The 136,352-nt window shown below is 41.2% G+C and overlaps 1 protein-coding gene across 1 annotated transcript; it reads right to left on the bottom strand.

Moving 5' to 3' along the window:
- Nucleotides 1–38,506: 38,506 nt before the first annotated feature.
- On the bottom strand, nucleotides 38,507–120,730 carry LOC145415415 (glutamate receptor ionotropic, delta-2-like). The gene is made up of 9 exons (XM_080284698.1): nucleotides 120,711–120,730; nucleotides 120,159–120,278; nucleotides 119,682–119,843; nucleotides 105,376–105,466; nucleotides 104,431–104,728; nucleotides 93,802–94,019; nucleotides 83,287–83,467; nucleotides 82,094–82,193; nucleotides 38,507–38,735 (listed from the first exon to the last, which is right to left on the bottom strand). The coding sequence occupies exons 1-9, from the start codon at nucleotides 120,728–120,730 to the stop codon at nucleotides 38,507–38,509; spliced, it is 1,419 nt and encodes a 472-aa protein (XP_080140824.1).
- Between the last annotated feature and the right edge of the window lie 15,622 nt (nucleotides 120,731–136,352).

Below are 136,352 nucleotides of genomic sequence, written 5' to 3'. Positions count from 1 at the left end.
TCTTCACCTCCCTTCTCCTGCTCACATATACCTCTCTCTTCTCTCTCTCATCTTCTCCCCTAGCTCTACTCGCTAGCCATTCACTATATGCCTTCTTCTTTTGTTCCACAGCTCGTTTCACCTCATCATTCCACCATGCTGTCCCCTGCACACCATTGCATCTCCTCCTCACTCCACAAACCACCCCACATGCTGCGCTTACCTCTTCCGCAAATGTCTTACATACGTCTTCCACCCCTTCCATCTGCTCTAACTCATACCTTCCTAATATTTCTTCCACTATGCTCTTATACTCTGCCATTTTCTCACTATCTTGCAGCTTCTCCACTCTTCTCACAGGAGCTGTTTCCTCCTGTCTTCCCCTTCGTCTCTTCAACCATTTTCTTTGCAGCTTTACCTTGGCCATCACTAAGTGATGGTCCGAGACTCTATTCCCCCACTCTCTCCACACTCTTGCATCCAACACTTGTCTTCTCATTCGCTCATCCAAACACACGTAGTCTATCATTGCCTTTCATTCAACAAGTTCACCATCCATCCTCCTCATTACTCTCCATGTATACCTGTGGATCATCTGTTGCCGGAAGTAGGTGTTAGCTATTGCCAACCCCTTACCAGCACAGATGTCCTCCAAAGCACTACCATTCCCATTTACTTCAGCTGGCACACTCCACTGACCAACCACTCCATCCACTCGTACATTCCCAACTTTGCCATTCATGTCTCCAATCAAAAGCACTCTCTTGCTCCTCTCAAATTTGTCTATACATGCTTCTACAAAAAAAGCTCATCTTTCACTCTTGCCACTCGGTCCTCTGTCGGCGCATACGCACATACAGTCGTCCAAGCTTGTATACCTATTTTCATCCTCACCCACTGTTCCATACTCTTTTATTCTCCTTCCACTTCTTGCATATCATCAGACATACTTCATTTCTTGCCCTCTCATTCTCATTAATTCTTGCACATATACCTAAACCTTATTCCCACTCTCTTACCCTTTCACCCCCCCATTTAGTTTCAGTCATCCACATATATCCACTCTTGCATCATCAAGCACCTGAACAATCTCTCTTTCACTTCATCATTCACTCCTCTCACATTCCATGTCCCCACCCTCAGAAGAAGAAGAAGAAAAAAAAAAAAGGTAAGAAAGGAAGTGAAAAAAATATAAAAAAAACTAGTCAGGGATGCTGTAGAGATTAACATATCTATAGTATTCAATGGCATAGAAGAAGTTTAAAAAAATCTGAAGGGATTAAAAGGAGATTGAAAATATACTGAATATATTGAAGGAAGTCTCAGGATATCGGTGATAAAGATTCAGAAGAACATAAAGGCTAGGGAAATATGAAAGAAATAAGTGAAGACCACTGAAAGTACCCTCCCTGAATGCAAACACTTCGGATAAAATATTAAATAATTCCAACAAACCCATGGAAAAAGAGGAATTTTAAAAAGTATGGATGAAAAGATGCCTAACTCAAGAGGAATGGGGATTACTAAGGGAGAAGAGGGAGGAAGCAAAAACAAAGAACGAGGAAAGATCAGAGAAAGAGAAGTGTATTTTTTTATTTTTTGGGGGAAGTACAGTAATTGAACTGTAGGTTTTCGTGGTACATAACCAAAAGGGGATAAAAAGAAGGAAGGTAGCAGACTCATGCTAGGCAAATATGTAGACAAGATGATTAAGCTGATGTACTCAAATGTAGATGGAATGGTATCTAAAATATTGGAGATGAAAGACTATTCTAGAGAAAAAGAAACACATATTATTTGCCTCCCTGAAACAAAATTAACCCCAATCATACGATACACGAAACTTAGACGAATACAATATATGGAGGAAAGAGAAATTCAAAGGAGGAGGAATTATGATACTAACAAAGAAAAAGCTACATGTCAAAGAAACAGAACTAGATATACCCTCACAAGTAGAACTGATTGTAGTAGAGATTAGGACAACTGAGAAGAAAGTAATCATGGCAAATTTATACATCCCACCCAAAACAAACACATGGCTAAGGGGTGAATATGAAGAACTGGCAAAAAGTACAGTTCAGAATTTAAGAGTACTACTACATAGAATGGAAAAGAAATGTGAAAGAATAATTAACTGGAGATTTCAAAACAAACATGAAGTGGATTACCCTAGATATAAGAAGCCATGAAACCTGTTGGGATCAAAAGCTCCTGGATTTAGTGCAGGAGTTTTTCCCAGTACAACATGTTCAGGAAAACGCCAGAAAAAGAGGACTTGATGATCCATCAGTAAAGATCTTTTATTTACTTGGCAAGAAAATGATATTGACAGTATAATGTATCACCCACCATTCGGCAAAAGCAACCATGCAGTATTAGATTGCAACTTTAGGATTGCATATGGTATAGTTAACAGTACTGAGATTTACAAAAAGGGCCTCAGCCACAAAAAGGGCAACTACCATGACCTAAAGAAGTACTAAGAAAGAGATTGGAAAAAAGAGAGCTTTGTGGACAAGCTTTGTTATATATAGATAATTCTGTGAATTTTATGAAATAGGAGTCCAAAACTACATCCCTTAGCACAAAGAAACAGAAATAATATAGAACTGGTTAAATCCATAACATGCAAGTGACATAGATCTCTATCCCATTCAAAAATGCCGGTGACGTAGATCTATGTCCTGTAGCACTGAGAAGTCACTGCAAGAAACTGAAGTAAAATGGAAGGTAATATTGTATCTCGCTAATCTCAGACATTTCTCCTCTACGCTAACAACACTGATTTATGAGCGCAGGAGGTGAGTGAGTCTTCATAGGATCACAGCTGCTCTGCTCTGTCAGTAACCTTCAAGATTTCAAAGGTCGAGTGACACCAACCTGATTCGATTTGACATACTTTCTGGCTTTGGTGATTACTTTTATTTATGCCAGAGATCTTTTATTGATGTATTAAGCCCATTTACCCCCCAAAAAAAATCCAAAATTGTTTCACAAGCTCACAGATGCTCTGCTCTCTCAGTAGCCTCGAAGATCTCAGAGGTAGAGTGGTATTAACCTTTCTCGATTCAACCAACTTTCTGACTTTGGTGATTACTTTTTTCAGTGCCAGGGATCTTATATTGAGGTAGTCAGACCATTAAGCCAGAAAAAAAAAATCTAAAATCGGTTCACAAGCTCACGGGCACTCTGCTCTCTCAGAAACCTCAAAGATTTCAGAGGCAGAATGGCACCAACCTGACTAGATTCAACCAACTTTTTGGCTTCAGTGATTACTTTTATTAATGCCAGGGATCTTATATTGATGTATGAAGCCCATTTAGCCAGAAAAAAAAAATAAAAAATCGGCCGGCATAGAGAGGTATCATTTTTTTTTTTTATTTCCCCATTATGGTAGAGGTTAATACAGAACGCAAAAAGTCTAAAAAAAGTGACTTCCTGTGGAAGAGATACAGAAGGCACAAGCGTGAGAGGGCATATAACAACTACAAACAGGCAAGAAATTATTATATGAAGGATAACAAGAGAAGCTCATAGACAGTTTGAGGAAGACATTATAAATAAAAGTAGTGATCAGCTGAAGCTATTTTACAGCTACATCCGAAGCAAAAACCAAAGTTAAAGATATAATACAGTCCATTACTGACGAAAAGATCATCTATGCACAAGAAAAAGATATTTGTGATGTACTAAATAAAAATTTCCAGTAAGTTTTTACAGAACAAAATAATTTTAGGAGAGATGATATGGAACATCCATGCCCACACATATTACCAGATACACAAATATCAGAAAAAATATACAGCAAGAATTAAGTAAATTAGACAATGAAAACGCAAATGACCCTCAAAAAATTTCAGGTTGGGTGCTACGTGAATGTACAGAAGAGTTAAGCAGACCATTACATTTAATATTCAGAATCCTTAAGTGAAGGTAAACTACCTGAATTTTGTAAGAAAGCAAACATTGTTCCCAAGTCAAGAAAAGGAACAAAATCCACTTAACTACCGGCCAGTATCCCTGACTAGTGTTGTAGGAAATATACTAAAGCTGATACGACAGGTTTGGGTAAACCATCCAGAAAAACACAATATGATACACAGAAAGGCAGTTCGGTTTTAGAAAGGGCAAATCATGTGTTACAAATCTGTTAAGCTACTATGATAGAGTTTCAGAAACATTACAGAAAAGAGAAGGTTGGGTGGACAGTGTCTATTCAGATATCAAGAAAGCATTTGACAAAGTACCGCACCAAAGACTTTTTTGGAAGCTGAACCATCAAGGAGGAATCCAAGGTAACCAGTACTGTTGGATGAAGGATTTTCTTAGAGAAAGCATAATGAGAACAATACTAAAGGGATATTACTCAACGTGGAGAGAAGTGACTGGTAGAATTCCACAGGGCTTAGTGCTGGCACTAATTATGTTTTTTGTATATATGTATGACATAGACAGTAACATTGGAAATGGAAGCTATCTAAATATGTTTGCTGCTGATGGAAAAATACAAAGGAGAATTACTAACCGATTCTTGCAAAGAGCTACTGGAAGAATTAAATATTTATGAATGGAGTAATAAATGGCAAATTGAATTTAGTGTAGACAAGTGTCATGTAATTAAGTTTGCTAAAAGCGAAAAAAGATCAGACTGGGATTATATGTTTGGAAGTTCAACCCTATACATATCAGAAAAGGAGAAGGACCTAGGAGTGATTACATACAGAAGACTATCTTTGGCTGACCACATCAATGAGAAGGAACAAAACAAGTATACACTGCATGCTAATATGAGAATAGCATTCACATATATAAATGAGGGCATGTTGAAAGAGATAACATCATTCATGGGACCAGCCCTGGAGTATGCACCAGTAGTCTGGAATCCTCTTCTCAAAATAACAAAGATAAGATTTACAAAGTACAAAGGGCTGCTACAAGATGAGTACAAAGCTTAAGGGATCTAAGCTATGAGGAAAGACTATAAAAACTGAACTTACTAACATTACAGGATAGAAAGAAAAGTGGAGACATGATCATGCAGTATAAATGCACCACAGGGAAAGAGAATATAGACATAAATGAGTATATATCGTATGGGGAAGCATCAACAAGAGGACTCTACAAAAAAAACTACATAAAAATAAAGGTGATAAAGACGTAAGGAAATTCAACTTTCCGAATAGGGCAATTGATCTGTGGAATGTGTGCCAAAACAATAAATAAATTTAAGGATATTTATGATAAGAAAAAATATTAATACATGGAACAGTACGAGCTTCACACTCTAGTGATGCCAGTTCTACCCAGTCTCACATTTGCGACTTAATATTAGTTGGTATGGATTTATTCATACCAAGTCAACAGTTCACTAAGAGATCGAATTCTCCCAAAAGGTTTGATAGCAACTGCACCAGAGACATTGGCATATAACTCTTACTTAAAAAAAAAAAAAATCTGAATCACTGTCTCAAGTTAAAATTGCTAGAAACCACGCAAAAGGTGTAATAAATTCACTAAATCAAACTTTCTTAAAAATCAAGCATCACAACTACTTAACAACCCTAATGACAAAAGAGTATTCTGGTCAACTCTCAATTCTTTCAATAATAACTTTAACAAGTCATTATCCATTCCCCCACTAAAATCGTCAGATGCCAACATTAGATGACCCACGTGAAAGCAGATATCTTTCCCAGTACATTTGCCAGAAACTCTACCATAGAGGAAGCCAACCAGAACATCCCAGTACTAGAACTTGACTCTCCCGAAATTGTTCCACTTATAATACAGACAAGAAACGTTAAATCCATCTTTGACAATTTACCCACCAACAAAGCTCCAGGCCAAGATGGAATTCTGCCAATTGTTTTGGAAAAGTGTTCCCCAGAACTTGCCTCTGTTCTTGCTAAATTATTCAGACTATGTATACGTACTTCATTCCTTAATTCATGGAAAGAAGCAAATATCCACCCAATTCAAAGAAAGGAAATTCCTCTGACCCCTCTGATTACAGACCAATAGCTGTCACATCTTTTCTTGGAAAGGTATTTGAAACTTTAATCAATAAGTACAGAGTTAAACATTTTGAATCCAACAACTTAATTTATGATAGACAATATGGTTTTCGCCATGAAAGATCCACCATTGACATACTCAATCTCCTGACTCATTCCATCCATCAATTAATTGACGTACATGGAGAAACTCATGCAGTAGCTCTTGATATTTCTAAAGCTTTCGACAGAGTATGGCATCGTTCCCTGTTGTCCAAACTCCATTGCTATGGACTAAAGTATTTTGTTCCTTTGATTTCCTCATATCTCAGTCACAGAAAATTAAAAGTAGATAATGTATATTCCAATTTCCACTCAATTTACGCCGGCGTGCTACAGGGATCAGCTCTGGCGCCAACCCTGTTCCTGATTCATGTTAATGATCTCTTATCTGTCACCCACAATCCCATCTATTCATATGCAGATGACTCAACACTTCATAGTTCATTCACACTCAGACACCCATTTACAAAGTCTGATATCTCCAACTCTCAACTCAGTACAGCCATCTCCATAAATCAAGACTTATCTATGATCAGTGAATGGGAACAAAACAACCTTGTCTCATTTAATGCTAGCAAAACTAAATATATGCTGTACAATTTACTAGTACACAGGTATTGCCAGATTCGTAAATTACCTTCAATGCTACAAATATTCCCATCTCCAAAAGCATTGAAATTCTCTGGGTCTCACTTAACAATGCCCTCAGCTGGACCTCTCATGTCAGATCACTTGCTATAACTCCCCAAAGAAACTTGGATTATTGTACAGAGTCCGCAACATCTTCACTGACAAGCAGTTAGCCATAATTTATAAGTCATGTGCGCTCTCAGTTCGAATACTGCTCACCCTTGTGATGTGGATGTGGAGAGGTTGCATTAAAACAACTAGACAAAATTCAGAACAAAACTGTTTGTACTATTAATAACCTTATTATTACTAATAAACTACCTCTCCTACAAGTAAGAAGGATGTTGCCTCCCTTGCGTTATTTTACAGATATATTTATAGCAAATAATCAGATGAAGTTGCATCCATTGTGTCACCTCTCCATGCCTTCCCTCGTGCAACACAGGCATCTGGTAGCGCTCATGACTGGAATGTCACTCAGCCATACTGCAGAAATTCTGCCTATCAGAATTCTTTCATTCCCCGAACTGCATCTCTCTGGAACTTGCTTCCCCATAGTTGTTTCCCTCAACACTTCAGCCTACAGCTGTTCAAATCTAACTCTTACAGATATTTTATGAATAGAAGACACCAGTAATCTGGTGTATGGATTAGTTTTTTTATTCATTTGTGTTTCCTTCCTCTGTTCTGTTATTTAAAAAAAAAAAGGTAAGAACACACACATACATGGACGCACACACACAAGACATCCCCACACGCACACACACATACAGATACAGGCACACACACACCCACAGATACAAGCACACATGAAGCACTAACATAGATGCATGCAGATACACACACACCGATACATGCACACTTAGACTTACACACACACACACACACACACACACAGAGTGGTATCCCCCCCCCACATATACAGAGTAGTACCCCCCCACACAGCACATATACACACACACATACATACATACATACATATACACACAGGTTCACTCACAGGCATGGACACACATAATTTTACACAGTTTATTCACACACACACACACACACACACACACACACACACACACACACACACACACACACACACACAAGTTTACCCAGATCACATAGATCACTGGTTCCCTTGTGCAGCCTGAAAGGTTACTGTGGTAAGAGAGAGGGAGAGGTGCTGGGCAGTGTTGTGGATGGAGAGGCCAGAACTGCAAAGGATGACGATCTGACACCGCTGAATCACCTAGACATGTCTAGTTGTCATGGCGAGAATGAGAACCAGTGATTCATCTTACAAACAGAATGTATTAGTACACCTCGCTTTAGGTGTAATTAGCAGCTTACGGATGAATCAAATTCTATGTTTGGTTGATTTGTCCCAGACGGTTGCCTCAAATACAATCATTGCTCTGTCCTCGTGAAGAAGCGGGAAATCATGCTAATATGCACTTATCTCATCGTCAATAATTTGGGTGTATTTTTGTATATTTGCTTAACCCACCCCGTCCCAACCGATTTTCCACCACTGACTCCCTCCAATCCCGACCAATTTTGAAAAAAGAAAAAATGGCTCAAACCTCCGCTTTTGGTGAGAAACATCAATAATTCATAGACAAACCACTCATCTGAGGTTTAAAATACTGGATACAGGTAGCAGTACCCCTTATCTTACTGGGTTTTCTATCAGGCTGTCTCCAAAGAAAACGAGCTCTATGGGAGGGTAACTATTCCACACCACTCATAAACGGTATTTATTTATTTATTTGGTACGAATTTATTTGTAGTACGACAGTATATTGGTTTTCACACAGTAATATAGGCAATATAAACATTGTTTCACTCACCAAACACATCAACATATCTGACCTTTTGGGGTGACATTACCTGATCATCATTTCTGACTGTTTCTTCCTCTAATGCTACATGAACTTTGTCCTCCACATTGTCACCGATTGGGGAATCACTCTGGCCTTGAATTCCAGACTATGGCACGACATGACTTTACTGGCCAGGTCACTGGTAACAGATGAATTGTCGAGACAATGGCTTGCAGAGGGGGGGGAGGTCATGTGGGGTAAGGCATTGTCCCTGCCTGTCATCTTGTAGAGGAAGGTGTCCCGTGTATACGTACCAAAAATCACGCGCAAAATTTTAAAAATGTGCAAATGACAGACCTTGCAATTGTGGTGCATTTATATACATCAACGGGAGTCACAGTGACAGAACGTTTGGATGTATATATACGTCAACGGGACGCAGCGGGTTAATGAATCACGATACTGTATTTTCCCTTACTTTATAATTCCCATCATTTGATAACGGTTACATCGTTGCCTTAATTTTATGTGGCCAGGAGATATAATTGGCACATTAAGAATCACGTATTGGCCAGAAGACTGGCATTTTCAATTATCATAAGAAAAGAGGGCTTTTCATCTGTTGTAGTATTCCTTAGCCACACATAATTTTGGATTTTGTTCCTTCTTTTCTAGATTATTATTCCTACCCCAATCTTCTCTGTATGTAGGCCAAGCATGTTTTCACTGCCAACCATCACACCCTTGTACCATTCAAATCCACAAGTCATACCTTTCTACATGTGTGTTTAACTTATTTATTTATTTATCTACTATTACTTGCATAGTCATTCTTAATACAATAGGATTTCATCCCACCCAATTTCTTGCTGTCTGTGCTGTTTGTAGAAGTAATAGGTGAATCCCGAAGATCATCAGAGTGTTAACTGGAGGCTGTAGTTGCTGCTCTCCTGCAGTTCCTATATACCTCTCAGGGGGCGGAGAGGAGGTTAAGGAGAGATAAGAGCAGCTTCACCACCCAGATATATTGGTGCCTCAACGTGAAGGCGTTCCTCTCCAGCACCTGTATAATATGAAGTGGAATGAATGAGCACAGTTGTTCTGCCAAAAGCACATCTGTAACCAGGAAACCATTTACATCTTTGGGTGGTAATAATTTAACCTAATAACAGAGTCATGTGAAACCTACTATGATGCCCTGTTGATTGAGTGGAGAGATGCAAATGCGCTTTCCATCCAGGAACCAAATCTCCACATTCTTTCATGTGCCTCACTGTGGTGAGGCACTGTCTGCCACATGGGAACACCAGGTCACTGTACGATGCGACCCTACAGGGATGGTAACTTGCCAGTGGTAGATGGGCCTGTTGGCCAGAAATGTTGTGCATGAGAGAATAATTTTTTAGAATATTTATGTTCTCATTCCTTATCCTTGTCCTAAGTATTCAGTCACTGGGTAATTATTTACTTGTGTCTGTCATAATAACCAGTTATAGGGTAGCAAACTTTTATAATACTACCGTGTTTCTTTTGTTATGCATCTGGAATAATTTTACATACTTCCTGAGAAATTTGATATCGTGACGTATTTAAATTCCTTATTTTTGCTCCCTATATCTCTCTCTCTTTCTACCCAAAACATACCCCCCACTCCATCTCAGGTCCTGTACCCAAGCATCTTCTCTCCTCCTCCTCTCATTCCATTTACTCCTCATCCCTGCTCCTTCTCACCCCCTCACGCCCGAGACACGTCAGTTTCAGACGAACCAAGCTTCACCACATGGAGGGAATGTTCGTTTGCAGTGCTGAGTGTACCAAACACAGATGTGGGCAAGTTTACGTACTGTTTCACCTTGTAGTGATGCCATGCAGCTGTCAAAACATTAGGTAGACAGACTACACCAAATGTAAAAATAAGGTTGGCTGTAGCAAACAAGCTGCCATTAATTCTCTTACGGATACGTCCAAACTTCCTTACGTCTTGATCTGCTAGATCCTTCTTGAGGACTTCCACATCATAGGCAAGAAAGTCCTTGGTATAGATTACGCCAAAAGACTGATTCAGAGGAGCTTGTAGGCAGAACAAGACAGGAACTCTATCAACCTCGGAAATGGCCTAAAGTCGTTCACTCTGGGGAGAATCATTAACCTCAATGTAAACTGTCATCAGCCTGCTGGACAATCTTTGGAGCAGCACCACATTGCCACACCAGAGACAGTGAACGTGAGAAACATTTTGCTAACGTAGATCCTGACCAGCAATACTATGGACAACAGTAAACTTTGCAAAGTAGGTAGGATCATAATCACCAGGCAGTATCTCAGTAACACTTGTTGAAGATTGAGTAGGGTGACGACCGTAGATGAGTAGCAGCTGAACGGGAGTTTACAGACACAAACGATTCCAACTTGGCCTCTAGGGAGGAGCCAACTGAAGATGCGGAGAACATCATAAGGGGGCCGAACAAAACTCATCAACTTCGTTGTGTCAATAAAGGAAGAAGAATAAGTCATGAACATCCAGAAACGCATGCAATTGATCAAACTCGGGGACCTCAAATAATTCATGCGGGTTTTGTCCCTGTCCGCAGAGAAACTGCTGAATTTCATCTCGTAATTCAAACACTAGAGATGGCACATAACTACACGAGAACCACCTCGATTCTGTGTAGTACAAATATGCAGCATGTTCATATCTCATATCCTTGCAGAACAACTGAAGCATTCGATTTTTCGAATCATGTCCATGAATAATGCTCGCAACTTTTACACAAACATTCAATATCTTCCTCTTGATTAGAGACCATGATCTTACTGGAAGCCCACGTTGGTGAAAAAAATTGTGAGTGCTGTTCGCATCAGGAAGTCTTTTGTCACTAATGCAGAGAACCATGAAAGGTTGCCCAGCATGGCTGGTTCCCTGTGAGTACATATCGACACAATCATGTTGAGATGGAGTTGGTGTTTTGTAAAAAAAAAAAAAAATCCTTCATTATACTGAACACATCTACGGCTTGTGGAATTATCTTCAGTGACTGACAGAAGAGAATATTTTCTTTCACTCCTTTGTCCCTTATGTAGCAGGGCAGTACCTTCTACCTGTATATTGATCATTACAAGACTACCCTTAATATAAACGACAACCTCTGCTAGAATATCCTGACTCATGCTTATAATTCAGTTATGGATCATATCATTTTATAAAGGCACTTATTACAGTTTTTTTTTTTTTTTTTTTTTTTGCCTTCTTAGCAAGAACATCTTCGTCATTTCAAGGATACACTGCTGGATCAGTTCCTCGCCAGTTGTATGGGCTTTCTTTGACTTAGCAACCTGGCATTCAACTTGATAAGAATCAAGAGGCAAAGGATTCATCACTGATGACAGTCACTATGTCGGCAATGTGCCAGCACAGACAAGCCTGACTCCTTCAGCCTTTTATGTTGTGATGTCGTTCCCTGCATTCCTGCCACAACGTTTGTCCTGGAAATGTTCACTGAGCACTGAAAGCTTCAAATGCAATATAGCACAGGACATGCTGTGGACGTTGTATACCATGCATCTTCGTAACACATGTGAGGCCTTACTGAACATAGTCATCGTCCCATTTATTTTTATTTTTATTTTTTTCACGTTGGAGACATATCTAGAGATATGAATAATTCAACCAGATAAATGATAAATGATAAACAAATAAGAATCAATTTAATCCATAAATCATATTAAAGTGTCTGTCTGAGGGCAAGATGTGATAAAGTAATGAACATTTCTCTCTAACTATCTATGTGTCTGTTCCCAGACGCCTCAGTCCTGTAAGGGGTGGCCACAGACAAATCGCCTCCATGTCTCCCCCTCCAATGCCACTTCACTGCCTTGCTTCCAGCTCACCCCCCCCCCTCTCTCATGTACCTCTCCACTCCATCCCTCTACCTCATCCTCGGCCTCCCCTTCCCTCTCTCTCCCCTTCCAAGTCACTAGCATATACTCTTCTCGTTCACACCTACACACATTGCTCCTTCACTTGCTCATTTGCCAGTCTGTCTCTCCACGTAACTCCACATGCTCCTCTCAAATAACTCATTTCCACTGCCCTCACTTTTGACTTGTATCCATCTAGCTAGATCCAAGCTTCACTTCCACACGTTAGAGTTGGTATCACAGTACTGTCATGCAGTAACTTTTTTATTTCCATGCACATTTCCCTCTTCCTTATCACTGCTTTAAAGGAACCAGCAACATTTCTTCCCTGTTGTACGATTTCAAGCACTTCACCCTCTAAACTTCCATCCTTACTCATCACACTACCCAAGTACTTAAAAGCACTCACATTATCCATTTCCTCGTCGTCCTGCCTTCCTGTACATTCAGTGACTTCATTTCTCACAAAGACCATAACTTTACTCTGCCCTACATTCACGCTTAGATTTTGTTTCTTGCACAGACTCCTAAACTCATTCATAAAGCCTTGCAATTCCCCTTAGTCTTCACTTAACGATACAGTATCATCTGCAAACAATAGCACAGGGAGTTTCCAAACACTGCCCTCTCTCATTTGGGTCGCTCCAACAGCCACTGCCCTACCTTGTATCTGTTTTGTAACCCCATCCATATACAGACTGAACAACCATGGGAACATGACACATCCCTGTTTCAAAACAACATTCAGACAGAAATATTCACTCAGATCACTATTCACACTCACTGCAGTCTGAGCACCCTCATACATACTATTAACGGCATTCAGCAACTTCCCATTTACTCCATATATCTTGAATACTTACCACATTCAGTGTCTATCCACTCCGTCATGTGCTTTATCCAAATTCACGAAGACCGCATACAATTTCTTTCCCTTCTCTAGAAACTTCCACTAAAGACCTAAGAATGAATATCTGATCTACACAACCTTTTCCTTTCCTAAACCTCCCTGTTCTTCTCCAACTAATTCCTCTGTTATTTTCCCAACTCGGTCAGTAAGTATCCTACCATCTCCTTTTTCTATTACACTAAGAAGACAAATGCCCTTGTGATTACCACAGACTTATTTTTCCTCCTTTTTCATTATACAGGGGAATAATTTTACATGTCTTATAATCCTCCGAGACTCTACCTTCCTCCATCTTCCCACTTTTTCTCCCTGGTCCACTAGCAGTGTACTATTTTTCTCTTTCACTCCCCAACTTAATGTTCTGATCACCCTGGTTTCCTCACTTTATCTCTTTCCAGAATTTTCACACAATCTCTCCACTTCACAATCAAATTCCTTCGAAATTCCTCATCCACCCTCTTCTGACTTTCTCTTTCTAATCGTATCACCTCTCTTCCTCTCTACATATAACTCTCTCTTCTGTCTCTCAACCTCTTCCACGTCCCTGTTTCTCATCCATTCACCAAATGCTTTCTTCTTTTGCTCCACAACCTGTCTCACTTCTTCATTCAACCATGCTGTTCCTTGCACTCCCTTTCGTCTTCCCTTCACCCCACATACCACCTCACATGCTGTTCAGATTTCGTCTGTGAATATCTTGCACACACTTTCCACGTCCCCCATCTGCTCCATATCACAATTACGCTATTCCTCCTCCACTTCTCTCTTATATTTTGCCTTTTTGCATCCTCTTGAAACCTTTTTGACTCTCCTAATATGGACTACTTCCTCCTTTCCTTCCCTTCTGCCCCTCCTCCATTTCATTTGAAGCTTGACTTTCACCACCACCAAGTGAAGGTCAGAAAGTCCACTCTCCCAGCCTCTGTATGCTCTTGCATGCATTGCACATCTCATTCTATCATCCACACACACATAATCAATCATTCCCTTCCGTTCATTCAGTTCACCACCCTCCCTTCTCATCACTCGCCACGTATACCTGTGGATCATTTTGTATCTAAGGTGGGTACTGGCTATCACCAACCCCCCTCCTTGCACAAATGTCCACTTGAGCACTGCCATTCTTATCCACTTCGTGGGCACACCCCATTCACCAACTACTCTATCCACCTTCACACTCCCTACTTTTCTATTCATACCTTCAATCAAAACACACGCTCATTCATTTCAGACTTTTCCATGCCCACCTGCACATTTGGCCATAACTCTTCTTTCACTCTACTTGCACGATCGTGCTTTGGGCATACGTACACACAGTAACCCACATTTGTAGGCCATCATTCAATCTTTCCCACACAATCCTTGAGCTGACGAATCCATACTGTCTTACATTATCCTTCTGTCTCTTGCACACAGCAATACAAACTCCTTCTTTTGCCCTTTGTTTCCCACCTACTCCCGCACATATATTCCATCCATACTCCCATTCTGTCACAGTCTCACATCTCCATTTTGTCTCAGTTATTCCACTTATGTCCATTTTTGCATCCTCAAGCACCTGGACAATCTCTCTTTCGCCTCATCATTTGCACCCCTTACAGTCAATACCGCAATCCGTACCATTTCCTTTGCTCGGTCCTTAGTCGACACCTGTTGGTCAGTCTTAGTCTAAGGCTTCTTGTTTGTGCACTAACCCTCCGCACTAATCCTCCGCCAACCCACATGCTCTCAGGTAGGGAACACGTGTTGGATGGTTATAAGGTTTTCACCCAGCATACACAATAATATAATTTTTAAAAAATAAAAATAGTGGATTCCATTAATTTATTATTAGGCAAATCTTAAATATATTCAGCATGATTAATACCCCCTCCAAAAAAAAAAAAAAAAAATCGATATAAGAAACCGCTGCTTACTAAGCAAGAAAACAAATTAATGTAAGCAGACTCTGAACGCCTTAAGTTTGATAAATTATTGGTTCATATCGTTTATAAAGCGCAAGAACTTGTTTAAATGTCTCGGCCTTGGTCACCTAATAGCGGGTATCTATGCTGCTTGATCTCTTGCAGCCTTTCTGTTCAGTCCTTTATCCTTGATATCACAATCTGTTACTTCTTCCCAGGGCTTTTCGGGTCTGCCTCTAACAGCCCTAACCTCGATGTTCACACTTCTCACCTTCCACACCCAATTATCATCCTCCATCCTCGCATTATACCCAGACCATCTCAATCTACCCTCCTTCATCACAACACCAATACATTCAAGTCACATCCTTCATCTAAACTCTTCAATCGCAGTCCTTGCCTCCCATGCCTTGCATTCTAGGATGCATTACACATCCATGAAATCATTGTCATATTGCCATTTCTTTACGTTTCTGCCTATGAATATCCTCTTCCTTTACGGCCCAGATCTTACTACCACCTAGCATTACAATCCTAACTTATGTTGCATTCAAAGATCTCTCAGCACGAAGCAACACTCCTTTCAGTGTTAGAAGAGGTAACAGCTCTCTGAATTTGCTCCAGCCACTCCGTTCCCTACCCACAGATCTAGCTCAAGCCTCACCACCATCACATGACATGTTCCCCAGACAAGAAAACCTCTCCACACACTTAAAAGACTCTCCAGTAGAATGAGTCCTTTTACGCCTGACAATCTGTATATGAATTCCCCAACACCCCACACACTCGAAATCAGCATTATTTCACAGCTCACCTCAAATATCACTACAACTCATATCCATCCACTTCTCACAAACATTACACAAAATAGAGATACTTCCCACACCCTTGTGGGAAACTGCACATGGCCACACTCCCTCTGTTTTAAGAGTACCGCCACCAGCCATGGATATCATTAATATTGTTTTATCCACACTGTCTCAAACCATTGTACTCAATTCCGTCTCTCAATTTCCTAAATCTTTCCTGTGGCTCCTTTTCATTTTCTGCAGTCAACACATAGTCATCATCATACATCTCCCATGGGAACACATTTCTGAAGTCACATAAGAGAGCTGCAAGCATCATGACAAACATTAAGGGGGTTTAAACCTGAGCCATGATGGACACCAACATTCGCGGAAATCTTGTCACTCAAATCTGGGTACAAGCGCCCACATAAATAGCCACGACCACTCTAATGAGCCAGTCCTCGATCCCAAGCCTTTTCATTTCCCACTTCACCACATCACTAGGGACGCTGTGAAAGACCTTCTCATAATCAACAAAAAGAAAGTACTGCTCCCTTTTCTTTCCTATATATTTTTCCTAAAGCTGTTGAAAAATGAATCCGGCATGAGTGGTCCCTCTATCTAGCATAATAACATACTGCATATCACGCTTTCCCTGATCATACCTTTATTGTCTGGTCGTAAAGTTGTATGGGTCTATAATTTCCTCTTCTTAATTCTTCTTAATTCATTACTCTTCCTCATAAACGCATTTACAGTCACACTTTTCAGCCAGTCATCTCGGACAGTTCACTCATATAGAATCGAATTTATCGAATCAGTGACCAAACTCACTCCTGTAGCTCCTGAGGCCTTCAATATTTCAGCAGTCAAACCAGACACACTCGTTTCCTTCCCCACCTATATCCTGCCTATTGCCCTGCTCACTGTAGCAGCATCAATCGAAGGTCAAGAGCCAAACATTGGATCCTCTAACTCCAATCGTTCCATGTTCCAAACTCCTCATTCAGCTACAGTCTCTCCAGGCTTCCTTAATACCTTCACTGTTCGGCACTACCTTTCCTTCATCATTCTTCACACATTGCTCATTTATGATACCTCTGTTTCCCTTCATCACATGATTTGCCACCTTAAATACCAGATTTTTCCTTTCAGCATTATTTTGCTTATCCAGGTAAAGTATCTGAGGCTCCGATTTTTTAATGGTGTAAGGAAATTTTCAGTGATTAAGTGAGGAAAATTTAATATAAGGAAGCCCTCCATATTAGAACTATAACTCATAAGCAAGAGAGAAAATGAAGCTTTGAACTCCGATTTATAAGAAAAAAATATATGTAAGGTAACTATGAAGGCTTTAGCATTGATTAAAAACCAAGAAGATATCGATGGAAGAAAGCTTTGAACCTGCTAGGCGAGGGACTGGTTAATCCTTTCAATCTGATAACGGTTATTATGTGAATCTTTCCACCATCATCTTTTTTTGTGGGGGGTGGGGGGGAGGAGATGAACCGCTATACGCTTCTCTCCCCAACTTGGGCCAGATTTTCTCCTTTTGCAGCCTAGTTAATGTACAGTTGAGTTCATGATTCCCTGGACACATCTGGAGGTATCTGGCATTCTCTTCCTACATGACGTATATTAATCTATGAATGAAGGTGACCATGGGGACTCCCTGCTTAGACACCATCTGATGCAGAGCTCTGGCTGTTTTCTCTCTGGTGCTGGACTTAGTATCAGTTACTGGTGAAGAATTTTAGCCGTTTTGCTCAGTTTTTGCCAGTTTAGGGACTTAGTCTTTGGCACTGAGGAAGAATTTCTGGGCGTTTTCCAGGTTTTCCTGGGACTCTGTCTTTGCTTGCCTGTGTGTGAGTGGGAGTGTGTGTGTGTGTGTTTGTGTGTGTGTGTGTGTGTTTTTTTTTTTGGGGGGGGGACCTACCGATAGTGTCCCTCACCGTAGTACGACGCAGAACCCTGAAAGGGGTTAGGGCACTTCCATGAAGGGGGGCCTTTAGGGCCTGGTTATAGGAGGCAGTGAGGGCGGCTCTGCTATATTAGGGAAGACCTGAAAGGAGCAGTGGCAGGGCCTCCTACATCGCCCTTTAGAGGGCAGGGAGCATAGGTTTCCTATCACTGTAGGGAACTTGGCCACTTTTACTGTTTATTGTTTCTGGTGAAAGTCTGAGTGTTAGAATGTGAGGTGTGTGTGTGTGTGTTGTCTGACTGTATTGCCTGAGTGCTGTGAGAAGCTTGAAGGGATCTGGGATCCCTAGGCTCCAGGGGCCTTCCCGCCTTCCACTCCTTCAGTCGAGACCCTCCTACCAGTCTCCTGCTGCAGGCATGGAGCGGGAACGACGTCTTTCCGATGCCAGCTCGCACTTGTCAGCACATGAGGATTCTCGTGCCTCTCACTCCCTGCCCAAGCCTATGAGAGCTGTATCTCACTTGCGTGGTCCTTTGACCCATTCTGTTAAAGCAGCCCGCCTTCACAAGGCAATGGAAGGAGCCGCACCTGCTCCACTCTCTCTCTCTCCCACCCAAGGCACCTCAGCTTCCCCTCGTGCAGCATCCGGCCTCGTATCCCGGCAATGCACCTCAGCAAAACGTGCTCACGGTCCTCAACCTTGTGCTCCCACCTGCGCTCTTTCTTACAAATCCAGACCAGCTAAGTCTGCTCATGTTCATCAGCGGATGGAGGTCCTGGCTAATGGTCCTGCTGCCACCCTGAGCTCCTCCTCTCCCGTTCCTTCTATTCCTGAAGATGAGGGCTTCACTCTTGTTGCCTGCAAAGGGTTGAGGCGTAATCGGAAGGGAAACGGCCCTACTCCGGCACCACGTTCTGGGACTCCCCTCAGAGCTCCTCCTGCTGCTTGCCCTTCTGTGTTTATAGCCATGCACCCACCGCCTCGCTCTTCCTTCCCAGCATTCCTCGTGCCTGTTCAGGAAGGGCATGCAACCAGCTACAACACTGTGGCTCCACTAGAGCATCACCTACTGGGGCTCCGATGCTCCAATCTTATCGGAAAGCATGGGAGCTCGGTCTTAGTGCCAAAGAACAAGGGTGCTTACGACCTCCAGAGGGCAGCAGTGCAAGACGAGGCCTCCCTTGTCAATCAGTTGAGCCGATGCCTGGGCAGCAGTCTACAAAGACCGTCATAATGGATTATGCCTTGAGGATGCCTGTGGAGATACTGCTCCAACACCCCCAGGTTGAAGAGGTGGCCTGCTGCCAGAGAACGCAGACCAGGGAGGAGACTCAACAGGTCTTCGTCACCCTACTGGGTCATCTGATCCCGGTGATCAACCTGGGAAACTGGGGAGAATACCACCTCCGCCCCTTCACCCCAGAGCCACTCCGTTCCTACAGGTGTCAGCATTATGGACACCACCAAGCCACTTGCAACCGGCCTGTAGTCTGTGGGATATGCAGTGGCCCGCACGACATGGAGAGGTGCTTGGCCAAATTCAAGGCCAAGGAGGCTGTCCCTACCTGCTGCCCAAACTGCTTAGGAAAACACCATGGTGGCACCCCAGCTGTCCCACCAGAGTGGCACTTGTAGATCGAGGGTGAGAATGCCAAGTTGCTTGGGTGAGGGAGCAACACGCGGTCAGCACCAAACCGGCACCTTCTGGAACTTTCATTTGGGGACAGCAATGTCATCCAGCAGCAACTGCTTCCCCAATGCTAGACGAGGTGGCATTCCCACCCCTCCAACCAGCTCTCACTCATCACATGATGACTGTGGAGGTCCACCACCCTCCTCCTTCCCCAGATCGGCAGTCGGTTGACGAGTTCACTCCACCCACGCCATACAACCCAGGCTCTCCTCTCATCGTCTTCACCAGGGACGAATTGTGAATGCTGGGGACAGAAATCGCAACAAGCCTGGCTCAGATGCTGGAGTCAGTTCTTGGCAGGCCTCTGGATACGGCGCCATTGATGCAGGCTGTGGACGCCATCGTCGACCAGGTGGTGGAGGCAAAACAATGCCCGCGCCCCTCTACCCTGGCACCTCTTGCATCGTCTCCCACACAGATAACCGAGGAAGAGCCGCCACCCACCCAGCATCCTCAGTCTTGTCCTCACACTTCGATCACCACTCATCCCGCACTTACACCAGCCATGGTGGCGATCGAGGAGGAGCGCAGGGCTCTCGGCCTCCATGCAAATCAAGCCCAGCTTCCCCATTGCCAGACTCCACTGCCAGTCTCCGAGTCCTACAGTGGAACTGCTTAGGGGCATGGAGCAAGCTTGCCCACCTTCAGGAGGTGGCCGCTAAGGAGAATGTACATGTCTTCCTGCTTTAGGAAACGCTCCTTCCCCACAGCTGCACTTTTTGACTCAGAGGTCTCAAGGGCTACTTTCTTCCCTGGATCCGGGGTACTACACTTGGATGTGCTATCCTCGTACAGGAACACATCCCCAGCTATGGGTATGACCCTCCAATCCACTTTGGCAAGGGCGTTGAGGTGCAGGGTGTCGTCCTGCATCTTGCCTCAACCTCCCTGATACTTTTCAACATCTATAAGAATCCAGGCGGGCCCCTAGATTTAAGGGAGCTTATGACTCATGCTGCAGCTGAGTCTACCTTTATCGGGGAAGACTTTAAAGCTCACCTTCCTGTTCTCTCCTTGCCCATACTAGCAAACGAAGCAGGTCACCATGTCGCCTTGGCCCTTGAGGAAATCGGGGGCGTATCACTTTTAAATGATCTGTCTGAGCCTACCCATGTCAGTGGTGCTAAGCTTGACCTCTCCTTTGTCTCTTCTCCTCCTGCCAGTGTGTCCAGGTGGTCTCCACGCCCATTCCTCACCAGCAACCATTTCGCTCTGGTGACAACTTCTGGCGGCCCCACTTCCACCTCCCTTGCCACCTCCACCCCGCAGGGACCTCCATCGGACGCGCCAGCCTGAGTATGCGGAGGCTGTTGAGGTTGCTTTAGTCACTGTCGCTCCCCTGTCTACCCTCGAGGACTATGCTGAGCATGTCGCCCATGCCATACATCGTGCTGCCAGTATTCCCTTAATGAAGAGCCTCACTGTCCTCATCAAGGATCACTGGTACTTTGATGAAAGGGTCCGAGAGCTAAACCATCAGCTTAACTCGGTCCATAAGACATTCCGTCGACTGCCCTCCTCACCAACAAGGAAATACCTGGCAGCTGTGGCATGACCTGTTTTACAAGAAAAACGCCGCATCTAGAAGGAGGCTTGGACAAAATGGCGCCGGTCCCTAGACTCCCACTTCACCCTCTAAGAGATGTGGGCTAAAATTAACTGTGTGTCCAGTTCCCGGCTTCCCAGACTGCCATCCCACCCTGATCCAGCTGGTGAGGCCGAACGTCTTGCAACCCTCTCTGAAGAACGTACAGCCACTACTGTCCTGCCACTACTGTCCTACCACAAGCTGTTAGGGACTTGCAGGCGCTCCTTGCATGGAAGCAATTGAGACAGCCTGCTCTCGCCTGGATATCGCCGATCACCTCATCACAAGCACCGAACTCGAAAGGGCACTTAGTAATAGGGAGTATACGACAGCAGGATATGATGGTGTGGAATATTTCTTCCTAGCCCATGCTGGCCTGAGTGGGAAAGCCACTATCTCTGATTTATTCAATCGTTCGTGGGTGGAATGTCGCCTCTCGAAATCGTGGAAAACAGCCATCATTCACCCCATACCAAAAGCTCGTGGCCCAACCAACATGAGGCCGATTTCCCTTCTTAGCTGCATAGCCAACACTGCAAAAAGGCTTGTGTTTTCTCGTCTTGCTTGGAGATTAGGCCCTTTACATCCGCATCTTTTTGCCTATCTCCCAGGCAGAAGCACGACACTGTCTCACTTCCTTTCTTGGCGCTCTGAGACACGGTCACTGTATGGCTGTTTTCCTCAATCTTGAGAAGGCTTTTGAGATTGCCAACCCTGTTCCTGTCCTGGCAGCCCTTGCGGCTAAAGGGGTGGGGGGGAAGACTTCTCTCGTGGGTGAGGGATTTCATTTATGGCCAGTCAGCTCCTGTCCGCTTCCAGGGTAAGATTTCTTCCTCTCATTCGCACGAGAACGGCACTCCACAGGGCAGTGTTCTGAGCTCTCTTCTGTTTAGTGTTCTCATTGAGGGCCTCCTTAACACCAACTACAGCCATGGTGTTACATTACTCAGTTATGTGGATGACCTAGCACTTGTTTTCTCACAAGGAGACTGTTTTGCCCAGGCACCGGCTGCCCTCTCCCGCTTATATGACAAGTGCTGTGACCTTGGGCTCAAGGTCAATCTTGATAAATCCAAATACCTGCCATTTGGTTTACATCCACCTGACCGTTCTCTCCTTTTTGGGGGTCATCACCTAGGTCTGGTTTACCATCACCAATACCTGGGTGTTTGGTTTGACAGCCAGTTGATGTTTGGTCACTACGTCCGCTACTTACAAGAATGTGCCGCTACCACCACTTCTGCCCTCAGAGCCCTCTGTAGTCGCTCTCTCGGGGCCTCATTCTGGGGCCTCAGAACATTTTACGTGCATGCTATTCGCTCCATAGTGGACCATAGTGCGCTTTGCTTAATTGGCATCTCTTGAGGTCATCCAGAACACCGCTCTGCGTGTCATGCTCGGTGCACCCCTATGGACTCGTCTTGTCAACCTCAGGGCTGAGAGTGGCTTCCCGTCCCTTAAGTACTGGATTAGGGCATGTACAACGGCTGTCATTGCCCAACTCTGCAGGCACCGACCCCATCTTCCTGCGTCTGCATTACTTGAGCATGCTCTAAGTCGACCCCCAAAGCCACACCCTGAAGGGGACTGGATTCTTACAGCTGCTAGCATCGTTTGACACCTGGATGCTACTGATGCCATTACTGATGACCCCGATTTGCCCTGTCCTGGTTATGCCCCTGCACCTCCTTGGCTGCCTTCAGTTTTCACGTTCCTTCTGCCTGTGTCAGGGAGTCCGAGGTCTTCATTTCCCACTGTACTAAGCTAGGACGGTCTCCATCATGTGGCATCTTTACACACACCAGGCTGTGCCATTTACTATACTGACAGGTCAGTTGATGTTGATGGGAAGGCAGGTGCTGCGGTGATGGAGTTTCAGCATGCCAGACTGAATTGGTAGGTTTACTTGGTGCACTTAGACATGCTGATCGACACCTCTCTCAGCATGTCGTGATCCACACAGACTCCCTCTCCTCCCTCCGTGGCCTCATGGTGCACCGCTTCCATGACAATGTACATCTGTTGATGAGCATCATGGCTGTGGCTGATTCCATTACCAGGAGAGGTGGTGAAATCTTTCTTCACTGGCTACCTGGCCATGTTGGCATTATGGGGAACGAATGAGCTGATGCTGCTGCTTTTCATGACTGCTCTCTTCCTGAGGTCACGTTTCCCTTGTGGCCCAGCTTCTTTCGTGTCATGCACAGGGTGATAGCCACAATCAGCCACCTGTCCCGTGATGCACGCGAGTCCCATCGGAGGGCTTACGTTCAGCGCACTGGTACATGACGGTGACATCCTATTCATCCATCTCGGTTACCCCAGGAACACCCAATCATATTATAGTGCGTATTTGCCGCTTGCGATTAGGATTTCCTTGTTACAGCCAGATGGCTGGTAGGAACCCTGACCCATGCCCTCACTACCTTGAACAAAACGATCAACCACTGCTTCATTATATTCTAGACTGTTCTGCAATGGCCCGCCTCCGTTCCAGTCAGAGCAATCGTCCTGTCGGTAGGGTAGACAGATTTCAGACTGCAGCAAGTGTCATTGGACCAACTCCTGCAACCATGCTTTTGGGGGTGGTCACTGACTACCCACCTCCTCGCTAGTTCGTAGCCCACTATAAGTAAGAACATCTACTGTGGTGGGCTTTTTGTGCCCGTGTCCTCCCCATATTGGGGAGGCGAATCTCCACTACTACTACTAGGCGACCATTTGCATTGTGCCTGCCGATTGGTTACAGAGGCTCAGTTCCATTGGTTACCAGTGTGAGAATAAGAAAATCACATTCTAAGCTTCTCTAGAATGAATTGCGTGATAGTCATGATAATGGTAGTGTTATCAAATGGTTCAGTCATACTGGGTGGGTGTATCAGCATCATTTACATATATCTACAGTTGGTTAAACAGGAGTCAATGCAACCTATGTTACATCTAGCTGGATTTGCTTCAGAGGATCGAAACAGAATTCATATTGACAAATTAAGGTACAGAAGTGTTTCTTCGTAGCTAATTGATGTTTAACATCTGATATTTTGGTCTGACAGTGCCTCAGTCCTTCTCTGATGTGTCCTTATACTGTTTGACCTAAGGAGCATTGCATGTTTCATAGAGTCACTTTGTAACGGAACCCCGTGTGTGTGTGTGTGTGTGTGTGTGTGTGTGTGTGTGTGTGTGCTGGATTTTCATGGAAAGAAGCGTCAGTTCTTTTCACACTACCGTTACTATAATTTGATTCATAATTGCCAAAATTACTACTTATTTTCCATGGGCAGTTATTTAATATGTTATTTTAAAAAAATACCGAACATACAGTATAAGCAATGGGGTTTAGATAATGTTGTCACTTGCTCGAACAATTTTTCTCTCTCTAATTGCGCAGCAGTCCGGTACTTTTTATCAGGATAATAGTAATTCTTTGCATTCAAGTTATGTTTTTACTTTGTGCATTAACCCTTAGCCGCCGGGGGGTTCCCGGCAGCTGCACACTGCTCCCTGCGGGCGATTTCCGAGATTTTGGAAAAATTACCCTTATTCAAACCCTTATAGCTGACGATTATAACAGCTAGAGAATTCAATGAAAGTTCATAAGACTCATCAGCTCTTCCTCTTTCCAACGAAGGTATCCCGAGGTCTCTAGGTGGTCCTGTCGATGAGTAAGGATGAGTTGAAGATGAATGGTTTTTCATGTTTTGGCGCGCGGCTCTGAGCGTGTGCCACTGGCAATGGCCTTGGCCAGTCCGGCTAGCGTTGGCAGCACTGACTGGAGTGGTGATTGTAACACTGCCCGTGCGTCCTTGGAATGCGGAATATTCCACTCGTTTTCTCTACTCTTCCTTACTCACCGCCGTGAAAATGAGGCATCACCCAGTTCATGTGGCTCACCCAAGGATTTACCGCCCACACCACCATGCCACTATGCCTTGTAGGTGTGTGGGAAAGGAAATATTTCGTCGTTTTTCTGCACTCACTTCTTCCATAAATATTCATATTTCTCCTTTACTAAGACACTTAGAACTGCACTTTACATCACGATTACGGGTAATTGCACTTTGACAAGTAAATGCTGTTGCTCTTTCACGCATGATCGAAGAGTATGAGGTAATTATTTGTACTGTAAATCAGACTGCTTTGTACTAATCAGGGTTATAGTGAAAATCATATAAATGTTTTACACAACTAACATTATTTGTACTTCACATGACGGATACACTGATGCTCATATTTGGCACAATGCCCCTGAGTATTGAGTGAAATAATTTAGGTATAGCCAAACAGGTATTGTTCATTGTGGCCCGCTCACAAGTGGTTTTCTTTCAGGTAACATGTAGGCAAACTCAAGGTATATCCAATAATTTTCTAACCAATATCCAATAAACAGTATCAGCTCCTGTATTGCACTTACTATAAATCACTTATATGCACCTGCAGAACTTATAAAAGACTTATATCTTAGCACTTTCTATAATTCACTTATAATATCACACATTTCACTCATTTATGAAAATACACAAACTTTTGCACTGCTGTACACTATTTACACTTCCCCACACACCTGCTCAGTACTCATACCACTCCCGAAGGACCTGATTGTGGAGATTCTGCCCTTGAAGTGGTAGGCTGAGGTGTGGGAGAGCGCTGGAGGAAGATACGTCGGCAAACAGGCAGCGAGAGTGTGGGGGAAACGGCTCTGAGGCGTTTTTTTCCGCAGATGACCGCCAGGTCCGCGTCACTTTCCCGATGTCCTGGGTCATCTTGCACCTCCTCATCGCCGAAATCATCACTATCGTACACTGTCCCTTCCTCCTGGGGAAGTCGGAGAGCCCTCTCTGACGTCGTAGGGCGATTAGGGGTTGGAGGGCGAGAGAGCTCACTCTCCAAGTTGTAGCTTATTTTTCTCCTCAGAGGACGTACTCTAGCTGAGTGTACGAGAGGAGACAGTATCGTCAAGGGAACGTCCTATGGCACTATCACTAAGCCCTTTACGTGGCTGAATTTTCGCAGGGGTTGATAAGGCAATCAGCCTTTCATACGGTGGGACGGAATCGGACGATGTCAAGGAAGATGCCATGGCTCTTCTAGCTACCATTGCCGAGAACAAACTGAACCATGCAACTGTGGGGTACCTGGGGTCGTACCTACCCCGTAGGTATCACAGAAAATGGTTCCGCACTCAAACAGTGGTGGGAAGGTGAGTGCGGTATATCAAGTAAACCGGCACCCCTCTGCACCCTGAATCCTGCCATGCATACACGTCAGCCGGCAGATAGAGGTTAAATACCGATCGGTGACCTCTAAAATAGTCCTTAATCTAATGTAACACACAGTAAGAAACAGGGTTTAGAGATGCCTACCTCTCCCATGTTAGGATCAGAGAGCCCAGGTTTTAAGTTATACAGGGTTACCTTGATAATCAAAAATTACTATATGAAGACCAGTAGGCCTATATGATATCTGCTGATGCTAATCAAACGCTTATCCATAACGCCACAAGAATGCAGGAACCTGTCGGGTTCGAATTACTTTCCCGTAATATAGATAGATAGATGGATAGATAGATCTAGATAGATAGATAGATAGATATAGATAGAGATAGATAGACAGATAGATAGATAGATAGATAGATAGATAATGCGATATTCGTCATTGCGCCTTAACCTTATGTATCTCAAATATGTTATGTGCATGTATGTTTGCGTCGATGGTGTTGTTTAAACGTTTATCTTTAATAAAAAAAAAAAAATGGTTTCATATTCTCCTCCATTCATTTCCGTTCGAAGCAGTGTTTGTTTTCCTACCACAATGACCGCAGATTAACTGTCAAACATAGCTTTTTAACTATTAAAGATATAGGCACCAAGGCCATATTGCGATGTTAATTTACGTAATGTTGGGAACTACGCCACCCATAGGTTATTGCACCAGTTACCATTATCCTTGACCTTCAGATAATAGCGTCTTACTGTTACTACATCAGCCGTACCTTTATACTAAAGGTAGTGTGAAAAGAACCCACGCTTCCTTCTGTGAAGTTGCACTACACACACACACACACACACACACACACACTGGGTTCCGTTACAAAGTGACTCTATGAAACAATGCAATGCTTCTTAGGTCAGACAGTATAAGGACATATCAACGAAGGACTGAGGCACCGTCAGACCAAAATATCAGATGTTAAACATCATTTAGCTACGAAGAATCACTTCTGTATCTTAATTTGTCAATATAAATTCTGTTTGGATCCTCTGAAGCGAATCCAGCTAGATGTAACACAGGTTGCATTGGCTCTTGTTTCTCATATTATTACAGTTTAACCAACTGTAGATATATGTAAATAATGCTGATACACCTACCCAGTATGACTGAACCATGTGATATCACTACCATTATACTGACAATATCACGCAATACATTCTACAGATACTTAGAATGTGATTTTTTATTCTCACACTGGAACCAACGGAACTGAGCCTCTGTAACCAATCGGCGGGCACGACACAAATAGTCGCCTTCATTCATAGATTAATACTACGTCGTGTAGTCAGAGAATGCCAAATACCTCCAGATGTGTCCAGGTAATCATGAACTCAATTGTACCTCAGTGGCAGAGTCAGACAACACACTGTCTCTAAATGATTGCATGGCACTTCACCATGACCAGCATAATTCTCTAGCTTTAATATGTTGCTTAAACTCGGCATTCAGACTGGAGAGAAAGCATTTTTTTTTTTTTAACTAAGTTACTGTTAAACCAGTATATTAGTGAAAGGGATAATGTAAACTACTGTATACCTTACCTCTCTTGAAAAGGTGTCCCTTTATTATTTAAATATCATCTCTACAGCTCGCTAACGCCAGAGCTAACCGATACTCCTTTAGTCCATCATGTATGCAACCGGTCTACTCTGGCATTGTCTTCCCTAGTCTATGTTTCCCTTCTGCCTGTGATCTCCAGCTTTCTAAAGCAATGTGTCCAAGTATCTAAAAGTGAATGGATATTTATTTTAACTCTCTCTCTCTCTCTCTCTTTCATGCTGCATATATGCTACCAGCCTTTGATTCCTTTCTTATATAAAGAATAAAAAAAATTAAGTACGTCTCCATATTGCAGGGGTCAAGGGAATAAGGTAATTTTTGTGGAGGGAATAAAGAGTCTGATTTAGTATTTACACACTTTGTGCTTGTTTCTTATATAATTATGTATTTCTTAGTCTCATTAATACACTTACCTTAATATCACAGCTAAACTAGAGTGAATTTTGATCTAACAGAATACTACAAAACATAAGAATTTGTACTGACATGAAACTGCTATGAAAACATTTTCATCTCGGAAATTAGTTAAGAAGGATGTTTGTCGGAGTCTTTCCTTGTCAGCCACGCATACCTGCAAGTGTAATGTATACTAAAAATTAGTTTGGAGTTTCCAGCAATGACCGTTGACTCAGCAACAGGAATAATTTTATTATGGGTTTCGCTGAAAGATTTATTCAACATAATATGAGTAATTGTGTACCCATGGACAATATATATTTTTACAGAATATTCAGGGTGCTCCGTAAATCACTCAGCTAGACTCAGCTGGTGGTACCTTGTTTATTGCGGGGAGGGCTCAGTCTGCTGGCTTGAGAGTGGAAATGGCAGTGGGAGTAGGGAAAGAATAAACTGATGTAGGTTTGACGTTCAGAATTCTGATCGCGCCGTCACCACGACACACGAGAAATCGCCAGGTAAAGTGGAAGAGGAGCATTATATGTGGACCACCCTGTAAATCTGATATGGCATATAAAACTAAAAAATAAACTAATAAACTAAAAACTTAAAACAAAATTTTAAAACATAAGAACTAAACACATAAAACTAGTGAGTGTAACAGAACTATGTTTGGTACAATGCATTATTAACGACTGATATGAGAGTAAACATGGCCTTTCTGACAAGGAACTCGATTTTACAGTTAATTAGTGTTTTCCGTCAATGTATCACTTAATATAGATTAAGAGTACACAGAACATGCCATTGAGGTATTCAGAGAGATGTGAAGTAATATTTTTTAATGCAAGGAACAGGGAGTCAAGGCTTGAAGTCTGTGAGATTGTTACCTCCATGGACAGAAAATAAAAGAGAGCCAAATTCCAGAATCTGTTTTGAGTTAGTGATATTTCATGTCTTGCCTGAATTTATATTTTATTGGTATTAAGAAGTTCATTGAGACCCAAAGATTTACTATGCTCTATTCAACATAATTTGACTGAAAATCTTAGACTCTCGAATGCTGAACTGTAACAAAAGATTACCACTAGTTTATAGTGTTGGTTAGAAAAAAAAAAACGATCTATGACCAAAATAAAGAATAATCAAGCTCTATTATAACGTCTTTTCCATACCACTCTTTGTGACTATCCTCATATCCTAATGTTAAACCATTGTTACAGTTCAGCACTGAAGATGGAGTGATGGCATTTTAGACCAGGTGAAAGTAAAAAGAGTAAAGGGAGACTGTATATTGGAGGGATTATATATTATTTTTAGATTTGTAGACTACTGGTCAACACTTTCTGTTTCACTTTGACATTTCTGTCAACATTTTTCTTCATTCTCATTCTCTTAATATTCTTTTCGTTCTCTCTCGTCCCCTTAATCGTCTTCTCTCAGTCTCTCTTCTTTTCAACATCATTTTTTCCTTTTCTTTGAATGTTTTTCCTTACTGGTTTCTTTTCCTTTATATATTTCATATTCGTCTAACCTTTCTTCTCTTCCCATTCTCCCTCGTTCTCATGAACTATCTTCCTTTTCCCCTTCTCACGTTTTGCTTCTCTTACTGAATGAAACAGAGGGTAGGGGGTGGATACAAGGACAGCTTTAGAGGGAGTTTTGGTGGATTCAGTTATGGTAGCTGGAATGAGCAGACAGGCAAAGGACGGCCGGTGTGCGTTCAGATCCCTTTATTGCACAAGAAGGGTAGCTCGTCCAACAATTTCAAGACCTCCATACCTGTATCTTGTCTTCCACGATTTCCTTGACCTTCTTAACACCGCCATTTCTGCCATCGTGATCTTGAATAGAGATTATTTTCATGATACACAGGGAATCGAGAAATTTACACCCATCTTTACCTATTTGCATTCGCACTGACTGGCCACAGTTTATGGGATCTGAGACTTCAACGTCTATGACCCAGGTATCAAAGTTTCTGTCGAGCTCAGTAACTATCGCACTGCTTATGTGGATTGTGGATGTACCCGACGTCATGGACCTCAATAGGTTTTCGTGCCACGGTTCTCATGACATTCAGAAGCATCTCTCTGTCTTCCTTACGCACCTGACCATTATTAACCTGCGTTATTCCAGTGCAAAATTTCATCAGTATTACATGACAGTCCTTGGCAAAAGCATGCTGTCTTGGGGCTCCTTCCCCTCCCACCAATTCATACAATATCCTAGCTTCCTATACGAAATTGTAAATGGTTTTTAGACTTTCTCTGTCGACTACCATAACTGCGCTACGTCCACGAAATTTCACTAGATTGCAAAAAAAAAAAAAAAATAAGATGGGTACATTTTCTAATTTCATGTCTGCCAGTATGCTGCTGGCGGGCTCAATCCTGCCCTTATAACGCCTGTTACCTTTATAACAAGATACAGGAAATTTCACTGCTAAATAAGATTTCGGAAAATATTAACGATGGACAGCTCGTTGAAAGTAGCGATTTATGAGGTATGCACACTTATACCTACCTCTGAATCCAGTGTACAGACAGAGACACAAGTAGCTTCTCAAAGTTCGACAAATACATAATGGAATAGAATCAAACCATCAGAAACAAGCTAGTTTTTTTTTTTTTTATTTCGCCAGCTGTAAATTTTCCTCAGACGGAACTGGAAAGACAAATATACTACAGTACTTGGAGTAAGGAAGAGAGGTTATTCATCTATGCATCATTCAATTTTTTTATTTTCATGCCCCGTCAGGAGCATCAAGGGCTTAGCTACTTAACCCCAACGTTTAACCCGCCCCGTCCCGTCGACGTATGGGTACGTTGCAACATTCTGCATTTGCCAGTCCCGGCGACATACTGGTACGTCGTGCAATTGCAAGGTCCCTAATTTGCACAATTTTCAATTTTCGTGCATGATTTTTCGTACATATACACGGGACACCTTCCTCTATTCCTCTACAAGATGCCAAGCAGGGACAATGCCTTACACCGCATAACCTCCCCCCTCCCCCCCTCACGCCATTGTCTCAGCAATTCACCTGTTACCAGTGACCTGGCCAGTAAAGATATTCAGGGCCAGAGTGATTCCCCAATCGATGACAATGTGGAGGACAAAGTTTACATAGCATTAGAAGAAGAAAGTCAGAAATAATGATCAGGTAATGTGGCAAAAGAAGGGCAGGTATGGTGATTAGTTAGTGAGTGAAACAATGCTTATAATGCCTATTTTACTGCTTGAAAACCAATATACTCTCATACCACATATAAATTCGTACTAAGTAAATAAATAAATACCGTTTATGAGTTGTGTGAAATAATTACCCTCCCATAGAACTCGTTTTCTTTGGTGCCAGCCTGTTAGAAAACCCAGTCAGGTAAGGAGGTACTCCTACCTGGATCGAGTATTTTAAACCTGAGGTGAGCGATTTCTCTATGAATTTTCGATGTTTCTCACCAAAAGCGGAGGTTTTAGCTAAAAAAAAAATTTTCAAAAATACCTCGGGATTGGGGGATGTCGGAGGTGCGGAAAACCTCGGGACGTGACGGGTTAAAGAGATGACCAGCCTCATTTATCCATGAGTGGCATTGCAAGTATGTGAGTACTTAACTTCAACCTCCTCCCAGATAGTAACCTTACAGACTGAATCTGGTTGAAGTGAGTTGACTCGCTAAACTACCAGGCGTCATTTGATTATATATTACCACCCATCGCAGTATATGGTTTCTTGGTGTACAGGAGCCATTTGGCTTGTCACTCAGTGTAGATTTACCCAAAGGCAGCACTATACCGAGTGAGTGGAGTGTATATTTACATTCATGGTTATTTGGTATGTCGTGGGAGGAGTGGGTAGTCGTCGCTGAGCAGAGAAAGAGCCGCCGAAAGAAAGTCTTGAAGATGTCACCCATCACAGGATGCAGTGTCAGAATAAAGACTTCTCGAACGGTAGGAGTTTGATACTCTACCTTCATTAACCCTGCTCAGGTAGATGTCAGTCCGTGTTGCATAGAAGGTAGACGTGGGTCTTTCAGACCCCAAAATATAAAAATTTGGGAAAAAAGTTTGTTTCCTTTATTCCAGTACTGAAAACAGAGTAATATACTTGATGTTTCTGCAACACAAACATGTAAAAAATGAACTGTTCTTTTCTTTTTATATTTTTAAGAAATTTTTGGAAAAAAAAATGTAGATAAAACTGTAAATAAATTATGGCTATCTATTACAAATTTAAAAAAAAATCTGAATGGTTGCTTGAATGGTCCCAAAGCTTGGTATGGGATGGTGCTTCATGGTGTGAATAGGGGTTGCCAGACACTGCATTCATATCTGCAGTCAGGGAGAACAAAATATCTGACACACCTCAGGTAGACGTGGGTCTCACATACCCAACTTATACTTACATACCCTTACACTATGGAAACGGAGAGAGAGCTTGAAGTAACTCCCGCACCCCTTGCATGAATACACAGAGTTAATAAGCTACAGAGAAGAACAGAGCTCCCTGGTATTTAAGAGTTAATGAACTAGATAATGGGACGGGGGGGAGGGGGGTCTCTCATACCCACCTCTACCTGAGCAGTTGAATTAAAACGTCTGTAAAGTATCAAGGAATAATACGTCATGATTAGGTATGTCAAATGGCTAAACATAAGTTTCGTTTATCCCTCTAACGAAGACATACCGGTAAATCTTATGTCTTTCTTTCCAACCCCAATAGCTTTTATGGAGATTTAGCATGGACTCTTGTTGCGTTAATAATAATAATAATAATAATAATAATAATAATAATAATAACAATAATAATCATGATCATCATCATCATCATCGTCATCATCATAATAATAATAATAATAATATAACAACAATACTACGGCTATTGCTCCTACTCATACTACCTCTACTACTGCTACTGCTGCTATTACTACTACTACCACCACTTTTTAAAAATCAGCTTCTTTAATTTGGAATTTATACTGTATAGATCAACACCAGCCCTCGCAATCCAATTCACCATTTGGAGCAGTAATGTGAAGGTCAACATTAATCTTCATAATTCAGCCATTTGGCCTCAAACACGTCGTGACTGTGGTAACCAACCATATTCTGCTACTTTTATTGCCATATTATTTTTTTTTTATTTACTAACATTACAATGCAAATGAAAACAGTAATCTACTCAATCTATTGGAGTCGCTGGCAACGTGCTTTCGAATACAGATACCTTCACACTCCATGCCCGCCAGGAACACAAGCCTGAGAGCTGATTCTTGTGCCCCTGAGACATAAAAGTGTAGCCTCACGAAAGAGGATGACAGTCGACATATCCAGGCCATAACAGAACTCTAAGGTGATGCTTCTTCTCAGATAGAACCTCTGTCAGTCTCAAACAGAATCTCCTCGCCTCTGGACCCATTCCACCTGATGTGCATCAACCATGCCCCTGATGTTGGATCCTTTCTTAATAGTTTTTTTTTTTTTTCTGTTCATCCCTATGGTGTACAGCCTCTAAAGACAGTTCAGGGTGACAATCTGCAGTAGGATCAAATACTATAATGTCGAAGAAAGCCTTCCGCCCACGTGTCCACAAACCTCGAGCACTGACATCCACTCTTCCAACAATTCATGTGCAAAAACCCACCTACCATATTAAATACATGCTAGGCTGTATCATACAGGACTGATATAATGGTATTTGCGGGTTTATTTTTTACGACATGTCGGCATTCTTATGGTACATCAGTAAATTCTGGTTTTCACAAAATTAAAATCCTTAACCTGTTCTCTGCCTCACCCAGAATTCGAACCTGGGTCTGTTCAGACTAAAGGACACCTCTCTACCATCTCGACCACCAATCCTCCAATTTGAAATTAGGCTTTATCTATCATGTTTGAAATTAGGCTGCATCTTCATAAGCAAGTGGAGTGTTCGCAGGGAACAGAATAGGACAACAAGTGTAGATACGGACAACATGCTAATTTCATATGCTTCAGCCTTTAATATATTATCATCTGTGATCCAAAAGCAATAGGTTAAAACTGTAGGACAAAGCATTAAAACATATTTCACAAAAATGTTTAATTAAAAAAAAAAAAAAATGCTTAAAATCCTTAAAGATGGAGGCACTAAAGCAGAATTATAAAACAAAGACGTACTGCAAAGGTAGTGCTATTTAGAGATGGGTTATGGGTGTTAATATACATTGATTCAAGCAATCTTAAGATACTATTCGATGTACAAGGAAATATTTCAGAATACTCTATTTTTTTTTTTAAGTTTGACATCACTAGATACACAATGATCCCCTACTGCTAAGTGAGGAGATGACCTGAATCTTCGGCCTGTCCTACTCGACTGACCCATATGCTCGTCTGTCCTAATCTGGAAAGACCATTTTGTGATACCAACATAGCCGGCCCAGTAACCTGGGCAAGTAAAACAATGGATGACATAGGTCAGTCAAGACATGGTTCCTCAACGTGAAAGAAATCCACGTTAAGGATCCCACTGAGGGGCTCATCTTGGCAAGGTGCCGGAGCTTGAATCATCTCTGGCAATGCCACCTACTCTGGAGGCCTGCCTATCTCTGTAGGGTTCGGTATCTGTCGGTCTCATTTAATAAGAACCCCCTCTACATCACTGGTATAGGAGGCCTGTTGGTGATATTGTTTATCCCCTCCTGTTCTCAGTCTTGACATGGATTTTGCTTCCCCAATTTGTTGCACGTGACGTTCCGTAATGGTGGGAAATGGGGGTCCAGGGGGTTGAGTGATGTTGCATGATGCTCCAAGCAGCTAGCAACACACATCTTTGGGCCCATATTCTGGCTAGATGGGCGGCCTGGTTGGGCCCAACCAGGTCAGTTGGCTGGTCAGTTGTTGGACACAGCACTGAGAGGCTTTGTGGTTCCTACTGTCCTGCAGTTACCCTTGTCTGAGTTCCTGGATGGTTACCTGCTTAAACACTCATTACCTCTGGGGTCGCCAGCAGCTTTATCCTTGGCATATGACCTCCTCTTGGGCTTCTTGATGGGTAGGGGGATGAAGGAAAGAAGTATTTTTTTGCTGCACATGGATTTATTCAATAATAATTCTGTTGACAACTGTGTACATATCCCTGTATCTTCAGACTCAGAATCTCTTATTGCCAGTCTGGAGCCTTGCCGGGCCCCTGGAAACCACCTTTTCCCCAGCATCTATCTGGGAATGGGAGACATTCACATGAAGTTGGTGCAGCTCTGGAGTCAGGCTCAAACGAAACAGGGCCTGATGCATATGATATATCCAGTACTGGAATCCTCAGTGGGTGGAGCAATGTTAGGCTTTGACATTTTTGGCTTCCACTGCACCATTGTGTCTGCTTCTGGCCGTAAACTTAAACATCTTCCCAGGGATATGGTAACATCCTTGTGGAGGTGTTCTCCTCAGAGGAGAGCTCACATTTAGAGGTTCTGACCTTTTTTACTGGTAACGATATTTCTCATGTTCATTTTTTCTCTCAATCTCCTCCAATACACAGAGGCATGGTTGTTGGAGGAACTGCGATCTTCTGGTGTGATGACTGTTGAGCGACTGCAGAAGAAAATAGATGGCTGAACCTTACTCTGACTTTGTTACTGATACTTGACAAGTTAACGTTGCCTACTTCTGTGAAACTCTCTTTCTTATCACTTCCTGTGAAGCCATACATGGCAACCCCAAAGTGGTGTTTGTCAAGGGTATGGCCATGTTGGCTGCTTTTGCTGCCATGCACAGGTTGGTCCTCCTGGTGTCTGTATGTCCTATGGCAGCTTAGTCCATGCCAAGGACTGTTCAAGGCTGCTTAACCCTTTAAGCTTGGGCATGTCGGAGTCGATTCGTGCACCTCACGCGGGGATATTCGCGCTCCGACGACTTTTTAAAAATATTTCCAAAAAATCAGTTATTAGTCCTAGAATATTATAATTAAACATGCTTATGGCACATACCTTCGGCTTGGGATGTTTGTTAAGCCTTCATCGTATACCGTAGGACTTGTGGAGACTTCTGAAGTTGGGTAACGAAGTCTCCACTTTACACTTCCCGACACCCCGTAATATGATTAACACAGCCTGATATTATCACTAGAAACACTATTCTATGATTTTCAAATAGTTTGGAATCCATAAACACACACAAAAAAAAAACACTGTGAAAGCAATGAAAATTACGAGGGCTTAAGAGCTTCCCACTTGCGCTCGTTCCCCGCTGGTATTGTCATTTATTATTAATAAACACACTCACACTTTAATTCCTATTACTTTATTACACTTATATAGATATATATATATATATATATATATATATATATATATATATATAGATAGATAGACAGATAGATAAATAGATAGATATAAACAGTATTTATCCATAAATTTCCTTCAGTAATAGTAGTTTATTTTCATTCTCGTTCAGTAAACTAGCGTAGAGAGCAAAGCTTTGACTCTCATTACTCCAAGTATTTGTACTCATATGCTTATATTAGTAATTATTTACATTTCTATTTTATTTACACTATGTTATACACTGTCACTTCCAGTAAATAACGGCTCCTTTCCCTTGGAGCCAGTATGAACTTGGGACACTGAAGCACTCGTAGTTTATCACCATTTCCTCCTCTGGCTCATCACACGATTCACCAGAAAGATTGTAGTCACTGTCCACATTATCATGGATAAATTAGCCAGTTCACGCTTCACAGCAGAGTCACATACTCCTTTACCCCTTCCCACACGAGGTTTAGTAGAAGTAGATGTCACAGGGCCCTCCAGAAGCAGCGGAAATGGAGGGGCGCGAGTGCTATGTGCTTTCATCTCATGAGACAACACTGAACTGAATGACGAGGCGGATATGGAGCCGCCAAGGGTTGACAACTTCAACGAGGTGACAGCTGCTAATATATATCCTGTGAAACGATTGGCAGGAAATTAGGTAGTTCCAGGTGAATGTAAATATCACTTAGGCTTCTCCCTTCCTTTCTTATATATATTTTTATTATGAGAACAGGTCATACAGCATATTTCAAGTGGAAATAAACAGAGGAAATTAGCGAACGAGTGCACGTGGGGTGTTGCCAGGTGATAATTAGCCAATTCCAGGTGTATGGCACTATCAATTGCCTTTTTTCTTTTTTATATTATTATGTATGAGAATAAGGCATAGGGTTCATTCCAATAGATGAAATGATTGGAAAAATCCAGGCAAGATTTGCCTAGCGCAGCACAGCTGTGGCAGGCGGGAGGAGAGGGTAATGAAGGGGAGGTAGGGAGGGGAGTCAAGAACGGGGAGAAATGGCTAAATTGTCAACAATGGATGGGAGTACAGATGACAATAGCAGCACTGACTATTGTTAGACACTGGCAGTACTGACAGATGATACAAGTAACCACTTCAAAGCCCGGGCGAATTCAAAATAACACAGAATAGCAAAAGTGACGCCCCACGGTATGATCTATTGCACCTGAGCATCATGAAAGTGACACCCCGCTGTTAAGGGGTTAAATGCTATGACTGTGGGGGACCCCATGCAGTATCTTCCCAACACTGTCCTCGCTGCTGCTTGGAGAAAGAGATTCTATCCATTTATGCGCATGAGATGGTTATATTTTCTCAGGCAAAATGAAGGTCCCAGACTTTCTTTTTCCAGGCCGGTGTTACTTATTCTTTCCCTTTTCTGGTACTCCAGTGTACCATCTTTTGTCTCAGAAGCTGCCTCTATGTATTCTAGTGCCCACTTCTCCATCTGATGGTTTTCAGGATGCCGTCCTCGAAATTAGTACTTTTTGTGAGACTGGTGATCACCCACCCTCTTCTCAGACTATATACTTCTCTCTTCATTTCAGTGGCTGAGTGTTTGCTCACTTCTGTGACGGTGGCGGATGTCCTCAATGATGTGTTTCCTTGTCCTACCCTGTCCTGCCTCCCAAAAGCTCCATCTGTATCTGGCAAGCATCACTATGGCTCTTCAGTCCTCTGAGCCTGAAGACTGTCCACTTAAGGTCTCTGTTGTGGAACCTTTTGTGGACCTGTCTGCTGATCCTCCTGCCCTGGAGTCTAGCCAGATGCAGAATGATTTAGTGTTTCACTTGTGGTCTGGCCTCCACTTGGGGATGGTGTTCCACGGATCTTTGGTGCTTCTTCTCTGCCTAATATGATATAATCCTCAGAGTGTTCTAATCCTGTAAAGTCTGCTTCTACTTCTAAGGCTGCTGCTGGTGGTACTGACAGCTCTACCTCCTCACCTGGGGCAGCCTGGAAATCACCTTCTAAGCAATATGTTGTTCTGGAGCAGGAAAGAAATGTTGTAAAACTTTCGTTTTCATAGTCCTCAAGCTTGCCTTCTGATGGTCGGCACAATGTGTGGGTCATTGGTGCTGGGCAATCTCTTTCTAATAGCCATCCTAAGCAGCAGTCCAGACCTGTTTCCTTGTCAGAAGCTGTGCAGTCCCACGATTTATCCTGATCCTCCTTCCTCTATTGGTTCTGTCATTCAGTGAAATTATCGATGATTACGTGCCAGTTGGAAGGAATTGCTTCATTTTGTTGTACAAATTATCGTGTATGAATGTGCATGCAGGAGAGAATGGTTGATGATGCTTTTTCTGTACTTCCGGGTACGGTACCATTTTTTCTAATCCCGTACAAGCCATTTCAAACCGAGGTCGTCATGGAAGGCCCGCTATCTTTTTTCATCGCAATATTCCGTTTACTTGCCTGGACCTTTGCACTCACCTGCAAGCAGCTGCTGTTAAGGTTCTTCTATGTCGTTGATATACAGTTTGCAGTATTTAACTCCTCCATAGTGTTGCTGTCGACAGGGTGGATCTGGAGCACCTTCTTTAACCCCTTAACTGTTGGGCGTCACTTTCGTGATGCTTGGGAGCAAGAGATCATACCGCAGGGCGTCGCTTTTGTGATTCTGTGTTATTCTGAAATCACCCGGGCTTCCAAGTGGGGGCTTGTATCATCTATCAGTACTGCCAATGTCCAACACTAGTCAGCACTCCTAATCTCATCTGTACTCCCATCCATTGTTGACAATTTAGCCATTTCTCCCCGTTCTTGACTCCCCTACCTACCCCCCCTCCAATACCCTATCCTCTCGCCTGCCCGGCCATGCTACTCTAAGTAAATCTTCCCTGGAATTTTTCACTGATTTCATCCATTGAAATAAGCCCTATGCCCTATTCTTATACCAAATAATATATACAAGAAAGAAATAAGGTAAGTGAGAGTGCCATACACCTGGAATTGGCTAATTATCACCTGACAACACCTCACGTGCACTCGTTCGCTAATTTTTGCTGTTTATTTCCCCTTGAAATATGCCGTATAATCTATTTTCGTAATAAATATACATATAAGGAGGGAAGGGAGAAGCCTAAGTGATATTTACATTCACCTGGAACTACCTAATTTTTAATGTATTGTCTAGATTTCCTGCCAATCATGTCACTGCTATATATAGCTGTTTCAAGAGGCTAACGTTGGTAGTAATGAATTTCCCTAGTTAGGCCACCACCCCGGCCCACCCTTATCAGTTCACTCTTATCTTCTAACGTGGAGGTACGTCAGTTCGCTCTTGCTAGCTTCAGGGACTTTTCACCCCCATGCAAAGGGCCCTGTGACCTTTACCCCCTACTAAACCTCGTGTGGAAAGAGGTAAAGGGCTGACAATTGATAAAAGAGTGACTACGATCTTTCTATTGAGTAAAACAGTGCAAGTGGAATTGTAAATAATGTGTCAACAGCAAGTGAAAGTAATGAATGTAAATATACGTGAACAGTGGAAAATAGTTTTATAAGTTACTTCAAGTGACAGTGCATAACACAGTGTAAATAAAATAGAAATGTAAATAACGTAAATAAAATAGAGAACGTAAATAGAAATGTAAATGAGTAGCATTATAAGAATACGAGTATATACTCTAGGAATAATGAAAGTGAAAGTTTCATTCTAGCATGTCTGAATACTATGAGTTGTGAGAGTGAAGGTGAAAGTGACATTCACTCTCAATGATAGTATACAGGACGAGAAGGTGAATGCTACGTATTTTACTAAAAGAAATTGAATCCCTACAGTGACAATAAACTAATACTACTGAAGGAAACTTATGGATAAAGACTGTAGATATATATAAGTGTTATATAGTAATAGAAATATAAAGTGTGAGGGGTTTTATGAATAATAAATGACAGAGTACCAAGAGCGAACTAGCGCAAGTGCGACGGTCACACGCACTCATAATTTTCATTGCTTTCACAGTGTTTTTTTTTTGGAGTATGGATCCCAAACTACTTGAAAATCATAGAGTAGTGTTTATAGTGTTAATATCTGGCTGTGGTAATCATATTATGGGTTGTCGGGAAGTGTAAAGTGGAGACTTCGTTACCCAACTTCAGAGGTCTCCACAAGTCCTACGGTACTCGACGAAGGCTCAATAAACATTCCAGTGGAAAGCTGAAGGTATGTGCCATAAGCATGTATAATTTTAATATTCTAGGACTAATAACTGATTTTTGGCAAATATTTTTTGAGAATCTGTCGGAGCCCGAATAACCCCGCGGCACACGCAAAACATTGGTAAACATGCCCGCGGTGTAGGGGTTAAAGCCTTGCTTCCATCTTTTCTCTTACTAGACAGTGTGATTAGTCATCACCCACCATGGGATAACAGTGTGGTCAATCCTAGGGGTGCTATGCTAGCTTCCTTGCTGTAGGTTGAGTTCGTTTAATAAATTCCAAAGTTATGACGTATTTCCATAGCCAGACGTGGACTTCTACTGCTACTGATTTGTACCTTTGCTTGGCTGATGTTGTTTTAGACCTTAACTTTTTTTATAGGGAAGGAAGAAGAAACTAGATTTTAGAAGCCTGCAAATTGTTCCCTCCTAGAAAAAGAAAAAAAAAAAAAGATAATAGAGAGCCAAATTCTAGCTCCATTTACTTCGATTTACCTGGACAAACTGCATTCAAAAGACTGGAGGTCATAGGTAATAGGAAGTACAAAGACAGTTCCAGAGTTGACCTGTTGCATACATTACGGATTGGGAGTAATGAATAACTCTTGCATTAGAGAGTTGGGCAGAAAAGGGATGAGAGTTTGCTACCCATCTGCCGTAGTGGTGGTGGGATGCAAGCAGACAGTCCAGACAAGCAGTCACCATTGAAGTAGCGATAGAAATGAGATAAAGATACAAGTGTGGTGAAGAGATGGAGGTTGAAGGGGGCCAGTAGGAGAAGAGTTAATGAGGCGAAAAGGCTTTGACTCTACCTTGTTTAGAAAAGCTGTGCATGGGGAGCCTCCCCACATGGGAGAGTTGTATCCTACACAGGGGCGAATAAAAACCGTGTATAAAGTCAACATTTGTGCAGGGGAAAAGAAGGTATAGAGATGGCTTAGCACACCTAATCTCTTGGAAGCAGACTTTATAAAAGAGGTAGTCTGATCTTTCCATGATAAACCCCGAGAGAATGAAAACCCAGGTATGTTCAAAGATTATGCAGGATTCAGTTGGGTATTGATAAAAATTAGATGATATTCCTGTGGTAGATTTTGATGGGTCAAAAGATTCGAGAACTGAGTTTTTGATACGTTAAAATCAACAAGACTACTTTTACCCCAATTAGAGAAATGAGACAGGTCAGATTTTAAATGTGCCGTAGACACATCCCTTGTCTGTTGAAGTATCTGCTAAGCTGGACACTGCAGGAGGCAGATGGAAGGATGAAGGGTGGAGTCATCAGTGTATGAGTGAATAGGGTTAGATATACAGCTTAGAAGAACATTGATGAACAGAAGGAAGAAAGCTGGTGATAGGACAAAGCCCTTAGGAACACCACTATAGATAGCCGTAGAAGAACGGTGGCTGTCAGCAACAGCAGCTGTAGAACAACTTGAAAGTAAGCTATAGATGAAGGTGTAGACAGAAGGATAGAACCTGTAACAGGGCAATTTGGAAATAAATTATTAAATCATACTCGACTGAAAGCTTTTGAGATGTGAAGTACAATGGCATAGTTTTTGCTAAAGTCCCGAAAGGAGGATGACCAGGAGTCTGAAAGAAGGTGAGAAGATCGCCAGTGGAGCAGCCTTGGCAGAACCGATACTGATGGTCGGAAAGAATGTTATGATAGGTTAAGTGCTTTATTTATTTTTTTCTATTTTTCGTTTAGAAAAAATTCAAACACTTCAGAAATACAGGATGTTAAAGGAATTAGGCGATAGTTAAAGGGCTGAGAATGGCCACCCTTCTTTGGGACAGGCTAAATAAGAGAAAACTTCCAGGAAGAAGGAAAGGTACAAGTTGACACACAAAGGCGAAGGAGTTTAATTAGGCAGGGTGAAAACACAGGATTGTTCTTGAGTACAGCTGGAGAGACTCCATCTAGCCCATATGCCATAATAATTACTGATGAGGCCTGTGATTCAAGAAAATACATCAACTGAAGAAATTATAATGTCAGCTATGAAGAAGTCAAGGGGGGAAGTGATGGATGAGCAGAATCGGAATCATCTAATTCGGAATTGGAGGAGAAAGTCTGAGCAAAGAGTTCTGCTTTGTCTGTAGACATTAGAGCAGAAAAGAAGACGGAAGGATGATGAAGTAAAGTTGTTAGAAAGGTTTGTGGCAAAGGGCTAGAAGGATCAGTAAAAATTAAGAGCATTTAGTACTGATGAAATTATTCTTGGCAAACCAAAGGATGGACTTAGCACGATTCTGAAAAGAAACATAAAAGAGATGAGATTCAGGTGTTTTGACTCTGATATATGAAGGCCCAGTTCTTGCTGTGGACAGCATTAGAACAAGCGTGGTTAAACCGCTTTTTTTTTTTTTTCGTTTTAGTCATAGGATAAGAGAAAGGAATGTATGCTTGCATGTCCAAGAGAATAACCTCAGTAATGCGAAAGGCATATTCAGATATCACTTGGCCATGGATGCAATTATCATTACATGGAAAATCAAAGCAGTAATGCCTGAAGGCCTACAAGTCAGCAGCTCCAAAGTGCAAAAGTCGCCACTTCTTGAAAAGTTCCACAGTCCTTACTGGAGTGATAGGACAAGTTAAGATGATAAGGTTGTGATGAGAGGGGCCCAACCCAGAAATGAGACTAAACACATAAGCAGAAGGAACAGTTCTAAGGAAAATGTCAAGTATGTTGGAGCTCTCTCCAAGTCGGTCTGGAATACGGGTAGGTTACTGTACACACTGCTCTAGGTCATTAAAGGTAGAAAAGATGAAGGTTTGTTTGCGAGATGAATCAATGAAAGGTGGAGAAAGCCAAAGGTGGTGGTTAACATTGAAATTACCTAGAATGGAGATTTCAAAGAAAGTAGAAATTGATAGGATGGTTTCCATCATAAAAGTTAGATGCTCAAGAAATTTTTTCATATTGAGCAGAATTAGAAAAGTGAACAGCACAGACAGGTTTGCTGAGGGAATGACAGGGTGGCTGAAGCCAGAGAGTTGAGAATTCAGATGACTCAGGTTCAGGAATAAGAGATCAAGATATGTTTTTGCATACATATGCACAACAGCCACCTCAGGCTTTGAGGTGAATATAATAATTGTAGGAGGATACAGAGAAGGGTTTGCTATCAGTCGCCTGAGACATCTGAGTCTCAGTAAGGAAGAGAAGGTGAGTTTTCGAGGAAGAGAGGTGGTGCTCGACAGAGAAAATTAGAGGAAAAGCCGTGAATGTAACAGATATGAAAAAGTGACTCTAACAGTGGTTCCAAGCATCTCTCTTGGCCGTCATCGGGAGAGGAACGGATGGTGAAGGCTGTTATGCCCTCTCCCCCTTTCCCGGGGAGGACTCCAAGGCTGGGTGTTGAGATGCCTTTTTTTTTTTCTTTTTTAAATTTGGAAAAGGAATCCTGGTGTGTATTGTTGACAGTTAGCGGAAATTGTAGAGTATGTTGGCCTACTCTCTGTGTTTGTGAAACACTGAAAAAGTTCAGCAAAGGGGGATATTCAGGCGTTTGTCCCGTGCGCTGATGAAGCGGGAGCTCCATCTCTATCATCAGCTTTCCATTCACTTTAGGAGTACTGCCCTGTTTGACTGGTGCTATAGTCTGTTCCCCTGGGGTGTGTTGCCAGACCTGTATGACAGCAACCACTTCCCATTAGTTTTAACTGCTGCTGAGGGTGGACCCCAACCTGGGCTTCCTACCTGGCACCTACGTAGGCCAGACTGGCTGCTTGTCATGGAATTAATTTCCACTGAGTGCTCTGTGAATTACTTCAGCTTTTGTAATGAGGTGTTGTCTTTTTTCACAGGCATGTTGCACTCAGTGACCCTGTTATCTATTCCAAGAACGAATGGTCAGTTTCCTATACATACAATTCCTTGATGGAACCTTAAGTGGAGTTCCACAATGAGAGCCAATTGAGTCACCTTCTCACAGCTTCGTCACCATCGTGGGGATCCTCAGTATTTGGCAGCGTATTAGATGGCACGAGTTTATGTTCGCCGGGCCTTAAAGGAAGCCAGACTTTCATCCTCCATCACCTCAAGGACTTCCCTCAGCCAAGTGTGGAGTAGAGTGAGGAAAATTTCAGGAAACCTTACCATTCCCTCCTCTCATGTTTTATCTGCAGCAGTTGGGACTGTGCTTGATCTTTATGCTACTGTAGAGTTGCTTGTTGATCATTTTGCCAGTGTGTCACAGACGGATACAGATTCGCTTTCGGCATGCCGTCAGTTGCACTTAAAGTCTCATGGTTTAAGTTTTGCCTTCTGGGGAGAGTATTAAAGTGTTCCCTATTCTATTTCTGAACTTCAGAAAACATTGTTGCGATGCAATGATTCCTCTCCTGACCGTGATGATATTCCTTAGGCCTTTTTACGTCACCCGTCTGTTGAGTCTCTGTCATCATTTTATCTATCTATCTATCTATTGCCAGACGCCTTAATCCCGTAAGGGGTGGCCACAAACAAATCGCCTCCATTGTCCCCCACCATTTCACTTCCCTCCCCCCAGCTCACACACCCCTCTCTCACATACCTCTTAACTCCATCCGTCTTCCGTTTTTGCTGTCATTGTTTTTTTTAAGATATAGTGTACTGGTGAGTTTCCGGCTTGTTGGGGTGTTGCTGTAGTTGTCCCCATCTCCAAGCCAGGTAAGGACCATCTGCAGTCAACAAATTATCAGCCCATTTCTCTAACTTCTTGTATGTTTAAGGTCCTGGAAAAGATGATCAATGGTTGACTTATTTCGTTTTTGGAGACAGGAGACTCCTTATTCCCTGTCACGTACTGTTATCGTAAAATGCGGTCTGTCTCTGATGCCCTACTGTCCTTAGGATATTCTGTGTTTGAGGCTTTCTCCACTAACCAACACCAGGTCAAAGTCTTCTTTGATCTGGAGAAGGAATATGACACTGTTTGGCATCATGGCATTTTACTTTCTCTTCAGGAGTTTGGTCTTCATGGGTGCTTGCCTATTTTTATTCAGAATTTTTTTTATCTAACTGTTTTTTAGGGTCCAAGGGGGGGGGGGTTTCTAATGCCAGTGCACTTGAGGGTGAGGTGTCGCAGGCTAGTAGCCTTAGTGTCACTGTCTTTGCTGTGGCCATCAACTGTGGAATCAATGTTCTCCCAGATGGTGTGTGTGGCTTAGTTTATGTGGATAACCTTTTGATTCCCGTCACTGCATGTTGAATGTCTCTGGTTGAGAGAAAGTTCCAGCTGCCTCTTAATAGAGTTTCCCAGTGGACTGAGTCGCGTGTTTATGTTTTTCTTCTACAAAGACAGTGGTTATGCATTTTTGTCATCTTCATGGGGTTCACACAGAACCTGACCTGTATCTCCATTGTGGCAGAATCTTCTGTGTGGAAGAGACTAGGTTTCTGGTTCATATATTTGATAGATGACTGACCTAAGTTCTTCATATTCCTTATGTTACTGCAACTTGTATTAAGGCCTTGAGTCTTCAGAGGGTTTTGACTCATACCTCCTGGGGTGCAGACCGTCTGGCCCTCCTCCTCATGCATAGGTCCCATATTCTTTCTAGACCTGAATAAGGATGTGAGGTCTACTCTTGTCACAGGTGCCCATCTCTGGATGCTAGATTCAGTACATCATGCTGGTGTTCATCTGGCAACTGGGATAGTAATGCCATCCCCAGTTTCGAGTTTGTTTGTGGATGATAACATCCTCCTTTTGGATTTACTGGTGATGAAGTATTGGTACTGACTTCACTGCTTCTCAGATTCATTACCTTGTTCAAGAGCTGGGCACTTTCGCAATCACTTCCACAAACCCCAAATTTTGTAATTGCGGAAGTGTGATTTCATGTATGGAATTGTGTTTCCGACAGACTTTATGCAAATTTGCAGTTTTGCGTTGCATTTGCAGAAGTACTTCCGCAAATGCAAACCTCTTTGCAAACCAGCCTGACCTCTGAGAACTTTGAACAGTATGCTTTTATGAAAGGCAACATGGACCTGCTTAAGATGGCGTTGTCTCAGTTGTTGGAGGAGTCTGACTGTGACTGTGGAGTGTGAACTGAGGAGCCGAAGAATAGAGGTAGACTGGTGTGTCAATTTGTCAAGTGTGAGCTGTGAAGTGTAATAATTTAATTCATTTATCTACAACAATGAATAATTTACCTTTGTTTTGTAGTAAATAGTTTAGTTTAGTAATATGATAATATTTAAAATACTACAGAACCCCATAATTACCGGACTCATAATTTAATACTTCACTAATTAGCGAGTTCTTCCTAAAAAAATAGTCGGAAGAATATAGAAAATAAACGGGAGGAATATGAAATGAATTGGTAAAGTCTTTCTGCTGAAAGTTAAATGTATATTTAGCGTTCACTCTCTTATTCGTTTTGTGTGTACATGTGGAAGAGAGAGAATTGATGCAAAGAGTAATGTATTCCATTAACCCCATAATAACCTCCGGCGTTCTACAACCCTTTGCAGTACCGGTGTCAGTGATGTTGAGTTAGCCCGAGCTACAAAAAACTGAATAACTATGGGAAGGGAACGAAAGTCACTGGTATGTTTACACGACCCTACGCAACCATCCCAAGCAATCAAGCGGTCACTTAATCTCAGATGTTTTCACCCATATGGCACATGCACCGTAATTTTATGAATTCTTCCCCGAATCAGTGAATCACAGGATGAGTTTAGGAAGGTAAAAAACACATTGCTAGGTGCACCACGCAATTCTCTCCACACTTGTAAGAAAAATAAATTGATTTTAAAAATCTTTAAAATATCGTTCCGGGACCAGCCAGGGAGCACCCAAATTTCTGAACCCACAGCCATTATGGGGATAAGCTGTTACGCCGTACTTACGATTGTCTGTTTTCGGCATAATGAATGAAACTTACTCTACATACACGAAGGTGGATTTCGTTTCCCAGTTTCCCAACTGTTTATTAGGTTAGGTTTGGTTAACCCGTACTCTGCTGGAAAAAAAAAAAAAAATGATACCCCTCTATGCTGGCCAATTTTGGATTTTTCTTCTAGCTAAGTGGGCTTAATACATCAATATAAGATCCCTGGCACTAATAAAAGGAATCACTAAAACCAGATAGTTGGTTGAATTGAGTCAGGTTGGTGCTACTCTACCTTTGAAATCTTCGAGGTTACTAAGAAAGCAGAACGGCTGTGAGCTTGTGAACCGATTTTGGATTTTTTTTTCTGGCTAAATGGGCTTAATGCATCAATATAAGATCCCTGGCACTAATAGAAGTAATCAGCAAAGCCAGAAAGTTGGTTGAATTGAGTCAGGTTGGTACGACTCTACCTCTGAAATCTTCAAGGTTAATGAAAGAGCAGAGCGTCTGTGAGGTTAAGAACCGAATTTAGAATGTTTTTTGTGGGTAAATGGGCTTATTACTTCAATGTACGATCCTTGGCACTAATAAAAGTAATCACAAAAGCCAGAAAGTTGGTTGAATTGAATCTGGTTGATGCCACTCTCCCTCTAAAATCTTCAAGGTTAAAGACAGAGCAAAGCGGCTGTGAGCCTTTGAAGACTCACTCGCCTCCCGTTCACCTAAATCAGTGTTCTAAGCATAGCGGAGAAATGTCTGAAGTTGGCGAGATACGATATTACCTTCCATTTTACTTCAGTTGTTTGCACTGACTTCTCAGTGCTGCAGGATGTAGATCCACGACGCCAGCGTTTTTGAAGGGGACACAGATCTACGTAGCTAGCACTGTATGGGTTAAATCATGAGGTACAGTTAACCTATGTTAGGTTAGGTTTAGTTAAACGCTTAGAATTGTCCCTTCTGCCATTATGCTTATGAATCAAAAAGAGTTGTCACAGCCGAACAGCTAAAAACAACAGGGAAATAGATTTAACAGGAGACGTTTATTTATGGGTGCATTACAATATCAGTTGTTCATAGGCTACAGAATTACCGGTAAATGTCATTTTTAGGAAGGCATCAAGAATTAGTGAATATCAAGAATTGGCATGGGGGTTTGGAACATAACCTCGCTAATGTAGGAGGTTATTGTATATCTTTTAAGAGTGCTGTGATGGGGCATGCGGAAGAGGTGTACTGTGAGATGAGTGGGTGGTGGTGTAAGAAAAGGAAGTGAATGGTGGTGCGAGGAAGTAAGTATGGCTGTGGCTGAGAAGAGATGTGCATATGAAGTGTGGCTGCAGAGGACGGATGACGTTTCATATGAGAGGTATAAGGAAAAGAGGAATAGGGCAAGAAGGGCTGTGCGTGATGCTAAAGTGGCAGCAGATGAGAGGTGGGGTAGACGGCTGGCTGAAAATTTTCAGCAGAATAAGAAAATGTTCTGGAAGGAGGTGAAAAGGGTGTGAAAGGGAGAGTCTGGGAATGAAGAGAGAATAAAAGCAGAGGATGGAAGGATGTTAATTGAGATGGATGCAGTAAGGAAGAGATGGGCAGAGTATTTTGAAAGATTGTTAAATGTAGAGGAGGCAAGGGTGGCTGAGATTGTGGTGGATGGAAGGGTGCAAGGAATAAATGTGTTGGGAGAGTTGAATGATTCTTTGATCACAAAGGAGGAAGTGCAGGAGGCAGAAAAGTAGATGAAAAAAGGGAAAGCTTCAGGTATGGATGGGTGTGCTGTGGAGTGCCAGAAGGGTGGTGGAGTGACTATTGTTGACTGGCTAGTAAGATTGTTGAATGTGTGCTTTGTAAAAGGTGTGGTGTCGTTGTATAACGACAAGTGTGATAAGTATGAATGTACTAGTTTTAGAGGTATAAGTCTGTTGGGTGTTTCAGGTAAGGTGTATGGTAAAGTGTTAATTAAAAGAGTTAGAGAGGGTACAAAGGGAGTGATTGGTGATGGGCAGTGCGGCTTTAGGAGAGGGAAGGGATGCGTGGATCAGGTGTTTGCTGAGAGACAAGTGTGTGAAAAGTATTTAGCGAAAGGCAAGGATGTATTTTGGGCATTCATGGATTTAGAGAAAGCATATGATAGAATTGATAGGGAGGCTTTGTGGACTGTTTTAAGATTGTATGGACTTGATGGTAGGCCACTAAAAGGGGTGAGAAGTTTTCACATAAATGGTAAAGCATGCAGAAGAGTGGGAAATACTGTGAGTGATTGGTTTCTCGTCAGAGTGGGCCTGCAGCAGGGATGCGTGATGTCGCCTTGGTTGTTTAATATTTATATGGATGGTGTTGTAAGGGAGGTGAATGAAAGAGTTTTAGGTGGAGGTCTGAGTCTGGTAAATGTTGATGGTGGAGAATGGAATCAAAAGCAGCTGCTGTTTGCAGATGATACTGCACTGGTGGCTGATTCAGAGGAGAGATTGAGACGGTTTATAGAGAAGTTTGGAAGGGTGTGTGAAAGGAGGAAATTGAAAGTAAATGAGAATAAGAGTGAAGTAATGAAGTGTACGAGGTCGGTAGATGGTAGGGGGATGAATATAGTTTTGAATACTGAGTTGCTTGAGGTAGAGTGTTTTAAGTATTTAGGATCACATGTTGCTGTGGATGGAAAAATAGATGCAGAAGTGAAGTTTAGAGTGAATGAAGTAGGAAATGCCTAGAGGAATGAAAAAAGTGTTTAGATGTCGTTCGCTTAGAATGGATGTAAAGAGAAGGCTGTATGATGGTGTTGTGGTACTGCCTGCATTATATGGGGCTGAAACATGGAATATGGGTGTAGCAGAGAGGAAAAGTTTGAGTGTAATGGAGATGAGGTGTCTGAGGAGTATGTGTGGTGTGACGCATATGGATCGAGTGAGAAATGATGAAGTGTGAAGGAGAACTGGAGTTGTCAAGGAGATGGCTGATTGAGCTGAGCAAAGGGTGTTGCGATGGTTTCGGCATATGGAGAGAATGGACAATGAGCGATTGGTGAAAAAGATAACTAGATCTGATGTGAGAGGTGTAAGGCTGAGAGGGAGACCACAAATAGGATGGATAGGCAGTGTGAAGAGAGCGATGGATGCGAGAGGGATGTCTGTTGAGCAAGGAAGAGTGGCTGTGCATGACAGAAATAAATGGAGAGAAATTGTGAATGAATAAATGATAACACAGCCCTGGGGGGATATTCTCCCACATTTGGTCTGATCAGCTAATCAGGTCAGGTGCGGGTATGGGGATAGGTCTATTATGATGTGGCAGGGATAAACTAGCTCTGCTGTCGGGCCTTGCGGATGTCACTGATTGTACTGTGCAGTTGACCCTCGTGCGGTGTGGTGTGGTGAGGATCTGTCCCTTCTCCCCTTTGGGGCGAAGATGCGAATGAATGTGTTTGAATGGATGAGTAAATGGGGAGTGTGTCGTCCTGTCCCGGCCACCTCCCTTTCCTTGGGGGAAGCAGCCTAGGTATATATATATATATATATATATATATATATATATATATATATATATATATATATGTGTGTGTGTGTGTGTGTGTGTGTGTGTGTGTGTGTGTGTGTGTGTGTGTGTCCGACTCTGGGCATAGGCTTCACAACCTGCTCTCAAGGCCCAGTAGTCCTCCTACATACCATACACCTCTCTACATAGATAGATAGACTATAAATATAATTTTATATATCCCATTTAGTACTACAGACAATTTCCAAGCTTCATAAAATCACTCATTGTTAATCAGAATAGAGTAAATAAAGATGTAATCGTAGTGGATTAGTAACAAGAGATGATTCTAACCCCTTGATTGTGAAAAATATCATCCTGAACTTAATAAAAATCCTCTAATGGGATCCAAAATAAAATGAAATTGATGCCGTGGTACTGACAGAGATACTACCGGTTTCCATTTGCGTTTGTGGTTGTGGAACTGCAAATTTCAAGAAATTTGTGGATTTGCGGTTGCAGATGGTAACGGTTTGAGTTTGCGGATTTGCGGCTGTGGAAGTGAAATTTCGTTTGTGGTGCTCAGCTCTGCGGCTTGTACCATTATCTCCAAGGATCCCTGATTTTCTGTTTATGACACCCGTTCTAGTTTCGCGAAATCCTTTGGTTACAGGGTCCAGCCTGTTGTCAACCTTCTTTGTTCCTTGATAGGCAGTTTGTTTGCACTGGATCAGGAGGATGAGTTTTCGGTTACTCCCTCGTGTGACACACTGTAGGTCCGTTGTTGGCAAAATGAGCTCACTTCACTCTCAGGCGCCATTCTCTTTCTTTTTAAAACATTCTTGTACTCATGAGTGCTCTGCCCTTGTCTTTACTGATGGATCGAAGACTAATACTGGAATAGGCTTTGGTGTCATCTTCCTTCCTTTCAATTGGGGTGGTAGCCTTCCTGGTATGAGTGCAGTTTTTATGATGTAACTGAGTGAAATTTTATATCTTCGCCAAATAATTTTTACTCTAACTTTAGTGACTCTCACAGTACTCTGTCTGAACTGGAGTCATAATTCATCTCAAACACTATCTTTTATCAATTTTAGGTGGTTTTTCCCCCTTGGCCATCGTGGCAATCGTGTGGAGTTTTGTTGGCTTCCTGCCCATGTGGGGGCGTCGGGGCTGATGTGCTGGCTAAGGCAGCGTCAGCTTGTCTTCCTGCTACTGTGGGATCCGATCCTCCTGAGCACTGGCTGCCTGCATAAGATTTGTATCCTTTTACTGCTGGACGGACTCCGAGTTGTAGACAAGATTGCTGTGATGCGGAAGCACCTGACAAGATGCGATGCATGCTGTTTGTGAGAAGATGGACTCCTTCAATTGCCGAGGATTGTTTCTCCAGTGGAAGATAGCTTTATGTGAATAGGCCACATCCTGTTCTCTCATGGATTTTTAATGAAGGCACACTCCTGTGAGAATTGTGTGCGTCCTGACTGTTTGGCACTTGTTGGTGAAGTGCCCTATTCTTGGTAATTTATGACGTCAATACCTCTCTAAACAGCAGCCGGATGATGGCACGTACCGTCTCTCGTTGGTGCTTGGAAAGGTTGTTTTTTGTATGAGATGAGAAACCCTCGACATTGTGAAGGCGGCTTGACTGCTTCATAAGATTTAGTGTTCGGTGTTTTGTTTATGTTGTTTAGTGCTTCTTTTTGGTGTTTTTGTGATTTAAAGTGTTTTTATGCATTTTTAGTATTTATATGCTACTTTTGTTTTACATCCTTGTCTCCCTTTGTTGTCTTCTTTTGCCGTGATATCCGGCCGCAAAGTTCTTATTTCGTTTAATCAGTCATTCACGTTAAGGACCCAGTTCCGTCCAACCTACTCTCGTCTGCCATCTATTGTTTCACTTGCTGAGTTTGCCAGACTTGGTACGTTGAGAGTACAATACGTGCATTCAGCGCTATGACAGACGAGCATGTGAGTCAGTCGAGCAAGACAGGTCGAAGACTCAGGTTGCCTCCTCACTCAGCAGTAGGGGATCGCTGTTTTTATTGTGATAGCTTGCTTTAAAAAAGTCTATCTATCTATCTATTGCCAGACGCCATAATCCCGTAAGGGGTGGCCATTTGACTTTGAGTTATTTGTTTTACGGGGAGGGACACTAACCCTCCACCAACCCACTTGTTGACACTTAGGGAGCACGTATGGTTTGGTTATATGGTTGCCATCCAGCGTTGTAAATGGTTTCTTGGCTTACAGGAAACCATTTGGCTTGTCACTCAATGTAAAGCCACCTGTAAAGGAAAGAAAAGCAATAAGAAGTGACAGAAAAGATGGGAGAAATAGGAAGAGAGGAGGGCAGGCACAGAAAAAGAATGATAAGGCTAAGGAAGAAGTAGGCAGCAGTACATCAAGTGAGTGGATGATGGTCGCCACCACCTACCACATTTATTTTGAAATATTTTCCTGCACATTGAATAGCAACTTAGTATTGCTTGAATCAGTGTATATTAAGACCCATAACCCATCTTTAAATAACACTACAACTACATTACCTCTTGATGACACCTAATTCTAGTTTAGTCCTCCATTCTTTAAGCATTTTATGCATTTTTTTTTTTTTTTTACTGATACGTTTTTCTATTAAATATGATTTAGTGCTTTGTCATACCATTTAACCCTATTCATTTTAGGTCACCGACGATGACATTTTAAATTTCGAAACGAGTGAAATAAAGATGTTTGTCGTATATATGCTCGTTGTCCTTATCCTGCTCAAGATTAGGCTGTATCAATCTCGTGCTTGAAAGTACGCTATATCTATTGTTTGAAAATAGGCTTTATCTATGACTTGTTTGAAAATAGGCTATATCTAATTCCATTCTGAAAATAGGCAAAAACAATCTCCTTCAATCTGAAAATATCTCACTAAGCTGTATAAAACATCTATAAAGAGCAATAGTAATCACGAAATATATATTATCGAATTAAGGCAAGTAAATTAGGAAGCTTCGAAGCACCGCTTCCTTAGCGATTTATTCAGCACATTACACCTCAATACCCTTGTGTGTCCGATTCATGTGAAGTACGTCGATAATATCGCAATAGACGGAATATAAAAGAATGTTCAGGTATAATTTGCAAAATAAATCACTTAGGAAGAGGTGCTACAAAACCTCCGATGCCACTTAGCATACGATGCTAAACCCAAATAGTGATATATTTTGTGCGTTACACATTACTGTTCCCTTTTATGTATATGGATTGTTTTACCGACACAGAGAGCATAGACAGCATACAAAAATTAACAGATCAGAAACATACAAACATATATACAGAATAATAAGTAATTTATCCAAGTCTGTGCAAAGATAGACGGTCTTCGATGTCGTACTTTCCTTGTTTACGGTTAAGTTGAGGCATAACATTATTCAGCAAGTTGTTAATACAGTGGCAAGAAAGTTTCACACGATATTCGTCTGTTTTTTAGCGAAATATGTGCTACTACCACGAAAATGATGAATGTCGATATTTTCTACTTCCTCGTAGCCCAGGATCCGTTAAGGCGAGATTCCACCGGGGCAGCACAGGCAACATGTAGCATGCGACTTGCCTGGCTTTCAACATGTATGTTGAATGCGGCATTCAACCATGAGACATGTTGACTGTGATAAGTCGACATTGTTGTTTCATGTAGCATGCAACATGCCAATGTTTATGTTGAATGCCATAAAACCATTTCCACCGATTCAACAAAAACTGAGCCAGTTGTCAACACGATGTAACAGACAGACAGATATGTAGATAGACAGAGCTTAACAAAAAATCATGCAAGTAGATACCGTGTAAAACACACACACACACACACACACACACACACACACACACACACACACACACACACTGCCGAATAACTTATAAAAAGGTTTGAATGTATAGAAAGACGAGTGCTGAGTACCACCCGTCAAGAGCAAGGCACGAATGCAAAAATTTTCTGAAGTACCGTACCTTAGCTTAACAAGAGACAGGATAGAGAGAATAATGTAAAAGATGAAAGATTTGCTAGTGTTGGCACAGTATTAGGACTGGCGGAGAGAGAGAGAGAGAGAGAGAGAGAGAGAGAGAGAGAGAGAGAGAGAAAGGGGGGGGACCTAGAGAAGAGAAGTAGGGAAGAGAGAGGAGAAACAGCAAGAGTCGAGAGAGAGAGAGTGTGTGTGTGTGTTCTTGGCTAATCCCTGCAATGCATATAGTTTAGCCTGGTTATTCTTGTATTGTTCCAAGCTTATATCCCATTAAACAACAAGTTTTCTACATTCTTCCATAAATTCTTCATTTTTTTCTTGAGACCAATTCATCTTGTTGCTTTCAACATCGAATCCTTCCCGCGACTGGTAGAAAGGCCGGCAACACTAGGCAACAGGCTAAAACTTGTTGCATGCGTCACATTCTACGGGCAACTTGTTGCCACCTATTGCATGCCACACAGTCGCATTCTACGTGTTACCTTGTGTTGAATTGGTTGGGACACAGCCTATGCGACAATGTAGCATCCCACATGTTGCCGAAATGCTGCCTCGGTGGAATCGCGCCTTTAGTGGCCAATTGTGAGGTTTTTCCTTCGCTGAGTAAAATCACTTGGAGATAACAAAACTACTGTATATTCAAAATTCCTCAGGTTGAATTGGATAAATTTGTATATAAAAATCCAATTCCTTCACGTACAGTTTCAGTGAAAATCCAGTGTTTACCCCATACTTATTGCCGTCATAAGCCTTGCATTTCCTGGTACACGTATTCGGATTCCTTCATTACGGTATCAATTATTAAACTCACTATTTATTGCTGTAATAATGCTTGCACTTCTTTACATTCAACTTCTTTTCTTAGTTAATATTTGCCGCACTATTAATTACTGTCATAACTCTTGCATTTCTTTCGTTCATTGATTGTTTAAATTCACCATTATCACTGACACTGGAGAGCGACGTCTTTACATGGTGGCATCGATGTAAGAGCTTGCGGGTTATAGAAACATCCCTCACCTCCCTCCGTACCCCCCGAAAGTTGGATGGTAAACTGTAGGAGGACATCTTCAGCTTGCAGTCCATAGGTTTCACGTCCAGATTAGTCTGTCACAATCATCATCATCATCATCATCATTCCTACCCTAATTCCCACCTCAAGGTAGGATAATGTAGGGTCCAGAAACAAGGTACAGTAATAGAAAATATGACACTGGGAGAGCTATTAACACCATATCAAGTGAAACGGCTTTCTTTGGAAGTCGCTTGTCCAATTAGCTTACTCCCAAAGTTTATCACATAGCAGTTCAAGTCAAACTGTTACAGAATTTTATATGAATGGAGGACATCTGTAGTCTTGCGTCTTTTTTTTTTTTTTTCTATACTATATATATTTCATTCGTTTTTGTTTCATCTTTCCATCACTTGTACAATATGCTTCTCGTCTAAGATCTCGAGTGTTGCGGGGACGACTCAGTCAGCATTATCAGTGACTGCCTTGAAAACTTTTCACCTTCCCATAACCATCTCGTTCGTTATTGTCCTTTTTTTAATATCCACAGACTGCACGGATAAGTACCAACATCATGATGCAGCTTAAATGTTTTGCACTGACAGACAGAGCCGTCCCAGCAACAGGCAAAAATGGAGGGCGCAATATTCGTGCTACCTTACATCCTAAATCACACACACATTTCAGTCGGATTTATTCCGTTGACTACAAGCCAGAGAATGGTGACAAACTCGTCACGTCCTTCTGTATACATCATTACCTAACAGTGTTGATCCCTATCTGTTCTTTGGTGTCATCAACTTGCACTGACCATTTTCCCACACACTCTCTTCCAAAATTCAATCACCTTCTTGGTGTACTGTACCACACACCCTATAACTTTGAAATTTATGGTCGGATGCTTAAGCAAAAGATGTGGAGACCTCGAGTCGCACTTCACTCCTATGGATGTGCATAAACAAGATGTGGAATCCACATGCGTGGGATCCCACATTTGTGTGATCTTCGAACGCAGTATTTACAGTGGGATTATTGTAACGCATAAGAAGATTCTTCGTAAAACATTTTGAAATACAAATGATATAATGGTTATCAGTACTGTAAAAAAAAAAAAAAAAAAAAAAAAAACGTACCGTCACACTAACTAATCTCACCTCATGCCAAAATTATTGTGACAGATTGTGGAGCTCACCTGTGCAGTGCGCCATGGTACGAATGCCACAATTATTGTTTAAGCATACCACCTTCCTGCACATATTTCTCTTTCATCAACCTGTCAACACTCTTCTCCCCATATTACCTATCAAACTAAGCACACTCTCTTCTGTCTTATAATCTTTAGAACTGCCTATTCCAGATCTTTTCAAAATCACCAGGAATTTTAAAGTATGCACTGTATCCAAAGGACACACATTCCTCCTCCTAAGCATTCGCATTTCTACTGCCCTTACTCTTGACTGATTTTATACACCAATACGTTAGCATGGACAATAACGCATCTTCAAGCAATACCCTTTCTAATTCCAAACACGGTTCTCTGTTTCATATCACCCCCACGTCCTAGTAACCTTTCTTCCAAGAGCGGTTTGTACCTGTTAGCAGAGTGGGAGGCTCTTGTTCATAAACTGAAGACTGTCACTTTGTGGTCTAGCATCCGAGTTTGAGAGACCTGCGTCAGAGAGTTCTTCATAGGTATTAAGGACAGATTGCGCTTAGTGCCATGTCTTGTATGGTTTTAATAACGTCGGGTTATATAGCTGACGTTTTTAAGTTTCTGAAGGAGGACGGCCTCCTCCATCGTTTATAGTTAAATGATTTTTATCATTTTTGTCTTTTTTTTTATACCATTTATTCTTGCAAGCAGATACTAATTTTCTTTTACTATGCAGGTTTTAACGTTTGACCTGCATCATATGATGGAGTTTGTTATTTAGTAATTCAATCAGTTCTTCATAAAGTTGTTAGGGAAAGCTTTTTTTTTTTTTTTTTTTTTTTCTTACAGTGACTTCAGCACTGTTTTCAGTGACCCGTGGCACCGACAGACTAGAAAATTTCATTGTTTCCCTCCACCCTCCACCGCTTGCCCACAACCTTTCGCCACGGTTCATGCTCAGCTTTCCTTCCCCCTCCCTTCATATCTATACCTAGACCCAATATAGTTCTTCTATATGTTTTCCCTTCCTTGTTACCTTCCCTGTAACAGACTGAGTGATATAACCATTTTTGTGTGTGCTCTTGCGTCTCCCATGATGTGTGTACGGAGAATGCTGCAAAACAAGAATGTCAGATTTAGTATCTTAAAAGCTCGATACTTTTTAATTTGATAACATTTGTCAACACAAAAGTTATAAGCAATTATAAAATGCTCTTCCATATTCCTTGTATTATCAGTTATACTTCATTCTTTGAGATCCCAGGGACTGGTTTAGAAACTTCTGTGTCATAGAGTGACTGAATTACTGAAGACCTGATAATCTTGCACCAGCCAGCCCACTATCTTATGCAAGCCATCCCAGTGCCTGCCACACTGTAGCCTTCTTTGCTTTATGACGTGAGTTCTTTTTTGGACTGGTGTTTTTGTAACAGCACTCTACGAACTCCCTAGAGCCCCCCCCCCTTTCTCTCTCTCTCTCTCTCTCTCTCTCTGTATACCATTTATAGATAGATAGATAGATACAGTAGATAATTAGATAAAATACGTCACTCATAGATCTCTAGCAAACAGAGGCTGGTGGGAGCCAAAGCAGAAGCACACAGCCCTGCATGGCATTCAACGGGCGATCAGTAACTCAGTCAGGCATCAATGGCGAAGCCTAGGGGAGGCAGAGGTCCATTTTTGGTAAAGCCAAATGGAGGCCGAAGCTCTCGTGTGTGTGTGTATAAAGATGATTTATCGCGCTTCGTTGATTTTTCCACGCATAAATTCCATCGAGTTCCTTGGAGATTCATAATACTGCAGATTGTTCCAACTTTAGTGACCACACCACTTAAAACATATCACATAGTGGGGAAAGTTACTGAACTGAGATGTCAGAATAAAACAGTGCTTACGTTATGTATGTTTATTGAAACGTGGAATCCAAATAGCTAAGGTAAGGCTATATTAAATGTAGTCAGACATGTCCAATGCTTAATCTGCCCAGGGATGCAGGACTATCTCGCACCCCTCCATTGTATCTTGCAGGACACCTCTCTTGATCCCAGCGCCCTGTGGCTATCTGATTGTTTCTTCATATTCGTGATGAAGTGCATTATTTTGGAATGGATACATCCTTTTGGAAGGGTATACTAGATAATGGGGAAATTTCATGCTAAAGTGTGTGTGTGTGTGTGTGTGTGTGTGTGTGTGTGTGTGTGTGTGTGTGTGTGTGTGAGAGAGAGAGAGAGAGAGAGAGAGAGTAACTTTCGTCGGTATTGTCAAGGTATGTTTTTTGTTGCACATCCTCTGCACGTCTCTGGAAGCAGTGGGAAAAGCAAGAATGCTTATAGCATAAAGTTTGCTACTAAGACTGAATTTTTTCCCTCCCTTTAGTGTTATGGTGGTATAAAAATTTTGTGCTAACAGTACAGTGGCCACTCAACAGAGGAACAAATGTGTGCTGTAGTGGAACGGTCACTCCACAGGGTGCCAGATGTGTGCTGTGGTACAGTGGCCACTCAGCCGGATGCCACATGTGTGCTGCAGGACAACAGTCACACAACAGAGGTCCGCATGAGTGCTCTAGTGTAGTGGCGTCTCAGCAGGGGGACACATGTGCTGTAGTGCAGTAGCCACACAGCAGAGGACCACATGTGTATTGCATTACAGTGGCCACTTAGCAGGGTGTTACATTTGTGCTGCAATGCAGTGGCCACGCAAAAGGGGGTCCACTTGTGTGTCACAGTACAATGGCTACTCAGGAGGGGCCACATGTGTGCTGGAGTATAATGGCCACTCAACAAGTGGATAAATGGCCTGGACTGTGGTTCCTGGGGGCTCTGGTCAAGATGGCCACCACCAACTCTATGATGAAGATCATCGTGGCGGCCCCCATCCCAAAGCCCAACACCATCACCATGCCCTGGGAAACAACACCATCGCCATCATTATCAGAATCATTAACATTATTACATAATCACGCCACTCTACCATCACCATTATAGTAAACACCAGCATCAACACCGTGCCCTGGAGAACAACACTGGCCCTATCATTATCACTGACATCAACACCACTGCACGGAAGCACCGTTACTATGCACTGCGACAGACTGGAGTCTGTTAACTACGAAGTGAAACTGGGTTGCTGCCTTTGCCATGTTCATCTTCATTCATACTGGTATACTATCCATCTGTTTCTTTCTTGGGAATACTTTTATTATTTCAGCTTCCACACTTCACTTTCTTTCTTTACAAACCATTTCGAAAATTTTCTTTCTTGCTCCGACATACCTTCACTGATCATTACTATCATAACCAACATGACCTCCTTAATCATATGGGTTATTTTTACGAGTGTTCAACATTCATTTCAATGGTCATTCATCGGGCCTGTCCTTTTTTTTCACCTATAGCGAAGGCCGGGCCATACATTAGCCCTGTCAGTGGGGTTTGGGCTGACTTGTAAATAGTAAGGGGGAAGACAGGGCCTGGGAGGTCCCGAAGGGGCCGCCCAGCATCCACGCCGTGTCTTCTTGCTGGTTTTGGGGTGTGTTATATATATATATATATATATATATATATATATATATATATATATATATATTTCCAATGTGTTCTATAGACAATCCTGTCAGTTACACACCCGAACATCCTTCTACACACACATAAGTAAGCAGACCTTTTCTAGCATTTACTGCAGTCTTCCTATATTGACAGTCATTTGTTTTTATTAAATACGAACAGTGTTAGCTCCTAGCACGTGCCCTTCAGTTTCCGTTCTTTTTCATTTACACTTGGCACACCAAGCCCTCTATACTTCATTCACAGAATCATACCAGCTCTTCCACCCAGATCATCTGTCGCAAATATTTTGCAAGTCTGTCTATCTATCTGTCCATAGCCAGACACCTTAATCTCATAGAGGGTGGCCACAGACCAGTCGCTTCTATGCCGCCCTGTTCCCTGTCATTTGGCTGCCCTCTCTCCAACTCACACCGCCTCTCTCATATATCTCCCTCCATTCCACAGCTCCATCTCCTCATTGATCTCTACCATCCTCTCTCATCCTCCACCTCACTCACATACACTCTTCCAGTCACAGGGGGATGATCAAAATACAGAGAAGCATCCTCACACTTCAGCGACAGAAAGGTAAAAGTAGATGATGCATATTCCAATTTCCATTCGATTAATGTCGGCGTGCCCCAGCGATCAGTCGTGGCTCCAACTCTATTCCTAATTCATATTAATGATCTCTTGTATGTCACTCATAATCCCATTCACACAAATGCAGATAACTCAATGCATCGCAGGTCTTTCATACCCATTTACACAGTTTGATATCTCAAACCCCTAACTCAACACAACATTCTCCACAAATCAAGACTTATCTAAGATCACTGAATGGGGACAAAACAACATTGTCTTATTTTATGCGAAGAAAACCGGATACTTGCAATTTACTATTACATAGATATTGCCTGACTCCTACATTACCTTCAATGCAACCAATATTCGTACCTCAAAAAGTATTGAAGATTTTGTTTGTTTTTTTTCACTTACCCGTACCCTCAGTTGGACCTCTCATACTAGATCACTTCTGATAATCGTTTCAAAGACTCTTGGATTTTTGTACTAATCCGTAACTTCATCACTGACGAGCAGTTAGCTATAATTTACCAAGTCATGTGAGCTCTTAACCTGAATATTGCTCGCCCTTGTGGAGTGGATGTGGATGGGTTGCACTAAGAGAACTGGATAAATATCAGAACAAAGCAGTATGCAATAGCCCTGCAATTACAAATGAACTACTTCTTCTGCAAGTACGAAGGAATGTTGCCTTCCTTGCATTATTTTACTGATACTTTTATGACCAATGTTCAGACGCAGATGCATCCATTTTGCCACCTCTCCACGCCTTCCCTAGTGCTACACGGGCATCTGGTAGCACTCATGATTGGGCTGTCACACTGCCATATTGCCGAACTTCTGCCTATCAGAATTCTTTTGTGAAATGCATCTCTTTGGTACTTGCTTCCCCACAAAAGTTTCCACTCAAGCTTCAATCTACAGCAGCTCAAATCCGACTGATAGATATATTTTTACGAATGGAGGACACCTTTAATCTGGTGTATGAAATATTTTTTTATTTAATTTGTTTTTTCCTCCTCTGTTCATTTGAAAAAAAAATAAAGATCTAGAATCCCCGTTACCCAGATGCCGGCGAGAGTGAGAGAGGTATGGATGATGATTTTAGAGATGGGACGACAGGACGTGAAGTTGGGTACTTGAGATTCAACCCAGTGATCGAACAGCCCCGCCTCCATCACCTGCGTCACTCTGAAGGGGTTAGGGTAGTCCACGTTAGTTTTTATTGGCTAGGGTAGTATCATCATCATCTAGACCTCCTTGCCTACCCTAGGGTGGTGTGAGGTAGTGGCCAGAGAGCCAGAATAAAATATCTATCTATCTAGCTATCTATTGCAAAACGTCTTAATCCCATTAGGGGTGGCCATAAACAAACCACCCCCATGTCGCCCTGTCCCCTGCCATTTCGCTGTCCTCCTTCCAGTTCACACTCACCTCTCTCATACAAGTTGCCTCCACTGCCACATTGGCCACTCACAGTGTTGTCAGTGTGTGGCCTGTCTGAGGTGTGAACCATCCGAGTATCAGAGCGTGTATCGGAAGCAGATTGGGCAAGGTAGGCAGTGGGTGGGTGGAAATTTCATGCCGGGGTAGAGGGCTAGAGGGGTTGAAAATCGAGTGGATGTTTGAGAGGGTGGGGGAGACAGTATGATATGTGAGAAAGAATCATTCTGTAATTAAGTCATTAAAGTGTGTTACTCCTCACTGTGGTGGTTACAATTAATAAGAACCATATGAAGATATACTGCAGAATGTGGGATTAGGAAAGACCTGGCTTCGGAAAGGTCCCTCATGGCTGTTGCAAGAACCTAAGAACCGTAGAGATGTAATTTCATTGTATTTTATATAAGATCCATGACGTTGTATATATATGCACACACATAACCATCGGATTTCTGGACACATCGGAATGTTATAAATTATATATAAAACCATGGCCGCCACGCACTACTCAAGGCTATCCCCACATCCCTCCTCCCCTCGCCCCACCCCTCTGAGCTTGACATCACCATAGTGTGGACGTCACCATACGTGTGCTGAGACGACGCCACGCCGTGTGTCTGACACCCCACAACACGTCAATCAACCCGTGAAGGACAACGCTATCACCACGTGCAACACCACTCACACCATTTCCACCACGGTAAAAATTAGTGAGTTACATAGTTACTTCATTTATACAATACACAGTGATAGACAACACATTTTGCACAAACATATAAAACGTGCTGTATAATTACAACTTAAATACACATACTTACTTCAATTATCTGCATAACTCAAACACTAAATAATCACCAACAATAAATATTCTACACTGTATATATTCATTCATTTATTATAGCAGTTATTTACTACAAACGAGTGTTACCAATTATACCTACATAAAATAAGTGTTTCATACATACAGCTATACATTATTACATCTACAAAGTAATAAAGAACATATACCATCACAGTTACTCAGTGAGCGATTAAAAGAACTGTATTAAACATTTATTAATTAAAGCTACCTAGTGGAAACAGATAAATTAAGTTACAAGGAAAACCAGATAAAAAATAATGGCCAACACAAATAACGTTAGCAAGAATGAACATCTTCAACACAGTCGTGAAGACAAAGATTTCCACACAGTGCTGACACATGTATATTGCCCACGATAGGTACAAGTGAACAAGTCAGTATATATAGTTAATACTGTATATAGTGTATATATTTTTTATATAAAATAACAAAATATGGGGCTATATAATATCATTTTCAGTAATATCTGTGCAAAATAAACTAAACCTTAAAAAAGGGTCCCAAGGGAATTAACCAGCAATTATGCAACCATGAACAACACAGAAAAAGCGTAGACAAACGAAGAAAAACAAACTATAGAAAATCAATACATACAATAAAAAAAGAAAGAAAGAAAGAAAAACAAATAGAGTAAGATCACATAACAAACAAATGAAAATAAGCGTAAGTGTTACTACAAATGCCAAAATACCACATAAACTCCTATAAGTGAAACAAAAAGCAAATTGTTGTCTCCACAAGCAAGTGGCATGGTACATCATCACTATCATCGACCGCAGCATGACAGGATTCAGTGTCAGGACTGCAATTATTACAATTATGTAACTACAAACGATATGTAACTACAAACAATATGTAACAATTATGTAACAGTTGCATTAACAAGATGTAACTTTTATGTAACTTTAACTACAATTATAAGGCCAACACAATTATGTAACAGTTGCATTAACAAAATGTAACTACAGTTATAAGGCCAACACAATTATGTAACAGTTGCATTAACAAGATGTAACTTTCATGTAACTTTAATTACAAGTATAAGGCCAACACAGTTATGTAACAATTGCATTAACAAAATGTAACTACAATTATAAGGCCAACACAATTATGCATTACCACAATATTATGTAACAATAAAATGTTACAATTATGTATTACTACAATGTTACTACAATGTAACAATTACAATACAATTATGTAACAATTCACAATGTTACAATTATGTATTACCACAGTGTTACTACAATATTATGTAAAGTTATACAATTTTACCACATTTCTGTATTACCAGAATCATCATACAAGTTAGGTGAAATATTAGACATTACTAAAGAGATAAGTCAATATGTAATGTAATAACCTAGCAGTATTACCATTGCACAATTATATGCTATGTCTGTTATACATACACATCTTACAAAATGTCATACAACAACAATTGCATTTGTTCAATATGTATACAACTTGTTTAAAATGTAATATTACTAGATCATTGCAATTTACATGAATATTATATGTATACAATATTATTATCAATATTATGTACTAATAGATTAGCATATGTCAATGATAATTGCTGTCGGAGGACCTTCAGCACGTGACCAAGCAGTGTCAGGACTCCATATTATAATTACAAATCATAATAGATAGATAGATAGATAGACAGACAGACAGACAGAAGCAGCAAGGCAGATGATGAGAAGGTATTGTGTCTGCGAGAATCGAGCAATGCTAAACATGCTTACACACTTTAACTCAAGGAATGCTTTATAGGCACACGACAGAGCCTAGTGACCATACACACACATACACACACACTCACACACAGGCTTCTAGAACTTTCCAACCACAGTGTAACACATGTGACACGACCCCTGCTACACCAGAATTTAGGAAGCAGAGCTCAGAAGGAGGCTAGCCATAGAATCGGCAGGTAGTAGGGAGAACGAGCCTAGCAACATGAGAGAGAGAGAGAGAGAGAGAGCGAGACTGGGAGGTGGCTCGCGCGACTTTATACTTCACTCTGTGTGAGAGACTTTGTTAATATTTCCAAGACAAATAAAAATAGTCCCATACTATTCTTTACCTCTCCTGTCATTGCATGACAAAAGGGAACCAAGATTATCTACTTACAAAGCTACTCACGTATAACAACCGCTCGTCCACGAGTCTAATATCTGTATAACTGATCTACAAAACATCCTTACAAGAAGCTATAAAGTTATTGTAAGAGTAGGAAACATGGCTCTTGCCACAATGGAAGTATGGTGTCCAGGCAGAGATTCAGACAATTGGTTCTGCCCAGCTTTTGCTGTGCTTGATGATAATTCACTTTCTTCAAAACTTGCAGTTTTGACAACCTTCCTGGCTGAGTGCTTGTACAGAATTAACAAGTGTCAGTTTGTGGGACCACTAAACACTGTCGTATCATGTCAGAATTTGTTGAGATACCTTTTCACATTTAAATAAATACAGGCATCATTGAGGATCAAGTGTTTTGCAGTATTCATTATATACCCTATGCCCTGTGAAACACCCTAATATATATATATATATATATATATTTTATGCGAGGAAGAAGGAACGAAAGGCCATGAGCCCGCTGTAACAGTTCCCTCCAAGAGAAAAACAAAATACAATAGAGAGCCAAATTCAAGATCCGATCATTTTGAGATGCCTGGACACACTGCGTTTGAAAGACTGGAGATCATAAGCAGCAGGAAATACAGACAGAGGGAGACAGTTCCAGAGCTGACCTGCTGCATAAATGAAAGACTGGGAGTAACGGTTAACTCTTGCATTAGAGAGTTGGACAGAAAAGGGATGAGAGTTTGCTGCCAGACGGGTGCTACGCGCCCGTCGTAGAAGTGGAGGAATGCAAGCAGACAGTTCAGAGGAGCAGTGACCATTAAAGTAGCGATAGAAAAGAGATAAAGATGCAACAGTGCGGCGAAGAGACAGAGGTTGAAGGGAGTCAGTAAAAGGAGGAGAATTAATGAGACGAAAAGCCTTTGACTCCACCCTATTGAGAAGAGCTGTATGTGGGGAGCCTCCCCACACATGAGAGTTGTACTCCACACAGGGGCGGATAAAACCCCTGTATAGAGTCAACAATTGTGCAGGGGTAAAGAAAGAGCGGAGTCGGCTTAGCACACCCAATCTCTTGGAAGCAGATTTTACAAGAGATGTAATATGATCTTTCCAAGATAAGTCCCGAGTGAATGACACCTCAAGCATGTTCAAGGATGATGCAGGATTAAGCTGAATATTATTAAACATTAGTGGGTATACCTGTGGAAGATTTTGTCGGGTTGATAGGTGTAAGAACTGAGTCTTAGATGCATTAAAGACAACAATATTATTTTTACCCCAGTCAGAGATACGAGCCAAGTCAGACATTAGGTGTGCCATAGCCTCATCCCTTGTTTGTTGAAGTAACTGTTGAGATGGTCGTTGCGGGAACCGAATGGAAAGGTGAAGGGTGGAGTCATCAGCGTATGAGTGGATAGGGTTAGATGTAAAGCTTAGAAGATCATTGATGAATAAAAGGAAGAGAGTTGGTGATAGGACAGAGCCCTGAGGAACACCACTGTTGATAGATCTAGGAGAAGAACGATGGCCGTCTACAACAGCGGCTATAGAACGACCAGAAAGGATGCTAGCGATGAAGGCACAGATTAGAAACCGTAGGAGGGTAGTTTGGAAATTAAAGATTTATGCCAGACTCGATCGAAAGCCTTTGAGATGTCAAGTGCAATGGCAAAGCTTTCGCCAAAGTCCCGAAAAGAGGATGACCAGGAGTCTGAAAGGTAGGTGAGAAGATCGCCAGTGGAGCGTCCCTGACGGAACCCATACTGACGATCGGAAAGAAGGTTGTGATAGGAAAGATGCCTTAAAATTTTTCTATTAAGAATTGACTCGAAAACTTTTGAAATACAGGACGTTAAAGCAATTGGACGATAGTTGGAGGGTTGGGAATGGTCACTCTTCTTTGGGACTGGCTGAATGAGAGCAAACTTCCAGCAAGAAGGAAAGGTACAAGTTGAAAGACAAAGGCGAAAGAGTTTGCCTAGGCAGGGTGTAAGCACAGAAGCACAGTTCTTGAGAACAACAGGAGGGACCCCATCAGGCCCATATGCCTTGTTAGTACTGAGGCCAGTGATGGCAGAAAATACATCAACTGAAGAAACATTAATGTCAGCCATAAGGAAGTCAGAGGGGGGAAGTGATGGAGGAACAGCACCGGAATCGTCTAAGGTGGAATTGGAGGAGAAAGTCTGTGCGAAGAGATCTGCTTTATCAGTAGAAGAAATAGCTACAGAACCATCAGAGTAGAAAAGAGGAGGGAAGGATGATGAGGTAAAGTTGTTAGAAAGATTTTTGGCAAGGTACCAGAAGGAGCGGGAAGAATTCGAGTTGGAGAGTTGAGAGTATTTAGTATGGATGAAATTATTTTTAGTAGAGCGAAGAACAGACTTAGCACGATTCCGGGCAGAAACGTAAAGATGATGTGATTCAGAGGTGGGTTGGCTCCGGTACCTTTTGTAGGCCTTCTCCTTGTTGCGGACAGCATTAGAACAAGCGTGATTAAACCAAGGCTTTCTTGCGTTAGTCAAAGGATATGAGAAAGGAATGTATGCTTCCCTGCCCGAGAGAATAACCTCCATAATGCGCAAGGCACACTCAGATGGCTCACGGCCATGGAAGCAATAATCATTCCAGGGAAAATCAAAGAAGTACTGCCTGAGGGCCTCCCAGTCCGCGGCTCCAAAATGCCACAGACGACGTTTCCTTGGAGGGTCCACAGGCCGTACTGGAGTGATAGGACAGGTTAAGGTAATAAGGTTGTGATCGGAGGAGCCCAATGGAGAGAAAAGATTAACAGAGTAAGCAGAAGGATTAGTTGTGAGGAAGAGGTCAGGTATGTTGGAGCTCTCTCCAAGGCGGTCAGGGATACGGGTAGGGTGCTGTACAAGCTGCTCTAGGTCATTAAGGATAGAAAAGATGTAGGCTTGTTCACCAGGTGGATCCGTGAAAGGAGAGGAGAGCCAAAGGTGGTGGTGAAATCTCCAAGAATGGAGATTTCAGAGAAAGGAGAAATGAATAGAATGTGTTTCATCGTAGAAGTAAGATAGTCGAAGAATTTTTGATAGTCAGTAGAATTAGGGGATAAGTAAACAGCACAGATATATTTAGTCAGAGAATGACAGGAAAGCCGAAGCCAGAGTGTGGAGAATTCAGAAGAATCAAGTTCAGGAACACGAGAGCAAGATAAGTCGTTGCGTATGTATACACAACAGCCACCTTTGGCTTTGAAATGAGTATAGAGAAAGTAGGATACAGAAAAGGGTTTGCTGTCAGTTGCCTCAGACAGCTGAGTCTCCGTTAGAAAAAGAAGGTGAGGTTTAGAGGAGGAGAGGTGGTGCTCAACAGAGCGAAAGTTAAAAGAAAGGCCGCGAATGTTGCAGAAATGAAGAAGAAGAGAGTCAGACAGTGGTTCCAGGCACCTCGAGTCGTCACCGGGAGAGGGGCAGATGGTGGGGGCATTTATGGTCCCCCCCCCTGGGGACTCCGAGGCTTGATGAATCGACGCCATTTTTGGTGAATTTTGAATAAGAAGTGTAGTGTGTACTGTGCATGTAGTTTGGTGAAGATAGTTAGAGAAATTTGTACTGGAGAGCATGCTGGCCTTCTCTCTGTGTAACTGAGACACTTGAAAAAATTCAGCAAAGGGGGATGGTCAGGAACTAGTCCTGAGGGCTGATGAAACGGGAGCTCCAGCACTCCCTGTCATCAGCTTTCCATCCACCTCGGGAGTACTGCCCTGCTCGACTGGTGCTACAGTCTACTCCTGCAAATATATATATATATATATATATATATATATATATATATATATATGTGTGTGTGTGTGTGTGTGTGTGTGTGTGTGTGGAGAGAGGTAAAAGTGGTTTTGCATGAGAGTGCTAAGGTTACTATTAAGAAAAAGGGAAAGCGAGAAGGAAAAAGTGGATGTCAGATGAAACATGGAATGCAATTCAGAGAAGGAAAGAGGCTAAGTTAAGAAGTGAAGAACAACATGCTGATGGCCAGGTAGTTGAAGTACTTAGACCAAAGTACTGGAGTTTACATTCTGAAGTAAAAAGACTCGTTAGACGTGATAAGAGGAGGCTATATGATGAAAAGGTGAGAGAACAGAAATTAAATTAAGTAATAATGACGGTCAGAGCACAAGAGCAGCATATCAGGCCATAAAGGAGTTAACTGGGACTGAAAAGAGAAGGAAGGATATACCTGTACGATAGAAATTGTAATTTGATGACTAAAGATTTGGATATAAAAGGAAGGTGGAAAGAGCACTTTGAATCTGTTCTAAATAGACCAATCCCAGCTGAAGAGGACATTTTGCCAGCCGAGAGAGATTTGCAGATAGAAACAGAGGATATAACTTTGGAAGAGGTAGCAAAATCTATAAAGGAGTTAAAGAATTTTAAGGCCCCAGGAGAGGATGGAATATTCCCTGAAATGCTTAAGGTGGAAAATGATGAGTTGATGAATGCGCTTTTGAAACTTTTTAATGTGGCTTGGGATAATGGTGGAATTCCAGAAGAGTGGAAAAATGGAGTGATTATAAAAATACCAAAAAAGGGAGATTTAAGTGTGTGTGGCAATTGGAGGGGGATAACTTTGACACCTGTAGTTGTAGAAGTTTTTTCCAAAATCTTGTTGAACAGAATAGAGCCAGTAATTGATTAAATTTTAAGAGAAGAACAAGCGGGATTTAGAAAGGGTCGAGGTTGTAACGATCAGATTTTTATTGTAAGGCATCTAATGCAACAAGCTAATGAGATGAAAATGCCACTTAGCATGTGTTTTGTGGATTTTGAAAAGGCGTTTGATAGTGTTTCACGTGGAGCTATGTTGAAAGTTATGAGATTCTATGGTATACCAGAAAAGTTTGTAAATATTATTAGAAGCCTGCATGAAGGTACTTTCTGTAAGGTAATGGTGGGTGGTTCTTTGAGTGATCCATTTCAAGTTAGGTCAGGAGTGATTCAAGGAGGAGTTCTTTCGCCATTGCTGTTTGTTTTGGTTATGGATTATTGTCACGGGGTTTTTATATTAGCACTGTAATTTTGATATAAATGGTTAAATATTATTTAATTTGATAATAATATTCAATAATATTGAAGAGCAAAGACAATGATTGTCTTGCTACATCAAGCAACGATTACTTTACGCTGACTTGCTAAGATTCTCAAGAACGAGAATTTATAAACTTTCTCAACAGTACACAGCAGAGACTAATTACTCACAATTGCTGAATTACTGTACTGTTAGCCTCTGGAGAAAGTTACATCACCCCTGACAATAAATAACTAATACTAACATCAGGTTCTTGCCGATGCTTAACTCCCAGATGGCACAACGGATATTAAGTTAATACAAGACTGGTCTAAGTACCAGTTATGAAAGCAAACGTTTATGCAAGCTAGGAGCTATATGGGAAATAAGCTTAATTTGGATTAAATGAAACAAGATTTTACTTTACATTGAAGCTCAAGAAATAGAACTGTTAAATTAATTAATCCCAAAAAAATAAATTTAACGTTACATTTCAAATCAATGAGACGCACTCACTCACTCTCACACGAGCTAAATACTTACGTCTAAAAAAAACACCTTAATTAAACTCTTATAACTAGAAAATACACAAAAGAAATACTATAATCGATGAATGCTGCGTATCACCAGATGGGTGGGAAGACTGGACTAACTGTGAAGTGGAGTTTGGGTACTAGCTGACCTCTCACACTGCGGCACAGGACCTTCCTCCGTCACAACAAACACAAGACTGAGTAAGTCGTGGGAAAGCGGAGCACTCGGCCGCATTTTTTTACGGTCGAATGAGCAGGGGCGAACAATAAAAACAATAGTATCGCTCAGTACAGCACTTAGTGACGTGCATTAAATCGGTCACCTTTTTGAAAACGGTGACGAGTGATTTGAAAGTATACTCCGTAATGGAGGGAGAAACGGTTAGCTGAGCGATACACAGTGAGTTTTCCACTAATAGTTCGTGGCTTCTCACAAAAAGGAAATGTCGCGAATTGATTCGTGACATTACGCCCTTAGAATGTTAAATTTTTTCCTTATGGGAAAAAATTTGTGGATATATATATATATGTGTACACATCCTAAGTCATTCGCACGAGATTCACACTGTGGTGTGTGTGCTATCCTGCTACAGGAGAAAGTCGCAGTCGCCAGTGAGCGAAAAAACCTCGTATTTACGTTAATAGAAACAAGCTTGAGGGAAAAACTCCGTGACGACTGTGAAAATCCTGTACTCAGGTCAAACTGAGCGAAAGTTCGCTACATTTACATTAACAACTAATTGTTATGTAGTGTTGTGTATGTAATACACGGTGTAGGTGTGACAGTTGTAGTGTAACTGTACCTACGTGTAAAATGACACAGTAATACAAATTTATAGTAAAATAATGATGACGAGGCAGAAGAGAAGGGGCGGCAGCATGCAACAGGAACGGCCAGCTGATCTGCACGGCAATGCTGCACCCACCAGCTACACCTGCGAAAAGAATTAAGGTGGAGCATCAAAACTGTTATTTCTGTCTCTCTCTCTCTCTCTCTGCCTAGCAATCAGTACTTGTCATTATTAACCAGGAAACGTAATTCTTGAATTCACAAATTGCTTAGAACCCTTATAGCTTACTGGTTAACGCTTTCATTATTAACCAGGAAACGTGCCAGTTCTTGAATTCACAAATTGCTTAGAACGGGCAGTTTACTGGTTAACCTAACATTATTAACCAGGAAACGTGCCAGTTCTTGAATTCACAAATTGCTTAGAACGGGCAGTTTACTGGTTAACCTAACTCTACACTTACGAGTAATACAGGAAGCTGAAAATCGCTACGCAATCTCGGGCAGGTCACGTTTTAACACCCACCGTGGGTGTGAACACTCATGTGGGTAATGTGCATTCTCCGGGAATCCTCAGAGAGGCCCACAGCTCGAGACATTCCACAAGGTAATTCATACACAGCCTCGGACTGTCTCTGCAAGGTTCTCAAACTTCCCCCTTAACTTATGGTATACATGTATGTACAAGCCCTGGATATACTGTGTCCTGTAGGGCCAACGAGTGAGACGTCTGGTCTACACTTTTAACTGGGAACCAGGCTGGTCCTTGGATTACTCAAATCGCTTAGGATGCCTATTACGGAACCCAACATACAACAGTTGCTAGTTAGTAAGCAGCTAGTAGGTGAGACATCAGGTCTACACCCACATTACCACTATCCTGTCTCTCAACTAACTCAGAGATTACAGGTGTGGTTAGAAACGGCACAGGAAGGGCATGTCCCTGATTAGTGGTGTTACTTTGACACACACTGCAGGAACGGACAAAACTATCTATGTCTCGTCCCATCCCTGGCCAGAAAAAGTCAGCTCGGATATGGCCCTGGGTCTTCCTTTTGCCCATGTGACCTCCTGAGGCTGAACAATGACCCCATTGTAACACTGCTAGGCGGAACGACAAACTGCAGTCGAACCTCGCCCTCGAGTGTTCGTGACTCACGGTAGAGCCGTCCTTGTTTACGAAGGAACTTGGCTCGACCTCCCCGTGAATACTTTATCACTCGACCCTTTTGTTTGTTCCGCACGGCAGCAAGTGTCGGGTCAGAATGTTGTTCTTGCACAACAAGTTGACTGCACATCAGATCTTGCGGCGATTCAATGATCACTGGGGTGACACAGTCTGGAGCCTCAACCATGGCTCGTGTTACCGCAGCAGCCGAAGTCTGAGTAGCGTCGTCGGAGCAACTATCCTTGACTCCAATAATATTGCCTACTATAAGGTCAAATAGAGGCTCTGGCATGACAACTGCAAGTGTCGTACCAGTATAAAATGGAGATGCCACCTGGATACATGCCTCAGGGAACAATCTCACTGATCCATCAATAAGGCTTGCATGGATCTGTCGACCTGTATACTGCTCAGGCCGAACTAAACTCTGCTTGACAGAGCAACCTGAGGAACCATTGTCTCTCAGGACCTTCACAGGAATGTCTCCCACAAACCCTGGCTGTACAAGGAAGGTACTGTCACCTGTGGGAGGGCCTGTGGAGGAAGCAGCTAGCCACTCATGAGGCTGCTGAATTGATGTGGCAAACATTGTGCCTTGAGGATTATATTGAGAAGATGGAACATTGGCCATCTGTGGAGGGGGGTTCACTGTCACTGTGGGACTAGTGAACTGTGGGGAAGTACCCACACTGGTAGGGACGTGACCACCAGGCTGCTGCTGAGGAATGAAGGCTGCATTCGCTTCCTGCCTCTTTTAAGCTGGTGAAAAAGTTTGTCCCGAAGGTCGGTTGCGTAGCTGATACTGCTGTTGGTTAGTGTACTTGTTGTACCTCTTCCACTCAGGTTTCTGAGTGTTTTGCCCCTGGTCCTTCCACTGCGGTTTTGGACCTTGACCATTACTCTGAGAACGGCCTTGGGGCTGGGATTCAGTCTGAGACGGCTTCCCAGACTTGGCAGTATCCTTTCTGCTCCAGGTGTTTTGCTTACGAGCTTGATACCCGTATGCAGTAAAGAATGCGTCAGCCTTCTCTACCATTTGGCTGGCATCTTTCACCTGGCAGATCTTAAGCTGTGCTATGAGCTCAGCAGGCCACGACCTCTCTAGCTGTGTACGCAGCATAAGATCAATTATCCCCTCACGCGTGGAAGGAGTTTCATCTTTTTCCATCCACTCACCTAGGTAAGCAGTGAGACGGTCGAGGAACTGAACAGCTGTCTCCTTGTCTTGGAGACGAGCTCGCATGAACTGAGCTTTGGCGTCGTCTACTGTGAGACCATACGCCTTAATGAGTGCAGCTTTCATCACTTCATACGTGAGATTGTCTCCACGAATTCTGTGGAGAATATCGAGGGCAGGGCCCTCAAACAGGCTAAGAAACTGAAGCCGCTTAGCTGCATCATCGAGCTGGTAAAGCTGAGCCATGTCTTCAAATCGAGCTATGTATGGCTCGATTCGCTCGCCATCTTTGTATGGGGGAAGCTTGATGTGTGGGGTCGCCATAACATGTGCAGGGAGAGCGCTCGTGGAGCTTGAACCAACTGCACCAGATGTGTCTGAAGCCAAGGAATCTCGCTTGAGCTTCAGCACTTCAAGTTCATGTTTTTCTCGTGCTTCTCGCTCGGCACGTTCGTGTTCTCGTTCTCCGTCTCGTTGTTCACGCTCGTATTCGCGCTCTTTCTCACGCTGCTCTTGTTCATATGCACGCTCTCACGCTGTTCGCGCTGTTCTCGCTCGTGTTCCAAGTCGAGTTCGCGCTGTTTTTGCTCGTGTTCAAGCTGTTCTCGCTCGTATTCGCGCTGAATTCTACGCTCTTCACGAGCATCTTTCTCACGTTCTTGCTCGTAATTGAACCGTGAGAGTATGTATTCTTTGATTTCAGTTGGGTCCGTAAGGCCCATATCTTTGCCTTCCTGTAAAAATACGGTGGTAGCCATGTCGCTAACTCAATCTAAATAACTAGCGACTCAGTACTGATTGCTGCTTCGCAAACGAATGCTAATAACCACAAGTAAAGAGTACAGACACAAGCTAGTGGTGACCAGTCTTATCCAGTTAACTGGCAAAGAATAAATCAAAAGTGTAAATGACTGGGAAGACTCAATAATAAACACAATGGGTACGGCGACTTCCCAGAAGCGAATAAAATCGTCTGGCGTTACCAAAATAAACTAGAGTTAAGTACTCTATGGATTGATAAAGCAAAATTCACTTGCTAAATTAACGGTAAACACCAGTAAGCTTGTGCCTATAAACTTTAATGATAAATACCTAAATATGAATGAGTGAGCACTATCTCGTGAATAGCTTTAGAGCTAGGAGTTAATATCCTGGAATGAGGTCGCCAATTGTCACGGTGTTTTTATATTAGCACTGTAATTTTGATATAAATGGTTAAATATTATTTAATTTGATAATAATATTCAATAATATTGAAGAGCAAAGACAATGATTGTCTTGCTACATCAAGCAACGATTACTTTACGCTGACTTGCTAAGATTCTCAAGAACGAGAATTTATAAACTTTCTCAACAGTACACAGCAGAGACTAATTACTCACAATTGCTGAATTACTGTACTGTTAGCCTCTGGAGAAAGTTACATCACCCCTGACAATAAATAACTAATACTAACATCAGGTTCTTGCCGATGCTTAACTCCCAGATGGCACAACGGATATTAAGTTAATACAAGACTGGTCTAAGTACCAGTTATGAAAGCAAACGTTTATGCAAGCTAGGAGCTATATGGGAAATAAGCTTAATTTGGATTAAATGAAACAAGATTTTACTTTACATTGAAGCTCAAGAAATAGAACTGTTAAATTAATTAATCCCAAAAAAATAAATTTAACGTTACATTTCAAATCAATGAGACGCACTCACTCACTCTCACACGAGCTAAATACTTACGTCTAAAAAAAAACACCTTAATTAAACTCTTATAACTAGAAAATACACAAAAGAAATACTATAATCGATGAATGCTGCGTATCACCAGATGGGTGGGAAGACTGGACTAACTGTGAAGTGGAGTTTGGGTACTAGCTGACCTCTCACACTGCGGCACAGGACCTTCCTCCGTCACAACAAACACAAGACTGAGTAAGTCGTGGGAAAGCGGAGCACTCGGCCGCATTTTTTTACGGTCGAATGAGCAGGGGCGAACAATAAAAACAATAGTATCGCTCAGTACAGCACTTAGTGACGTGCATTAAATCGGTCACCTTTTTGAAAACGGTGACGAGTGATTTGAAAGTATACTCCGTAATGGAGGGAGAAACGGTTAGCTGAGCGATACACAGTGAGTTTTCCACTAATAGTTCGTGGCTTCTCACAAAAAGGAAATGTCGCGAATTGATTCGTGACAATTATGTTATGAAAAAGGTTGTAAGGAGAACAGGTGCAGGAATTAACTGGAAAGAAAATAAGAAGCTGATGGATTTGGACTATGCTGATGATATTTTACTGATTTGCGGAAGTATCTACGAGATGCAGTAGGTGCTTGATTGTCTGGTGGAGGAAGGAGAAAAAGTGGGATTGGTAATAAATTGTGGAAAGACTGAAATTATTAATATGAACGTGGAGAACCAAATCGATTGTGTAATTGGGAATAATGTGGTGAAGAATGTAGAAAACTTTAAATATCTGGGAACGATTGTATCATCTAATGGATCATTAAACAGTGAAATTGAGGAGAGGATTAGACAGGCTTGGCGAGCAGTTGGAATGTTGAAATCTGTTTGGAATAATAATATGCTTTCGGTACATACTAGAGTGAAAATTTACAAGTCCATGGTTAGACCAATTTTGATTTATGGGCATGAGTCGTAGTACAGAACAATTGCAACAGATCAGAAAGTATTAGGATTTGAGAATAAAATACTGAGAAGGATTCTTGGGGTAAAGTGGCAAGACAGAGTTACAAATGCAAGAGTAAGGGATATTACGAGAGTGGAACCAGTTAATGAATATGTGAGACTGTCTCGCTGGAAGTGGCTGGGGCACATACATATACAGAAAAGAAGGTAGTTTAATACAGGATGTGCCACTGTGGACTGCTAGAGGAAGAAGCGGTAGAGGTAGGCCGAGGGAAACCTGGTTGAGGACAATGAAAAAAGAAGCAGGAGAGGAGTGTTGGTGGGACCTGAAGGAGATGGCAAGAGACAAATATTGGTGGAGAGAGTTCATTGAGGCCCTATGCATCCCGTGGGGTGCCACAGGAAATTATATATATATATATATATATAAGTACACTATAATATAAAAATATATATGTAGTACATATATATAATATATTTATATATTGTTGGTAGATTGATACAAAGATGTAATTATAGATATATGATACATCTGCAGAAACCTTCGTTGCTTTGCAGCATATTTCAAGAGGCCCTTTGGCATACGTTAGTATTTGGATGTACAATCATAGACGAAAGTCGTGTCCTGAAATTTAGCGAAAACATCTGCTGAAAGGCTGAAGTTTTGGTGCATTCTCCTATCCGTCATACAGACGGTTGGTAACACCGACATGAGATTCCCTTTGCTCCAAGTGATGAGCCTGTAGATGCGAGTATATTTTTGCTAACTAAGCGAAATAAATATATACAGTTGTGTTTTTTCGACTACTAAAATTACTTGATATATATATTATTGTATAAGAACAGTTTCTTATCTGATCTTTTTTTTAACCCCTAAAGGTAGCAATTTTCCCACCGTGTCCAGCCCCAGAACCGCATTTAGAGTCCAATTTTGAGCTTTCACAAATGTAAATTTTGGTCTTATAGATTTAAAGAGCTTGATTTTACACACCAGGAAATGTATAATTCACTCTCGTATGTCTAATGGTTATCATACCATCGACCATCTAAAAACGTCAAAAATAAAAATTGTTACCCATCGCCCCTCGCGTAAAGAGAGATAGATAGATAGATAGAGAGAGAGAGAGAGAGAGAGAGAGAGAGAGAGAGAGAGAAATGCACCAAAGTAAATTTGGGTCTCATGGATTTGAAGAGCTTGATTTTACACACCAGCAAATGTATATTTCACTCTCATACGTCTAATGCTTACTGCATTGTCAACCATCAAAAAAATAAAAAGCCACCCCTCACTATGCGCGAGAATGGGAAGACAAGGGGGAAAGGGGAGGTAGAGGGATTTGGGGGGGGGGCATAAGGAGGGGGAGAAAGTTAGGGAATATGACAGGCACACACAGCCTGCGCAGTGTAGTGGGGTAATATGGGGTGGGAGGAGATGTTGAAGGCACGGCCCAATGAAGCAGAGGTAGGTGGAGTAGTGGAGGGGGGGGGGAACCCTCCCCAACCCCGTCTAGGGGGCCAGTGAAGCCCGACACCACCAGATATTGTACATTCGATCAAAAAAGTATCGGTGCAGGGGGGGTGCGATGCCTACCGAAGAGGTTCTAACAACTGCTGACATTACCAGTGTCTCATTGTGCATCATCAGTGTCTGTCTATATAAACATTACATTTGCTGTATGTTTGCAAGAGGATATTGCTACTTGGCGAAATATGACACCTCCCGACGTCAGAGCTGTGATTTCACGAGAATTAAAAGTCAACCGAGGTTGACTTCTGTTAACTTTTTATGTCATCATATTGACTTGGGCGCCATTTTCTTGTCCAGGCGAGGACTAAGGGCCGTTTTCACAGTCGTCCCCAATGCAGTCCCCAACAGCCTACTCGCCTCCGAACGCACGTTTTCGTTTTCACAGTCGCCCCCATCCAGCCTTCCTAGGCCTCTGTTGGGGACGGCATTCGGGACGGCCCAAACAAATTACTGGAACATTCTTGGGGGGCCTGCAGCCTCCCCAACAGACAGTCCCAAAAGTAAAAAAGTAAAAGAATAATTACATGTTTCATATTTTCATTATCATTTCAATATTATATAGACAATATAATATTTCTGGTGTAAAACACACACCCGATATTGAAAAAATATATACGTTTGTGTATTTTTATGACTCTACTACGTATCCGAATACTACCCTTTCGCAGACAGGTGGAGGCTCCTCAACAAACGGACCCGAAAGAAATACGAGAATCGTTGTCTAATGCATATTTTCATGAAAATTCTAATATCTGATGCCCGATGTAAAAGTTGATGTAGCTAACACCCCGTTTAGAAAAGAAAATGTTCATGTATTAATAGTATATCCGTTAAGAAACCACATCACTCATTAGACGTTATACATGTTGCTTCATGGTTATTTTTACTTAAGCCTTTTTTACAATACTTATGGATTCAGCTTACTTCCGATTTCAAGTAGGAGCGTGGTGAGGTTGGCGTTAGTTAGCTCTTCATTCCGATGACGTTTCCTATTCGTTATTTTTGCTGCATTCTTACGAATATCATCACTCCTGAATATATTAGTAAGAAATGTGTGAAGTGGATGTTCCAGCCATGTTATTCATCACATTCAGTACATTCCAATTTCTAAATATTCTCTACATATGGAAAGTGTTTTCGCTACCCGGAACTACCAACCCTACCGTATCAACACGGGCAGACGTCCCCACGTTAGTAAGCTCCCGAAAGCCATTCGGAGCGACTGTGAAATCCGGAGGTGCTTTTGGTTCGGGCCCGACACACGCTCGGGCCCAAAAGGTTAGGGACGACTGTGAAAACGACCCTACATCCAACATTGTGACGTCATCAAATTCCAACTGGGATCCGTCTGGTTGACTTTCCCTCAACAATGGTTGGGAGCAGTGTTGCCCCCTTCCAACCTTCTGCTGTTGGGTCGCAAAGGTAAACATCGCTCAGCTGAGTCTCAGTACTTCGCCACATTCTTTCCACTTTTCCTCATATTTAGCCATGGCTGTGTAAATAACAATTATATGGTGGTTATTATTTATTTAAACGTGCAAATATCTTTGCAGAATTAAAGTACTCTAAATAAATGTGGTGAAGGCAGACAAGTTCGAAGATTTACAAGCTAAAAATTTCTATGACATTATCAGCTTGTGATTGTAGTGAAGAGTCTGACTTGATACTGTATGTTGAATTGACATCACGTTTATGTTCGGATTGGCTGTTATGACAATAAAAATGTTTGTACTATCGTTGCATATTCTGAGTAGTAATTATTGGATCATGTAATTGCTTCTATGCTTTGAATGTACAGGTAGTTATTGTTTATTAATTATTTATGTTGTCATAATTGTTGTTGGTGGTGAGCGAGCGGGAGGAGGGAGCATGATCAGCTGATAGTTTGTTGTACAGGCGATCACGTGCCGATGATCAACCCAGCTGAGTTGGTCAGCCAACCACAATATTTGACTTATTTCTCGCGATGGGCTACCAATGTGTGGTAGGTCGGATACTAATATTTCAGTGACCTTCGTTCTGTGGTCCTAAATGTTTCGCGCCTGTTGTACACCGATACTTCTGTGACCCAATGTACTTTCCATTGGTTAGTCTCCATACGGTATGTGTTAACAAAGAGGCAGGGATACCTCGTGCCAATGTTTGGTATCTTGTGTATGATGGATGACGGTAGTACTCTATGTACCCAGGCCCGAACATATCGGTAGATGATTGTAGAACTTTATGGGTCAATACTATGCTAGGATCACTACAGTCCAATTAGCTTAAGAAAATGTCCTGATTTTTGTTCTACTTTACTAATTCAACTTATGTTTAGCTTAAGTTCGGTATTACATGCAGTGAATTGTCATTATCTGCCATCAAACAACGTTGTTAATTATGAGGATAAAGTTACTGTATAATGATATCCGAAAAATTTTTTATAAGTGGCGAAATAAATCCCACATGCTGCAGTTTGAATACATAACCCAAAAGGCCCAAGTCTATGCACATCTATTTGTGTGTTATATTCTAGCTTCAATTCACCTCTTATGTAATAAGCACTGCTTGCCGGTGTTATCTGCCATTGTTGTGATTATTTCCTGATCCTGTATTAGTCTGGTAACACTAGTGCAAGCTGAACGATAATTGCTGTCCGTTGTGCGTTCCTCCTAAAATCACCTTAACCACCTTTCTACAGTTCTACTTTCACCTAATGTTTGCACTTTCTCTCCGGGATTCTTCCCTCTTACATAAAGGTATATCGTGTTCTCTCTCATCTTCCCAGTAATTGAATGCATGATGTTTGCTCTTTCCATATCAGGGTATATACTAGGTCTGTCTGACATTTTGTGGTTAGGTGTAAGATGTAATGGCCAGGAAGTCATCACCTGACCGAAAATGGTCCACATTATTTTCGTCTCTCGGACGCAGCATTTCTCTCAAATGGATGCTAAGGCTTCGGATTCTGAGTTCGCCTATACTGTTATCCTACTAGTAGCAGATGTGAAGCTTGAGAAAAGTCAGGCTAGCTAGCCACAAATATGTAGCTGTGGTAGAGCTCTTACAATGTCTCACAGGTTACATTTAATCTTCGGACAAAACAAGGACACGATTTGTCTTTGATTGTACTTCCTCTCCTTTGGTCCTTATTGTGATTGGCTTCATATTTTAGATTTATTCTGTAGTTATAACTCAGCTTTAATGTTGGTGGAATGGCAGCTAAGGCTAATCTAACGTGAGCAGAATGCAATAAATGTTCTTATGTTCCTTCCCTTATCGTAACGTTTTGCGAAACTCACATGCGACTGATGAGTGGGATGATGGGGCTGTTCTTTTGGCCAATCATGCCATGTCCAGTGGCGAAGAAGGTCTGGTGGGACAGGTAGAAGTCACACTTTCCTGTACCAATAAATCAAATATTAGAATTATGACCGAATTATTAAAGATGAGACAATGAAGATGTGGTCATGCAATAGATTTTGAGGATACTTTTTAAATCATGCGGTGATGCTAGAACGTATCAGACATTTCCGTATTGTTGCTAGCTTCAGTCCCAATTGGAGAATACTGGCTGACAGCATTACTGGGTGACCCATATATAACGCTCCAGTCCCGCTCCGCAAGGCGATGTCTCGAGTGTTCTGGGTAAGATTTATCAGGATTTACCCTCATCATTTATGCATTTTCTACTCCTGCTGCCACAATCATGCCTAACTGAGCTGACTGGGCAGCCTTTGCAACACATAAGAAATTACTGCCTGAGTTTCTAGTAGTGCATTATTTCCGGACCACCCTGTAAAATAACTGCAAGTGTTCCATAAATGAGTAATGCTGTCCATAGTAATGTATGACGATAGTGAAGCAAACTCTGGATCTGTTTTGAAAATATACCAGTAATATGCAGCTTTTTTATCACTCTGTCTTACTTGATACATCGTCTGATTTGAACGTGGTGTCTGGTTCGCCTTGTTACGGATAATTAAGTATACGAACAACATAATATATCTTACTGCAAACCTTTTGTCATGTTGTCGATAGGATAAATAAAAACAATTGAAAATCACGACTAGAGTCACAAAAGTAGGATACTGTAAAAGCAGATTTACAATTAATAAATAATGGCGCACCCTTATTCAAACAGAACACACAGTAATCACCTGACAGGTTTTCGTAACTCGAAATGCTTCTCATTTAACTACGTATAAATTCAGCGCACGCCATCTGTCGTAATATATTGTTGTATCTTTCTTTTTGCAGATCGTACTTTCTTTGGGAAACATATAATAATTATCTTCTACTGGGAATGTACAACAAGATTTTTAAAGCCATTTTGGCTGAAAAAATTACATACTAGTTAATAACCCTGATCAGACCCAATACCAGTACTTTAAGGTGACCTGTGTGGGTGCTGTTTTGTGCACTCCTTTCATCATCACAATGAAATTATTTTTGCTACGTCACTGTTTCCAAAAAAGTAACAAACCAAACAAACCTGTCCGAGAGAAATCCTGAGCCATGGCAGTTTTGAGGGGAAAGGTGTTGCTGAGGATGACATGATCACCACGACGTACCAGATTGTCCAGCACATTGGGAAATTCGGCCTGGGTCCTCATTATGATTCGGTCACTTCCCTGGAGTTTGTTTAGTTCGTAAAACTCGCCTTCTCGACTTTGCTGAGAAGAAAAAAAGAAAACATTGTTCAGGACAAAAAATAATACTATGTAAAAGTCATCATAGCTGGAACAATATATATATATATATATATATATATATATATATATATATATATATATATATATATATATATATATTGCGCATATGGAGATAATGGAGAGAATGAATAATGAGCAATTGGTGAAAAAGATAACTAGGTCTGATATGAGAGATGTAAGGCTGAGAGGAAGACAACAAATATGATGGATGGACAGTGTGAAGAGAACATTGGATTCGAGAGGGATGTCTGTTGAGCAAGGAAGAGTGGCTGTGCGTGATAGAAATGAATGGAGAGAAATTGTGAATGAATAAATGATGACGCAGCCCTGAGGGAATATTCTCCCGCATTTGGTCTGATCAGCTGATCAGGTCAGGAGCGGGTAAGGGGATGGGTCTATTATGATGTGGCAGGGGTAAACCAGCTCTGCTGTCGGGACCTGCTGCGGAGGTCACTGATTGCACTGCGCAGTTGACTCTCGTGCGGCTCCTTCTCCCCTTTGGGGCTAAGATGCGAATGAATGTGTTTAGGTGGATGAGTAATTTGGGAGTGTGTTGTCCTGCCTTGGCTACCTCCCTTTCCTTGGGGGAAGCAGCCTAGGTATACATATATACATACATATATACATATATATATATATATATATATATAGACAGATAGATAGATAGATAGATATAGATAGATAGATAGATATAGATATATACATACATAGATACAGTACATGGATAGATGGATAGATACATAGATAGATAGGCAGATAGATAGATAGATAGATATGTAACATGGTGTATGTGAAAAAGAAAGTGTGTCAGATATCTGTTGTAACCGAGTTGAACAAAAAAGGGCTAAGAGTTTATATAGGTGAGTTTAACATGGCTGCTTAAGTGGGGTAAGACTGCAAACACACACACACACACACACACACACACACACACACACACACACACACACACACACACACACACACACACACACACACACACACACACACACACACACACACACACACACACACACGGAGTCAATCGAGGCAGACGTGCGACATCGGCGCTCCGTACCGAACCAACACGGCCAGTGGCATTACCTAAATTAGTATCTTTGTATGAGTCAAGCTCTGTACCAGGTTAGACTAAATGATTTTTCATTATTAAAAGGAAAAAATTAATAAGTTGAAACAAGACTTGTTCAAACAGGAAAGAGAACCAAGACGAAAGAATGCACTGAGTCATCTGAGGTTTGTTTAGACTACAGCAACATGGGGATTGTAAGCACATACTCTGTACTTTTAGTATTGCAAAATGGATACATACTTTAGTAAAGCAAATTTGGAAAAGAAAAGGGATAAAGGTAAAAAGCAAAATGATGATTTCTACCAAGAACTGGTTGAAGTGGAGACTCACAATAGGCTGGCTGAACGTGTACACAAACTAGAAATGGCTTTCAAAAATGAAATTGATGAAATAAAGAAGCAGATGCACTTGCAAAAGGAAGAAATAGAAAAACTAGGAAGCGAGGCCAACAAGAAAGACACAACCATCAGTGAACTAACAGTGGAATTGAGTACACTTAGGAAGAAAATGAGTGAAATGGCAAGTACAGTAGTCAGTCACGAGAGTGTTATGGAAGAGTTCAAAAATGACACAGAGACAATTAGGCAAGTAAGCAGTCTTATAGACCAGAGCAGTGATATTGAGGAGAAGATAACACTGGTGAATGAAGCTGTGCAAAGCTACAAAAATGATGTGGAAACCACGTATGCTGAAATGGTGAACGTAAAGAAAGACTTAGAAACAAGGGTGGAGGAAAAAAGCATTAAAAAGGAAGTGAAAAGAACAATCCAAAACAATCCAAAGTTAGTCAGAGATTCAGTAGATATAAACAAATCTATAGTAATCACTGGTATAGAAGAGGAAGAAGTAAGAAACGAGATCACAAGAGATGAAAAGGAGATGGCAAATGTAATGAGCTTACTGAAAGAAGTATCAGAGGAAATCTGTAGTAAAGACATAGAGGAACACAAAAGGTTAGGGAAATATGAGAAAAGCAAGACAAGAACTCTAAAGGTGACTTTCCAGAGTGTAAACACTGTGGAAGAGATACTAAAAAATGCAAAGAATCTTATGGAAAAAGAGGAGTTCAAAAATGTATGGATAAAAAGATGCCTAACACAAGAGGAACTGGAATTACTGAAAGAGAAAAGGGAGGAAGCAAAAAAAAAAAAAAAAAAAAGAGGGAAGATCAGAAGAGGAGAAGAAGAAAAATTTTTACAAAGTAATTGGATTGCAGGTACGAAAGTGGTACACAAACAGGATGGAATAAAAAGGAGGAATGTAGTAGAACCATGTCATGACAAGTATATAAACAAGATGATAAAGTTGTTGTATTCAAATGTGGATGGAATGGTATCTAAATTACTAGAGATGAATGATTATGTCAGAGAAAATGAACCACAAACAATATGCCTAACTGAAACAAAATTAACACCAAGGATATCCAATGACATACTAAACTTAGAGGAATACAATATAAGGAGAAGAGACAGAGATTTAAAAAAAAGGAGGAGGAATTATAATATTAACTAAGAAAAATCTAAAAGTCAATGAAATAAAACTAGATATACCATCACAAGTAGAACTGATTGCAGTAGAGATCAACACATCTGAAGGTAAAGTAATTGTAGCCAATTTGTACATGCCACCCAGATCAAACACATGGGAAAGAGATGAATATGAGGACCTGGCAGAGGGTACAATTCAGAGTTTAAGATCATTACTACATAAAATGGAAGAGAAATCGGAAAGAATTATACTAACTGGGGATTTTAATACAAATATAAATTGGAATACTTTACATATAATTAGCCAAGAAAGCTGTTGGGACCAAAAGCTCCTGGATCTCGTACGAGAGTTTTTCCTAATGCAACATATGAGGGAAACCATCAGAAAAAGAGGACTTGATGTACCTTCAGTGCTAGATCTAATATTTACTAGGCAAGAAAATGATATTGACAGTTTAATATATCACCCTCCACTCGGCAAAAGCGATCATGCAGTACTAAATTATAACTTTAGGATAGCATATGACATAGTAAACAGCAATGACAGTTAGAAAAAGAGCCTAAACTATAAAAAGGGAAATTATCAAGACCTAAAGAAGTATTTCTTAGAAGTTGATTGGGAAAATGAGCTTAGAGGACAAGATTTAAATTCTGTATATAAAAAATCCTGTGAATTTTATGAAATAGGAGTCCAGAAGTACATCCCACAGCACAAAGAAGCAGATAAGAAAATACAGAAATGGTTCAGTACAGAATGTAAAAAAAAAAAAAAATAACAGATTTGTTGTGGAATACATACAGAAGACACAATAGTGAAAGGGCGTATAATAATTACAAACAAGCAAGAAACGATTATACAAGAATAAGGAGGGAAGCCCAAAAACAGTTTGAGGAGGATATAATAAATAAAAGTAGTGATCAACCAAAGCTGTTTTACAGCTATATCAGAAGCAAAACCAAAGTAAAAGATATAATACAATCAATTACGGACGAGGGAATCACTTATACACATGAGAAAGATATTTGGGAAGCACTAAATAAGAATTTCCAATTAGTTTTAACAGAAGAAAAAAATTCTGAGAGGGTCTATGTGGAACATGCATGTCCACACATACTACCAGATATACAAATAGCAGAAAAAGTAATACAAGAGGAGTTCAGTTGATTAGACAGAGGAAAAGCAAGTGGTCCTGATGAAATTTCATGTTGGGTACTACGAGAATGTGCAAAGGAGTTAAGTAAACCATTATTTTTAATTTTCAAGAAATCCTTGAGCCAAGGTAAACTACCTGATATTTGAAAAAAAGCAAAAATTGTCCCCTTATTCAAGAAAGGAAATAGACAAAATCCACTCAACTACCGACCAGTATCACTGACCAGTGTTGTAAGCAAGGTATTAGAAAAGCTTATAACAAAAGCTTGGGTAAATCATCTAGAAGAACACAGTATTATAACAGAAAGACAGTTTGGTTTCAGAAAAGGAAAATCATGTGTTACTAATCTGTTGAACTACTATGACAGAGTAACAAACACAATACAGGAAAGGGAAGGATGGGTGGACAGTATCTATTTAGATTTCAAGAAAGCTTTTGACACAGTACCACACCAAAGACTTTTATGGAAACTGTACCATCAAGGAGGAATTCGAGGCAAACTGTTTTGTTGGATGCAAGACTTTCTCATAAAAAGAGATATGAGAACAGTACTAAGAGGAAACTACTCATCATGGAAAGAAGTGACTAGTGGAGTACCACAGGGTTCAATGCTGGCACCAATCATGTTTTAAGTGAATATAAATGATATAAACAGTAACACTGGAAATGAGAGCTATCTGAATACGTTTGCAGACGATGCAAAAATACAAAGGAGAATTACTAACACAGACTCTTGTAAAGAGCTACAAGAAGAATTAAATAAACTTCATGAATGGAGTAGTACATGGCAAATGGAATTCAATGTGGACAAGTGTCATGTAATCAAGTTTGGTAAAAGTGGAAAAAGACCTGATTGGGATTATAAGTTAAGAAATAAAACTCTATACACATCAGAAAGAGAGAAAGACCTAGGTGTGATTATCAATAACAGACTATCTCCGGCTGACCACATCAGCGAGAAGGTACGGAACATGTATACACTGCTTGCAGATATGAGAATAGCATTCACACACATAAATGAAGACATGCTAAAAAGGATAATAACATCATTCATTAGACCAACCCTGGAATATGCATCAGTAGTCTGGAGTCCTCATCTCAAAAAGCACATAGACAAGATTGAAAAAGTTCAAAGGGCCGCTACAAGATGGATACCAAGCTTAAGGGACCTAAGCTACAAAGAAAGACTAAATAAACTGAATCTACGAACACTACAGGAGAGGAGGAAAAGAAGTGACATGATAATGCTATATAAGTGCATATCAGGGAAGGAGAAAATAGACATAAATGATTACTTAACATATGGAGAAGCATCAGCAAGAGGACACTGCAATAAACTGCATAAGAAGAGAGGTGATAAAGACGTAAGGAAATTCAGTTTCCCAAACAGAGCAATTGATCAATGGAATGCACTACCGAATGAAATAGTGTGTGCCAAAAAAATTCACAAATTTAAGGATATGTACGATAAATATGGTTTAAGACACGGGACAGTACGAGCTTGACTCATTCCTGTAAAGATACAATTAGGTAAGAACAATTAGGTAAGAACACACACACACACACACACACACACACACACAGACCCTGTCTAGAATAACTGTATGAGGTAGGTGCCCCTCCTCCCCCCCCCCACACACACATGAGAGCTGTATTTTACACAAAGACGAAGGCCCTTGTACAAAATTAGTAACTGATTGTGGTTAAAGAAAGGACAGAGCCAATTCAGCCCATCAAAGCTTTGTTAAGATAGCTTTGCAAAAAAAAGAAATGTGATATTCAACAGAGGCCTCGAGCAGTGCAAATCAAGGATATAGAGACATGACGAGGTTTTGAACTGTTTGATTCTGAACTACATGAAGTGAGTTACAAAGGAACAAACATGTCTGCAGGTTAAGGCTAAATGACTATAATCTATCTCTCTGTCTCTCATATTCTCTGTATATATCTGCCTGTCTATACAGTATATATATATATATATATATATATATATATATATATATATATATATATATATATATATATATATAATATTGGAGCCTCTGTGGTACAGTGGTAGAGTGTGCGTTCCGCATGCTGGTGAGCGCGGGTTTGCCTCCACCAGAGTTGTAAAAACTTTGGGAAGCATTCGCCAAGCCACTTGCTACTTTGGAGGACACAAGGGGTACTGTGGTTGAACCAGTGCGCAGCTAGTATGCTTGCACCCAATCGGCTTAAGGCGGGCTGATTACACTTGGTTCACTGACTACACTATAATCACACTCACAAGCACTTCTCACCCAACAGACAGTCTCTACCAGACAGCCTAAACTACTGGGTAGAGATACATTGGCTGTATCGTCCCTGCTTCGGTAGGGATAGGCCGGTCCTGCAGTGGACACAACAGCTGAATATATATATATATATATATATATATATATATATATATATATATATATATATATATATATATATATACTGTACACACACACACACACATACACACACACAAACCAGAGAGGCAGCATGTCCATCACCTCGCTTCCCGCTGGCCACAATAATAGTATCTTTATATGTGTCGAACTCTGTACTATGTTAAATTAAGTGATGTTCTAATGTAGTAGAGCAAGTATAAGCAAAAGTGTTGTCCAAATAATAGAATACATCCACTTAGTGCACGAATCTGCTGATTCAACGCATCATCAGCTGGGTGTCGTCAGTCACCAGGCGGGTAGCAGGGAGATGCAAACTTGTTAGTAGAAGTTATCTTTCTAAGTGAAAACTTCCATAAGATGAGCACCATTTTTAGTAAGGTGAATATGGAGGGAGTGAATAAAAGGGATAAAGGTAGAAAACAGGTGATGATTTCTACCCAGAAATGGTTGAAGTGGAAACACATAAATAATTAGTGGAGAAAGTGAATAAACTGGAGAAAACTTTTCAGAGTGAAATAGGTGAAATTAAGAAGCAACTATGGATGCAGATGGAAGAAAATGAAAAATTAGTAAGGGAATTAAAAAAGGCACAATACTAGATGAACTGTCAGTTGAGGTGGGTTCACTTAGAAGGAAGATTAGTGAAATGGCAAGAACAGTTGTCAGCCATGACAGTATTATGGAGGAGCTCAGAAATGATACAGAGACAATTAGACAAGCAAGCAGTCTGATAGACCAAAGCAATGATACTGAAGAGAAGATAACCTAGGTGAACGAAGTGATGTAAGGTTGCAAAGATGAACTCAGGTGTAGAGGGAATGGTGTCTTAATTGTCAAAGATGAAAGACTATACCAAAGGAAAGGAACCACATATTATCTGTCTAGCAGAGACAAAATTAATCCCAAAGATATCAAACGATATCCTAAACTTAGAAGAATAGAATATATGGAGAAGAGACAGAAATTTAAGAAAAGTAGGAGGAAATATCTTCAGTTCAGAGAAATATCACTAGATATACCCTCACAAACAGAACTGATTGTATTCGAGATTAAGACATCTGAAGGGAAAGTAATTGTGGCAGATTTATACGTGCCACCCAAAACAAACACTTGGGAAAGAGGCGAATATGAGGACCTAGCAGAAAATATAGTTCAGAGTTTAAGAACATTACTACATAGAATGGAAGAGTAATTTAATACAATTATATTAACTGGAGATTTAATTACAAATATAAATTTGAATACTCTAGATGTAAGAAGCCATGAAAGCTGTGCGGATCAAAAGCTCCTGGATCTTATGCAGGAGGTTTTCCTAACACATTATGTGAAGGAAGACACCAGAAAAAAAGGACTTGAAGTTCCATCTGTACTAGATCATATATTTACTAGGCAAGAAAATGATAATGACAATATAATGTACCACCCTGCATGCGGCAAAAACAACCATGCAGTATTCAACTGCAACTTCAGGATTGCATATGACATAGTTACCAGTAATGAGAGTTACAAAAAGAGTCTAAACTACAAAAAAGGCAACTACCATGACCTAAAGAAGTACAGATTGGGGAAAGGAGCTTAAGGGACAAGATTTAAATGTTATATATAGAAAATTCTGTAATTTTTATGAAATACGAGTCCAAAATTACAACCTTCAGCACAAAGAAACAGAAATGAAAATAAAGAATTGGTTTCATACAGAATGTAAAAAAGAAAAAGAAAAACGAGATTTGCCGTGAAACAGATACAGAAGACACAACAGTGAGAGGGCATGTAACAACTATAAACAGGCAAGATATTATTATACAAGAATAAGGAGGGAAGCTCAAAAACAGCTTGAGGAAGACGTTATAAATAAATGAAGTGATCAACCTAAGCTATTTTACACCTACATCCGAAGCAAAACCAATGGTAAAGATAAAATACAGTCCATTACGGACAATGGGATAATCTATTCACAAGAGAAAGATATTTGTGAAACACTAAATAACAACTTCCAGTCAGTTTTTACAGAAGAAAATAATTTGGAAAGATATGATATGGAACATGCATGCCCACTCATAGTACCAGACATACAAATATCAGAAAAAGAAGAACAGGGAGAGTTAAGTTAGACAAAGGAAAAGCATATAGTCTTGATGAAATTTCAGATTGGGTGGTACATGAATGTGCAGAAGAGTTATGCAGACTATTATTTTTAATATTCAAGGAATCCTTAGGTCAAGGTACACTACCTGATATTTGGAAGAAAGCAAACATTTTTCCCTTATTCATGAAAGGGAATAGACAGAATTCACTCAACTACCGACCAGTATCACTGACCAGTGTTGTAAGATACAAGAAAAGCTGATAATAAAAGTTTGAGTAAACCATCTAAAAGAACACAGTATGATAACAGGAAAGAAGTTCGGTTTTAGAAAGGGAACATCATGTGTTATAAATCTTTTGCTACTATAACAGAGCTGCAGAAACATTACAGAAAAGAGAAGGATGGGTGGAGAGTATCTATGTAGATTTCAAGCAAGCATTTGACAAAGCACCGCACTAGACTTTTATGGAAACTGTACCATCAAGGAGGTATCCAAGGCAACCTTTACTGTTGGATGCAGGATTACCTTAGAAAAGGGGGAAATGAGAATAGTACTAAGGGGATATTACTCATCATGGAGGGAAGTGACTAGCGGAGTTCCACAAGGCTCAGTGCTGGCACCAATTATGTTTTTAGTATATATAAATGACACAGTAACACTGGAAATGGAAGGCTATCTAGATATGTTTGCTGATGATGCAAAAATACAAAGGATAATTACTAACAAAGATTCTTTCAAAGAGCTACAAGAAGAATTAAATAAACTTCATGAATGGTGCAATGAATGGCAAATGGAATTTAATGTGGACAAGTGTCATGTAATAAAGTTTGGTAAAAGTAAAAAAAGACCAGATTGGGATTATAAGTTAGGAAGCTCAACACTACACATATCAGAAAGGGAAAAGGACCTAGGAGTGATTATCAATAACAGACTACCTCCGGCTGACCACATCAGTGAGAAGGTACGTAACATGTATACACTGCCTGCTAATATGAGAATAGCATTCAGATATATAAATGAAGACATGCTGAGAAAGATAATAACATTATTCATCAGTCCAATCCTGGAGTATGCATCAGTAGTCTAGAATCCTCATCTCAAAAAACAAATAGATAATATTGAAAAAGTAAGAAGTGCAGCTACAAGATGGGCACCAAGCTTAAGAGATCTTAGCTATGAGGAAAGACTAGAAAAACTGAATCTACCAACACTATAGGAGGGGAGGAAAAGAGGAGACATAATTATGCTATATAAATGCATCTCAAGGAAGGAGAAAATAGACATAAATGATTATATAACATATGGGGAAGCATCAGCAAGAGGACACGGCAAAAAATCTACATAAAAAACGAGGCGATAAAGACGTAAGGATATTCAGTTTCCCAAATAAGGCAATTGATCAGTGGAATGCACTACCGAATGAAATAGTGTGTGTCAAAACTATTCATAAATTTATTGATATGTATGGTAAAAATGGTTTAATACACAGGACTGTACGAGCTTGACTCATTCTTGTAACGAAACAATTCGGTAAGAACAGATAGGTAAGAACACACACACACTCTCTATCTATCTATCTATATCTATCTATCTATCTATCTATCTATCTATCTATATATATATATATATATATATATATATATATATATATATATATATATATATATATATATATGTATGTATGTATATATAATGGAAATGAATAATTGCTGTGGATGAGCTTTGGAGGTAAGCAAAACTAAAGAAGCTAATTTCGAAGAGCAGAAGGTTGTAGACTAACATCCATAGCAGAGATAGAGTTGCTTACTGTTCATATATGGGTTAATCATAACTTACATAACGGCATCATTGTCATCAGTGGAATTAGAATATAAATTAGCAGATATAGCAGAGGTAGTGTATCTTACGGTTCATATATCGGTTAATCCTTTTTTGTATAACTGAATCATTTGCTCTCCAACTGGAACTGATTATAAACAACCAGCTACAGCAAAGGAAGTGTATCTTGCTCTTTATATATGAATTAATCCAATCTCTTATATCTGAATCATTACTGTCACAGTGGAAGTAATACGTAAACTGACAGCCATAACTGATGTGATGTACGTGTTGGGCACCAGGACGGCTTTGAGACTAGGGTCCTCAAGGAAGTCTGTGATGGACTGTATGGGCTGAGGTATGCTCCGCACTGCTAGAAGGGAGGGGAGTTGACAGCTGTAGCTCCAGGTCACCACCATGCCTATCAGCACCCATCCACCTAGCACCAGCCTCTCTCGCCACATTATTCGCCTCCACACCACACCTGTCTCAGTAACACCAAAACCAAGTTTACTATATTACCATTTTTATTTGCACAACAGCTGAAATAATTTTTCCTTTTTTACATGTGCGAACTATAGTATATGACTAAGTGAGAGAGACGAATTATGAAGGTTATTATTATACCCAAGCAAAAGGAGGTATTATGTTTTACTGGACGTATCTGTACCTACTTATATTAACAATTATAATATATGTACATATGAATCTACCTATCTATCTATCTGTCTATCTATTTATCTATTTATAAGTCTGTCTTTCGATCTAGGTTATTATATATAACCTATTTATATATAGCCTATTTATCAATCATTTATCTATCTGTCTATCTATGTGTATACTCATATATATATATATATATATATATATATATATATATATATATATATATATATATATATATAGTATAAATAGGTAGATAGATAGATGGATAGATAGATATACAGTAGATATGAGGATGGAGTGAAAAATCCCTTTCTTTTCTGGAAGGAATTTTTAATTGTGATAAAAAGTTGCCTTTATTGAACGAAAGAGTTCGTTTGCTTAATATCTGAAGCAGCCATCAGGGACGTGAAATTAACGAAGTTTAGTGTAAAAAGGGAGAAAATGCTTTGATTTCAGGTTTATCAATCTGTTACAAAATTTCATCATGCAGTTAACTAATAGTGTGATTAAGATTCTCCAAGGATATTAGTTCTACATAAAAGTGCCTTTTCATATGGTTAACGTCTTTAGCTACCACCATAGGGCTAATGTTAGCTGATGTAACAAAATTGATGCGTATATCTCGGTGTGATATTTTTCATCTCGAGAGGAATAAGGAATTTGTTTTTTGAAAAGTAAAAACTTAAAATATACCGTATTAAACTATAAAATATATTATTTTGCAGGGTATTTTGTGATTATGAGCAGTGATATTTAGATACAAACCTCAAAGGGAAGCAATGTGTCTCATTTTGGCTGACGTTGTTCTTGTGTTATAAACAAAACTGAAGTGGGCAGTGTGCTAGGTGAGCCATTAGAGAACAGTTGATGACGGATAAAAAAATAATAATAATAATAATGACTTCAAACATTCAGTGTAAACATTACACTAGAAACCTTTTCGAAGTGCGCCGTATTTGAGGTACCGTGTGAGATGAGTGACACAGGACTACCAACGTATCACTCCATGATGAAGGATTATTTCTTTACAAAACACGTACTGAAGGAGATGAGCAACAGGGAGCCTCCATTTTCTGAAGTAGCAGAGACAGTTTCCAAAAACGTAGAAATTTTGGAAGAAGGCCTCTTTATCAACAGTGCCACACACACACACGTTTTACAGGTGATGCGCGTATACTATACAGGTCCTTATAAAAGCCATACATATCACGCATGGATCAGCCTAAGCACAAAAATCAGCTTCAGGACTTTGAAAACTCTTCAAAATGCACTTCGTTTGGCATCTGCACCTGCAGATGTAAGGAGTTCAGCAGATGCTCATGTGAAAGGAGTAAGAGAGTCCCCCCTCCCCCAAAGAACAGGATTTCTTAACTGACCAACGAACTCAGATTGATGGTGATAGGAAGTATTGACAATGCAGGGACAAGACGATTCCAAGCAAAAGAACATCGAACAGAAGTGGAAAAAGCACACCTGGAAGCCTCACAAGAAACTACTGCTATTAGTATCAATACAGCCAAGTTACAAGTCGAAACAGTGACCAATGAACTTCAGCAGCTAGGAGAGGTATCAGAAGATGAAGAGGAAGCTACAACCTCGACTCAATATGTCACATTGGAAAAACAGATGCGTCAGAGATTGCCTTCACTGGCAATTAATTGTAACCGATTTCAAGTGTATGATAGAACTGTCACAGCTGTTGCTTCTGGAATATTGAGAGATCTTAGAACTGTTACCCCCAGTGACAAAGGGAAGACTATAGACAGAATTAAGGTAAGACGTGCAAGAAAAAGGCAGAGAAAGGTAGCTACTACAATGGGGAGGAAAGGCACAGTCCATGAGGGGATTGTATTTTGAAGGCAGAAAGGATAAAAACATTGATTCAAGTCCATAAGAGTGATGGTTCCAACCACTGAAGAACTATACGCGATGAGCATATGAGCATAATATCTGAACCACGCTCTGTGTACTTTCCACATGTGACGCCTTCCAGTGGCACAGCTAGGGACGTTTGCAGTTAATGAATTGCATGAAAGAAAGAAATATTGATTTAGGAAACATCGTTGCAGTGGACTGTGATTCGACAATGGTCAACACTGGTAGTACTGGAGGCACAATAAGGTTACTGGAAGAAGCTTTTGAAAAACTATTGCTGTGACTAATATCCCTTTTGCACCTCAGTGAGCTTCAATTGTGCTGTGTGTTTTATCACTTGGATGGTACCACTTCTGGGCCACGAGCATTTTCTGGAGATATTGGTCGAGCACTTTTTAACTGTGAAAAGCTTCCCATAGCTAATATCAAACCCACTGAAATTCAAGAGGACCTGTGTAAAGTTGATGTAGATGACTTAAGTACTGACCAGAAATACCTTTTTGAAAGTCACCAGGCTATATCAATTGAAACATTCTCAGACAGTCTGCAACACAAGAGTCAAGGCAGTATATCACATTCAAGGTGGATTACCACAGCGAACAGGATACTGTAGTTGTGTGCAAGCTCCGAGACTCCTTCAGACAATTTACAGACACTAGCTACTTTCAGAGTCGAGGTATGTGCTCCAGTGTGGTTTGAAATAAAGTGTAAGTCATTATGCCAATATGGTGCTGAACATCTCTAGCAAATGATCGCAAGAAGCCAGAATCTCTCTTAGGAGTTTAGGAGAGTACATGACACTGCCATTTAGTGAAATGAATATTGCGCACATCAAGATATTGTAATATTCCCGTTGCAATGATAACTATTGACAGGAAGCATGTGCATGAGTTGGGATATAGGCGTATCATGAAAGCAGGGTCATGCACTGAGGAGAAAGGGAAAGATGTTCTCAGGCAGTTTAAGGTACCAAAATTAAATTTTTATATTTAAGACTATACAGAACTCATCGACTGGGAAGAACATGGACAGAGAACAGAGCCACGGATAACCAAATGAGTTTCTCTTGATGAAGTTTGCTCATGCATCAAACACGGTACAACTCTTCAGTCCGAATTATCACAGGTTCCATGTAATACACAGGCCACAGAAATATGTCAAGTAGGTTACTGAAGCTGCTGGAATAGTCTGTGGACCTTCAAATAGGGACGGTTTTATTCGTGCAACATTAGAATGAAGACAAATAATGCCAAAATTTGAGACAAAAGCAGACCATGAATAGATCTTAAGCAAGAACTCATTCTAAAGGGAGGTTGGTTAGCGAAAGGGTGGTAACTCAGTTAAGGAACGAAAGAAATAACGATCTTTAACTGTCTAAGCCAGTATAAAGGAGGAGAGACATCCTAATTCATTACTCTTCCTTTCTCGAGTCAATACAGAATCAAACAATCAGTCAATAAAAAAATAAAAAAGAAATGGATGGACACCGGTCCGTTTTGTGTTAAGCGTCAATATCGTTATTTCAGCAAAATTTAGCATATTGGTGGAGGATTAGGATCTTTAACATATAAAAAAAAGTGTTCACACATAACAATTTTAATTGCACTGATTAAAAAGTCTATAAAGTGATTTTGATATAGATCAGAAAACACATAATCACAGCAATATCTTCCTTTTTTACACTACAGTGTGTTAACTTCAGCCTGTCCTTGTGGCAGCTGAAGATATTAAGCCAAAGAACTCATATTTTGGCAGGTATCTATCATCCACAAAAGTCAACATTTTGTCACTATTAGAATGGAAGAGGAAGATGCAAGGAAGTAGTTGCTTTGTTGATGAATGAGGTGTGGCAGAGTGGAATGAAAGATTACATATGTGTCAACTCGAGGTGTATGTATATCAAGTTCAAGTTTGAGAAGATGAAAGTGGCTGTGATCGTAGTGTATGCACCGTGTGATGACAGAAGTGAGAGAGAAAGACAGGTTTGGGGATGAACTGGATGAAGCAGTGGGAGAAATGCCCAGGAGCTATAAAGTGATCTTAATAGGCGATATGAATTGAAGTGTAAGCACTGGTCCTTAGGATAACATAATGGGTTGTAATGGAGTACTAGGAGAAAATGATAATGGGAAGCGAATGAAGGATGTGTGTCAGGAAAGAGTGTTGTGCATTTGTAACTCCTATTTCAAGCACAAAAATGGACATAAATATACATGGTCTAAAGGGAATGGGGATCGTGCTGAAAGGAGCCTGATTGATTAGGTGCTAGCAGAGAGGTCGATGCTGGGAATGGTTGCTGATATGAGGACGTTGAGAGGACGATGTGAAGGTCTGTCAGATTATATGATTGTGGTATGCAAGATCAAGCTGAAAGAAGTGAGGTGGACCAGGAGAGAAAGGAGCAGTCAGGGAGACAGACTGAAAGTCGACAAGCTGAGAATCAAAGAAATGGCAGATGAATACAGGCCCAAAGTAGCGGAGGGTTTAGAATTAGTGAATTGGAATGAAATGGATCTGGACAGCCTGTGGAATGCATATAGGGACTGCTTAGTCAGGAATGCTAAAGCGGTGTATGGTGTGGCAAGAGTAACAACAAAGAAGAAAGGTACGGCATGGTGAGTTGAAGATGCTAAGAAAGCAGTGGATGAAAAGAGGAAGAAGCGGCTAGAGTTGTTACAGGACTGGGGTTCAATTGAAATAAGAACTGAATATACTGAGAGCAAGAAGCACTTAAAGAGACTAGTGAAGAGGAAAATGAAGGAGGTAAATGATGATCTAGGAAGAAAAATGAATGCAAACTGATGCGAATATAGAAAGTTATTCTGAAAAGAGGCGCGGAAATGTAGAAGTGACAGTGGAAACAAATGTGAAGGTGTGAAGGATGTAGGTGGTAGATTATTAACCCATGGGGATGAGGTAAGGACCAAATGGAAAGAGTATTTTGAAAGCCTGGTGAATGTGAATAGAGACAGCAAAGCCAGTGTAAACATGATTGGTTTGGGGGGGGTGCAGAGACGGAATGCACTGCCAGGAAACATGACACTCGCACAGGTAAAGAGCACAGTGAAGCTGCTGAAAAATGGGAATGCAGCTGGGGTTATTGAGATGTATGCAGAGATGATTAAGAGTAGTTGACAGAGCGGAATGAAGTGCTTGTTGGAGATATGTATGTAGGTATGGATGGGTGAAACTGTGCCAGCTGAGTGTAAAATGCTGTGATTGTACCCCTGTACCAAAAATAAAGGTGAGCGAAGTGAGTGCAACAATTACCCTGGCATAAGTTTATCGAGTGTGGTAGGGGACGTGTTACAGAGAATGTAAGAGCTATATCAAACGTTCTAGTGAGTGATGAACGGAGTGGCTTTAGGAGTGGTAGAGGATGTGTGGATCAAATATGTGCAATAAGACAGATAGTGGAGAAGGCTTGTGAGAAGGACAATGAGGTGTTTATGGCATTCATGGGTCTGCAAAAGGCATTCGTCAAAGTACACAGAGAAGGACTGTGGAAAGTTTTGCACAAGTACGTTGTAGATGGTAAGCTGCTAGGTGCCGTCAAGAATTTTTATGATGGTAGTGTAGCAAGTGTAAGGGTAAATGGGCATCTAAGTGAATGGTTCACAATCGATGTGGGCGTGCAACAAGGTCGTGTGATTCCCCATGGTTGTTCAACATGTATAAGGATGGGATGATGAGAGAAGTAAAAACATAAGTAACAGAGGGGGATGGCTTTGGTAATGAATGGAAATGAATGGAAAATCTCAGAATTGTTATATGATGATGATGTAGTACTACTTGTAAATACTAGACAAGAATTTGGAAGACTAGTGCAGAGTTTGCTGATGTCTCTGAAGGTTGTGCCTTGAGAGTAAATGTAGAAAAGAGTAAAGTGATGGTTACTGAGAGAGAGAAGGTGACTCCCAGTGTGATGTTACAGTTAAAGGAGAGAGATTGGAATTGGTGAAGGAGTTCAAATACCTGGGTACTGTGACAGAAAAGAGAGGAAAATGTGCGATAGAAGTGGAGAGTGACACAAGGAAAGAGAGTACCTGGTGCAGTGAAGGCCTTGATAAGAAACATAGGTCTGAGTGTTGCAGTTGCAAGAGGCTTACATGAAGGAGTGTTAGCGCCTAGTTTAACATATGAATGTGAGACTATGGTGTGGCATGAAAATGAAAAGTCAAGAGTAAAAGCAGTGGAGATGGGACGGCACAAGAATGTATGCGAAGTACAATGAGCTGATAGGGTACGAAATAACGTGATTCGTGAAAGATGTGGAGTGAGGAAGTATGTGGACACCAGAATCGAAAAGAGTGTACTGAGATGGTATGGTCATGTGGAGAGAATGGATAACAATAGAGTGGTGAAAAAGGTATATCTGAGCGGATTTGAAGAAGGGAGGGGACGAGGTAGACCAAAGAGAAAGTGGAGAAATATGGTGGATGAGTGTGTGAGGAAGAGAGGTTTGGAAGTTGGTGAGACTAGGGGATTGACAAGAGATCGAGCTGGATGGATGAATATTGTGAGAAGAAGCACATGATCAGGGATTTGGCACCAATTTTTAACGAGACAACGTGCAGATTAGCTCTATCAGATACATGTATGTGAACTACAGAACGCGTTGAATGTTTTGAGGGTATCCGATAGAGCCAGGATTCCGGGGGCTTGAATGGTCAGGGAATGGAAGTGTGGCCCATTGGTTTTGGAAAATTTGGGCTGTCTAGACATTGCTACTCCTCACCCTGCCCTAGGGTGGGATATATATATATATATATATATATATATATATATATATAGGGGGAGGCGGTGGCTCAATCGGTAGAGAGGTGGCCTGCAGTCCTAACGGATCCAGGTTCGAATCCCGGCTGGGGCAGGGAACAGTTTAAGGATTTGAATTTCATTAAATCAGGCTTTACTGATCTACCAGAAGACCCGCAGACATGTCGTAAAAATACCCCTGCTAATACCAATACACCAGTCCTGTATGAGACAGCCCAAGCATGTATTCGATATGGACGGTGGGTGTTAGCGCCGAAGTGGTGACATGTAGAGGTGTATGGTATGTAGGAGGACTGCTGGGCCTTGATAGCAGGCTGTGAAGCCTATGCCCAGAGTCGGACACATAATAAAAATATATATATATATATATATATATATATATATATATATATATATATATATATATATATATATCCCACCCTAGGGCAGGGTGAGGAGTAGCAATGTCCAGAGAGCCCAAATTTTCCAAATCCAATGGGCCACGCTTCCATTCACTGACCATTCAAGCCCCCGGAATCCTGGCTCTATCGGATACCCTCAAAACATTCAACGCGTTCTGTAGTTCACATACATGTATCTGATAGAGCTAATCTGCACGTTGTCTCGTTAAAAATTGGTGCCAAATCCCTGATCATGTGCTTCTTCTCACAATATTCATCCATCCAGCTCGATCTCTTGTCAATCCCCTAGTCTCACCAACTTCCAAACCTCTCTTCCTCACACACTCATCCACCATATTTCTCCACTTTCTCTTTGGTCTACCTCGTCCCCTCCCTCCTTCAAATCCGCTCAGATATACCTTTTTCACCAGATCGCCAGAACCTTCAAAGAACCCTTGTCCTCCCCTTCCATGAAAATTTTCTTGATGTTGTTCACATTCTGAGGAAACTCAATGTACAAGTAGTATTCAAATATGAGAACACCATAAAAAAAAAAAACTCATCAAGAACAGTCCTTTCAGGAATTGAGGCGTTGTTTACAAAATCCCGTGTAAAAGCTGTAAAAAATTTTACATAGGACAATCTGGAAAAGATTTGGAAACTAGAATCTCACAACATAAATACAGTGTAAGGACAGCCCAACAGAGTAGTGGTTTATTTCAGCACAAAGCATTCAGTGATCACCATATTGACTGGACAGGCTCCAAGATTCTAGCAAGATCAAAAAGCTTAGATGAAAGAAATGTAATAGAATTTTGTCTACTTTCTGGCACATATGAAAAGAATGTAAACATGAGCTATGGTCATTTGAAGTGTGATAAATTGTTAACTGAATTAATTTTAAAGCAGTATCCCCCAGACTAACACGTGATTGTTCCCTGTCATCTCCTGGTGGTGTAGTCACATCTGTGTGGGACACACCAAGCATTAATCCTCTAGGTCATAAGTTATGCAGCAGTATTTATCCCCTCCTCCCTCCCCCCTCTCCCCTTCCAACTTCCCCTCCCCATTCCCCCTCCCTCCCACTCCCCTTTCCTCCCCTCCTACTCCCTCCTCCTTTGTCACATGCATTTTTAGATTCAGGTCATCCTTTTTTGTGTTCCACTCCTTCCTGCAGGTGACCATAAGTTAAGCCGCAGGTAAAAATTCAGGTCATCCATTGTTCTGTGTGCCACTACCTGCTCCGGGTGTGCATAAAAGACCTCTACCCTTTACGTTTCAGTCTCACTCTGTCTGAAGATGTAATATACGAAAGTACTCACTGTCGCTCCTTTCATTTCTCCTGTGGTTAGTTTGCATACATATCTTCACGGTGAAGTGAAGTCTCTGAATATATATATATATATATATATATATATATATATATATATATATATATATATATATATATATATATATATATATATATATATATATATATATATATATATATAGATATATATATATATATATATATATATATATATATATTTTTTTTTTGGTGGTAGGTGGGGGCGCTCACCATCTACTCACTGGATGTAGTGCTGCTGTCGGGTATCTGCCCTTTCCTTTCCTCCATCCTTCTTTCCTTCCATCCTCTTCTATCTTCCTTTCCTTCATTCTTTCCTTGTCCTTCTGCCTACGGGTAACTTTACACTCCCTCTTCTGTCATTTCCTTCATTCTTTCCTCTTCCTTCTGCCTGTGGGTGACTCTACACTGAGTGACAAGCCAAATGGTTTCCTGTACACCAGAAAACCATTTACTACGCTGGGTGGTAACCATATAACCAAATTTTGGCACCTGGTGTTTTAGTGGGTAATTATTGTGCTCCAATCGGATTGAGCCGGTGAAGGTTTATATCCAAGGGGTGGTTGGGGTTGATTGCTCATGTAATGCCACTCAGGGATGAGTGAGGCTGGTCACTCTCATCTTAAATGTCGGGACCAATTGCCTAGCCCCGGGCTCCTACGCTCCTCATGGGGCAATGTAGGATTGGATGATGATGATGATGATGAATATATATATATATATATATATATATATATATATATATATATATATATATATATATATATTGTGTGTGTGTGTGTGTGTGTGTGTGTGTGTGTGTATAATGGTCGGACTTGAATGTCTGTGTGCTCTGGTCTGGGGTAGCATAACTCAAACTGTCTGTTTGTCTGTCTGTCTGTATATGTGTCTGTGTGTGAGCAAAGTAAAAAAGAATTTTCATTCGATTTTCAACCAAGTGCAAGGATTAAGAAAGAGCCACTGAGGATTTTTTTCCCCACAGCAATAGAACAAAGGTCAAATTCACAGGGCTAGGTCAAATTTTGACCTTGAAAACAACCGGTGTCTGCTTCCAGCCTAACTTGGTTTGGATTAAGGTAAGAATGAAATGAGTCAGTTTGAGATCCATCAATAAAGTTCGACCCGCGTGTCTGTGAGTGTACAAGATAATTAAAACGTATTTAACTGATCTGGAACAAGGCTGGTGGAAGTGTTGAGGGTCAGTCAAGGAGTGCACATATAGTTTTTAAGAACAAAAAGTCTAATGTCTAGTTTTCATGGCATGGCCGTCTGAACAGTTTTTATTTGAATGGTCCAAATTTTGTGGAAAGACGCAGGCTTATAATATGAACTGTCAGTTAAGTATTATGGTCACAAGGAAAGGTCAAAAGTCAAGGTCACATGGCAAGGACAATTTGAACAGTTTCCACCTAATTTGGAACCAATTTTATGGGAGGGTTCAGGGTGAAACAGGGATAAAGGGTTTCGATTTTGAGACCCTTAAGTCGCAGGGCATAATCAAGTATTAGTCCCTTAGAAAAAACTGGAGGGCGTGCCGGTATCACAGTCTCTGAGTGCTTCTTCTTATTGATTTGTTACAGACAACTTTAAAGTACTGTAAAATGTTTTAATGATGGGAGAATGTTAGGTGAATGGTTCTTTTTCAGGTATGAGGTGTTTTTATATAATAGCACATGCAGAAATTCGGTGGGGATGGTTATGGAGAATGAAGAGTGGAGTATCTCAAATATATTCTTTGCAAATGGTAATTTGCTGTTTGAATGCAATGAAAAGGATTCTTTCCGTCTAGATCAGACTCAAGACTAAAGTATTTCATAATGTGTGTGACTTGCATTTGTTTTCAGACTCACCTTGGTTAAGGAGTGTGCTAATCTGAAGAAAGAGTGTCTCTGCTTTCAAAAGAGGCGGTAGTGAGTGCCCTGTGGTGACAACAAACAGCAAAATGGATAACCAGCAGGCTACCAGAGCCCCAGTCATTGAGGCCCAAACTGCTGGTGCCAACACCAGCAGAAAGCTCCAGGGGTCAATTTCAGAAGCTCCTTTGCCTGCCACCAGGCAGCGATGGTCAAAAAAGAACAGGGATGTAAAATCTGCTGCTTCCACTCTTTCAGCATAAGGAGCGAAGACACCAAGGGCAATGTCCGCTTCCTAAAAAGAAGGTATGGAGCCTTTTCAGTACATGTACAGTTATTCATTAAAGAAGATAGTGAACTGTCCCATGATACAGCTGCAGTATCCCATGGCAGCTCAGGTGTGTTAACATCTTGTCTGGCGAAGAGGTGAGGGTCAGAAGGGTTAGGTAGTGGTATAGAGGGATGGAATGTAGTAATCCATTCTTTCTGCACTGTTAACACAAGATCTTATATATCCCAAATAATTTCAGTCCTAGCCTCACGCGGGGGTTGGGAGTTCACTCCATTTCTATTATAGCGACTGTACTTATATTGGTATTTGTGCTAACTATCTATACAAACATAAATAAGTTGATATTTGCATAAGATACATTTAAGTGAGGTAAAATGGAAAAGAGGAATTTCCTTGATATATGTTTTTATTAATACTTCAATAATATCATTTATCACTGTCTTAAAATGAACGTTTAAAAACTCCATACAGATCTGGCCAAGTTATCCATATGTTGTGTGATACCTGTCAGTATATATAATATTTTAACAAGAAGGAAGAAGTGGTCCATGCAAAGTTTTAGAACAGTTTTTCCTTGTTGATTTATGTCACATTATATATATATATATATATATATAGTACTTTGATATGTGAGATTTAAAATGCCCTACCTGATTCTTGACCTGGCGCACCATACCAGTCCAGGACCCATTGTCAGTCAGGGTGCCCCAGGTTTTGTCGGGTGGCTGAATCAGCTTGTATCTGTACGAGACAAATAGTTAATGTAATGCTCATTCTTTCCATAATGATCATACCCTCATAGTTACTTTAAATATGTAAAATTTCCGAAGTACATGAAGCAGCTGTCTCTTATTGTGTCTGTACTATTTTGAACATGGACAAAACCAGTGCATTAATATCTGTGCATGGTAATTATGTTCTTGCAGCCTACTGATACTCCTCATCACATATAACTGAAGCTCTTACTAATGTGGAATCTGAAATATTAATACTAAAGAGTTTATTTAGCTTACGGAGTCTTGTCTGAGAGGAAGAGATATTTCATTCTGTATTCTAATTTCATCCGTTTAATCCAGTAATTTCTGTTTTGTTCGAGAGAGAGAGAGAGAGAGAGAGAGAGAGAGAGAGAGAGAGAGAGAGAGAGAGAGAGAGAGAGAGAGAGAGAGAGAGAGAGAGAGACAAAACTCTATACGTCAGCCGAAAATTAGTGTAAAATTTTTGCCCTATATGGTTTGAAAAATTCCGTTCAGAAGGAGAACCAAAACTTTGTTACTTACTCTGTTATTGAACGAATCATCACATGTCGAATCATATTTAAATTGTCATGAAAAGTGTTTCCAGTGATACCCGATAGTTTTTCAAAAAAAAATATATATATATTACCGAAAATAACGAACAAAACATTTCCGCTGGGTAAGAACAGAGCAACAAAACTGTTTTTCCTCACAGCTAATACCCCAATCGTAGTATTGTTCTACTGTAAAGAAGGAAGAACCAAAGGCTAGAAGCTCAAGAGATTGCTCCCTCCAAGAAAAAATAAGAATGAAAGAAAAGCAATCGGAATCCGAATGCTAATCGCCCACCAGAATACACTGTTGGCCAAGTCCAAGATTTTGGCCATATCTTTATACCCTGAAGGTTTCATGTTGACCGCCCACGCTGTTCATGAGATATAATGGTATAAAGGTCAAATGATAAAAGCAACTTGACCTTTGGCAGCCATTATGGTAACCTTCACCTTGACCCCGTGTGCCAATTTTCGAACTCAGCCAAGATTTTGGCTATATATTGATACCCTGAAGGTTTCTTGTTGATAGCTAGTGCCATTCGTGAGATATACTGGAAACAGTTAAACACACACACACACACACACACACACACACACACACACACACACACACACACACAGGCAGGCAAAAACATTATCGCTCTGCCTTCTAAAGGCAAATGATAACAAGATAACAGAGAGCCAAACTCAAGATCCATTCATTTCAAGATGCCTGGACACACTACATTTGAATGACTGGCGGTTATAGGTGGTAGGAAATATAGACAAACTAGAACAGAACCAGAGCTGGCCTGTTGCCTACATAAAGGACTGTGAGTAAGAGTTAACTCTCATAATACACAGTTGGAAAAAAAAGGGATGAGAGTTTGCTAGTAGATGGGTGTTATGCGCCTTCCATAGTGGTGGAGGAATGCAAGCAGAAAGTTAAGAGGAGGAGGAACCATTGAAGTCTATATATATCTATATACCTAGGCTGCTTCCCCCAGTGAAAGGGAGGTAGCCAAGACAGGACGACACAATCCCAATTTACTCATCAAAACAAACTCATTTATTTGTATCTTAGCCCCAAGGGGTGATGGGACAGATCCTCACCGCACCATACTGCACGAGAGTCAACTGCACAGTGCAATCGGCGACATCCGCAGCAGGGCCCGACAGCAGAGCGGGCTTACCCCTGCCACATTATAATGGACCCATCCTTTTACCCGCACCTGACCTTATCAGCTGACCAGACCAAATGCAGGAGAACATCCCCTTGGGGCCGTGTCATCACTTATTCATTCACAACTTCTCCCCAGTCATTCCTATCACATACAGCCACTCTTCCTTGCGCAACAGACATCCCTCTCACATCCAACACTCTCTTCACACTGTCTGTCCATCCTATTCATGATGATCCTCTCAGGCTTACACCTCTCACATCCGATCCAAGTATCTTTTTTACCAGTCGCTCATCATCCATCTCTCGATATGCCCAAACCACCACAACACCCTTTGCTCAGTTGATCAGCCATCTCCCACACAACTCCAGTTCTCCTTCACATTTCATCACTTCTTACTCAGTCCATATGCATCACTTCACATATACTAATCAGACACTTCATCTCCATTACATTCAATCTTTTCCTATCTGCTATACCCATATTCCATGTTTCAGCCCCATATGATGCAGTCAGTACCATTACACCCTCATACAGCATTCCCCTTACTCCTGTTCTAAGCGAACGACATCTAAACACTTTTCTCATTCCTCCCAGCACATTTCCTACTTCATTCATTCTAAACTTTACTTCTCCATCTATTCTTCCATCCACAGCAACATGTGACCCTAAATACTTGAAACACTCTACCCCCTCAAGCAACTCGCCATTCAAAACTATATTCATACTCCTATCATCTACCAACCTCGTACGCTTCATCACTTTACTCTTATTCTCATTTACACTCAAGTTCCTCCTCTCACACACCCTTCCAAACTCCTCTACGAACTGTCTCAATCTCTTCTCCGAATCATCCACCAGTACAGTATCATCCACAAACAGCAGCTGAATCAGATTCCATTCTCTGCAATCAGCATACACCAGACTCAAACCTTCATCTAACACTCTTGCATTCACCTCCCTTACAGCATCATCCATATAAATATTAAACAACCAAGGGGACATAACACATCCCTGCCGCAGCCCCACTCTCACGGTAAATCAGTCAATCACAGTATTTCCCACTCTCACACATGCTTTACTATTTACATGAAAACTTTTCACCCCTTTTAGTAACCTACTATCAAGTCCATACAATTTCAAAACAGTCCACAAAGCCTCCTTATAATTTCTATCATACTATCTATCTATCTATCTATAGGCCGACGCCCTAATCCCGCAAAGGGTGGCCGGAGACAAAACGCCTCCAAGTCGCTCTATCACCCACCATTTGACTACCCTCCCCCCAACTCACCCCCCCCTCCATCATATACCTCTCAACTCCATCCCTCCACCTCATCCTCGGTCTACCTCTCCCTCCCCCTCCCTCCACCTCACCTACATACACCCTCTTAGTCAGTCTTTCATTCTCCATTCTCTTCACATGTCCAAACCACCTCAGTGTATTTCTCCTAATCTTCTCAACCACATCCACATCCACCCCACAGCGTTCCTTCACTTCTTCATTCGTCAACCTGTCCCTCCACGTCACTCCACATGCTCCTCTCAAGTAACTCATTTCCACTGCTCTCACTCTTGACTTGTTCCCCTCTTGCAAGGTCCATGCCTCGCTTCCATACGTCAGGGTAGGGATCACAATACTATCATGCAGTGACTTCTTAACTTCCATACTCACTTCCCTATTTCTCATCACTGCTTTCAGTGTACCAACAACCTTCCTTCCCTGCTGTACCCTTTCACGCACTTCTTCCCCCAAAGTTCCATCCTTACTCATGACACTACCCAAGTACTTGAATGCACTCACATTCTCCATATCCTCACCATCCAACCTCACTGCACACTCTGTGACTTCATTACTTTCAAACACCATAACTTTACTTTTGTTTACATTAACTTTCAAATTCCTCCTCCTACACACTGTCCCAAATTCATTCACCAAACCTTGCAACTCCCATTCATCTTCACTCAACAGTACTGTATCATCAGCAAACAGCAACACCGGAAGCTTCCAAATCTCACCCTCATTCATTAGAGCCACCCCCACATCCACTGCCCTACCCTGCACCTCCTTTACAACCCCATCCATGTATATATTAAACAGCCATGGAGACATCAGACAACCCTGTTTCAGTCCCACATTGAGATCAAAGAACTCACTCAGCTCACCATCCACTCGCACCGTAACCCTACCTCCCTCGTACATACTCTTCATAGCACTCAACAATTTTCCCTCCACTCCATATATTCTTAATATCTTCCACATACCTTGCCTATCTATTCTGTCATAAGCTTTCTCCAAGTCCATGAAGGCAGCATACACTTTCCTTCCATTCTCTAGATACTTCTCCACTAAACATCTTAGAACAAATATCTGATCTACACACCATTTTCCCTTCCTAAATCCCCCTTGTTCTTCTCCAACTAGCTCCTCTGTCATATGCCTAACCCTATCAATGAGTATTCTACCATATATTTTACCAGTCACACTGAGTAGCCAAATACCCCTTTGGTTACCACATACTTCTCTCTCTCCTTTTCCTTTGTATAAAGGAACAATTATACCTGATTTCCAGTCCTCTGGAACCCTTCCCTCTTCCCAAGCCAATCTACACAACTTCCATATCCACTCCACAACAATCTCACCCTCATACCTAAGCATTTCACCACACCCTGCATCAATTCCTGGGGCCTTTCTCAACTAAATCTTCTTCATCGCTTCCACTACTTCCGCCCTACTGATCTCTTCCTCCCTCCTCTCATCTCTTCTCCCAGCCATTCCCCAACCACTTATACTCGCACTGCTCTCACTCTCCACATTCAACAAATCCTCAAAGTGCTCCTTCCATCTCCTCAGTTCCTCTCTCTTCTCCACCAACAATCTATTATTCCTATCTTTCACTCCCCTACTATTTCCCCTTTCACATTGCCTTACTTTCTTTACCTCCTTCCAAAACAATTTCTTACACTCCCTCCATTTCACACTCAGATTCCTCCCAAACTCCTCATCCACTTTCTTTTTACTCTCCTTCACCAGTCTCTTAACCTCCCTTCTCCTGCTCACATATACCTCTCTCTTCTCTCTCTCGTCTTCTCCCCTACCTCTACTCGCTAACCATTCACTATATGCCTTCTTTTGTTCCACAGCTCGTTTCATCTCATCATTCCACCATGCTGTCCCTTGCACACCCTTGCATCTCCTTCTCACTCCACAAACCGCCTCACACGCTGCGCCTATCTCTTCCGTGAATATCTTACATACGTCTTCCACCCCTTCCATCTGCTCTAGCTCATACCTTCCCAGTCTTTCTTCCACTATGCTCTTATACTCTGTCATTTTCTCACTATCTTGCAATTTCTCCACTCTTCTCACAGGAGTTGCTTCCTCCTGTCTTCCCCTTCGTCTCCTCAACCACTTTCTTTGCAGCTCTACCTTGGCCATCACTAAGTGATGGTCCGAGACTCCATTCCCCCACCCTCTCCACACTCTTGCATCCAACACTTGTCTTCTCATTCGCTCATCCACACACACATAGTCTATCATTGCCTTTCGTTCAACAAGTTCACCATCCATCCTCCTCATTACTCTCCATGTATATCGGTGGATCATCTTATGCCGAAAGTAGGTGTTGGCTATTGCCAACCCCTTACCAGCACAGATGTCCACCAAAGCACTTCCATTCCCATCTACGTCAGCTGGCACACCCCACTGACCAACCACTCCATCCACTCGTACATTCCCTACTTTGCCATTCATGTCTCCAATCAACAGCACTCTCTCGCTCCTCTCAAACTTGTCCATACACGCTTCTACATTCGCCCATAACTCATCTTTCACTCTTGCCACTCGATCCTCTGTCAGGGCATACACACATACAATCGCCCACGCTTGTATACCTACTTTCATCCTCACCCATACAATCCTTGCACCCACTGTTCCATACTCTCTTATATTCTCCTTCACTTCTTGCTTATCATCAGACATACTCCCTCTCTTGCCCTCTCATTTTCATTGGCTCCCGCACATATACCTAAACCATATTCCCATTCTCTCACCCTTTCACCTTTTCATTTAGTTTCAGTCAATCCAAATATATCCACTTTTGCATCCTCAAGCACCTGAACAATCTCTCTTTCTTTCACTTCATCATTCACTCCTCTCACATTCCACGTTCCCACCCTAAGAATGTCTTTCGTCAGTTCCTTAGTCGTCAACGTATCATACACTTTCTCTAAATCCATGGACACCCAAAACACATCCTTACCTTTTGCTAAATACTTTTCAAACACCTGTCTCACAGCAAACACCTGATCCACGCATCTCCTCCCTCTCCTAATGCCACACTCATGATCACCAAGCACTCCCTCTGTACCCTGTCTAACACTCTTGATTAACACTCTACCATACACCTTACCTACAACACTCAACAGACATATATCCCTAAAGTTACTACAGTCATACTTATCACCCTTACCTTTATACAATGGAACCACACAAGCACCTGCCCAGTCAATTGGCACCATACCTCTCACAAAACACACATTCAACAATTTTACTAACCTATCAACAATGGTTGCTCCACCGCCTTTCAGGCATTCCACAGCTCATCCATCCATACCTGCAGCTTTCCCTGGTTTCATCTTTAATGCCTCCAGTACTTCTTCATCCTGATCAAAGAATCATTCAACTCTCCCCACACATTTATTCCTTGCACCCTTCCATCTGCCACAGTTTCAGCCTCCCTTTCCTCCTCTACATTTAACAATCTTTCAAAAGACTCTGCCCATCTCTTCCTTATTGCATCCATCTTATTTAACATCCTTCCATCCTCTGCTTTTACTCGCTCTTTCTTATCAGACTCTTCCTTTTGCACCCTTTTCACCTCCTTCCAAAACTTTTCCTTATTATTTTGAAAATTCTCAGTCAACTGCCTACCCTACCTCTCATCTTCTGCCACTTTAGCATCACATACAGTCTTTCTCGCACTATCCCTCTTTTCCTTATACTTCTCATGTGACACCCCATCCTACCCCTGCAGCCACACTTCATATGCACGTCTTTTCTCAGCCACAGCCATACTTACTTCCTCGCACCACCATTCACTTCCCAATCTTACATCGCCACCCATTCATGTCACACCACACACCTCATCCGCATGCCCCACCACAGCACTCTTAAACAACTGCCATTCCTCCCCCACACTGCCATTTTCCTCATCTTTCACTACGTTCCACACATCTTTCAACTTCTCCCGATACTATCATTTTTTCTCTCTTATCCAACTCAATCACTTTCAAAACCTCCCTGCCACACCTAACTCTCCTAGGTCTCACCCATCTCTTACCTATTCTTAACTTTCGCACCACCAGGTAGTGGTCAGACATACCTCCACCCTCCCCTCTCAAAACTCTCACATCCAACAATGTTCCTATTACATTCCTGGACACAACCACATAGTCCATCAATGCTCTATCAACAAGTCTTCCACCCTCCTGTCCCACCCATGTATACTTATAAATATCTTTCTTCCCAAACAAGGTATTCCAATCACCATCTCTCGCTCAACACACATCCCTATCATTCGTTCCTAATTTTCATTTCTTCCAGGCACACCATACATACCAACTACACCTTCAACTGCCACATCTCACACTCTAGCATTCAGATTACCACATTCACATTCTCTCAATAACTCTGCAGACACTCATCAACATCATTCTTGAAAGACTGTCTCTTTCGCATCCCTTTCGCTACCAGGCCCAAATGGTCTCACAAATACCCACAACTCACGTCTGGATTTCACTTTCACTCACATCAGTCACGATGACACCTCCTTCCATTCACTCATACACTTCTGCACTTCCGGGATCACTAACAAGGCCACACCTTCTCTCGTCCTTTCTTTATCAACACCTGATATCCTTCCATTCACATATCTATATTAGACTTAACTTTCCCTTTCATCTTTGTTTCATCCAAAGCTAACATATCCAACTTTCTTCTCATAAACATTCTCCCAGTCTCCTTCCTTTTAGCTTTAATTGTACAACATCCACATACATTCATAGACCCAATCTTCAGGGCACGGAGATAACTCAGTCTCCCATCCCTTTCTATTTCCTGTTTCATTGTAGGAACTAAAAAACAGAGAAAGGCGTCCCTACTCCCTTCACGTCGCCCCTTTTAGTCGCCTTTTATGACACGCAGGGAATACGGTGGCAGAATTCTTCTTAACACAACTTGGCCACAGAGTGGTAGTACCACCCCATAGTTCGGCCAGATTGTCTCCCCCTCCTCCTCAAGCAGCCCCATTGAAGTAGCTATAGAAAAGAGATAAAGATGCAACAGTACGGCGGGGAAACAGAGGTTGAAGGAAGCCAGTATGGAGAGGAGAGTTAATGAGACAAAAACCCTTTGACTCCACCATGTTGAGAAGGGGTGTATGTGGGGAGCCTCCCCACACATGAGAGTTGGACTCTAAGCTGGGGTGAATAAAACTCCTTTATAAAGTCAGCAATTGTGCAGGGGTAAAGAAAGCCGAGAGTCGGTTTACCACACCTAACCTCTTAGAAGCTGATTTCAGAAGAGAGATAATATGATAAATCCCGAGAGAATGAAACCCCAGATATGTTCAAAGATGATGCAGGATTCAGTTGTTTCATTTTTTGAAGGCTCCAACATGCTTGCATGCTTCGGCCTTGGTCACCTAATGGCGGCTCTCCATGCTGTTCGATCTCTGGCACCCTCCCTGTTCGCTGAGGTCACACTTGATGACCTCGTTCCAGGTCTTTTTTGGTCTACCCCTTGCAATCCCACCTCTAACATTAACGCTTCTCACTTTCTGCACCCAATTATCGTCCCCCATACTCTCCACATGCCCAAACCTCCTCAATCTACCTCTCCTCATCGCAACACCAATACACTCCAGTCCCATCCTACCTCTCAACTTTCCATCTTAAACTTAGCCCCCCCCCCCCCCGCCTTCCGATCAGGGACGCACTGCATATCGACCTACTCATTGTCACATCTGTAAGTTTAAGCCTGTGAATATCCTCTACTTCTACAGCCCAGTCTCACAATCATACAGCATTACACTCCTAATGCATGCTGCATACAAAGATCTCGTAGCACGTAGGGAGAGCCCTCTCAGTGTCAGGAAAGGCAGCATCTCCCTGAACTTGGATATTGTAAAAAATTAAATGATACTCCTGCAGAAGATTTTGAATTGTTGAAAGATGAAAGAACCAATCTTTCATGGATTAAAAACAGCAAGATTACTTTTACCCCATTCAGAGATATGAGCCAAGTCAGACACTGAGTGACTCATAGCCTCATCCATTGTTGAAATGGCTGCTGAGATGGACACTGCGAGAAGCGGATGGAAAGGTGAAGGGTAGAGTCATCAACATATGAGTGGGTAGGGTTAGATGTATAGCTTAAAAGTTCACTGATTATTGAAGGAAGAGAGTTCGTGATGGGACAACTGTGAGGACATCCACTAATGATAAATCAAGGGGAAGATGGATGGGCATCTACAAGAGCAGCTATACAACGACCAGAAAGGAAACTAGGGATGAAGGCACACATAGATGGATGGAAACTGTGAGAGGACAATTTGGAAAGGAAAGATGTATGCCAGACAATGGCAATGCTTTCATCAAAGTCCCGAAAGGAGGACGACCAGGAGTCTGAAAGGAAGGTGGGAAGATCACCCAATGGAGTGTTCCTGTCAGAACCCATACGAATGACTGGAAAGAAGATTGTGATAGAAAAGATGCATTTGTTGATATATATATATATATATATATATATATATATATATATATATATATATATATATATATATATATATATATATATATATATATATATATATATATATATATATATATATATATATATATATATATATATTAAGAATAGGTTTTAAAAAATTAGAAATAGGAGGATGCTGAAAGCATCTGGGCAATGGTTAGAGGGCTGAGAGTGGTCACCTTTCTTTGGGCCAGGCAGGAAGAGAGCAAACTTTCAGCAAGAAGGAAAGGTACAAACTGACAGACAAAGATAGAACAGTTTACCCAGGCACAGAAGCACGGTTCTTGAGGACAACAGGAGAGATCCCATCAGGCCTGTATGGCTTGTTAATTCTGAGGCAAGTGATGGCAGAAAACATATCAGTTGATGAAACTTTACTGTCAGCCATGAGGAAGTCAGAGGGTGTTGGTGGTGGAGGAACAGCACTGGAATCGTTTATGATGAAATTGGGGAAAGTATGAGCAAAGAATGCTGCTTCATCTCTTGAAGAAACAACTGCAGAGCCACCAGAGTGGAAAAGGGTGAGGAGGGATATTGGAGCAAAGTTGTTAGAAAGATTTTGGCAAGGTGTCATAAGGATCAGGAAGTATATGAGTCAGAGGGTTCATAGCATTTATTACAAATGAAATAATTTTTAGCAGAAAGATTAACAGACTTAGCACTATTCCGGGCAGAAACACAAGCAAGATGAGATTCAGGGGTGGGTTGATGCGGGTAACTTTTGTAGGCCTTCACCTTTTTGTGGATAGCATTCAAACAAGCATGATTAAACCAATTTTTTTTTTCTCTCTCTCTCTCATTAGTCACAAGACAAGAGAAAGGGATGCATACGTCCAAGTCTGCGAGAATAACTTACATAATGCACAAGGCACACTCAGATGGCGCCACCTACTGTATGAAAGCAATAATAATTCCAGGAAAAATCAAAGAAGTCCTGCCTGAGGGCCTCCCAATCAGCAGCTCCAAAAAGACACAGCCGCCACTTCCTGGGAGGGTCCCTGGGGCTTACTGGAGTGATAGGACAAGTTAAGGTGATAAGGTTGTGATCAGAGGAGCCCAACAGAGAGAAAAGATTAATAGCTTAAGCAGAATGATTAGTTGTAAGGCAAAGGTCAGGTATGTTGGAACTCTCTCCTAGGCAGTGAGGGATAAAGATAGGGTGCTATACAAACTGCTCTAGGTCATTAACGACAGAAAAAAAGAAGTATGCTTGTTCAGCAGGAAAATACAGTGAAAGGTAAGGAGCCAAAGGTTGTGGTGAACAAAGAAATCACCTTGAGCAGAAATTTCAAAGAAAGGAGAAATTGATAGGATATGTTCCATCTTATACTTAAGATAATCGAATATTTCTTCGCATTCAGTAGAATTAGGGGATAAATACACAGCACATAGGCCTATATATTTAGTCATAGAATGACAGGATCGTTGAAGCCATAGAGTAGGGAAAACAATGGATTCAAATTCAGGAGCATGAGAGCAAGATATGTTGTTACATTCATATAGATAATAGCCACCTTTGGCTTTGAAGTGAGTATAGAGATAGTGGAGGATACAGAGGAGGGTTTGCTATCAGTCACCTCAGGCACCTGAGTCTCGGTGAGGAAGAGAAGGAGAGGCTTAGAGAAAGAGGTGGTGTTCAACATAGAAAATTAGAGGATAGTCCATGAATGTTCCAGAATTGACAAAAGTTTCTCAATAAGCACAGTGTTGCATTGGAAAATCTAAATTTCATTTCGTAGTTGAGGTGTTCACTGATTAGAGCTGAACGTTCCCTTGGAGAACTAGGGTTTCCAAGGGGTTCCTCTGCCTTTATGGGTAAGGTTTTAGTGTTGCAATTAGAAGAAACGAAAAAAAAAAAAAAAACTACCATAACAAAAGGGTTAAATACAACCCACGAAATTGCGTTGAATATCTGGACACTTAGCACTGTGAATAATCATCCTCTGCAGTACTCTGACATCTTTCCTATACTAATTCTTATCTCGAAACGATTTTACTGAACTCTAGGGAGACCAATAACAGCAACTAATATTATTATACATTGTTTCTAATGACTTCACTGTGACAGGTTTCCCCCAAACTAAATAAATGGTCACCAAAGTAAAGATGTTATCAAGCTTCCTATTGCCAGAGTCCATAAGCCTTTAACCCCTTAGCCACAGGGCATCACTTTCGTGATGCTTGGGAGCAAGTGGTCATACCACGGGGCATCACTTTTGTGATTCTGTGTTATTTTGAATTCGCTCGGGCTTTGAAGTGGTGGCTTGTATCATCTATCAGTACTGCGATTGTCCAACACTAGTCAGCACTCCTAATCTCATCTGTACTCTCATCCATTGTTGACAATTTAGCCATTTCTCCCCGTTCTTGACTCCCCTCCCTACCTCCCCTCCATTACCCTCTCCTCTCGCCTGCACGGGCATGCTATGTTAAGTAAATCTTCCCCAGAATTTTCCACTGATTTCATCCATTGAAATAAGCCCTATGCCCTATTCTTATACCAAATAATATATACGAAAAAGAAATAAGGTAAATGATAGTGCCATACACCTGGAATTGGCTAATTATAACCTGACAACACCTCATGTGCACTCGTTCGCTAATTTTCGCTGTTTATTTCCCCTTGTAATATGCCGTATAATCTATTTTCGTAATAAAAATATATATAAGAAAGGAAGGGAGAAGCCTAAGTGATATTTACATTCTTCTGGAACTGCCTAATTTATTATGTATTGTCTAGATTTCCTGCCAATCATTTCATAGCGTATATATTAGCAGCTGTAACCAGACTGACATTGGCAGCATTGCACTCCCCCTAGGCAAGACACCACACTGTATTCTATGCTAAGTAAATCTTCCCTGGAATTTTCCACTGATTTCATCCATTGAAATAAACCCTATGCCCTATTGTTATACGAAATAATATATACAAAAAAGAAATAAAGTAAGTGATAGTGCCATACACCTGGAATTGGCTAATTATCACCTGACAACACCTCACGTGCACTCGATCGCTAATTTTCGCTGTTTATTTCCTCTTGAAATATGCCGTATAATCTATTTTCGTAATAAAAATATATATAAGAAAGGAAGGAAGAAGCCTAAGTGATATTTACATTCACCTGGAACTACCTAATTTATTATGTATTGTCTAGATTTCCTGCCAATCATTTCATAGCGTATATATTAGCAGCTGTCACCAGGTTGACATTGGCAGCAATGCACTCCCCCTAGGCAGGCCACCACACTGTATTCAGTTTACTGTTGTCTTTCAAGGTGAGAGCACGTCGGATTCACGCCTGTCCAATTCCGCCACTTTATAACCCCATGCAAAGTGCCCTGTGACCTCTACCCCCTACTAAACCTTGTGTGGAAAGGGGTAAAGGGCTAAGTGACTGCTGTGGAACGTGAACTGGCTAGTTTGTCAATGAAAATGATAAACGGTGACTACGATCTTTCTGATGAGTAAAACAGTGCAAGTGGAAATGTAAATAATGTGTAAATAATGTGTAAACAGCAAGTGAAAGCAATGAATGTAAATATAAGTGAACAGTGGAAAATAGTTTCATAAGTTACTACAAGTGACAGTGCATAACACAGTGTAAGTAAAATAGAAATGTAAATAATGTAAATAAAATAGAGAATGTAAATAGAAATGTAAATGAATAGTAATATCAGAATACGAGTATATATACTAGGAGTAATGAAAGTGAAAGTTTCACTCTAGCATGTATGAATACTATGAGCTATGAAAGTGAAGGTGAAAGTAGCAGATTCACTCTCAACGCTAGTATACAGGACGAGAAAGTGAATGCTACGTATTTTACTGAAAGAGAAATTGAATGCCTACAGTGACAATAAACTACTGTTACTGAAGGAAACTTATGGATAAAGACTGTAGATATATGTAAGTGTTATATAGTAATAGAAATATAAAGTGTGAGTGTTTTTATGAATAATAAATGACAGAACACCAGCGGCAAACGATCGCAAGTGAGAAGGTCATACGCGCTCGTAATTTTCATTGCTTTCACAGTATACTTTTTTTGGAGTATGGATTCCAAACTATTTGAGAATCATAGAATAATGATTCTAGTGATAATATCAGGCTGTGGTAATCATATTACGGTTGTCGGTAAGTGTAAAGTGGAGACTTCGTTACCCAACTTCAGAGGTCTCCACAAGTCCTACGATACTCGACAAAAGCTCAACAAACAGCCCAGGAGAAAGCTGAAGGTATATGCCATATGCATATGTAATTTTAATATTCTAGGATCAATAACTGATTTTTGGCAAATATTATTAGAGAGTCTGTCAGAGCGCGAATATGCCCGCAGGACGCGCAAGTCAAAGCAAAACAAGCACGCGGTTTAGGGGTTAAGGGTGGCCACAGAGAAATCATCTCCATGTCGCCTTTTCCTTCGCCCTTTGGTTGCCCTATCCTACTCCACCCCTCTCTCATATATCTCTTCATTACGTCCCTCCATCTCATCCTTGGGTTCCCCCTTCCCCTCTCCCCCAGTACCTCACTAGTGAATCTCATTCTCCGTCCTCTGCATATGACCTAACCATCTCAAAGTATTTCTTTTAACACTTTCAATCACATCCACGTCAACAGCACAACCATCCTTTACTACCTAATTTTTCTGTCTGTCTCCATGTGACTCTACACATTAATGCACGATGAAATCTCACGTAAAGTTGAGCTTGTGTGCAAGGATGCTGAGTAGATTGGCCAGCGATCCCCTGATGGGTAGTGAGGTGGCATCCGTCCCCCCACCTTCACCGTCTTCCTCAATAAAGATGTGAGGCGCTGAGTGTAATGTGGTTATGACTAGCGAGGCGCCCTCCTGAAACCTAAAAAGAGACACATGACACTAGATACGCTACAGTAAACTAGCAGGTAAGCCGGAGTATATAATGGCCTAAACATGGCAAATGTAAACCATCCACAACCACCCCCCCCTGTTTTACGTTGCCGTCTAATACTTCCACTTCTTGTCGATTAAAAGGAATTAACAACGAGTCATTCCCCATAAGCCACTGCATTCCTGTTTACCCTATTCCATATACACTATTCATTGAATGGATGAACGATCATGGAACGGATGAAAGATACATAAACAAGGAAAAACATTAACACTTTGGGTCTACTTTCAGAAATATACTTACCTAAAGTGTGCTGCATTAGAATGCATCTCTTGGACAACTTCAGGATTTTGTTGAACTTCTTTCAGTGGGTGCGGCATCACTCCTGGCACGTTTCTGCTAACGAAGACAATACGGCGACACCTGGTTAATTCAAGAACCACTTAGAGAAGATGCCCTTAATAACACATCTATATATGATTAGTTAAATCACCAGTTGTTGTTAAATGCCTTAATAACACGTTTATACCCGGTAAATCAGTTACAGGTAACAATCTTAACAACACATCTGTACCTGGCTAATTAAAACAATATTTAGAGGTATGAACCTTAATAACACATCTGGATAATTAACGTATCAGTATGAGGTTAGGGGTTTAATAGCACATCTATACCAGGTTAATTAAAACAATATTTAGGGGTAATAACCTTAATAACACTGCTATACATGAATAATTACAACATTATTTAGTAGTAGGGGCCTTAATATCACTTCTGTACCTGGTAAATATAGCATCATTTAGTGGTAAGGGCTTTAATAGCACATCCATACCTGTAACATATTATTATGCTTACGTGTGACGCAGCCGTGCCATAATAGTGCCGCTATACACATACATACACTTGCTAACCATAGGAGGAAACTTTGCTTCTATGTGTTCTCGCTCACTTCACTTTCTCGCTGGAACGTTAACATTAGCAATTTTCCTTGATTGAACATATCCCACACTTTCAGGAGTTGGTGCCTATAACTTCAGTTAACTTCAGTTATATGTCTGTCTGTCTATAACCGGACGCTTAATCCCGTAAAGGGTAACCAAAAGCCAATCACCACGTCGCCCTGTCCTCTGTCATTTGGCTGCCCTGCCTCTACCTAACGTCCCCTCTCATATACCTCTATTCTATCCCCCCATCTCATCCTTGACCTCATTCTCCACCTCTCCCTCACCACCTCACTCACATACCGTACATTCTTCTGGTCAGTCTTTCGTTCTCCACATAAATTACTTTAAGTCATTTCAAGATACCTGTCTCTATTTAGCAACAGTTTTATAGGAATCTATACAACATGTTATTAATAATACAGCACCTGAGGGTTTATATCTGAGAGATTTGGTTTAGCGACTTTCTAACCCGTTTTGAGAACAAACGTGGCATGCGATGTGAACCTGGTTTTGCAGCTGTAGAAGATGGTGTGGTTGTGGTGAGTCGGGAAGGAAAAGAAGAAGAAGAAGAAGAACTGAAGGAGAAGAAGAAGAAGAAGAAGAAGAAAAGGAGGAGGAGGAGGGGGAGAAGGAGGAGGAGGAGGAGGAGGAGAACAAGAAGAAGAAGAAGAAGAAGAAACGAAGGGGAAGAAAAAGAAAAGGACAGATAATGATCAAGAAGAAGAAGAAGATGTGGATGCAACTGTGAAGGAGGAGGTGGAGATTTAGAATTAATGCCTATAAATTACGCGAAGGATATTAATGCAGACGGTATTTGCTAAGTTCTAATCTTCGCCTAGAACAGTGATTCTCATATTTTTTCTCTCTGTGCCCCCCTTCCCCAGGTTTAAATGCAATAACATACGTGGCTCTTCCTGTCTTAATATAATACTGTTTGTGTCGTCCTCCTCTGCACACTTAATACAGTAATGTCCGTGCCACCCTTCCCCTCCCCTCCACACTTAATACAGCAATGTCCGTGCCGCCATTCCCCTCCCCCTATTCTCCACACTTAATACAATATTGTCTGTGCCACTCGCTCCCTCCCCTCCACACATATTACAATAATGTTTGTGACGCCCTTCCCCTCCCTCACCCCTTCACACTTAATAATGTCCTTGTCGCCCTTCCCCTCCCTTACGCCTCCACACTTAATAATGTCCGTGTCGCCCTTCCCCTCCCTTACGCCTCCACACTTAATAATGTCCGTACCGCCCTTCCCCTCCCTCACGCCTCCACACTTAATAATGTCCGTGTCGCCCTTCCCCTCCCTTACGCCTCCACAATTAATAATGTCCGTGTCGCCCTTCCCCTCCCTCACGCCTCCACACTTAATAATGTCCGTGCCGCCCTTCCCCTCCCTCACGCCTCCACACTTAATAATGTCCGTGCCGCCCTTCCCCTTAATACAATAATGCCCGTGTCCCCCTTCCCTCCCCGCCATGTAGAATAATATATGTGCCCCTCCTTTACTGCTCTCCTCTGCATATAATACAGTTATGTCTATGTTCACCCCCTACTCCTCTCCACACTTAATACAACAATATCTGTGCCCCTCTCCTATCCCGTCTCTCCACACTAAATAAAATAATGTATGTGTCCCCTCGTACCCCTCCCCTCCACACTTAATATGGTAGTGTCTGTACCCCTCTGATAGTCATCCCCTGCACACTTAATACAAAAATGACTGTGTCCTCCTCCTGCCACTTCCTTCCACACTTATTACCCAAATGACTGTGCCTCCCTCCTACCCTTCCCCTCCACAATTAATACAATAATGCCCGTGCCCTCTCCTACCCCTCCCCTCCACACTAAATACAATAATTTCTTTGCGTCCCTTCCTCTCACCTCCTCTCTTAATACAACAATGACAGTGCCCCCTCCTCCCCTTCCCCTCCCCACATAATAATGTCCTTGCCCTCTTCCTATCCCTCCCCTCCGCACTGAATACAAAAATGACTGTGCCCCCCTCCTTCCACTCCTCTTCTCACTTATACAACATCTGTGGCCATCTACAACATTTTTGAAGAATTAGACAAAGCAGCATTATTCGGAGGAGCAAGTTGGTTATGAAAGTACAATATCTGAGTGATTAAAGTTATAAATGCACAAAAAAGAACACTGGGTAAATCGTATGAAAACTTGTTTTGTTGAAACTGCAGTATTGCTGTTATCTAGGGTGACTGGGATACACAAAAGGTTCATAAAAGTTTACATTCCTTGTGGAACCGAGAGTGCTTTTTCAGTTTCAAGCTCATATAACTAATATTAAACTGTATATCATACACTTCCAATCAAGCAGGGCAGTGCTCCCATGGTGGATGGAAAGCTGATGACAGGGATAGATGGAGCTCCCGTTTCATCATCCCTCGGGCCTAGTTCCTGACCATCCCCCTTTGCTGAACTTTTTCAGTATTTCAGTAACACAGCGAGTACACCAGCATGCTCTCCAGTACAAGTTTCTCTATCAACACCAAACAACATACACACTGCAAACTACACTTCCTTTTCAAAATTAAAAAAAGAAAAATGGAGTCAAATAACCAAGCATCGAAGTCCCCGGGGGGGGGGAATCACAAATCCCCCCACCATCCGCCCCTCTCCCAGTGACGACTCAACGAGCTGCCTGGAACCACTGTCTGACTCACCTCAGTTCTGCAACATTCGCGGCCTTTCCTCTAACTTTCCCTCTGTTGAGCACCACTTCTCCTCCAAACCACTGAAACTCAGCTGTCTGAGGCAACTGATAGCAAACCCTCCCCTGTATCCTCCAACTTTCACTACATGCATGTCAAAGCCAAAGGTGGCTGCTGTGTATATATACGGTACACAACGACTTACCTTGCTCTCATGTTCCTGAACTTGATTCTTCTGAATTTTCTACCCTCTCTCTTCAACTTTCCTGTTATTCTTTGACTAAATATATCTATGCTCTTTACTTCTCCCATTGACTATGAAAAATTCATGAACTACCGGTATCTTACTTCAACGATGGAACACATCCTATCCAATTCTCTTTTCCCTGAAATCTTCATTCCAGGAAATTTTAATGTTCACCACCACCTTAAGCTCTCCTCTCCTTTCACTGATCCACTTGATGAACAACCCATCATCCTTTCTCTCCGTAATGACCTAGAACAGCTTGTACAGCACCTTACCTGTATCCCTGACCACCCTGGAGAGAGCTCCAACATACTTGACCTCTTCCTTACAACTAATTCTTCTGCTTACACCGTTAATCATTTCTCTCTGTTGGGCTCCTCCGATCACAACCTTATTACCATAACCTGTCCTATCGCTCCGGTACGGCCTGTAGACCCTCCAATGAAACGTTGATTGTGGCACTTTGGAGCTGCTGATTGGGAGGCCTTCAAGCAGTACTACTCTAGTTTTCCCTGGAATGACTGTTGTTCCCATGGCCAGGAACTATCTGAGTGTGCCTTGCATTAAGGAGGTTATTCTTTCGGGCATGGAAACATACATTCCCATCTCATTTCCTTTGACTAATGCAAGAAAGCCTTGGTTTAATCACTCTTGTACTAATGCTCTACACAACAATGAGAAGGCCTACAAAAGGTACCAGAGCCAACCCACTCCTGAATCATATCATTTTTATGTTTCTGCCCTCTCACTATAGCCCAGATGCTTTAACACCTTGTGTCTCAAAAGTTTTCGAGTCTATTCCTAACAGAAAATTTTTAAAACATTTTTCCTATCATAACCTTCTTTCTGATCGTCAGCATGGGATCTGTCAGGGACACTCCAATGATGAACTTCACGCCTACTTTTCAGACTCCTAGCCATACTCCTTTCAGGAATTTGGCAAAAGCTTTGCCATTGCACCTGACATCTCAAAGGCTTTCGATCGAGTCTGGCATAAATCATTAATTTCCAAAATGCCCTCTGACGATTTCTATCCTTTTATCTGTGCCTTCATCCACAGCTTCCTTTCTGGTCGTTCTATTACTGGTGTTAAAGACGGCCATAGTTCTACCCCTAGATCTATCAATAGTGGTGTTCCTCAGGGCTCTGTCCTATCACCAGCTCTCTTCCTTTTATTCATCAATGACCTAAGCTGTACATCTAACCCTATCCACTCACACGCTGATGATTCCACCTTTCACTTGTCCATTCGGTTTGTGCAACATCCATCTCAGCAGTTACTTCAACAAACAAGGGATGAGGCTGTGGCACACCTAATGTTTGACCTGGCTCGTATCTCTGACTTGGATAAAAATAATCTTGTTGTTTTTAATGCATCAAAACTCAGTTCTTACACATATCAACCCAACAGAATCTTCCACAGGATTACCCACTAAAGTTTAATAATATCCAGCTTAATCCTACATCATCCTTAAACATACTTGGGGTTTCATTCTCTCGGGACTTACCTTGGAAAGATCATATTGCATTTCTTGTAAAATCTGCTTCCAAGAGATTAGGTGTGCTAAGCCGACTTCGTGCCTTCTTTACCCCTGCACAGTTGTTGACTTTATACTGTGCACGGGTGTTATTCGCCTCTGTGTAGAGTACAACTCTCATGTGTTGGGAGGCTCCCCACATACAGCTCTTCTGAATAGGGTGGAGTCAAAGGCTATTCATCTCATCAGCTCTCCTTCTCTTACTGGCTCCCTTCAACCTTTGTCTCTTCACTTTACTGTTGCATCTCTATCTCTTTTCTATCGCTACTTCAATGGTCACAGCTCCTCTGAACGGGCGCGCAGCACCCGTCTAGCAACAAACTCTCATCCCTTTTCCGTCCAACTCTCTTATGCGAGAGTTAACCATTACTCCCAGTCCTTCATTTATGCAACAGGTCAGCTCTGGAACTGTCTCCCTCTGTCTGTATTTCCTGCTTCCTATGATATCCAGTTTTTCAAACGCAGTGTGTCCAAGCATCTCGAAATGAACGGAACTTGAATTTGGCTTTTTTTTTATTTTTTTAAGGAACGATTTGTGGGCTCCTGGCCTTTGTTCCTTCTTCCTTGCATTAATATATATATATATATATATAAATATATATATATATATATATATATATATATATATATATATATATATATATATATATACACACACACACACACACACACACACACACACACACACTCTACATATGCCACCACCTCTACAAATGTTGAGTATGGTGATTATGTGAACTGCATGACCATGGCATTCCGCACTGTATTGACCCCTCGCCTGAGAAGCAAAACAAAGTTAGCTGTTGGTGCAGATGCAGTGTCACAGGGCAGTGGTTGGTTGCTTTCTCACGTCGGCCCAGAGGAAAATGTCTACACACAACACCACGCTCCAAAGTCTATTTCGCAAACAAAGAAGCAAACAGAATGAGCTACAGTTTCTCTTCAACCATATGATACTACGGCTCAAAAAGACTGACAAGTGCTCATCACTTAGCAAGCTTGAGGAAGCTGTCTTGCAGGGAAGGCTAGATAAGACAAAATAACACCCAGAGAGTCACTCTACTGATATTAGGTCAGTGTCTCATTCATACGCCAAACACCGTCAACCTCATCTTTATGGAAGTGTTCATGGCAAATGAGTAACTACTACATTTGAGCAACTGGCCTTTCACTGCCTCTCGCATAGACAAAAGCAGATTTCTCAGAAATATTGCCCAAAGAAAATTATTATTAATAAAAAGTTCTCTCCTCAGTGATTAACAGTACTTAACATTACCCCATGTCCCGCATGAACATGTACCATGGCCATCCAGGGAGCCATGGCTTACAGTTTCGAAACTACTGCAAAGAATGTGATCCACAAACGTCGATGTTATATCCAGGTCCCCAGTTGTAGAGCAGGGAAAAATCGGAAAAAATCTTCGTTTATAAGTAAGATAAGCCCGAGAAAAGAACTTGCACGTTTCCAGCCTGATCCAGACGTGCCAACCCACATACAGCCATAAGTATAAGTTGGCTGATAAATCTCTTCTGGCTCAGGCGATGGAACGAGTATTTGAACAAATTTTTTTTGTTATTAGAAATAAGTTCACAACAAGAGTTTGAGATGGATGAATATTCTCATTCGTTTGGAGGGGAGAGAGATGTATGACTGGCATAAAACAATGATAGTAGAAGATTACAAACTTTTGCTCATGGCTTTATCACGGACTCCTCTCTGAGGCGTGTGTGCACATGTAAATTACGGTGCATTATGTAACAGTAGGCACTGAGGGTAATGGAACTCTGATTTATAGGAAGTGTAATGCTGAGAGCCATCTACCTACTCATACACTTTAAGCCCTTGCGGCGCTTGTAGAGATCGATATGTTATAACTCCTTCACGTCACGTACTGCAACACTGCTGTGCTTTTGTTATTGCTAGCGGTGTTAATGTTGCCCTTGTTATTAATGCACCTGTTGGTGGTGGTGTTGTGGTCCCTCCACCATCCTCTTTTTGATGGAGAGGGAGTAGAGAGGCGATTCCAGTCACCTTTTGATAAATTTAACAAACTGTAAATAGTTTTACAGGGTGGCCAAAAAATGGCACTCCACAAGGAAACCACGTGGCAGTATCTTATGTGTTGTGGGGATGACTCCGGCGGCTAGTGTGGGGGTGATAGTGACATGGAAGTTGGGAATGAATAAATGACAAATATATCGGCATTAATCGATATTACTCTGCGGCAACAAAGTGCTGAATTACCTGGTAAAACCGCCCAAAGAATCGATGACTCGCTTTCTTTAATTTTCGAACAAAAAATCCCTGGATCTGGCAACGTTCACTTTATAGGGAGTTATGAGACGGCAACACTCTTTGCCTGTCGTGCAAACATAATGAACTGTGTAAAAAAAACTAATCTTGCGAAACATTACTTTGGTTTTGCGTTTTTTAAATATTAATAACAATAATTATACTAGAGGCCGCCCCAAGGGGGGAGTCACACCAGCCGCGAGCCGATACATATCTAGAGCAGCTCGGAATATAACCTTGACCTTGACTACTTCCACTAATTCTTAATTCGTACGAGATTTCGTCTCAGCGACACACCTATAAAGCTATCGTGGAAACTGACACACTGACCTTCACCAACTTTCACCAATTTCGAACTCGTATCGATTTTTTTCTCTACTACACACCTGTAAAACTTTGTGATGATATCTTGAGCTGTTGCGAAGTTATTGTGACACACAAACAAACTGAAAATGATACCAGCTTCGAACCGCGGTGGGTAATGAAAAACATCTGGCACGTTTTAACCCGCCGTCACGACTCACGCCAAGCACCCTCGCAGGGTTGCCACTTCGTGGGAATTTCCCACAAAGTTGTATGAGAAATGGAGCTACATGGGAGGTGTTGTGCGAGGTGAATTAATCTTCAAAATCTGCATGAATTTCTCTATGAAATTTCAGACACTGGTAAGATTTTGTTTCATTTTGACTGTAATTATTTGGGGGACTGCAAAGACGGTGAAAATATATTATTCCTTTATGAAAGGGAGGGAGGGAGGAAGGGAAGAGTGTGACAGGAACTAATTCTGTCATCACCGAGTGTCGACCACGGCTTCGGACTGCCGTGCTGTCTAGTTCCTAGAGTCAAGTCAGATGACATTACTCAGCATCCACGTTGCATTGTCGACTGAATTCTTCCACAACAGAGGTATCGCTCCGTCTGGGACTCAGGCTCCAAATTTAGAGGTTAGAAAACTTACTATATAGTTACCATGTAATAAGCGGCTCGTATTCGAACTTCATTATATTTTCAATACACGTGGAAGTTTAGTCCAAAAGCTTTTATCCACAGAAAGTTCAGACTTTTTTGTTAAATTTAAATGTATTTGTATTATTTGGAACCGTCTGCTGCCTGCACGTAGTTTCAAATATATTTTTTATTCCTGTCACTCTTGCGAAATTTGTAATAATGCCGTAGTTATGATGTAGCGCACTGTGATTTTCCAGCTAAATAAACTGAAAAGGCTACAAAGGTCAGTCAGTACTGTAATGTATAATGAGGTACAAGGACTTATTTTTTTGGTTTAAGTGCTATATTGCCAGTTGGTGCCTGCAATGACAGTATACTTAAGTACTTACTAGCACTTGCCATGGTAAGGAATAGTTTTTTCTATCTTTTTTCTTTTTTTTACTTTGTTTATAATCTAATTTATTTCATTAGGATGGCTACAACCTGTGACAGGAGATGACACCAAGGCACCATGCAGAATTTGTGGCACGACCATGCAAGCTCATATGCGGTCTTGAGTTGGGCACAGTGAAAGAAAGTAACACAAAGGAATTATGAGTGCAAGTAGCAGCAGAAGTCAGACATCAACCTGCAACTTGTGGTACATGACCCAACACAACTTGCCGAACTTAAAATGATCATTTATGTTTCTGAACACTCTACTCCACTGTCTATTGACCACCTAGGTGAGATACTGCCTCAGTTAGATAAAAGATCTACACTTCTTCAAAAATGTAAGATGCACAGAACAAAATGCTCTAAATTACCAAAAAAAAAAAAAGTGATTGCTCCTTGTTATGTACGAAATTTAACAAAAGATATTGGGGACAAGTATTGCAGCATGATAATTGATGAAAGCACTAATGGAGCCAATGTATCATGCTTAGGCATGAGTGTGCGTTACTTTAGGGCAACTAAAGGAAAAGTGATAGATACATTTCACTGTTTAGTTTCACCTCCAGACTGCATGCCAAATACACTTATTAAAACTGTAACAGAGTGTATGCAAGAGGATGACTATAAAGGAATTACTTGGAATAGGATCTGATGGAAGTAATCCCATGTTAGGTCGCAGTCACTTGCTTGGAGCTTTACTTGACTAAAAAAAATATATACATACTGTACATTACAGTGTTCAGATGTGTTTGTCATTCACTGCACGTAGCTGCTAACAAGGCTTCAGAACACCTGCCTTCAATACTAATATTTATTGTTAAAGAGACCCATAACTGGTTTTCAAATAATCCTAAAAGAACCCATTCCTACCGTGAAATATTTAAGGTTCTTGAAAGTAGTGCGCCAGTTAAAGTTCCTGGAATGGCTGCAACTCAATGACTACCTTCACCAGAAGCAATGAATGTAATACTTGATCAGTGAGAGGCTTTACAACCTCTCTTCGAGATGGCTGCATCAACTGAACGCAGCCATATTGCTAGTACGTTATGTGAGGCTTACAAAGATCCTCAAAATATGCTTTACATGTATGTGCGTAAAGTTCTGAAGGAAGTAGTCAAAGTAAATAAAATGTTTCAGGCAGAGAATGCTGACGTTACAAAGTTTACTCTCGATCTACTTAGCATGTATTGAAACCTTATGCGACTGGATGTAGAGCCTCGATCCCTGTCCAAGTGTCCATTAGAGAACCTCCCTAACTCTAAGTATATGGATAATCTGATTCCACTTTGTGCTATTCAGTTTGGATGTGATTTCAGTACCACATCTGCAAATTGCCCTAGGAATAAGGTGCAGGTAAACTATGTCCAAGAACGATGTGTGAAGTTTGTTGTAGAATTTTTCAGAGAAGTCCAGTTGCGTCTTCCAGATAATAATGAAACATTGCTCATGACGAAGCAGTTGCATCCAACCACTGCAACTTCTGTGTAAAGGGCAAATTGCATCTTTAGCTTCCAAGTCACAGTTTATCATTTACAGATATGGATCAACTAGAGACTGAAAGGAATTCATTGGGGTATGAAGAATGGCCAAAGGTATGTTTTAGTAGTACAGTGTCATTCTGGACTGAAGTGAATGATAAGACAAACTGAGTTTGAAGAAAGTCCTTTCCTTGGCTGTAGCTTTAATCTCGCTTCCATTTTCGAATGAGTCAGTGGAGAGAATATTTTCCCAAATGAATGTTGTGCATTCCAGACTAAGAAATCGCTTACTTATGAGGTCAGTTGAAGCGATTTTACAGATACAATATGGGCTAAGGTTGGAGTCAAAGACATGCATGTTTTTCATTCCTATTGATGAAATGGTGAAGAATTCTGGAGTAAAGGATCGCCACCAAGGAAGATGAAGAAGAATCAGATGATGCTGAAATGGCTGGGACTAAGAAACCACCCACCCTAGTCCCCGTCACAGATACTATGGAAAACCACCATCAAGGACGCGGTAAACAGGCTCTGCACAGCGCCCTGATCGCGAACACAGGGGCCTCCAAGCAAGAGGGGCACAAGAATCGCACCCACACCACCGCTAGCCGCCCCTCTCGCCCTGAGCAGCAGTCCACCCATCATCACAACTAGAGCCACAGGTACTGCAAACGACCAGAGCTCTTTAACCCAGAGCCAGCTAGATGCAGCACCACAGAGAAGGCTCGATGCTGCTCTGACTCAAGTTTGGCACAAAGCAAACCAGGGCGGTTGGCTAGATGCAGCACCCCTCCTGAACCAGCCTGGTTCAGTTCAGGAACGGAGAAGCCATGATGCCCCTCTTCACCTACGGAACCGGCTTGGTGCAGTTCAGCAACGGAGGAGCCACAATGCCCCTCTTCCCCTAAGAACTGGCCTGGTGCAGTTCAGCAACAGAGGAGCCACGACGCTCCTCCTCACCTATGAAACCTGCCTGAAACAGTTCTGCTACGAAGCCATGACGTTCCCCTGTTCGTCGCCGACTGCTGCAGGACACCCTGATCTCCAAAGTGACAACTCTTCTTTTGCTCCTTCTCTCACGTCCCTCCCGTCACCTTCCCCCTTGGCCTAGAAAGCGAATCCCATTGACACTCTTAAAGTAACCTTGCTGTCCTGACCTTCTCGGGTCTCTTCTAACTTCCCTGACAACTCACTTTGGGAACATAACATGCTAACATCTGCTTCTTTAAGGTTCTGAGGGAGAGCTAGATATCTAGTCGTCTCCCACCTTCAGGTCTAGAGTCGTAGGCACATCCTCTTGGCCTCGTACCTTAACCACACACAGAGAACCACACCCAATCTTACAGACGTAAACTCATCGCCCGGGTCTTCCCCCCCCCAACTATGTATTCCAGCGTATAGGTTTGCCGGAGGCCCCGAGAGACAGTTGAAGTGGAGGCCCCTTTAGGTCCTTTTGCAAAACCATATATCCTCACCTGACCTACTCATGTCTGTTACTTGTATGTCACCGTATGTCCCAGACTGTATTGTTACAATAATTTTAATAAGGTGAAAATTTCATAACAATCCCGCCACTCGGAGTTTGTGTGTCCAACTTGTACCAATAGAGTATATCAGGTGTTTTGTGTATTCTTTCCTGTTCAGAAGACCTAATTTTCCCCAGCATATCAGATGCGTTAGTTGCTTTAGAATCCTAAAAGTTATAGGTACATAGCAGATGTTAATAATGACTTAAAAAGTTCCGGCTATTGAAAAAAAAAAACACACTAATATTTGTTTTGAATGTTATTTCAGTGGTAGTTGTCAACATGTTAGTTGAAAACAGAAACATTTCTTTCAACCAAAATATTTTCGTTTGAAATTTAAAAAATTATATTTTATTTCATGAGCATGTTTTATGTATAAACAAAAGAGCATTTCCTAGTATTATTAGAAAATCTTTTTGAATATAAGAACTTTGAGGCACTAAGTAGATGGAAAGTTTTATTTTTCTTGTATTTCACCACATATTAAAAAATATTTCACCACATTAAAAAAGAACCAGTTATGTTTCATTATTTTTAACAATTTCAGTGTTTTGTGTGAGTTTTGTGGAAAACATCGCAGAATTTGTGTCAGTATGTGTGAGAAATGAGGTAAAATTAATGGGAAGTTAGTTTCTGAGAAGTGGCACCACTGTGTGACTGCCCACGTAGTGACGCAGGCTCGTCTTAGTTATTATCATGCCATGAGTGGGAGTGGGTGTGTATTGGGGTGTCATGATCCCCCTCCCCCTTTTTTTTTTTTTTTTTTACTACATTCCATTTTGTTTTTAGTTCTCTTCATTGTCACAGGTACCCTCGCAGGCTCGCCTTAACGTCAGTCATTCATTATCACGTCATGGGTTGGAGTGGGTGTGTCTCTGCCTGTCACGATTCCCCCACCCCCCACCTTTTTTTTACTACGATCCTCTTCGTTTTTAGTACTCTTCACTGTCACTTGCTTTTGGCTATCACCTTCCCATTCTTTTTTTTCTTTTCTTTTCTTTCTTTTCATGAAATTGACTTACATTTTTTATTACGGAATTTCATCGTGTGAATAAAATTGACCAAATTTCCCCCAGTCATTGCACTACTTTCACTAACTTGACTGAATACTGGCAGATTAATTTGTTTGCTTATAGCAACACAGGTGGTTAGTGGTTGTTCTTGGGCACATGCAACAATGTAATTGTCTTGGTCTTGTGTGACGAGGGGCTCCATTTTTTTTTTTTTTTTTTTTCTGCAAATTTTCCATGTTCTGCCTCTATATCTCTTTATCTATCTGTTGACTGCCCTCTTCTTGATGAACTGCCGGGATATATCTTGCTGAAATATTTGCTGACGAAAGAGCAACACTCTGCTTGCACTGAGAAGCTGTAGTTTCGTGTCAAAGATTTGCCTTGCTTACAGCCGTCACGGCTTTGTTTTACCACGTAAATATTACCGTTCATATAGATCTCTCTCTCTCTCTCTCTCTCTCTCTCTCTCTCTCTCTCTCTCTATATATATATATATATATATATATATATATATATATATATATATATATATATATATGTGTGTGTGTGTGTGTGTGTGTGTGTGGAGCCTCTGTGGTACAGTGGTGAAATGTGCGTTTTCGTACACTGAAGAACGAGGGTTCGAGCCCCGCCAGGGCAAAAAACTTTGGGAGCGTTCTTCGGCCACGTACTGCGTTGGCGGACACAAGGGATGCTGTGGTTGAGCCGGTGTCGCATACTGTAGAGTATGCTTGCACCTAGTCGGCTTGCGCTGGCTAATTACACTTGGTTCACAGACTACACACACACACAAAGCCATTCCAACACAACAATTACACTTACAAGCACTTCTCACCCTACGTACAATCTCTACTGGACAGCCTAAGCCACTTGGTAGAGATACATTGGCTGTATCGTCCCCACTTCGGTAGGGATAGACCGTGACAGCCAAACGGCTGATGAGATGATATATATATATATATATATATATATATATATATATATATATATATATATATATATCAGATTTGTTGGCACTCGCGATTTCGACATTACCATTATCTTTGGGTTTTATTTTTACGGAACATTTTTCCTTCAGTATTGTTGATTTAAGATGTTAAATACGTAATACGATAGTTTCTTGGCATTTTAACCCTGAAACCGTTGTGTGATAGGTGTGCGTTTCACAGTCTTTCGTATGGCAATGCCTCAACTTTAGTATATTTTGGTTTCCTCTCACGCAATGCGAGATATACATGGCAAGAACATGTTTATATTGCTTTTGTACAGTATGTTGTTTACCGAAATACTGCTCTTTCCGGTGTGCAATATCGGAAATATAACTACGTCCGAACAGTTGCCAGATACCACTTTCTGAGCGAAAGGTGCTGGGATTCGGGTCATCATTTCTTTGGGCCTATCATCAGATGATTTTATTCAGTTTGCGAAAGACTTCAGTGAGTAGGGAGGTTAATGTAGTCAACAGGGTGATCCATAAATAGCATTCCAATTGAAACTCATGTGGCAGTATATGTTGCAGGGACTGCTTACAGTACTAGTGTAAAACTGGGTGTGGTAGTGGGAGCAGGAAATATGTGATGCAGGTTACCGGTACTGACAGCAATTACTGGACCGTCCCCACAACACACAAGAAATCACCAGCGGAGTGGAAGTTCAGTAACACACACACACACACACACACACACAGTATATATATATATATATATATATATATATATATATATATATATATATATATATATATATGTATATATATATATATATATACTGTATATATATATATATATATATATATATATATATATATATATATATATATATATATATATATATATATTACTGTATTATGTCTAGCCCCAGTTGAACAAGGCGGAACTCCCAAGGTCGATGGCAAGCTGGTGACAGGGAGAGTTGAAGCTCCCGTTTTACCAGACATCTGGACTTGTTCCTTTGCTGAACCTTTTCAGTGTTCTCATTAACAGACAGTAGGCCAGCACACTTTCTTACCTCTACCTGCAACTGTCTACACCACACTGCATATATTTTTATGACTGAAGGACACCTGAAATGTGGTGAATGGATATGTTTTCTTCCTTTCTCCGGTTATCTTGTGTGTGTGTGCAGTATATATATATATATATATATATATATATATATATATATATATATATATATATATATATATATTGTTGGTAGTCAGTAATCTTTTAGTCTTTAAGATTATAGTGTTTAGATATTTTGGCTGTTGATGCGAGAATGTAGTAAGAAGAGGAAAATGATCAGTAATTTCTGTGTAAATTATACTACTAAAGTGATAAGATATAATGAGCGGATGTGAAGCAGGGGCTTTGAGGAAGGTGAGAAACAGAATAGACAGTTATATGTAGAGTAGAAGAGAACGGTGAAAAGATTTAGTAAAAGACAATGGATATGGAGTTTGGAAGGATTTTGAGTGTAAAGTGAGGAAATGTAAGAAAATGTTCTGGCAGGAGGTAAAGAGAGTTAAAGAGGATGATAAAGAAGGTAGCAGGGAAGTGAACGATAAAAATGGCTGATTGGTAGTGGAGAAAGGAGAAAAACTGAACAGATGGAGAGAACACTTTAAGATACTGTTGAACATAGAGTATGTGTCTAGGGAATGACTGGGAGGAGGGAGATGAAAAGGGAGGAAATTAGTACGATAGAAGTAATGGAAGCAATGAAGAGAGTGAAAATGAGGAAAGCCCCAGGAATTGATGAAGTGTGTGGTGAAATGCTAAAGAATGTGGGAAGAAACAGTAGTAGAAAAACTGATATAGAAGATCTGCAGCTAGGCTTTGAAGGCAAGGTAGTGTCCGGGAGAATTGAAAGTCAGCATAATTCCGCTGGACAAAGGAAAAGGGGAAAAAGAAGTCTGTGGTTATCATAGAGGCACTTGCCTTCTAAGCGTAAATAGAAAAGTATATGGAAAAAGTGTTATGGACAGAAATTGGGAAATAACAGAGGAATTAGTTGGAGAAGAAGAAGGAGGTTATAGGAAGGGAAGAGGTTGTGAAAATCAGTTATTATTAGGTCTTTAGTGGAAGAGTTTCTAGAGAAGGGCAAGAAGTTGTATGCAGCTTTCATGGATCTGGAGAAAGCATATGATAAAGTGGATAGACAAGGAATGTTTATGATGTTAAAAAAATACGGAGTCAATGGGAAACTGTTGAATGCCGTGAAGAGTATATATGAGAGCGTTGGATCTGCAGTGTGTCTGGATGTTGAACGAGTGAAATTTCCAATGTGAATGTTGTATACAGAAGTTATAAAAGAGATACAAACCAGTGGATGTTGGAGCTGCTCTTATGAGGGAGGGCAGCGTTTGGAAACTTCCTATTCTATTGTCTGCAGATGATGCTGTATTGTTAAATGAGGGCGA

This window comes from Coenobita brevimanus, chromosome 102 (assembly GCF_032717465.1).
Source record: "Coenobita brevimanus isolate Jiangsu-jjx chromosome 102, ASM3271746v2, whole genome shotgun sequence".
Classification (NCBI taxonomy): domain Eukaryota; kingdom Metazoa; phylum Arthropoda; class Malacostraca; order Decapoda; family Coenobitidae; genus Coenobita; species Coenobita brevimanus.
This window is presented reverse-complemented; position numbering and strand designations above follow the sequence as displayed.

Bases quoted from the DNA above. Each gene is read 5' to 3' on its own strand.
- LOC145415415 (XM_080284698.1), bottom strand. From the start codon at position 120,730: ATGGCACGGCTGCGTCACAC. The intron at 83,468-93,801 runs GTCAGTTTACGT...TTTTCTTCTCAG, and splicing joins ACATCACATCAGTTATGGCT to CAAAGTCGAGAAGGCGAGTT. The intron at 82,194-83,286 runs GTTTGTTTGGTT...TTATTGGTACAG, and splicing joins TCAGGATTTCTCTCGGACAG to GAAAGTGTGACTTCTACCTG.